Source organism: Mustela putorius, unplaced genomic scaffold (genome assembly GCF_011764305.1).
Source record: "Mustela putorius furo isolate JIRA1106 unplaced genomic scaffold, ASM1176430v1.1 tig00537342_pilon_pilon_pilon, whole genome shotgun sequence".
Taxonomy (NCBI): Eukaryota; Metazoa; Chordata; class Mammalia; order Carnivora; family Mustelidae; genus Mustela; species Mustela putorius.
Window position 1 is genome coordinate 81264 of NW_025422464.1, and position 144179 is coordinate 225442.

Sequence of the window (144179 nt, forward strand, 5' to 3'; positions counted from 1 at the left end):
ATCTCTCCCTTTTCATTAATAATTTTATGAATTTGGGATTTCTCTCTTTTCTTTTGGATTAGTGTGGCCAATGATTTATCGATGTTTTTGATTCTTTCAGAAAACCAGCTTCTAGTTCATTGATATGTTTCTACCTCATTGATCTCAGCTCTAATCTTGATGATTTCCCTTCTTATGTGTGGAGTTAGTTTGATTTGTTGTTGATTCTCCAGTTCCTTAAAGTGTAGAGACAGCTGGTGTATTCTGGATATTTCAAAATTTTTGAGGGGGGCTTGGATGGCTATATTTCCCCCTTAGGACCACCTTTGCTGTATCCCATAGGTTTTGGACCAAGATGTCTTCATTGTCATTGGTTTCCATGAATTGTTTCAGTTCTTCTTAGATCTCCTGGTTGATCCAAGCATTCTTAAGCAAGGTGGTCTTTAGCTTCCAGGTGTTTGAGTTCTTTCAGAACTTTTCCTTTTGATTGAGCTCCAGTTTTAAAGCATTGTGATCTTGGAATGTGCAGGGAATCATCTCAATATTTTGGTATTGGTTAAGTCCTGATTTGTGACCCAGTATGTGGTCTATTCTTGAGAAGGTTCCGTGTGCACTTGAGAAGAATGAGCATTCTGTTGTTTTAGGGTGGAATGTTCTGTATATATCTATGAGGTCCATCTTGTCCAATGTATCATTCAATGCTCTTGTTTCTTTATTGTTTCTTGCTTCTGCTTCGATGATCTCTCTATTTCTGAGAGAGGCGTGTTAAGATCTCCTATGATTAGTGCATTCATATCAATATGTCTCTTTGTCTTGATTAACAGTTTTCTTAAGTAATTGGCTGCTCCCATATTGGGGGCATAGATATTTACAATTGTTAGATCATCTTGGTGGATAGTCCCTTTAAGAATTATGTACTGTCCTTCTATATCTCTGACTACAGTCTTTAGTTTAAAATCTAATTTATCTGATATGAGAATCACTACCCCAGCCTTCTTTTGAGGCCCATTGGCATGAAAGATGCTTCTCCATCCCTTCACTTTCAGTCTGGATGTATCTTTAGGTTCAAAATGGATCTCTTCTAGACAACATATGGATGGGTCCTGTCGTTTTATCCAATCTGCAACCTTGTGCCATTTTATGGGTACATTTAGGCCATTCACATTGAGAGTGATTATTGATAGATACTGATCCAAGCATTCTTAAGCAAGGTGGACTTTAGCATCAAGGTGCTTGAATTCCTTCAAAACTTTTCCTTTTGGTTGAGCTCCAGTTTCAAAGCATTGCGATCTGAGAATATGCAGGCAATAATCTCAATCTTTTGGTATCGGTCGAGCCCTGATTTGTGACCCAATATGTGGTCTCTTCTGGAAAAGGTTCCACGTGCACTTGAGAAGAATGAGTATTTCATCGTTTTAGGGTGCAATGTTCTGTATATATCTATGAGGTCCATCTGGTCCAATGTGTCATTCAGTGCTCTTATTTCTTTATTGATTTTCTGGTTGGATTATCTATTATTGAGAGTGGTGTCTTAAAATCTCCTACTATTAATGTATTCATACCCATATGACTCTTTATCTTGAATAGTTTTCTTAGGTAGTTGGCTGTTCCCATAAGGGGGGCAAAAATATTTACAAGTTTTAGATCTTCTTGGTAGTCATCCCTTTAGTATTTATGCATTGTCCTTCTGTATCACTGACTACAGTCTCTAGTATAAAATCCAATGTATCAGATATGAGAATCGCTACCCTAGGCTTCTTTTGAAGTCCAGTGACAGAAAGATGCTTGTCAATCCCTTCACTCTTAGTCTGCATGTATCCTTAGATTCAAAATGGGTCTCTTGTAGACAACGTATAGATGGGTCTTGTCATTTTATCCAATCTGCAACCCTGTGCCTTTTTTCGGGGGGCGGGGGGCGTTTAGGCTGTTCACGTTGAGAATGATTACTGAAGATACATTTTTATTGACATGGCATTACCTGTGGAGGCTTTGTTTTTGTATATGGTCTCCATATATTTCTGTTCAATGATATTCTTGTTTTTTCCTCTTTTATAGAACCCCTCTTAATATTCGCAATGCCAGCTTGGTGGTCACATAGTCTTTTAGACCTGCTGGTCTTGGAAGTTCTTTATCTCTCCATCCATTTTGAATGTCCGTTGTGGCACAAAGTATTCTTGGCTGCAGGTTCATCTCATTTAGTGCCCTGAATATGTCTTCCAGCCCTTTATGGCTTGCCAGGCTTCTGTTGAGAATTCTGACATTATTCTGATGGGCTTTCCTCTGTACTTAAGGAATCTCTTTTCCTGCGCTCCTTTCAAGAGCTCCTGTCTAAAATTACAATTCATCATTTTCACAATGAGTTTTCTTGAAGCCTTTCTAGCCTCTATGATCTTGGTGGGAGACCTTTCTGCCCCTAGGACCTGAATGCTGGTTCCATTCACCAGATTGGGAAAATTTTCATCGAGAATTTGTTCAACTATATCATCTACTATTCTTTCTTTCTCCTCCCTCCCCACCCCCGCCCCATGCCCAGGGATTCCAATAATTCTGACGTTGGAAAGTTTCATGGCATCATTTATTTCCCTAATTCTGTCTTCATGGCTTCTAAGCTGTTTGTTCCAGGCTTCCTCCTGATCCTTTTTCTCTATCAATTTGTCCTCCAGACACACCAATTCTATCTTCAGTCTCAATTACCCTAGGTGTTAGAGAATTTAGTTTAGATTGGAACTCACTGAGAGCATTCTTAACATTATCCCTGGTGGCTTTCACTTCTGCTCTAATTAACTCGATTTTGTCATCCAAGGATTTCTCCAACCTAGCTAATGCCTGGATATTTGATAGCCTGAATTCCCTTTCTGAAATACTGTTTATGTCCATATCCAAAGGCTCTGATGGAGAGGGCCCAGTCTCTGAATTTTTCCTCTGTTGGACATTCTTCCTCCTGGTCATTTTGGTGAGAGGTAGATGAGTGTATCAACCTAGGGGCAGGCAAGTTGCACTCTGGAATGCTTCTGAGCAATCGAGAGTCCCCACTAAAAAGAAATAAAAAAGAAAAAAAAGAGAGAGGGAGAGACAGGAAAAAAAAAAAAACCAAAGAAAAATTAAACAAGGCCCAGTCCGAATTGTCCCCAAAGGTAATATTTATAAAGTGTACAGACAGAAGAGACAAACAAGAAGACTAACAAAAGTAGATGAGAAGAGAAAATAAATAAATAAATAAAAGAACACCGTCAAAATGAACCCCAAGTATAAGATTTATATGCTACCAGGACAAAAACAAATACACAGAAACACTGACAGAAGAAAAAGATGGAAGGGTGGTTATATATTCTCAACGAGGAAGGTTATTTTGACTCATCCTGGATGTATCTTGAAATCTTTGTTAAAGGATTCAAGTTTCCTGAGATAAAGGAGGATTAAAACTGGTTTACATATAGGGGTAGCATTGTTTGGGGAAAGGGGATTACCTTGAAGTTTATCTCTTTATGAATATTAATAAATAAATAGATAGATAGATAGATAGATAGATAGAAAAGCAAAAGTGAATCAGAGATATATGTATCAAAAGAATTCAGGTTAAATGGTTATTATGGAATTTGATGTTCTGAACATCTCATTGTGATTGTAAAAAGGTTAAATCCTTATTTAAGAAAAAATGAAAAGTAACAGAATAGTGGGAAAGAACTAAAAATAAAACTTGTATCTATAAAGTAGTGGTGGTTGTCCTCTTGTTCTTTTTGGTTTTGTCTGTTTGTTTGTTTGGTTGGTTGTTTTTTAGCTGGCTTTCTGGGGAAGGGGCCTGCCATGTGGTTTCTCAAGGAATCTTGCTAGAATTCAGTCCTCCTACCCCTTTCAAGGGGCTGGGGTCTGAGGATACAGGTTTTTTAAGGCTTTGTTTTCTGGAGGTTTGTTTGTTAGTTTGTTTTTGTTTTTTTCTCCCCTTCTTGGCTCTTGGCTGTTTTTTGGAGGTTTAGAGGAAAACAAACTGCACCCAGATGTCCATCGCAGAGAGAAGCCTCAGTCTGTTCCCCTCTGGGTGCTCCAGAGCACATAAATTATCCCTCTGCCACTGGCCTAGCATATCCCCAGTAATGGTCTCTGGGGTCACAGGAACTCCTGCTTTTACCCAAATTCATGAGAAATACTAGCCGTGGGTGTCTGTGCAGGTCCAGACTGCCAGAGAGGTCCCAAGCAGAGATCACACACTGAGATTTTTAACAATGGCCCGGGCTGGGAGTGTTCAGAATGTCCTGGTCCTAGAGAGAACAAGGAAGCACCCGCACGGACCTCTCTCAGGGGAGGGTGTGGAGCACAACTCAGACCCTGGTCACTCAGCCCACATGCAGAGTACAAAATGCCGTGGTTCAAAGTAGCGCTGGCTGGCATCCACACCAGACTCCCTCATGGACACCACCACACAGATGCTCTCATGCCCACCAGTGGTTCAGGAACTAAGACCTGGCTTCTTCACTGCGCTCCCTGGTTCTCCACCTGCAGTGGCCATCCTCAGTCCATGGTCTTAAGTCCCTGTCCCTAATTGCCCAATTTCACCAATTTCTCCTTAAGTTCTTTTGCTCTTTTTGAGTGCTTTCAACCAGACTTCACGTTAATGTTGGTCCCCAATCACAGGGCACTCTCGTATTGGGATATTACTTTCCAACGGGTTGTTTCCTGGCTCCCTCTCCCTTTTATCTTCCAATATCAGTCCAATGTTCCCATTCTGCTTTGCCTATCCACTGGCATCTTCTGCTGCCATAGAGATCCAGAAGAGTATAGTTCTAATCTCAGGCTGATTTCATGGGTGATCAGAGTTCTTTGGTGGGTAATCAGCTGACTTTGAGAGATAGGTTCAAACACTGCCTCCTACTTCTCTGCTATCAGGTCTCCCCCCTTCTTTATTTTCATTCCCATTTGTATGGAAAATAGTTTTTCTTCCTTTCAGTTCATGTATGTGTCTACATTTGAAGTAAGCCTCATGTAGGTAGCATATAGCAGGTTCTGTTTTTGTAATTTTTTAAAAAAAATTTCTTTGCAGTGTAACGGGATTCATTGTTTATGCACTACACACAGTGCTCCATGCAATACCTGCCCCCCATAATACCCACCACCAGGTTCACCCAACCTTCCGCCCCCTGCCCCATCAAAACCATCAGATTGTTTTCCAGAGTCCATGGTCTCTCAGAGTTCATCTCCCACTCCAATTTCCCTCAACTCCCTTCTCTCCTTCTCCCTGTGACCTCCATGTTATCTGTTATGCTCCACAAATAAGTGAAACCATATGATAATTGATTCTCTCTGCTTATTTCCCTCAGCATAATCTCTTCCAGTCCCATCCAAGAGATTATTCTGAGTGAAATAAGCCAAGCAGAGAGAGTCAATTATCATATGGTTTCACTTATTTGTGGATCATAACAAATATCATGGAGGACAAGGGGAGATGGAGAGGAGAAGGGATTTGAGGGAAATTGGAAAGGGAGGTGAAGCATGAGAGACTATGGACTCTGAAAAAGAATCTGAGTGCTTTGAAGGGGTGGGGGTGGGAGGTTGGGGGAACCAGGTGGCGTGTATTGGAGCAGGCATGGATTGCATGGAGCACTGGGTGTGGTGCAAAAAACAGTGAATACTGTTATGCTAAAAAAAATAATTAATTTTTTTAAAAAAAAGTTGGGTATTCATCCTTTCTGATAGAGGCATAATACTCCCTAGTGTATATGGACCACATCTTCCTTATCCACTCGTCCGTTGAAGGGCATCTTGGTCCTCTCCACAGTTTGGTGAATGCGGCCATTGCTGCTATGAACACTGGGGTACAGATGGCCTTCGTTTCACTACATCTGTATCTTTGGGTAAATACATAGTCATGCAATTGCAGAGTCATAGGGAAGTTCTATTTTTAATTTCTTGAGGAATTTCCACACAGTACTCCAAAGTGGCTGCACCAACTTGCATTCCCACCAACAGTGTAAGGGGTTCCCCTTTCTCCACATCCTCTCCAACACATGTTGTTCCCTGTATTGCTAATTTTGGCCATTCTAACTGGTGTAAGGTGGTATCTCAATGTGGTTTTGATTTGAATCTCCCTGATGGCTAATGATGATGAACATTTTTCATAGGTCTCTTAGCCATTTGTGTGTCTTCATTGGAGAAGTGTGTGTTCTGGTCTTCTGCCCATTTTTTGACATGATTATCTGTCTTGTGTGTGTTGAGTTTGAGAAGTTCTTTATAGATCCTAGATCTCAGCCTTTTCTGTACTGTTATTTGCAAATATCTTCTCCCATTCCGTGGGTTACCTCTTTGTTTTGTTGACTGTTTCCTTTGCTATGCAGAAGCTTTGGATCTTGGTGAAGTCCCAGAAATTCATTTTCACCTTTTTTCCTTTGCCTTTGGAGACATATGTTGAAAGAAGTTGCTGGGACCGATATAGAAGAGGTTACTGCCTACGTCCTCCGCTATGATTCTGATGGATTCCTGCCTCACGTTGAGGGTTTTTTCTTTCTTTCCTTTTTTTTTTTTTTAATCCATTTAGAGTTTATCTCTGAGGGTGGTGTAAGGGAATGGTCAAGTTTCATTCTTCTACATATAGCTGTCCAGTTTGCCCAGGACCATTTATTGAACAGACTGTCCCCCCGCCCCCAGTGGCTTTTTCCTGCTTTGTTGAAGTTTATTTGACCACAGAGTTGAGGGTCCATATCTGGGCTCTCTACTCTGTTCCACTGGTCTATGTGTCGGTTTTTATGCCAATACCATGCTGTCTTGGTGATCACAGCTTCATAATAAAGCTTGAAATCAGGTAATGTGATGTCCCCAGTTTTATTTTTGTTTTTCAACATTTCCTTAGTGATTCTGGGTCTCTTCTGACTCCATACAAATTTTAGGATTATTTGCTCCAGCTCTTTGAAAAATACCAGTGGAATTTTGATTGGAATGGCATTAAAAGTATATATTGCTCTAGGCAGTATAGACATTTTAACAATGTGTATCCTTCTGACCCAAGAGCATGGAATGGTCTTCTACCTTTTTGAATCTTCTTCAATTTCTTTCATGAGTATTCCGTAGTTCCTCGAGTACAGATCCTCTACCTCTTAGGTTAGGTTTATTCCCAGGTATCTTATGGTTCTTGGTGCTATAGTAAATGGAACCGATTCTCTAATTTCCCTTTCTGTATTTTCATTGCTAGTGTATAGGAAAGCCACTGATTTCTATACATTGACTTTGCATCCTGTCATGTTACTAAATTGTTGTATGAGTTCTAGTAGTTTGGAGGTGGAGTCTTGGATATAATCATGTCACCTGTGAAGAGAGAGAGTTCGACTTCTTTCTTGACAATTTGGATATGTTTTATTTCTCTTTGCTGTCTGATTGCTGTTGCTAGGACTTCTAATACTCGGTTGAACAGGAGTGATGAGAGTAGGCATCCTTGTCGTGTTCCTGATCTCAATGGGAAGGCTGCAAACTTTTCCCCACTGAGGAATATATTTGCTGTGCGTTTTTCAAAGATAGATTTTATGAAGTTCAGGAATGTTCTCTCTACCCTAATACTTTGAAGCATTCTTGTCAGGAACAGATGCTGGCTTTTTGTCAAATGCTTTTTTCTGCATCAATTGAGTGGACCATGTGGTTCTTCTATCCTTTTAATGATTTGATCTATCACATTGATTTTTTTTTTTTTTTTTGCGAGTGTTGAAACATTCTTGTACCCAGCGATGAATCCCACCAGGTCATGGTGGATAATCTTTTTCATGGGATGTTGGATCCTGTTGGTTAGGATCTTGTTGAGAATCTTAGCATCCATATTCATCATTGATATTGGTCTGAAATTCTCCTTTTTGGTAGGGTCTTTGCCTGGTTTGGGGATCAGGGTAATGCTGGCTTCATAGAAAGAGTCTGGAAGTTTTCCTTCTGCTTCAATTTTTTGAAACAGCTTCAGGAGAGTAGGTGTTATTTCTTCTTTGAATGTTTGGTAGACTTCCACAGGGAATCCATCAGGTCCTGGCTCTTGTTTTTTAGGAGGTTTTTGATCACTGCTTCAATCTCTTTATAAGATATCAGTCTATTCATGTTGTCAGTTTCTTCCTGGTTCAATTTTGGAAGTTTATAGTTTTCCAGGAATGCATCCATTTCATCTAGGTTGCTTAGCTTATAGGCATATAACTGTTGATAATAACTTCTGGTGATTGTTTCTACTTCCTTGGTGTTCGTTGTGATCTCTCCCTTCTCATCCATTTTTTTTTTTTATTAATTTGGGCTTTCTTTTCTTTTGGATTAGTGCGGCCAATGGTTTATTGATCATATTGATTCTTTCAAAAAAAAAACAGCTTCTAGTTTCATTGATATGTTCTACTGTATCTCTGGTTTCTACCTCATTGATCTCAGCTCTAATCTTGATGATTTCCCTTCTTATGTGTGGAGTTGGTTTGATTTGTTGTTGCTTCTCCAGTTCTTTAAAGTGTAGAGACAGCTGGTGTGTTCTGGATTTTTCCATTTTTTTGAGGGGTGCTTGGATGGCTATGTATTTCCCCCTTAGGACCACCTTTCCTGTATCCCATAGGTTTTGGACCGGGGTGTCTTCATTCTCATTGGTTCTCATGAATTGTTTCAGTTCTTCTTTGATCTCCTGGTTGATCCAAGCATTCTTAAGCAAGGTGGTCTTTAGCTTCCAGGTGTTTGAGTTCCTTCGGAACTTTTTCTTGTGATTGAGCTCCAGTTTCAGTGCATTGTGATCTGTGAATGTGCAGGGAATCATCTCAGTGTTTTGGTATCGGTTGAGTCCTGATTTGTGACCCAGTATGTGGTCTATTCTTGAGAAGGTTCCACGTGCACTTGAGAAGAATGAGTATTCTGTTGTTTTAGGGTGGAATGTTCTGTATATATCTATGACGTCCATCTGGTCCAATGTGTCATTCAATGCTCTTGTATCTTTATTGATTTTCTGCTTCGATGATCTGTCTATTTCTGAGAGAGGGGTGTTAAGATCTCCTACTATTATTATATTCATATCAATATATCTCTTTGTTTGATTAACAGTTTTCTTATGTAATTGGCTGCTCCCATATTGGGGGCATATATATTTACAATTGTTAGGTTATCTTGGTGGATAGTCCCTTTAAGAATTATGTACTGTCCTTCTATATCTCTGACTACAGTCTTTAGTTTAAAATCTAATTTATCAGATATGAGAATCGCTACCCTGGCCTTCTTTTGAGGTCCATTGGCATGAAAGATGCTTCTCCATCCCTTCTCTCTTTCAGTCTGGGTGTATCATCAGGTTCAAAATGGGGGTCTCTTGTATAAAGCATATGGATGGGTCCTGTTGTTTTATTCAATCTGTTACCCTCTGTAATTTATGGTGCATTTAGGCCATTCACACCGAGAGTGATTATTGATAGATACGTTTTTATTGACATTGCGTTATCTTTGAAGTCTTTCCTTCTGTAGATTGTCTCTATATTTCTGTTCAATGCTATTCTTAGGATTTTTCCTCTTTTATAGAACCCCCCTTAATATTTCCTGCAGTGTCGGCTTGGTGGTTGCATAGTCTTTTAAGCCTTGCTGGTCTTGGAAACTCTTTATCTCTCCATCCATTTTGAATGTCAGTCTTGCTGGATAAAGTATTCTTGGCCACATGTTCTCCTCATTTAGTGCCCTGAATATATCTTTCCAGCCCTTTCTGTCTTGCCAGGTCTCTGGACAGGGCTGACGTTAATCTGATGGGCTTTACTCTTCATGTAAGGAGAGTCTTTGTCCTAGAGGCTTTCAAGAGGGTCTGCCTATAATTATAATTCTTCATTCTTACTATTAAGTGTCTTAAGGACTTTTGAGAATCTATAATCTTGGGGAAAACCGTTCTGCCTCTAGTACATGAATGCTGGTTCCATTCGTGAGATCGGGAAAATTTTCTTGAACAACTTGTTCCACTGTATCTTCTAGACTTCTTTCTTTCTCCTCTCATTAGGGATTCCAATAATTCTGACACTGGAACGTTTCATGGAATCATTCGTTTTCCTGATTCTGTCTTTGTGGCTTGTTAGCCTTTCGTTCCAGGTTTCCTCCTGATCCTTTCTCTCTATCTGTTTGTCCTCCAGATCACTAATTCTATCTTCTGTCTCAGTTACCCTAGTTTTGAGAGAATTTTTATTAGATTGGAACTCATTGAGAGCATTGTGAACCTTATCCCTTGTAGCTTTCAGTTCTGCCCTAACTTTGTATACATCTCCCTGTGGCTTTCAGTTCTTTTCTAATCTATTGCATTTTGTCATCCATGGCTTTCTCCAACTTAGCTACTGCTTGGATAATTGTTAGCCTGAAATCCTTTTCTGACATATTGTCTATGTCAGTAGCCATCAGCTCTGTTGCAGAAGACCCAACCTCTGTATTTTTCTTCTTTTGGGAATTCCTCCTCCTTGTCATTTTGGAGAGAGATGACTGAACAGATGTAGCTAGATCTATCAACTGTGGTGCAGTCAAGGTTCACCCTGGAATGCTTCTGATCAATCAGGATTCCCCACCAGAACGTGATAAAAAAGAAAAGAAAAAAATAGAGAGAGAGACAGGAAAGAAAGAGAAGATAAAAGAGAAGGTTCAGCCCAAATTGACCCCAAGATAAGATTTATGAAGTATACAAACAAAAACTAACAAAAAGATAAAATTATATGACAAGATAAAATTATATGACAAGATATATGATAAAATTATATGACAAAAATTTAAAATTTTTTATCATATAAAATTTATATGATAAAATTATATGACAAGAGAAAAAATATACATATATAAGCAAAAAAATAAAGAGCCTCATCAAAAAGAACCCCAAGTATAAGATTTACATACTATCAGGACAAACACAATTACACAGAAACTCTGGCAGAAGACAAAAATGGGAGAATGGTTATAAATTCTCAGTGTGGGAGGAAGGTTATTTTGATTTTTCCTGGATGCATCTTGATATCTTTGTTAAAGGACTTAACATTCCTTAGATAAAGGGGGACTAAAAATTGTTTTACCTATAGGGGTAGCATTGATTGGGAAAGGGCGGTTACCTTGAAGTTTATCTCTATATGAATATTAGAAAATAAACCTAAAAAAGGAATAAACTAGACTAAACTAAACTAAAATTTAAGAAAAATTTAAAAAATAGAAAAGCAAAAGAAAAACACAGGTGTATATATCAAAAAGTTCAGGTTAGAAGGATATTATGGAATTTGATGTACTGGACATCTCACTATGATGGTCAATAGGTTAAAAAATTATCTATCTTGGGGCACCTGGGTGGCTCAGTGGGTTAAGCTGCTGCCTTCGGCTCAGGTCATGATCTCAGGGTCCTGGGGTCAAGTCCTGCGTCGGGCTCTCTGCTCGGCGGGGAGCCTGCTTCCCTCTCTTTCTCTGCCTGCCTCCCTGTCTACTTGTGATCTCTGTCAAATAAATGAATAAAATCTTTAAAAAATTATCTATCTTTAAAAAATTGAGCCAGAATATTGGGAATGAATTAAAAATAAAAGTTGCATTTATGAACTAGTGGTGGTTGTTCTCTTCTAGTCTTTTTTTTTTTTTTTTCTTTCCTGATTGGTTTTCTGGGGAAGGGGACTGTCACGTGGGTTTTCAGTCAATGATGTTCCCTGAGTTAAGTTCTCCAACCCCGTCAATTGGGTGGGCTCTGAGGAAACCGGTTTTTTTTGAGAGCTTTTTGTTCTCTGGGTGTTTTTATGTTTGTTCAATTCTTTTCTCTCGCCTTGACAGCTTTTGATTGTTTTTTGAGGTTTAGAGTAAAGAAAACTGCACCCCGACCTCCCTGTCAGAGAGAAGCCTCAGTCTGCTCCCCTGTGGGTGCTGCAGATCCCATATAAACTCCCCCTTGGCCATTGGCAGAGCAGGTTCCAAGTTGCATTCCTTGGGGACACAGGATCTTCTGCTGTGCCCAAAACTCCAAAACTATGGCAGTGACGGCTGTCTGGGCAGCTCCAGACCACCAGAGAAGTTCCAAACAGCAATTGCACACTGAGATTTCCCTGCTGGCCCGTGCTGGGAGTGCCTGATCTTTCCGGATCTAGGAGCACCAGGCTTGCGCACACCTCTCTCAGGAGAGGGTGTTGGGCACGTGCCTCTCAGGCTCTGATAGCAGGGTGCGGGTCTGAGTGCACCAGACTGGCCCTTCACGCACCTCTCTCTGGGGAGAGTGTGGGGTGCCCACATCTCAGGCTCTAAAAGCATGACGTGGGTCTAAGAGCACCAGGCTGGGCCTTAACACACCTCTCTCAGGGGAGGGGGTGGGGTCCACACATCTCAGGCTCTGATAGTGTGGCACAGGTCTAAGAATGCCGGGCTGAGCCTTTGCGCACCTCTCTCCAGGGAGGGTGTGGGGCGCATACATCTCAGGCTCAGTTAGCATGGCTCAGCATTCTGCCATCTGGTGAGACTCACAGTCCCTCACAGGAGCCAGACCCCATGCAATCTGGGGTGTGCTGGTGGCTCAGGGACCAAACCCCGGTTTCTCCGCCACACTCTCTCTCTCAGCTCAGCACCAGGGGAGGCTGTCCTGGGTTGGGGGACTTAAACCCCTGTTGCTAGCTTCCCCAATTCCCACAATTTCCTGCCACAATCCTTTGCTCTTTTTGAGTGCTTTCAACCAGACTGCAAGTTAATGCTGGTCCCCAGATGCAGGGCGCTCTCTTATTGGTGTATTACTTTCCAATTGGTCGCCTCTGGTGCTTCCCTCCCTCTTTTGTTGATCTTATGATATCAGTCCAACATTCTCACTCTGCTTTACCCGCCCACTGGTGTCTTCTGCCCCTGTAGAGATCCAGACATGTATAATTCTGATCTCAGGCTGATTTCATGGGTGATTGGAGTTCTTTGGTAGGTAACCAGCTCTTTTTGGGGTACAGATAGAAACGGTACCTCCTTCCTTGCCATCTTGTCTCCCCCCAGGGGTATAATTTAGTGATTCACCAGTTCCATATACAACCCAGTGCTCAATACATCAATTGCCCTACATAATGTGTATATGGAAATATATTATGTAATACATACATATGTACGTATACTAATATATATTTACAAATGCATATGCATATATTTATGTAATACATATGCAGGTATGCACATATATACATGTCTTACTCTGCTTCTGTATATATACATACATATTTGTGTACATGTATGTATTTGTGTACATATGACCTATATATAAGTATATGGCACATCTTCTTTATACATTTACCTGTCAAAGTTCTGGGTTATTTCCATATTTTGGCTACTGTGGGCATTGCACTGAGATGCAGGTGTCCCTTTGAATCACTCTTTTTGTAACCTTTGTATAAATAGTTAGTAGTTCAATGTCTGGGTCATAGAGTACGTCTATTTTTAATCTTTTGGGAACCACCATACTGTTTTTCCAAAGTGGCTGCACCACTTTGCATTCCCACCAACAGTGTAAGGGGGTTATCCTTTCTCCACATCTTTGCCAAAAAGAAGATACTGTTTCTTTAAATGGTATTCCAAAAGTTCCATTGGCCTTCTTTACTCATTTTTACTTTTTTCTTTCTGTGGCTCTGAAATACCTTTAAATATTCTTTCTTCTAGATTTTAAGTCCTTTCTTCCACATAGTTGAGCTAGTTATTGAAGTTTTCCATTAAATGTCTCAGTTGTGTCATTGTGCTCTTCAGCTGTGGGTTTGTGGGGGGGAGAGGGTCGTCTATTTGTTTGTTGAATTCTTGAGTGAAGAAGGAAACACAAGAATGGAAATAATCCAGATTAGAGCAGAATCAATGAGATAGAAACTAGAGATACAGTAGAACACATCAATGAAACTAGAAGCTGCTCTTTTGAAAGAATCAATAAGAATGATAAACCTTTGTCCAAACTAATCCAAAAGAAAAGAGAGAGGACCCAAATTAATGAAATTATGAATGAAAAGGGAAAGATCACAACTAACACAAGGAAATAGAAAAAAGATCACAAGGAAATAGAAACAATCATCCGATATTATTACCAACAGTTATATGCCAGTAAGTTAAGCAACCTGGATGAAATGGATGCATTCCTGGAAACCTATAAACCCCCAAAACTGAACCAGGAAGAAATTGACAACATGAATAGACTGATATCTAGGAATGAGATTGAAACAGTGATCAAAAACGTCCCAAAAAAGCAGGACCTGATGATTCCCTGGGGAATTCTGACAAATTTTCAAAGAATAAATAATACCTATTCTCCTGAAGCTGTTTTTAAAAACTGAAGCAGAAGGAAAACTTCCAGACTCTTTTTATGAAGCTAGCATTACCCCGATCCCCAAACCAGACAAGGTCCCCACCAATAAGGAGAATTTCAGACCAATATCCCTGAAGAATATGGATACTAAGATTCTCAATAAGATCCTAGCTCACAGGATCCAACAGCAAGTTAAAAAGATTATGCACCAGGACCAGGTGGAATTTATCCCTGGGATGCAAATGTGGTTCAACATTCGCCAATCAATCGGGGAGGAGTTAAGATGGTGGAGACGTAGCAGGTTGAGACTACTTTAGCTAGTAGGAGATCAGCTAGATAGCTTATCTAAAAATTGCAAACACCTACAAATCCAATGGCAGATCAAAGAGAAGAATAACAGCAATTCTAAAAACAGAAAATCAACCACTTTCTGAAAGGTAGGACTGGCAGAGAAGTGAATCCAAAGCGACGGGAAGATAGACTGTGGGGGGAGGGGCCAGCTTCCAGCAAGTGGTGGAGCAATGGAGCACAAAATCAGGACTTTTAAAAGGCTGTTCCCCTGAGGGACATCACTCCAGAGGCCAAACTGGGGTGAAGCCCACGCAGGGTCAGCATGGCCTCAGATCCCACAGGGTCACAGAAGGATCGGGGGTATCTGAGTGTCGCAGAGCTTACAGGTATTAGAACAGGAAAGCCAGCTACAGAGACAGAGCTGAGGAGTGAGCTCTCAGCTTGGGGTTACCTTGAACCGGTGAGATTGGAGCACGGCCGGAGGCCAGGGAAATGGGAGTAATTGGGCGCTGTTCTCTGAGGGCGCACTGAGGAGTGGGGCCCCAGGCTCTTGACTGCTCTGGGCTGGAGACTGGGAGGCCACCATTTTCATTCCTGTCCTCTGGAACTCTATGGGACAAAAGCTCCTGAAAGCAAACCCGAGAGGATTACTCAGTCAGCCCCTGCTTGGTAAGGGCAATGCAATTACGCCTGGGGCAAAGACATTTGCAAATCACTACAACAGGCCCCTGCCCCAGAAGATCAACAAGAAACCCAGCCAGGACCAAGTTCACCTACCAAGGAGTGCAGTTTCAATACCAAGGTGAGCTGCAGAATTCCAGATGAGGAAAAAGCAAAGCACAAAACTCTTGGCTTTCTCCCCATGATGCTTTAGTCTTGCAGTTAATTTAATATTTTCTTCTTTTTCAATTTTTTTTCTCTTTTCTGCTAAATGTTTTTTTAACTTTTACCCTTTTCTTTTTTAACATTTTTTTAACTAGCTTATCTAATATATATATTATATTTTTTTCTTTTTTATATTTTTTCTTTATTCATTTTCTTTTTTTAATTGTTTCTTTTCTTTTTCTTTTTTTTTTTTTCTTTCTGAACCACTTTTTATCCCCTTTTTCCCCCCTCACGATTTGGGATCTCTTCTGATTTGGTGAAAGCATATTTTCCTGGGGTTGTTGCCACCCTTTTAGTATTTTACTTGCTCCTTCATATACTCTTATCTGGACAAAATGACAAGGCAGAAAAATTCACCACAAAAGAAAGAACAAGAGGCAGTACCGAATGCTAGGGCCCTAATCAATAAAGACATTGGTAATATGTCAGATCTAGAGTTCAGAATGACAATTCTCAAGGTTCTAGCCAGGCTTGGAAAAGGCATGGAAGATATTAGAGGAACACTCTCGGGAGATATAAAAGCCCTTTATGGAGAAATAAAAGAACTAAAATCAAATCGAGTTGAAATTTTAAAAAGCTATTAATGAGGTGCAATAAAAAATGGAGACTCTCACTGCTAGGATAAATGAGGCAGAAGAAAGAATTAGAGATATAGAAGACCAAATGGCAGAGAATAAAGAAGTTGAGCAAAAGAGGGACAAACAGCTACTGGACCATGAGGGGAGAATTTGAGAGATAAGTGACACCATAAGACAAAACAACATTAGAATAATTGGGATTCCAGAAGAAGAAGAAAGAGAAAGGGGAGCAGAAGGTATATTGGAGAGAATTTCCCCAATATGGCAAAGGGAACAAGCATCAAAATCCAGGAGGTGCAGAGAACCCCCCTCAAAATCAATAAGAATAGGTCCACACCTGGTCACCTAATAGTAAAATTTACAAGTCTTAGTGACAAAGAGACAATCCTGAAAGCAGCCCAGGAAAACAAGTCTGTAACATACAATGGTAAAAATATTAGATCGGCAGCAGACTTATCCACAGAGATCTGGCAGGCCAGGAAGAGCTGGCATTATATATTCAGAGCACTAAATGAGAAAAACATGCAGCCAAGAATACTATATCCAGCTAGGCTATCACTGAAAGTAGAAGGAGAGATTAAAAGCTTCCAGGACAAACAAAAACTGAAAGAATTTGCAAACACCAAACCAGCTCTACAGGAAATATTTAAAGGGGTCCTCTAAGCAAAAGAGAAAGCCGAAAAGTAGTAGATCAGAAAGGAACAGAGACAATATACAGTAATAGTCACCTTACAGGTAATACAATGGCACTAAATTCATATATCTCAATAGTTACCTTTAATGTCAATGGTCCCAAATGCCCCAAATCAAAAGACACAGGGTATCAGAATGGATAAAAAAACCAAAACCCATCTATATGTTGCCTCCAAGAAACTCATTTTAAACCCCGAAGACACCACCAAATTTAAAGTGAGGTGGTGGAAAAGAATTTACCATGCTAATGGACATCGGAAGAAAGCAGGAGTGGCAATCCTTACATCATATCAATTAGATTTTAAGCCAAAGACTATAATAAGAGATGAGGAAGGACACTATACTCAAAGGATCTGTCCAACAAGAAGATCTAACAGTTTTAAATATCTATGCCCCCAACGTGGGACCAGCCAACTATATAAACCAATTAATAACAAAATCAAAGAAACACATCAACAATAATACAATAATAGTGGGGGACTTTAACACTCCCCTCACTGACATGGACAGATCATCCAAGCAAAAGGTCAACAAGGAAATAACGGCCTTAAATGACACACTGGACCAGATGGACATCACAGATATATTCAGAACATTTCATCCCAAAGCAACAGAATACACATTCTTCTCTAGTGCACATGGAACATTCTCAAGAATAGATCATATCCTGGGCCATAAATCAGGTCTCATCCGGTATTGAAAGATTGGGATCATTCCCTGCATATTTTCAGACCACTATGCTCTGAAGCTAGAACTCAATCACAAGAGGAAATTTGGAAAGAATCCAAATACATGTCTTGTTCTGTTTCATTGAGGAGGTTTTAGTGACCATGAAATTTAGGTATGTATATTTTTTAATCTTTATTTTTTCAGCGTAACAGTATTCATTGTTTTTGCACCACACCCAGTGCTCCATGCAATCCGTGACCTCTCCAATACCCACCACCTGGATCCCCCAACTTCCCACCCCCCACCCCTCAAAACTTTCAGATTGCTTTTCTAACCCTGCCTCCCACAGCACTGGAGTACGCTGCACCTGGAGACAGTTTATAGGGCTGATAACTAAGCAATACAATTCCTATCCATGTTGCAGCTCTACTGTAAGGTTTCAAATAATCAATTTATATGTGTGTTGCTTTTCCTTTAACAAAAATACTATTTTAATCCATGACATGATTTACAAAATTATTTTCCAATCGCTATGGTAATAGCCAGCAATTGAGGTCAATTACATCGCAGGTAAAAATTTCAACTGAATCATTACTTCATAATACAATGTGTTGAAACTATTGTCACAGGATAGGCAGCAATGAAAAGAAATTTCTTGGCATACAACATGACCAGAACTCCTTTAAATGACTATATTAATTTTGCTTTCGTTTCCCTTGTGTTTGGACACATATCTGTGGCCAATGTCAAAGAGGTTACTGCCTATGTTCTTCTCTAGGAGTCTCATGAATTTCTGCCTCACGATGAGGTTTTTTATCCATTTTGAGTTTATCTTTGTGTACGGTGTAAGAGAATGGTCGTTTCATTCTTCTACACATAGCTGTCCAATTTTCCCAGCATTATTGATTGAAGAAACTATCTTTTTTTCAACTGTATATTTTTCTATGCTTTTTCAGAGATTATTTGACCATAAAGTTGAGGGTCCATATCTGGACTCTCTACTCTGTTCCACTGATCTTTATATTTGTTTTTGAACCATGAGAGTCTGTGGACTCTGAGAAAAAATATGAGAGTTTTGGAGGGGGAGGGAGTTAGAGGTTGCGTGAGCCAGGTCGTGGATATTATGGAGCTCTGGGTGTGGTGAATAAACAATGAATTCTGGATTACTAAAAGGAAATTTTTTTCATTTATTTATTTTTAGCATAACAGTATCATTATTTTTTCACCACACCCAGTGCTCCATGCAATCCGTGCCCTCTATAATACCCACCACCTGGTACCCCGACCTCCCACTCCCCTGCCACTTCAAACCCCTCAGATTGTTTTTCAGAGTCCATAGTCTCTCATGATTCACCTCCCCTTCCAATTTACCCTAACCCCCTTCTCTCTAACTCCCCATGTCCTCCATGCAATTTTTAAAAATATCTGTATTATTATGAAGAAAAAGAAAGTAATGGCCACTTTGACTAAAATCTGTATTCTTCATTTGAAGAACATCTTTCTTCCAATATTTGACAATTATTCAGATTTTTAGAAGTGATTTCTTTGCAAAAACTGAACTGTGCAGATCCAAACAATAAAACATTAACTAGCAAAACTAGTTAATATCAATAATCCTACCAATACTGAAATATAGCCCCAGTTCAGAATTTAGATATTACACACACACACACACACACACACACACACAGCTTAAAAGAAAAGAGCTATTTAACCACATGATAGTACCACAAATAAAACTGGAAATTACCCATTCAGTGTAACTTAACTTTGTATAGACACAAGTCATTCTGTAAATGGTTATTTTCCATAAAAATAGAAATAACTTATTAAAATACCCTTTCAAAGATGAACAATGATGCTTATGTATAGATAATTGTGAAGCACAAAAATGAATACATAGTTTATACTACCACAGCAATAATATGCTGGTGTAAATTCTATCCAACCTATTGATCAGGTATTTAATAAAAATTATTGACCTTTTTTAATGGTGTCCAAATCTAAGCATATAATATGCAGTATGAGTTGAAGATTGTAAAAACAAAGCCTAATTCCTCCAGTATTGCCAAAAACCCATCCTTGGCTAATTAGTACTGCTTTAAATTTCCACTTGTGTTAAATAAGGGTCAATTGCCTCTTCTGAAGGTTAATTGCCTCTTCTGAAGGAGGTCAATATGCACACCAACATGTACCTCTGTTGCTACATGTTCTCTGCTATAAATGTCTCAAACATTGGGCTCTCAAATGGGATCATCAGTGAGCTGCCCAGAATATCATCCCACCTTGGCAGGATCATCAATATGTTTCCAGGTTTCATTTCCAAGAGCTTATAAAAAACTTCTTCCTTAAGAAGCTGTGACTTGTTTCCACCTCCCCACCAGTAGTCATCTTCAGACATGTGATCTTTTTTTTTTTAAGTGTTTTGAGGCTTGAAGATTTACAAAAGTTGAATATTTAGGATGACCTTGAAAGATGTGTAGGTTTCATGAATGTAGAGTCACCTAAATATCAAAACATGAAATGTAATCATCCCAGTAATGTAAGTAATAATGACACTATAAAAGCAGACCTGTATGTCAGCATTTAGTAGATTACAGGTGAAATTATAGTATTGAAAGTTGTTCCTTGGGATGCCTGGGTGGCTCAGCCAGCTCAGGTCATGATATGAAGGCCCTCAGATCAGATGGAGTCCCTCATTTGAGCAGAGAGACTTCTTCTCCCTCTCCCCTGCCTGCCTCTCCACCTGCTTGTACTCTGTTATCTCTCTGTCCCTCTCTCTGACAAATAAATAAATAAAATCTCTTTAAAAATTATTCCTTAAAAAATAATCTCTTTAAGATATAAAATAATAAACATTATCACAAAATAGCTGAATAGCTTCTTCTAGATCTTCAACTGTGCAAAGATCCAAAAGCTACATGGAGCTCCTGAGTTAAGCATTGTTAAGGTTAAAGTAGCGTTGTTGGGTTTCTCTGGGTCCGTGTGAAATGGAAGCCAATAATAAGAAGTTCTTTAGGGGAATTCATCTGTTGATCACTTTTGAAAATTTTCAGTAAATTTCTATTTTATTTTATCTGTGGTACGAGGACAGGTTGCTTCAGCCATAGCAGTACTTCTCTCAAGTTCTTCAGGAATCAGCAGCCTGATTCCTGCTAGCATTATTCTCATCCTGCTGTTTAAGTTCCACAAACACAGGTATGATTACCACAGACAAACAGCTCAGGGTTTGCACAACATCTCCTCTACCCCATTCTATAGTTTCTTTGCATCAGGCTTCTTTTGTGGAGTGGTAAAGCTCCAGTCAGAATGAGTATTATTTCCTCTGCTGGTGGTCTCTGAATCAGAGCCCTGAGAGTCAGAGTCACTACAATTGTGCCCTTCTGCCTTCCATCTCTTAAATCAATCAGTTTGGTCAGGTAAGAAGTTTTCTTTGGACCCTTTACAATGAATTTGTGTTTCAGAAGTTTCTTAGCTATAGTACAAAATGAGGAATCTTTCAGGCAAGCATCAGAAACTCCTTATAGGATTTAGTGAAGTCTCCAACAAGGATTGGACAATTGTGGGGTGGGGTTTTGTCTGTCTGTCTGCTTGTTTGTTTGTTTGTTTGTTTTGGATAAAAAACAGAACTCCCATTGGATGTGTATCAGAGTTCGGCAACTCCCCCTTGGCTAGCTCAGTAGTAGTACTTCCCAATGACCCACTGTCAGCTTTTGAGTCATAAGTTGGCTGTTAAATGACTTCAGGAGCCATCCAAATTGGTGTTCCCACAAATGTATTTCCTTTAACTTACGTATCTGCCAGGTGGCCAGCAACTCCAAAGTCATCCAGTTTAACATGCTCTTCTTCTGACAGCAAGACATTGGGAGCCTTTATGTCTCCGCAAATTTTCATTTCTCAATGCAGATAGCCCAAACCTTTCAAAATTCCCTTTAGTGTGATAGCTATCTGGAACTCATCAAATGGAGCAGCTCCAATGAGATCCAGAGCTGAACCACCATAAGGGTATTTAATTATTATCCATTTGAATCCTTTAAAATGATGCATACTATTTTTGGTACATATCAGCTGTCTCACTGACCCCAAACTGTTATTTTTTGCTGAATGTCTTCAATTTTATCTGCAGCTTCCTCGAGGTCTATGATTTTAACAGCAACCACTGGCTGGGTACAGCTATCAATTCCATCAAAAACCTCCAAAGGACCCTTTTTCAAGGCACTCCGATTTTGTGAACAGTTCTCTTGTGATCAGCTATGCTATCCTGTATCCGGTGAACTTGGCTAGCCAAAGGCCAGTAGGCAACTGCTGCTCCTCTCTGCTCCTGCTGTGGTGGCGCTTCTGGCTCAGAGGGCTTCTCCTCCGGGGGTAGTTCCAAGGGCTCTTCCAGGCTTCCCGATCAGATCCTTTCTGGCATACACCCGCAGGCTCCGCCAACCCTGCTCCTCTCCAACTTGGGACGGCTGTGTGTGGCTGCAGAGACAAGGGCTGGAAGTGAGGCCACTCCTCCACACCTCCAAGCTTTAGGGAGAGGAGATGGAGAGATCCCAGCAACCTGCCCTCCAGCTAGTCGCTGGAGGCCATTGGGGGCTGTTCCTCCTTTGGTCCTGCCCTTGCTCTGGAGCGCAAGGCGGTGTCTGGAGTGCTGGGACATCCTCCAGTTGCCAGGCTGTGGCTGGGGTTGGCGAGGCAGCAAAGGGGTTGGCTTCTCTGCTATCAGGGGAGGAAAAGCTGCAGCCTGGGGGACCTGGTGCATGGCTCAGCCTGGAGAGGGAATCTGCTGTTAAGATATACATATACATTGTGAAATAATTGACGCAATCATGCTCATTAATATATCCATCACTTAACAACATTGTTAATAGTTTTCCACTTTATTGTGTTGTTTTTTTTTTTCTCTCTTCCTGCTTTTTGGTGATAATATTTAAAATCTACCCTGAGAAAATTTCAAATATGCAATATGGCATTCTTAATTATACATGCATTGGTCCACATTACATCTCCAGAATTTGTTGAGAATTTTTTAAAATCATAAATGAATGCTAAATTTAGTCAAATGCTTTTTCTGCATCTGTTGGGATAACTGTATGGGTTTCTAGCCTTCATTATGTTAATGTAGTATATATATCATGGCAATTGACTAGTGGAAGTTAAAGTATCTGTACTTGGAAAAGATTCCACCTGGTTATGGTGTATGATCCCTTTAATGCATTATTGATTTTTATTTTTTTTTTGTAAATTTCTTTTTTTTTATTTCTTTTCAATGCTCCAGAATTCATTGCTTATGCACCACACCCAGTGCTCCATGCAATGCGTGCCCTCCATAATACCCAACACCTGGCTCCCCCAACCTCCCACCACCCCACCCCTTCAAAACCCTCAGATTGTTTTTCAGAGTCCACAGTCATGGTTCTTCTCCCCTTCCAATTTCCCCCAACTCCTCCTCTCCATCTCCCTATGTCCTCCATCTTATTCCTTATGCTCCACAAATAATCTTTGCTTTGCTTTTCATGTAGAATTTCTGCATGTGTGTTCATCAAGGATGTTAATTCATATTTTTTTTTCTTTTTGTATGTCTCTGGTTTTGGTGTCAGGGTAATAAAGGCTACCTGAAAAAGGTTTGGGAGTGTTTCTATCTCTGTGTGGTTTTATGGAGGGAGAGGAGGGATGATTAGAGAATAGGTATTATTTATCCTTTAAACATTTGATGTAGTTCACCTGTGAGTCCACCTGGTCCTGAATTTTTGTTTGGTGGGCATTTTGTTTTGTTTCATTTTTAAGAATTTTTTTATTTATTTGAGAGAGAGATAGAGAGAGAGGGAGAGCACAGTGCGTGCTAGAGAGCATGATCAACAGAGGGGGAGAACCAGACTCCTCGCTAAGCAGGGAGCTGCATGCTGGGTTCCATGCCCCTGTGCCTCCCCACCCTGGGATCCTGAGCAGAAGGCAGGCACTTCCTTCACCAGCTGAGCCACCCAGGTGCATGGTGAGTTGTTGTTGTTGTTGTTGTTGTTGTTTCCCCCTTTAAACGAGAGATTCCATTGCAATCTTTTTTTCCTTTAAATAAGAGATTCCATTGCATTCCTACTTTGGTCCTTCCAGATTTTCTACTTCCTCCTAATTCAGTGTTGAAAGATGGTGTGTTTCTAGGAATTTAATTAATTCTAAGGCTGTCTAATTTTGGGGGATATAAATTATTATTGTTTTATGTTCCTTTGTATTTATGTAGTTTTGGTTATAATTTGTCTTCTTTCTTATTTATTTAGAGTACTTCATTCCTCTTAGCTGGTCTGATTAAAGATGCATCAGTTTTGGGGCACCTGGGTGGCTCAGTGGGTTAAAGCCGCTGCCTTCGGCTCAGGTCATGATCTCAGGGTCCTGGGATCAAGCCCCGCATCGGACTCTCTGCTCCACGGGGAGCCTGCTTCCTCCTCTCTCTCTGCCTGTCTCTCTGCCTACTTGCGATCTCTCTCTCTCTCTCTCTGTCAAATAAATAAATAAATAAAATTTTAAAAAATGCTTCAGTTTGTTTATCTTTACAAAGAACCAGCTCTTAGTTTCATAGATCTTTGCTTGCTCTTTTTTAGTCTCTCACTTCTTCTCACTCTGATCTTTACTTTTTTCTCTCTTCTAATTTTAGGCCATTTTCAACCTTCTTTCCCCTTAATGTAAAGTTAGAGTGTTTGAGTATTTGAGATTTATTTTGTTTCTTGAGGTAGATCTGCATTGGTCACTATGATCTTCCCTCTTAGCAGTGCCGTTGCCTGCGTTCTAATACTTTTGGAACATTGGATTTCCATTTTCATTTTCTCTTTGCATTTTGAAAATTTTCTCTTTCATTTCTTTATAGACCCCATTGGTTTTTGCTAGCATGTTTCTTAGACTCTACGTATTTGTGTATTTTTCCAGTTTTCTTCGGTACTTGATTTCTAGTTTCATAACATGGTGGTCAGACAAGATGCTTCCCCTGATTTCAATCTTCATGAATTTGTTGACTTTTTTGGTGTCCTAATATGTAATCTATCCTGGAGAATGTTCCACGTGGACTTGAAAAAACAAAACAGAACAAAACAAAACAAAACTGTGTTCTGTTTTCTGGGGGTGGAATTTTTGTATTTATTAATTCCATCCAGTCTAATGGGTCACTTAAGGTCAACTGGTCAATAGTAGTATTCTTTATCTGGAACATCTACTTACTGAGGTAAGTGGGGTATCAAAAGCCCTACTTTTATTGTATTGGTTCTCTATTTCTACCTTAAGTCAGTTGATATTTGCCTTATGTTTTAGGTGCTCCCTTGCAGGGTGCAAAGACATTTTCACATGTTTATCCTTTTATTAGATTGATGCATTTATCATTACATAATATCCTTCCTTTGCCTTTGTTAAAAAAAATAAAGTCGTTTAGATAGATATGTTTTGCCAACCCTTCTTTATTTTCTTTTAAAAAATTACTTACTTACTTAATTAATTAATATATTTTTAAATTTTTAATTTTTTATAAACATATATTTTTATCCCCAGGAGTACAGGTCTGTGAATCACCAGGTTTACACACTTCACAGCACTCACCATAGCACATACCTTCCCCAGTGTCCATAACCTCACCCCCTTCTCTCAACCCCACTCCCCGCAGCAACCCTCAGTTTGTTTTGTGAGATTAAGAGTCACTTATGGTTTGTCTCCCTCCCAATCCCCTCGTTTCATTTTTCTTCTCCTACCCCCTTAATCCCCCATGTTGCATCTCCACTTCCTCATACCAGGGAGATCACATCATAGTTGTCTTTCTCTGCTTGACTTATTTAACTAAGCATGATACCCTCTAATTCCAACCACGTTGTAGCAAATGGCAAAATTTCATTTCGTTTGATGGCTCCATAGTATCCCATTGTGTATATATACCACATCTTTTTTATCCATTCATCTGTTGATGGACATCTAGGTTCTTTCCATAGTTTGGCTATTGTGGACATTGCTGCTATAAACATTCGGGTGCACGTGCCCCTTTGGGTCACTACATTAGTATCTTTAGGGTAAATACCCAGTAGTGCAATTGCTGGGTCATAGGCAGTTCTATTTTCAACATTTTGAGGAACCTCCATGCTGTTTTCCAGAGTGGTTGCACCAGCTTGCATTCCTACCAACAGTGTAGGAGGGTTCCCCTTTCTCCGCATCCTCGCCAGCATCTGTCATTTCCGGACTTGCTGATTTTAGCCATTCTGACTGGTGTGAGGTGATATCTCATTGTGGTTTTGATTTGTATTTCCCTGATGCCGAGTGATATGGAGCACTTTTTCATGTGTCTGTTGGCCATCTGGATGTCTTCTTTGCAGAAATGTCTGTTCATGTCTTCTGCCCATTTCTTGATTGGATTATTTGTTCTTTGGGTGTTGAATTTGCTAAGTTCTTTATAGATTTCGGACACTAGCCCTTTATCTGATATGTCGTTTGCAAATATCTTCTCCCATTCTGTCAGTCGTCTTTTGATTTTGTTAACTGTTTCCTTTGCTGTGCAAAAGCTTTTGATCTTGATAAAATCCCAATAGTTCATTTTTTCCCTTGCTTCCCTTGCCTTTGGCGTTGTTCCTAGAAGATGTTGCTGCAGCTGAGGTCGAAGAGGTTGCTGCCTGTGTTCTCCTCCAGGATATTGATGGATTCCTTTCTCACATTGAGGTCTTTCATCCATTTTGAGTCTATGTTTGTGTGTGTTGTAAGGAAATGGTCCAATTTCATTTTTCTGCATGTGGCTGTCCAATTTTCCCAACACCATTTATTGAAGAGGCTGTCTTTTTTTCCATTGGACATTCTTTCCAGCTTTGTCGAAGATTAGTTGACCATAGAGTTGAGGGTCTATTTCTGGGCTCTCTATTCTGTTCCATTGATCTATGTGTCTATTTTTGTGCCTGTACCATACTGTCTTGATAATGACAGCTTTGTAATAGAGCTTGAAGTCCGGAATTGTGATGCCACCAACTTTGGCTTTCTTTTTCAATATTCCTTTGGCTATTTGAGGTCTCTTCTGGTTCCATATAAATATTAGGATTATTTGTTCCATTTCTTTGAAAAAGATGGATGGTACTTTGATAGGAATTGCATTAATGTGTAGATTGCTTTAGGTAGCATAGACATTTTCACAATATTTAGTTTTCCGATCCAGGAGCATGGAACATTTTTCCATTTCTTGGTGTCATTCTCAATTTCTTTCATGAGTACTTTATAGTTTTCTGAGTATAGATTCTTTGCCTTTTGGTTAGGTTTATTCTTAGGTATTTTATGGTTTTGGGTGCAATTGTAAATGGGATTGATTCCTTAATTTCTTTTTCTTCTGTCTTGTTATTGGTGTAGAGTAATGTAACTGATTTCTGTGCATTGATTTTATATCCTGACACTTTACTGAATTCCTGTACAAGTTCTAGCAGTTTTGGAGTGGAGTCTTTTGGGTTTTCCACGTACAGTATCATACCATCTGAGAAGAGTGATAGTTTGACTTCTTCTTTGCTGATTTGGATGCATTTAATTTCCTTCTGTTGCCTGATTGCTGAGGCTAGGACTTCTAGTACTATGTTGAATAGCAGTGGTGATAATGGACATCCCTGCCGTGTTCCTGACCTTAGCAGAAAAGTTTTCAGTTTTTCTTCATTGAGAATGATATTTGCGGTGGGTTTTTTTTTATAGATGGCTTTGATGATATTGAGGTATGTGCCCTCTATCCCTGAACTTTGAAGAGTTTTGATCAGGAAGGGATGCTGTACTTTGTCAAATGCTTTTCCAGCATCTATTAAGAGTATCATATGGTTCTTGTTCTTTCTTTTATTAACGTGTTGTATCACATTGATTGATTTGTGGATGTTGAACTAACCTTGCAGACTTGGAAAAAACCCACTTGGTTGGTGAATGATCCTTTTAATGTACTGTTGAATCCTATTGGCTAGTATTTTGGTGAGAATTTTTGCATCTGTGTTCATCAAGGATATTGGTCTGTAGTTCTCTTTTTGGATGGGATCCTTGTCTGGTTTGGGGATCAAGGTGATGCTGGCCTCATGAAACGAGTTTGGAAGTTTTCCTTCCATTTCTATTTTTTGGAACAGTTTCAGGAGAATAGGAATTAGTTCTTCTTTAAATGTTTGGTAGAATTCCCCCGGGAAGCCGTCTGGCCCGGGGCTTTAGTTTGTCTGGAGATTTTTTTTTTTTAAAGATTTTATTTATTTATTTGACAGAGTGAAATCACAAGTAGATGGAGAGGCAAGCAGAGAGAGAGAGAGGGAAGCAGGCTCTCCGCTGAGCAGAGAGCCCGATGTGGGACTTGATCCCAGGACTCTGAGATCATGACCTGAGCCGAAGGCAGCGGCTTAACCCACTGAGCCACCCAGGCGCCCTGTCTGGAGATTTTTGATGACTGTTTCAATCTCCTTACTTGTTATGGGTTTGTTCAGGCTTTCTATTTCTTCCTGGTTCAGTTGTGGTAATTTATATTTCTCTAGGAATGCATCCATTTCTTCCAGATGGTCAAATTTGTTGGTGTAGAGTTGCTCATAGTATGTTCTTCTAATTTTCTGTATTTTTTGGTGTTAATTGTGATCTCTCCTCTTTCATTCATGATTATATTTATTTGGGTCCTTTCTCTTTTCTTTTTGGTAAGTCTGGCCAGGGGTTTATCAATCTTATTAATTCTTTCAATGAATCAGCTCCTAGCTTCGTTGATTTGTTCTATTGCTTTTGTTTTTGTTTTTTGGTTTCTATTTCATTGATTTCTGCTCTGATCTTTATGATTTCTCTTCTCCTGCTGGGTTTAGGGTTTTTTCCTTGTTCTTTATCCAGCTCCTTTAGATGTAGGGTTAGCTTGTGTACCTGAGACCTTTCTAGCTTCTTGAGAAAGGCTTTAACCACTATATATTTTCCTCTCAGGACTGCCTTTTTTGTTTCCCACAGATTTTGAACAGTTGTGTTTTCAATATCATTTGTTTCCATGAATTTTTTCAATTATTCTTTAATTTCCTGGTTGATCTTAGAAGGATGCTGTTTAGTCTCCATGTATTTGGATTCTTTCCAAATTTCCTCTTGTGATTGAGTTCTAGCTTCAGAGCATAGTGGTCTGAAAATATGCAGGGAATGATCCCAATCTTTCAATACCGGATGAGACCTGATTTATGGCCCAGGATATGATCTATTCTTGAGAATGTTCCATGTGCACTAGAGAAGAATGTGTATTCTGTTGCTTTGGGATGAAATGTTCTGAATATATCTGTGATGTCCATCTGGTCCAGTGTGTCATTTAAGGCCGTTATTTCCTTGTTGACCTTTTGCTTGGATGATCTGTCCATGTCAGTGAGGGGAGTGTTAAAGTCCCCCACTATTATTGTATTATTGTTGATGTGTTTCTTTGATTTTGTTATTAATTGGTTTATATAGTTGGCTGGTCCCACGTTGGGGGCATAGATATTTAAAACTGTTAGATCTTCTTGTTGGACAGATCCTTTGAGTATAGTGTCCTTCCTCATCTCTTATTATAGTCTTTGGCTTAAAATCTAATTGATATGATGTAAGGATTGCCACTCCTGCTTTCTTCCGATGTCCATTAGCATGGTAAATTCTTTTCCACCACCTCACTTTAAATTTGGTGGTGTCTTCGGGTTTAAAATGAGTTTCTTGGAGGCAACATATAGATGGGTTTTGGTTTTTTATCCATTCTGATACCCTGTGTCTTTTGATTTGGGGCATTTGGACCATTGACATTAAAGGTAACTATTGAGATATATGAATTTAGTGCCATTGTATTACCTGTAAGGTGACTATTACTGTATATTGTCTCTGTTCCTTTCTGATCTACTACTTTTCGGCTTTCTCTTTGCTTAGAGGACCCCTTTAAATATTTCCTGTAGAGCTGGTTTGGTGTTTGCAAATTCTTTCAGTTTTTGTTTGTCCTGGAAGCTTTTAATCTCTCCTTCTACTTTCAGTGATAGCCTAGCTGGATATAGTATTCTTGGCTGCATGTTTTTCTCATTTAGTGCTCTGAATATATAATGCCAGCTCTTCCTGGCCTGCCAGATCTCTGTGGATAAGTCTGCTGCCGATCTAATATTTTTACCATTGTATGTTACAGACTTGTTTTCCTGGGCTGCTTTCAGGATTGTCTCTTTGTCACTAAGACTTGTAAATTTTACTATTAGGTGACCAGGTGTGGACCTATTCTTATTGATTTTGAGGGGGGTTCTCTGCACCTCCTGGATTTTGATGCTTGTTCCCTTTGCCATATTGGGGAAATTCTCTCCAATATACCTTCTGCTCCCCTTTCTCTTTCTTCTTCTTCTGGAATCCCAATTATTCTAATGTTGTTTTGTCTTATGGTGTCACTTATCTCTCAAATTCTCCCCTCATGGTCCAGTAGCTGTTTGTCCCTCTTTTGCTCAACTTCTTTATTCTCTGCCATTTGGTCTTCTATATCTCTAATTCTTTCTTCTGCCTCATTTATCCTAGCAGTGAGAGTCTCCATTTTTTATTGCACCTCATTAATAGCTTTTTAAAATTTCAACTCGATTTGATTTTAGTTCTTTTATTTCTCCATAAAGGGCTTTTATATCTCCCGAGAGTGTTCCTCTAATATCTTCCATGCCTTTTCCAAGCCTGGCTAGAACCTTGAGAATTGTCATTCTGAACTCTAGATCTGACATATTACCAATGTCTTTATTGATTAGGGCCCTAGCATTCGGTACTGCCTCTTGTTCTTTCTTTTGTGGTGAATTTTTCTGCCTTGTCATTTTGTCCAGATAAGAGTATATGAAGGAGCAAGTAAAATACTAAAAGGGTGGCAACAACCCCAGGAAAATATGCTTTCACCAAATCAGAAGAGATCCCAAATCGTGAGGGGGGAAAAAGGGGATAAAAAGTGGTTCAGAAAGAAAAAAAAAAAAAGAAAAAGAAAAGAAACAATTAAAAAAAGAAAATGAATAAAGAAAAAATATAAAAAAGAAAAAAATATAATATATATATTAGATAAGCTAGTTAAAAAAATGTTAAAAAAGAAAAGGGTAAAAGTTAAAAAAACATTTAGCAGAAAAGAGAGAAAAAAATTGAAAAAGAAGAAAAATATTAAATTAAAACTGCAAGACTAAAGCATCATGGGGAGAAAGCCAAGAGTTTTGTGCTTTGCTTTTTCCTCATCTGGAATTCTGCAGCTCACCTTGGTATTGAAACTGCACTCCTTGGTAGGTGAACTTGGTCCTGGCTGGGTTTCTTGTTGATCTTCTGGGGCAGGGGCCTGTTGTAGTGATTTGCAAATGTCTTTGCCCCAGGCGTAATTGCATTGCCCTTACCAAGCAGGGGCTGACTGAGTAATCCTCTCGGGTTTGCTTTCAGGAGCTTTTGTCCCATAGAGTTCCAGAGGACAGGAATGAAAATGGTGGCCTCCCAGTCTCCAGCCCAGAGCAGTCAAGAGCCTGGGGCCCCACTCCTCAGTGCGCCCTCAGAGAACAGCGCCCAATTACTCCCATTTCCCTGGCCTCCGGCCGTGCTCCAATCTCACCGGTTCAAGGTAACCCCAAGCTGAGAGCTCACTCCTCAGCTCTGTCTCTGTAGCTGGCTTTCCTGTTCTAATACCTGTAAGCTCTGCGACACTCAGATACCCCCGATCCTTCTGTGACCCTGTGGGATCTGAGGCCATGCTGACCCTGCGTGGGCTTCACCCCAGTTTGGCCTCTGGAGTGATGTCCCTCAGGGGAACAGCCTTTTAAAAGTCCTGATTGTGCTCCATTGCTCCACCACTTGCTGGAAGCTGGCCCCTCCCCCCACAGTCTATCTTCCCGTCGCTTTGGATTCACTTCTCTGCCAGTCCTACCTTTCAGAAAGTGGTTGATTTTCTGTTTTTAGAATTGCTGTTATTCTTCTCTTTGATCTGCCATTGGATTTGTAGGTGTTTGCAATTTTTAGATAAGCTATCTAGCTGATCTCCTACTAGCTAAAGTAGTCTCAACCTGCTACGTCTCCACCATCTTAACTCCTCCCCGATTGATTGGCGAATGTTGAACCACATTTGCATCCCAGGGATAAATTCCACCTGGTCCTGGTGCATAATCTTTTTAACTTGCTGTTGGATCCTGTGAGCTAGGATCTTATTGAGAATCTTAGTATCCATATTCTTCAGGGATATTGGTCTGAAATTCTCCTTATTGGTGGGGACCTTGTCTGGTTTGGGGATCGGGGTAATGCTAGCTTCATAAAAAGAGTCTGGAAGTTTTCCTTCTGCTTCAGTTTTTAAAAACAGCTTCAGGAGAATAGGTATTATTTATTCTTTGAATTTGTCAGAATTCCCCAGGGAATCATCAGGTCCTGCTTTTTTGGGACGTTTTTGATCACTGTTTCAATCTCATTCCTAGATATCAGTCTATTCATGTTGTCAATTTCTTCCTGGTTCAGTTTTGGGGGTTTATAGGTTTCCAGGAATGCATCCATTTCATCCAGGTTGCTTAACTTACTGGCATATAACTGTTGGTAATAATATCGGATGATTGTTTCTATTTCCTTGTGATCTTTTTTCTATTTCCTTGTGTTAGTTGTGATCTTTCCCTTTTCATTCATAATTTCATTAATTTGGGTCCTCTCTCTTTTCTTTTGGATTAGTTTGGACAAAGGTTTATCATTCTTATTGATTCTTTCAAAAGAGCAGCTTCTAGTTTCATTGATGTGTTCTACTGTATCTCTAGTTTCTATCTCATTGATTCTGCTCTAATCTGGATTATTTCCATTCTTGTGTTTCCTTCTTCACTCAAGAATTCAACAAACAAATAGACGACCCTCTCCCCCCCACAAACCCACAGCTGAAGAGCACAATGACACAACTGAGACATTTAATGGAAAACTTCAATAACTAGCTCAACTATGTGGAAGAAAGGACTTAAAATCTAGAAGAAAGAATATTTAAAGGTATTTCAGAGCCACAGAAAGAAAAAAGTAAAAATGAGTAAAGAAGGCCAATGGAACTTTTGGAATACCATTTAAAGAAACAGTATCTTCTTTTTGGCAAAGATGTGGAGAAAGGATAACCCCCTTACACTGTTGGTGGGAATGCAAAGTGGTGCAGCCACTTTGGAAAAACAGTATGGTGGTTCCCAAAAGATTAAAAATAGACGTACTCTATGACCCAGACATTGAACTACTAACTATTTATACAAAGGTTACAAAAAGAGTGATTCAAAGGGACACCTGCATCTCAGTGCAATGCCCACAGTAGCCAAAATATGGAAATAACCCAGAACTTTGACAGGTAAATGTATAAAGAAGATGTGCCATATACTTATATATAGGTCATATGTACACAAATACATACATGTACACAAATATGTATGTATATATACAGAAGCAGAGTAAGACATGTATATATGTGCATACCTGCATATGTATTACATAAATATATGCATATGCATTTGTAAATATATATTAGTATACGTACATATGTATGTATTACATAATATATTTCCATATACACATTATGTAGGGCAATTGATGTATTGAGCACTGGGTTGTATATGGAACTGGTGAATCACTAAATTATACCCCTGGGGGGAGACAAGATGGCAAGGAAGGAGGTACCGTTTCTATCTGTACCCCAAAAAGAGCTGGTTACCTACCAAAGAACTCCAATCACCCATGAAATCAGCCTGAGATCAGAATTATACATGTCTGGATCTCTACAGGGGCAGAAGACACCAGTGGGCGGGTAAAGCAGAGTGAGAATGTTGGACTGATATCATAAGATCAACAAAAGAGGGAGGGAAGCACCAGAGGCGACCAATTGGAAAGTAATACACCAATAAGAGAGCGCCCTGCATCTGGGGACCAGCATTAACTTGCAGTCTGGTTGAAAGCACTCAAAAAGAGCAAAGGATTGTGGCAGGAAATTGTGGGAATTGGGGAAGCTAGCAACAGGGGTTTAAGTCCCCCAACCCAGGACAGCCTCCCCTGGTGCTGAGCTGGAGAGAGTGTGGCGGAGAAACCGGGGTTTGGTCCCTGAGCCACCAGCACACCCCAGATTGCATGGGGTCTGGCTCCTGTGAGGGACTGTGAGTCTCACCAGATGGCAGAATGCTGAGCCATGCTAACTGAGCCTGAGATGTATGCGCCCCACACCCTCCCTGGAGAGAGGTGCGCAAAGGCTCAGCCCGGCATTCTTAGACCTGTGCCACACTATCAGAGCCTGAGATGTGTGGGCCCCACCCCCTCCCCTGAGAGAGGTGTGTTAAGGCCCAGCCTGGTGCTCTTAGACCCACGTCATGCTTTTAGAGCCTGAGATGTGGGCACCCCACACTCTCCCCAGAGAGAGGTGCGTGAAGGGCCAGTCTGGTGCACTCAGACCCGCACCCTGCTATCAGAGCCTGAGAGGCACGTGCCCAACACCCTCTCCTGAGAGAGGTGTGCGCAAGCCTGGTGCTCCTAGATCCGGAAAGATCAGGCACTCCCAGCACGGGCCAGCAGGGAAATCTCAGTGTGCAATTGCTGTTTGGAACTTCTCTGGTGGTCTGGAGCTGCCCAGACAGCCGTCACTGCCATAGTTTTGGAGTTTTGGGCACAGCAGAAGATCCTGTGTCCCCAAGGAATGCAACTTGGAACCTGCTCTGCCAATGGCCAAGGGGGAGTTTATATGGGATCTGCAGCACCCACAGGGGAGCAGACTGAGGCTTCTCTCTGACAGGGAGGTCGGGGTGCAGTTTTCTTTACTCTAAACCTCAAAAAACAATCAAAAGCTGTCAAGGCGAGAGAAAAGAATTGAACAAACATAAAAACACCCAGAGAACAAAAGCCTCAAAAAAACCGGTTTCCTCAGAGCCCACCCAATTGACGGGGTTGGAGAACTTAACTCAGGGAACATCATTGACTGAAAACCCACGTGACAGTCCCCTTCCCCAGAAAACCAATCAGGAAAGAAAAAAAAAAAAAAAAGACTAGAAGAGAACAACCACCACTAGTTCATAAATGCAACTTTTATTTTTAATTCATTCCCAATATTCTGGCTCAATTTTTTAAAGATAGATAATTTTTTAAAGATTTTATTCATTTATTTGACAGAGATCACAAGTAGACAGGGAGGCAGGCAGAGAAAGAGAGGGAAGCAGGCTCCCCGCCGAGCAGAGAGCCCGACGCAGGACTTGACCCCAGGACCCTGAGATCATGACCTGAGCCGAAGGCAGCAGCTTAACCCACTGAGCCACCCAGGTGCCCCAAGATAGATAATTTTTTAACCTATTGACCATCATAGTGAGATGTCCAGTACATCAAATTCCATAATATCCTTCTAACCTGAACTTTTTGATATATACACCTGTGTTTTTCTTTTGCTTTTCTATTTTTTAAATTTTTCTTAAATTTTAGTTTAGTTTAGTCTAGTTTATTCCTTTTTTAGGTTTATTTTCTAATATTCATATAGAGATAAACTTCAAGGTAACCGCCCTTTCCCAATCAATGCTACCCCTATAGGTAAAACAATTTTTAGTCCCCCTTTATCTAAGGAATGTTAAGTCCTTTAACAAAGATATCAAGATGCATCCAGGAAAAATCAAAATAACCTTCCTCACCCACACTGAGAATTTATAACCATTCTCCCATTTTTGTCTTCTGCCAGAGTTTCTGTGTAATTGTGTTTGTCCTGATAGTATGTAAATCTTATACTTGGGGTTCTTTTTGATGAGGCTCTTTATTTTTTTGCTTATATATGTATATTTTTTCTCTTGTCATATAATTTTATCATATAAATTTTATATGATAAAAAATTTTAAATTTTTGTCATATAATTTTATCATATATCTTGTCATATAATTTTATCTTGTCATATAATTTTATCTTTTTGTTAGTTTTTGTTTGTATACTTCATAAATCTTATCTTGGGGTCAATTTGGGCTGAACCTTCTCTTTTATCTTCTCTTTCTTTCCTGTCTCTCTCTCTATTTTTTTCTTTTCTTTTTTATCACGTTCTGGTGGGGAATCCTGATTGATCAGAAGCATTCCAGGGTGAACCTTGACTGCACCACAGTTGATAGATCTAGCTACATCTGTTCAGTCATCTCTCTCCAAAATGACAAGGAGGAGGAATTCCCAAAAGAAGAAAAATACAGAGGTTGGGTCTTCTGCAACAGAGCTGATGGCTACTGACATAGACAATATGTCAGAAAAGGATTTCAGGCTAACAATTATCCAAGCAGTAGCTAAGTTGGAGAAAGCCATGGATGACAAAATGCAATAGATTAGAAAAGAACTGAAAGCCACAGGGAGATGTACACAAAGTTAGGGCAGAACTGAAAGCTACAAGGGATAAGGTTCACAATGCTCTCAATGAGTTCCAATCTAATAAAAATTCTCTCAAAACTAGGGTAACTGAGACAGAAGATAGAATTAGTGATCTGGAGGACAAACAGATAGAGAGAAAGGATCAGGAGGAAGCCTGGAACGAAAGGCTAACAAGCCACAAAGACAGAATCAGGAAAACGAATGATTCCATGAAACGTTCCAGTGTCAGAATTATTGGAATCCCTAATGAGAGGAGAAAGAAAGAAGTCTAGAAGATACAGTGGAACAAGTTGTTCAAGAAAATTTTCCCGATCTCACGAATGGAACCAGCATTCATGTACTAGAGGCAGAACGGTTTTCCCCAAGATTATAGATTCTCAAAAGTCCTTAAGACACTTAATAGTAAGAATGAAGAATTATAATTATAGGCAGACCCTCTTGAAAGCCTCTAGGACAAAGACTCTCCTTACATGAAGAGTAAAGCCCATCAGATTAACGTCAGCCCTGTCCAGAGACCTGGCAAGACAGAAAGGGCTGGAAAGATATATTCAGGGCACTAAATGAGGAGAACATGTGGCCAAGAATACTTTATCCAGCAAGACTGACATTCAAAATGGATGGAGAGATAAAGAGTTTCCAAGACCAGCAAGGCTTAAAAGACTATGCAACCACCAAGCCGACACTGCAGGAAATATTAAGGGGGGTTCTATAAAAGAGGAAAAATCCTAAGAATAGCATTGAACAGAAATATAGAGACAATCTACAGAAGGAAAGACTTCAAAGATAACGCAATGTCAATAAAAACGTATCTATCAATAATCACTCTCGGTGTGAATGGCCTAAATGCACCATAAATTACAGAGGGTAACAGATTGAATAAAACAACAGGACCCATCCATATGCTTTATACAAGAGACCCATTTTGAACCTGATGATACACCCAGACTGAAAGAGAAGGGATGGAGAAGCATCTTTCATGCCAATGGACCTCAAAAGAAGGCCAGGGTAGCGATTCTCATATCTGATAAATTAGATTTTAAACTAAAGACTGTAGTCAGAGATATAGAAGGACAGTACATAATTCTTAAAGGGACTATCCACCAAGATAACCTAACAATTGTAAATATATATGCCCCCAATATGGGAGCAGCCAATTACATAAGAAAACTGTTAATCAAACAAAGAGATATATTGATATGAATATAATAATAGTAGGAGATCTTAACACCCCTCTCTCAGAAATAGACAGATCATCGAAGCAGAAAATCAATAAAGATACAAGAGCATTGAATGACACATTAGACCAGATGGACGTCATAGATATATACAGAACATTCCACCCTAAAACAACAGAATACTCATTCTTCTCAAGTGCACGTGGAACCTTCTCAAGAATAGACCACATACTGGGTCACAAATCAGGACTCAACCGATACCAAAAGACTGAGATGATTCCCTGCACATTCACAGATCACAATGCACTGAAACTGGAGCTCAATCACAAGAAAAAGTTCCGAAGGAACTCAAACACCTGGAAGCTGAAGACCACCTTGCTTAAGAATGCTTGGATCAACCAGGAGATCAAAGAAGAACTGAAACAATTCATGAGAACCAATGAGAATGAAGACACCCCGGTCCAAAACCTATGGGATACAGGAAAGGCGGTCCTAAGGGGGAAATACATAGCCATCCAAGCACCCCTCAAAAAAATGGAAAAATCCAGAACACACCAGCTGTCTCTACACTTTAAAGAACTGGAGAAGCAACAACAAATCAAACCAACTCCACACATAAGAAGGGAAATCATCAAGATTAGAGCTGAGATCAATGAGGTAGAAACCAGAGATACAGTAGAACATATCAATGAAACTAGAAGCTGTTTTTTTTTGAAAGAATCAATATGATCAATAAACCATTGGCCTCACTAATCCAAAAGAAAAGAAAGCCCAAATTAATAAAAAAAAAAATGGATGAGAAGGGAGAGATCACAACGAACACCAAGGAAGTAGAAACAATCACCAGAAGTTATTATCAACAGTTATATGCCTATAAGCTAAGCAACCTAGATGAAATGGATGCATTCCTGGAAAACTATAAACTTCCAAAATTGAACCAGGAAGAAACTGACAACATGAATAGACTGATATCTTATAAAGAGATTGAAGCAGTGATCAAAAACCTCCTAAAAAACAAGAGCCAGGACCTGATGGATTCCCTGTGGAAGTCTACCAAACATTCAAAGAAGAAATAACACCTACTCTCCTGAAGCTGTTTCAAAAAATTGAAGCAGAAGGAAAACTTCCAGACTCTTTCTATGAAGCCAGCATTACCCTGATCCCCAAACCAGGCAAAGACCCTACCAAAAAGGAGAATTTCAGACCAATATCAATGATGAATATGGATGCTAAGATTCTCAACAAGATCCTAACCAACAGGATCCAACATCCCATGAAAAAGATTATCCACCATGACCTGGTGGGATTCATCACTGGGTACAAGAATGTTTCAACACTCGCAAAAAAAAAAAAAAAAATCAATGTGATAGATCAAATCATTAAAAGGATAGAAGAACCACATGGTCCACTCAATTGATGCAGAAAAAAGCATTTGACAAAAAGCCAGCATCTGTTCCTGACAAGAATGCTTCAAAGTATTAGGGTAGAGAGAACATTCCTGAACTTCATAAAATCTATCTTTGAAAAACGCACAGCAAATATATTCCTCAGTGGGGAAAAGTTTGCAGCCTTCCCATTGAGATCAGGAACACGACAAGGATGCCTACTCTCATCACTCCTGTTCAACCGAGTATTAGAAGTCCTAGCAACAGCAATCAGACAGCAAAGAGAAATAAAACATATCCAAATTGTCAAGAAAGAAGTCGAACTCTCTCTCTTCACAGGTGACATGATTCTTTATATAGAAAACTCAAAGACTCCACCTCCAAACTACTAGAACTCATACAACAATTTAGTAACATGACAGGATGCAAAGTCAATGTATAGAAATCAGTGGCTTTCCTATACACTAGCAATGAAAATACAGAAAGGGAAATTAGAGAATCGGTTCCATTTACTATAGCACCAAGAACCATAAGATACCTGGGAATAAACCTAACCTAAGAGGTAGAGGATCTGTACTCGAGGAACTACGGAATACTCATGAAAGAAATTGAAGAAGATTCAAAAAGGTAGAAGACCATTCCATGCTCTTGGGTCAGAAGGATACACATTGTTAAAATGTCTATACTGCCTAGAGCAATATATACTTTTAATGCCATTCCAATCAAAATTCCACTGGTATTTTTCAAAGAGCTGGAGCAAATAATCCTAAAATTTGTATGGAGTCAGAAGAGACCCAGAATCACTAAGGAAATGTTGAAAAACAAAAATAACTGGGGACATCACATTACCTGATTTCAAGCTTTATTATGAAGCTGTGATCACCAAGACAGCATGGTATTGGCATAAAAACCGACACATAGACCAGTGGAACAGAGTAGAGAGCCCAGATATGGACCCTCAACTCTGTGGTCAAATAAACTTCAACAAAGCAGGAAAAAGCCACTGGGGGCGGGGGGACAGTCTGTTCAATAAATGGTCCTGGGCAAACTGGACAGCTATATGTAGAAGAATGAAACTTGACCATTCCCTTACACCACCCTCAGAGATAAACTCTAAATGGATTAAAAAAAAAAAAAAAGGAAAGAAAGAAAAAACCCTCAACGTGAGGCAGGAATCCATCAGAATCATAGCGGAGGACGTAGGCAGTAACCTCTTCTATATCGGTCCCAGCAACTTCTTTCAACATATGTCTCCAAAGGCAAAGGAAAAAAAGGTGAAAATGAATTTCTGGGACTTCACCAAGATCCAAAGCTTCTGCATAGCAAAGGAAACAGTCAACAAAACAAAGAGGTAACCCACGGAATGGGAGAAGATATTTGCAAATAACAGTACAGAAAAGGCTGAGATCTAGGATCTATAAAGAACTTCTCAAACTCAACACACACAAGACAGATAATCATGTCAAAAAATGGGCAGAAGACCAGAACACACACTTCTCCAATGAAGACACACAAATGGCTAAGAGACCTATGAAAAATGTTCATCATCATTAGCCATCAGGGAGATTCAAATCAAAACCACATTGAGATACCACCTTACACCAGTTAGAATGGCCAAAATTAGCAATACAGGGAACAACGTGTGTTGGAGAGGATGTGGAGAAAGGGGAACCCCTTACACTGTTGGTGGGAATGCAAGTTGGTGCAGCCACTTTGGAGTACTGTGTGGAAATTCCTCAAGAAATTAAAAATAGAACTTCCCTATGACTCTGCAATTGCATGACTATGTATTTACCCAAAGATACAGATGTAGTGAAACGAAGGCCATCTGTACCCCAGTGTTCATAGCAGCAATGGCCACATTCACCAAACTGTGGAGAGGACCAAGATGCCCTTCAACGGACGAGTGGATAAGGAAGATGTGGTCCATATACACTAGGGAGTATTATGCCTCTATCAGAAAGGATGAATACCCAACTTTTTTTTAAAAAAATTAATTATTTTTTTTAGCATAACAGTATTCACTGTTTTTTGCACCACACCCAGTGCTCCATGCAATCCATGCCTGCTCCAATACACGCCACCTGGTTCCCCCAACCTCCCACCCCCACCCCTTCAAAGCACTCAGATTCTTTTTCAGAGTCCATAGTCTCTCATGCTTCACCTCCCTTTCCAATTTCCCTCAAATCCCTTCTCCTCTCCATCTCCCCTTGTCCTCCATGATATTTGTTATGATCCACAAATAAGTGAAACCATATGATAATTGACTCTCTCTGCTTGGCTTATTTCACTCAGAATAATCTCTTGGATGGGACTGGAAGAGATTATGCTGAGGGAAATAAGCAGAGAGAATCAATTATCATATGGTTTCACTTATTTGTGGAGCATAACAGATAACATGGAGGTCACAGGGAGAAGGAGAGAAGGGAGTTGAGGGAAATTGGAGTGGGAGATGAACTCTGAGAGACCATGGACTCTGGAAAACAATCTGATGGTTTTGATGGGGCAGGGGGCGGAAGGTTGGGTGAACCTGGTGGTGGGTATTATGGGGGGCAGGTATTGCATGGAGCACTGTGTGTAGTGCATAAACAATGAATCCCGTTACACTGCAAAGAAATTTTTTTTAAAAAATTACAAAAACAGAACCTGCTATATGCTACCTACATGAGGCTTACTTCAAATGTAGACACATACATGAACTGAAAGGAAGAAAAACTATTTTCCATACAAATGGGAATGAAAATAAAGAAGGGGGGAGACCTGATAGCAGAGAAGTAGGAGGCAGTGTTTGAACCTATCTCTCAAAGTCAGCTGATTACCCACCAAAGAACTCTGATCACCCATGAAATCAGCCTGAGATTAGAACTATACTCTTCTGGATCTCTATGGCAGCAGAAGATGCCAGTGGATAGGCAAAGCAGAATGGGAACATTGGACTGATATTGGAAGATAAAAGGGAGAGGGAGCCAGGAAACAACCCGTTGGAAAGTAATATCCCAATACGAGAGTGCCCTGTGATTGGGGACCAACATTAACGTGAAGTCTGGTTGAAAGCACTCAAAAAGAGCAAAAGAACTTAAGGAGAAATTGGTGAAATTGGGCAATTAGGGACAGGGACTTAAGACCATGGACTGAGGATGGCCACTGCAGGTGGAGAACCAGGGAGCGCAGTGAAGAAGCCAGGTCTTAGTTCCTGAACCACTGGTGGGCATGAGAGCATCTGTGTGGTGGTGTCCATGAGGGAGTCTGGTGTGGATGCCAGCCAGCGCTACTTTGAACCACGGCATTTTGTACTCTGCATGTGGGCTGAGTGACCAGGGTCTGAGTTGTGCTCCACACCCTCCCCTGAGAGAGGTCCGTGCGGGTGCTTCCTTGTTCTCTCTAGGACCAGGACATTCTGAACACTCCCAGCCCGGGCCATTGTTAAAAATCTCAGTGTGTGATCTCTGCTTGGGACCTCTCTGGCAGTCTGGACCTGCACAGACACCCACGGCTAGTATTTCTCATGAATTTGGGTAAAAGCAGGAGTTCCTGTGACCCCAGAGACCATTACTGGGGATATGCTAGGCCAGTGGCAGAGGGATAATTTATGTGCTCTGGAGCACCCAGAGGGGAACAGACTGAGGCTTCTCTCTGCGATGGACATCTGGGTGCAGTTTGTTTTCCTCTAAACCTCCAAAAAACAGCCAAGAGCCAAGAAGGGGAGAAAAAACAAACAAACTAACAAACAAACCTCCAGAAAACAAAGCCTTAAAAACCTGTATCCTCAGACCCCAGCCCCTTGAAAGGGGTAGGAGGACTGAATTCTAGCAAGATTCCTTGAGAAACCACATGGCAGGCCCCTTCCCCAGAAAGCCAGCTAAAAAACAACCAACCAAACAAACAAACAGACAAAACCAAAAAGAACAAGAGGACAACCACCACTACTTTATAGATACAAGTTTTATTTTTAGTTCTTTCCCACTATTCTGTTACTTTTCATTTTTTCTTAAATAAGGATTTAACCTTTTTACAATCACAATGAGATGTTCAGAACATCAAATTCCATAATAACCATTTAACCTGAATTCTTTTGATACATATATCTCTGATTCACTTTTGCTTTTCTATCTATCTATCTATCTATCTATCTATTTATTTATTAATATTCATAAAGAGATAAACTTCAAGGTAATCCCCTTTCCCCAAACAATGCTACCCCTATATGTAAACCAGTTTTAATCCTCCTTTATCTCAGGAAACTTGAATCCTTTAACAAAGATTTCAAGATACATCCAGGATGAGTCCCAAAAATAACCTTCCTCGTTGAGAATATATAACCACCCTTCCATCTTTTTCTTCTGTCAGTGTTTCTGTGTATTTGTTTTTGTCCTGGTAGCATATAAATCTTATACTTGGGGTTCATTTTGACGGTGTTTCTTTTATTTATTTATTTTATTTTCTCTTCTCATCTACTTTTGTTAGTCTTCTTGTTTTGTCTCTTCTGTCTGTACACTTTATAAATATTACCTTTGGGGACAATTCGGACTGGGCCTTGTTTAATTTTTCTTTGGTTTTTTTTTTTTTTCCTGTCTCTCCCCTCTCTCTTTTTTTTCTTTTTTATTTCTTTTTAGTGGGGACTCTCGATTGCTCAGAAGCATTCCAGAGTGCAACTTGCCTGCCCCTAGGTTGATACACTCATCTACCCTCTCACCAAAATGACCAGGGGAAGAATGTCCAACAGAGGAAAAATTCAGAGACTGGGCCCTCTCCATCAGAGCCTTTGGATATGGACATAAACAGTATTTCAGAAAGGGAATTCAGGCTATCAAATATCCAGGCATTAGCTAGGTTGGAGAAATCCTTGGATGACAAAATCGAGTTAATTAGAGCAGAAGTGAAAGCCACCAGGGATAATGTTAAGAATGCTCTCAGTGAGTTCCAATCTAAACTAAATTCTCTAACACCTAGGGTAATTGAGACTGAAGATAGAATTGGTGTGTCTGGAGGACAAATTGATAGAGAAAAAGGATCAGGAGGAAGCCTGGAACAAACAGCTTAGAAGCCATGAAGACAGAATTAGGGAAATAAATGATGCCATGAAACTTTCCAACGTCAGAATTATTGGAATCCCTGGGCATGGGGCGGGGGTGGGGAGGGAGGAGAAAGAAAGAATAGTAGATGATATAGTTGAACAAATTCTCGATGAAAATTTTCCCAATCTGGTGAATGGAACCAGCATTCAGGTCCTAGGGGCAGAAAGGTCTCCCACCAAGATCATAGAGGCTAGAAAGGCTTCAAGAAAACTCATTGTGAAAATGATGAATTGTAATTTTAGACAGGAGCTCTTGAAAGGAGCGCAGGAAAAGAGATTCCTTAAGTACAGAGGAAAGCCCATCAGAATAATGTCAGAATTCTCAACAGAAGCCTGGCAAGCCATAAAGGGCTGGAAGACATATTCAGGGCACTAAATGAGATGAACCTGCAGCCAAGAATACTTTGTGCCACAACGGACATTCAAAATGGATGGAGAGATAAAGAACTTCCAAGACCAGCAGGTCTAAAAGACTATGTGACCACCAAGCTGGCATTGCGAATATTAAGAGGGGTTCTATAAAAGAGGAAAAAAACAAGAATATCATTGAACAGAAATATATGGAGACCATATACAAAAACAAAGCCTCCACAGGTAATGCCATGTCAATAAAAATGTATCTTCAGTAATCATTCTCAACGTGAACAGCCTAAAAACGCCCCCCGCCCCCCGAAAAAAAGGCACAGGGTTGCAGATTGGATAAAATGACAAGACCCATCTATACGTTGTCTACAAGAGACCCATTTTGAATCTAAGGATACATGCAGACTAAGAGTGAAGGGATTGACAAGCATCTTTCTGTCACTGGACTTCAAAAGAAGCCTAGGGTAGCGATTCTCATATCTGATACATTGGATTTTATACTAGAGACTGTAGTCAGTGATACAGAAGGACAATGCATAAATACTAAAGGGATGACTACCAAGAAGATCTAAAACTTGTAAATATTTTTGCCCCCCTTATGGGGAACAGCCAACTACCTAAGAAAACTATTCAAGATAAAGAGTCATATGGGTATGAATACATTAATAGTAGGAGATTTTAAGACACCACTCTCAATAATAGATAATCCAACCAGAAAATCAATAAAGAAATAAGAGCACTGAATGACACATTGGACCAGATGGACCTCATAGATATATACAGAACATTGCACCCTAAAACGATGAAATACTCATTCTTCTCAAGTGCACGTGGAACCTTTTCCAGAAGAGACCACATATTGGGTCACAAATCAGGGCTCGACCGATACCAAAAGATTGAGATTATTGCCTGCATATTCTCAGATCGCAATGCTTTGAAACTGGAGCTCAACCAAAAGGAAAAGTTTTGAAGGAATTCAAGCACCTTGATGCTAAAGTCCACCTTGCTTAAGAATGCTTGGATCAGTATCTATCAATAATCACTCTCAATGTGAATGGCCTAAATGTACCCATAAAATGGCACAAGGTTGCAGATTGGATAAAACGACAGGACCCATCCATATGTTGTCTAGAAGAGATCCATTTTGAACCTAAAGATACATCCAGACTGAAAGTGAAGGGATGGAGAAGCATCTTTCATGCCAATGGGCCTCAAAAGAAGGCTGGGGTAGTGATTCTCATATCAGATAAATTAGATTTTAAACTAAAGACTGTAGTCAGAGATATAGAAGGACAGTACATAATTCTTAAAGGGACTATCCACCAAGATGATCTAACAATTGTAAATATCTATGCCCCCAATATGGGAGCAGCCAATTACTTAAGAAAACTGTTAATCAAGACAAAGAGACATATTGATATGAATGCACTAATCATAGGAGATCTTAACACGCCTCTCTCAGAAATAGAGAGATCATCGAAGCAGAAGCAAGAAACAATAAAGAAACAAGAGCATTGAATGATACATTGGACAAGATGGACCTCATAGATATATACAGAACATTCCACCCTAAAACAACAGAATGCTCATTCTTCTCAAGTGCACACGGAACCTTCTCAAGAATAGACCACATACTGGGTCACAAATCAGGACTTAACCAATACCAAAATATTGAGATGATTCCCTGCACATTCCAAGATCACAATGCTTAAACTAAAAATTGCCTTTAAAACTGGAGCTCAATCAAAAGGAAAAGTTCTGAAAGAACTCAAACACCTGGAAGCTAAAGACCACCTTGCTTAAGAATGCTTGGATCAACCAGGAGATCTAAGAAGAACTGAAACAATTCATGGAAACCAATGACAATGAAGACATCTTGGTCCAAAACCTATGGGATACAGCAAAGGTGGTCCTAAGGGGGAAATATAGCCATCCAAGCCCCCCTCAAAAATTTTGAAATATCCAGAATACACCAGCTGTCTCTACACTTTAAGGAACTGGAGAATCAACAACAAATCAAACTAACTCCACACATAAGAAGGGAAATCATCAAGATTAGAGCTGAGATCAATGAGGTAGAAACATATCAATGAACTAGAAGCTGGTTTTCTGAAAGAATCAAAAACATCGATAAATCATTGGCCACACTAATCCAAAAGAAAAGAGAGAAATCCCAAATTCATAAAATTATTAATGAAAAGGGAGAGATCACAACCAACACCAAGGAGTAGTAGTAGAAACAATCATAACAAGTTATTATCAACAGTTACATGCCAATAAGCTTAGCAACCTAGATGAAATGGATGCATTCCTGGAAAAATATAAACCACCAATATTGAACCAGGAAGAAATTAACAACCTGAACGGACCAATATCTAATAACGAGATTGAAGCAGTGATCAAAAACCGCCCAAAAAATAAGAGCCCAGGACCTGACTGATTCCCTGGGGAATTCTACCAAACTTTCAAAGAAGAAATAACACCTATTCTCCTGAAACTGTTTCAAAAAATTGAAGCAGAAGGAAAACTTCCAGACTCTTCCTATGAAGAGATCAGCTCCCTGATCCCCAAACAAGGCAAAGACCCTACCAAAAAGGAGAATTTCAGACCAATATCACTGATGAATATGGATGCTAAGATTCTCAACAAGATCCTAGCCAACAGGATCCAACAACCCATTAAAAAGATTATCCACCATGATCAGGTGGGATTCATCCCTGGGCTGGGCTACAAGGATGTTTCAACATTCGCAAATCAATCAATGTGATACAACAAATTAATATGAGAAGAGAGAAGAACCACATGGTCCTCTCAATTGATGCAGAAAAAAAAAACATTTGACAAAATCCAGCATCCGTTCCTGATTAAAACGCTTCAAAGTATAGGGATAGAGGGAACATTCCTGAACCTCATCAAATCTATCTATGCAAGACCCACAGCAAATATCATCCTCAATGGGAAAAAGCTTGCGTCCTTCCCGTTGAGATCAGGAACACAAGGATGCCCACTTTCACCACTCTTGTTCAACATAGTATTAGAAGTCCTAGCAACAGCAATCACACAACAAAGAGAAATAAAAGGTATCCCAATTGGCAAGGAAGAAGTCAAAAAACTCTCTCTCTTCGCAGATGACATGATTCATTTATATGGAAAACCCAAAAGACTCCACCCCCAAACTACTAGAACTCATACAGCAATTCAGCAACGTGGCAGGATATAAAGTCAATGTACAGAAATCAGTTGCTTTCTTATACACTAACAATGAAAATACAGAAAGGGAAATTGCAGAATTGATTCCATTTACTCTAGCACCAAGAACCATAAGATACCTGGGAATAAAGCTAACCAAAGAGGTAAAGGACCTCTCCTGGAACTACAGGACACTCATGAAAGAAATTGAAGAAAAAACAAAAAGATGGAAGACCATTCCATGCTCTTGGATCGGAAGAATAAACATTGTTAAAATGTCTATACTGCCTAGAGCAATCTATACTTTTAATGCCATTCCCATCAAAATTCCACCGGTATTCTTCAAAGAGCTGGAGCAAATAATCCTAAACTTTGTATGGAATCAGAAGAGACCCCGAATCGCTAAGGAAATGTTGAAAAACAAAAATAAAGCTGGGGGCATCACGTTACCTGATTTCAAGCTTTATTACAAAGCTGTGATCACCAAGACAGCATGGTACTGGCATAAAAACAGACACATAGACTAGTGGAACAGAGTAGAGAGCCCAGATATGGATCCTCAACTCTATGGTCAATTAATCTTTGACAAAACAGGAAAAAAAAATACAGTGGAAAAAAGACAGTCTCTTCAATAAATCGTGCTGGGAAAACTGGACAGCTATATGTAGAAGAATGAAACTCGACAATTCTCTTACATCGTACACAAAGATCAACTCAAAATGGATAAAAGACCTCAACGTGAGACAGGAATCCATCAGAATCCTAGAGGAGAACATAGGCAGTAATCTCTTCGATATCAGCCACAGCAACTTCTTTCAAGATATGTCTCCAAAGGCAAAGGAAACAAAAGCGAAAATAAACTCTTGGGACTTAATCAAAATCAAAAGCTTCTGCACAGCAAAGGAAACAGTCAACTAAACAAAGAGGCAACCCACGGAATGGGAGAAGATATTTGCAAATGACAGTACAGACAAAAGGTTGATATCCAGGATCTATAATGAACTCCTCAAACTCAACACACACGAAACAGGCAAACATATCAAAAAATGGGAAGAAGATATGAACAGAGTCTTCTCCATTGAAGACATACAAATGGCTATCAAACATGAAAAAATGTTCATCATCACTAGCCCTCAGGGAGATTCAAATTAAAACCACACTGAGATATCACCTTACACCAGTTAAAATGGCCAAAATTAACAAGACAGGAAACAACTTGCGTTGGAGAGGATGTGGAGAAAGGGGAACCCTCTTCCACTGTTGGTGGGAATGCAAGTTGGTGTAGCCTCTTTGGAGAACAGTGTGGAGATTCCTCAAGAAATTAAAGATTGTCCTTCCCTATGTCCCTGCCACTGCACTCCTGGGTATTTACTCCAAAGATACAGATGTCATGAAAAGAAGGGCCATCTGTCCCCCAATTTTTATAGCAGCAATGGCCATGGTTGCTAAACTGTGGAAAGAACCAAGATGCCCTTCAACGGATGAATGGATAAGGAGGATGTGGTCCATATACACTATGGAGTATTATGCCTCCATCAGAAAGGATGAATACCGACCTGTTGTAGCAACATGGATGGGACTTGCAGAGATTATGCTGAGTGAAATCAGTCAAGCAGAGAGAGTCAATTATCATATGGTTTCACTTATTTGTGGAGCGTAACAAATAGCATGGAGGACATGGGTAGTCAGAGAGGAGAAGGGAGTTTGGGTAAATTGGAAGGGGAGGTGAATCATGAGAGACTATGGACTCTGAAAAACAATCTGCGGGTTTTGACGGGGCGGGAGGTGGGAGGTTGGGGGAACCAGGTGGTGGGTATTAGAGAGGACACGGATTGCATGGAGCACTGGGTGTGGTGAAAAAATAATGAATACTGTTATGCCGAAAATAAATAAAAAGTAGATAAATTTAAAAAAGAAACCAATTTTAATTTCCCTTTATCTCTTGAAAGTTGAGTCCTTTAATAAAGATATCAAGATACACCCAGGGAGAACCAAAGTAACCTTCCTCACCCACCTTGAGGATTTGTAACCACCCTCCCATCTTTTTCCTGTCAATGTTTCTGTGTATTTCTTTTTGTTCTGGTATTATATAAATCTTATTCTTGGGGTTCATTTTGGCTGGGTTCTTCTTTTTCTTTTTCTTTTTTCTTTTTTCCTTGTCATTTACTTTTGTCAGTCTTTTTGTTTGTCTGTTTTTGGTCATATACCTCAAAGAACTTACCTTGAGGGACCATTTGGCCTGGCTTCTCTCTTTTTTTTTCCTCCTTCTCTCTCTTTCTTTTTCTTTCTTTTTTTTTTTTTTTTTTTGTTTGTTTGTTTCTTTTTAGTGGTGACTTCTGATCACTCCAAAACTTTCCAGGGTGCACCTTCCATGGATCGTGGTTGATATATTCAGCCAGACATCTCCTCAATGACTTCTCACCAAAATGACTAGGAGGAGGAATACCCAACAGAGGAAGAATTCAAAGACTACCCTCTCCCACAGAACCATTGGATATGGAAGGAAATTCAGGGTAACAGTTCTCCAGGCAATGGCTAGGTTGGAGAAAATAATCAGGGAAAACATAGAATCTCAAAGGATGGAAGTGAGAGCCACCTGGCAGTAGTTAAAAATGCTATCAATGAGATCCAATCTAATCTAAATACTCTCTAACAGCAGAGTAACTGAGGCAGAAAATAGAATTAGTGATCCAGAGGACAAACTCATAGAGAAAAAGGATCAGGAGGAGGCATAGAACAAACAGCTTAGAAGCCATGAAAACAGAATTAGGGAAATAAATGATGCCGTGAAACATTCCAACATCAGAATGATTGGGATCCCTGAGGGGGTGGAGAAAGAGAGAAGACTAGAAGATATACTTGAACAAATTCTGGATGAAAATGTCCCCAGTATGGGGAATGGAACAAGCGTTCATGTTCTAGAGGCAGAAAGGACACCCACCAAGATCAAAGAATCTAGAAAGATCTCCAGACACTTGCTTGGGAAATTTACAAATCATGATTTTAGACAAGAGCTTCTGAGGCAGCTAGGGAGAAAGAGATTCTTTATGTACAGAGGAAGTCCATCAGAATAACATCAGACCTGTCCACAGAAACCTGGCAAGCCAGAAAGGGCTGGCAAGACATATTCAGGGCACTAAATGAGAAGAACTTGCAGCTGAGAATACTTTATCCAGCAAGACTGACATTCAAAATGGAAGGGGGGCTAAACAGCTTCCAAGACAGGATTTAAAAGAATCCAAGATTTAAAAGAATACATGACCACCAAGCTGGCACTGCAGAAATATTAAGTGGGGGGTGCTTTATAAAAGAAGAAGGAACCCAAGTGTGACATAGAACAGAAATTTATGGAGACAACCTATATAAACAAGGACTTCAGAGGCAACATGATGTCAAGAAAAACATATCTGTCAACAATCACTCTCAACGTGAACAGACTAAATGCTCCCATAAAACGACACAGGGTTGCAAATTGGATAAAACAACAGGACCCGTCCACATGCTGTCTACAAGAGGAGCATTTGGAACCTAAAGATAAAAGATACAACCAGACTGAAAGGGACAGGATGGAGAACCATCATTCATACCAACGGGCCTCAAAAGAAAGGTGAGGTAGTGATTCTCGTATCAGATAAGTCAGATTTTAAGCTAAAGACTGTATTCAGAGATACAGAGGGACACTGCCTCATTCTGAAAGGGTCTATCCACCAAGAAGTTCTAACAATTGTAAATATTTATGCCCCCAATATGGGAGCAAGCCAAATACATAAGCCTTTTTGTTAATTAAAATGAAGAGTCATATTGATATGAGTATATTAGCTGTAGGGGATCTTAACACACACTGCTCTCAGTAACAGACAGATCATCCAAACAGAAAATCAATAAGGAAACAGGAGCATTCAGTGACACACTGGACAAGATGGACCTCATAGATATATACAGAACATTCCATCCTAAAAAAACAACAGAATGCTCATTCTTCTCGAGTGCACATGGAACTTTCTCCAGAATAGACTACATACTGAGTCACAAATCAGGGCTCAATTGATACCAAAAGACTGAGATTATTCCCTGCCCCTACTTAGACCACAGTGCTTTGAAACTGGAACTCAACCACAAGAAAAAGTTTGGAAGGAAATCAAACACTTGGAAGCTAGAGATCAACCTGCTGAAGAACACTTAAAAGTATACTGCAATATCCCTTCCGACCACTAGAATGACAGTTTTTAAAAAAAAAATCAGAAAATAACAAGTGTTGATGAGGTTGTAGAGAATGTGGTAGAATGCTTAAACATTACTGTGGGAAAGTACAGGGGGATGTTCCTTGTCAAACAGCTTGGATGTTCTTCATCAAGTAATCCTGGAGTTACCATGAGGGTCTGGTACTTAATTCCTACATAGATATTCAAAAGTATTGGGAAAAATTGACATTCAAAGAAAAACATACATGAATATTCATTGTGGTACTATGCCACGTTTCTCACATTAAAATTCTGGCACCTCAATGTTGTATTAAATTTAAAGTGCTGCCATGACATCTTGGAGCCTCTGAGGGCTCCAGCGCCTAGCATGAGTTCCTGTGTTCTTGCTGGATATAACCCCCACACAGTACAAAGCCTCCTTGCCTAGGTAGTTCCTCTGTCAGCCAAAGCAGCTTAATGTCATTTGGTCAACCTAACAGATTTCCCATCATTGCCAGACCATGCAATTATTCAAACAAACTAATCACATCCTCTTTGAGGAATCAGGTATCACTTGACACAACAAAACCAAGTGCCATCCAAACCCTGCCGGTTGATTCACTGTGCTCCTGAGTACCATCCCCCAATGTGCCCTCACATGGCATTTGATAGCCCCTCCCATTTGTCTGTGAACATATGTGTCTCATAAACTACTATCATCAAGTCTGTCAAGTGTCATATGTGGCCATCTTATACTATTTAGGACATACTTTTTCACCAATAGGGCGAGTAGAAAGTGATGATATATTAGGTATACTGGACAGTGATACTTAATTGTATTAGGAATGGAAAACAGCACTGGAGTGTGTGGAAGTGTCTTTCTTCAAGGATGTAGACTGAAGTACTTAAGAGTGAGATTTCATATTTGCAGCTGTCTAAAAGTTTCGCATGTGTGTATTTATAAGTGTGTATTATAGACACAGAGATAAGAGAATGGCACATAGCAAAATATTGGCACTTAGTGACAAAGGTGAAGGGTACTATCATCCATCCTGAAATATGACAGTTATCCATATGAAGAGTGCTATGGGATAGATGACTCAGCCTGAACCACCTTCTCACCAAATGGTGAAACAGCACGCCCCCAAGGGAAAAACTGATGCGCAAAAACTAACTTTAAGAATCTTTAAATAAACATCAAGAGTAGACAGCAAGATATGATATTTGTTGTTTTATTAAGAGTTGATTTATGGAGGATACAATGCCAAGATATGCGATTTTAGTTGGAGCCTCTGGGAGTCTTCAGTTATTTGCTCAGTCTCTAAGGTAATATCATGTGCATGTGGCAAAATGGTAACCTAAAAATAATTTTTTCCCCAAGTGATTACCTTGGAAACAAAAAAATTTACTAGTGGTACATATAACATAGTAAAAATATTTGAATATTTAGATGCGTATGTACCACATACTTCTAGAAAAGCAAGAGCTTACAAGAATATTTTCCGTTTTAACAGGAGTCAATAGTTCAATATGATAGTTTTATCCACCATAGTTTTGTTACATCATGTCATGAGACATCTCCATACTCATCTAATAATGGCACAGATATTGATATAGCTTCTGCTCTCCTGTTTTCATTATTATTACCATATTACCGTGTTTCTCAACTAATGTGGGTGCTTTGTCATACATAGGCCTGAAGGATACTAGAGGAAATCATCAAGACTTTAAAATGATGCTGAATTCTCTAATGATGAACTGTTTCTAAGGGATTTAGTTGATAACCTCTTCAGGGGATGAGTCCTTCCAACAGATGCTTGAAAATGTTTTGTGGAAACATTTTATGAATAACTGAAATAAAAGCAGGTCAGAAGAGGCTGAGTGGGTATGTGGAAGTACACTCATGTGAATAATTTTTGAAAATACTGGCCTGCCTTTCCATTAAAATGTAAAGGTTTGGGGGAAAAATACTAAATGAAACTAGTGAATAAATTCCTCTCAAAGCCTTAAATATCCATATTTAATTTCCAGCACTGAAACATACCAATCAATGAACAAAAAACAAGCAAGCAAACAAACAAAAACCCTAAAAACTAAAAAGCTAGTCATACAGAATTGAGCACATTATTTGATCTGGGGGAAAAAATCCTCATCTGACTAAAGCCTCAAATTTACTCATGAATTTATTTGATCTCTCTCTGAGCTGAAAATATGTGCAATGAAGAGGAGGCATTAGAATATTGCACCTGGGGGGTAGGGGTGGGGGTTTGGAGGATCTTAGAATCAAAGTGATGTTTCTTTTCTTTGTGTTTTGGCCTGATGACGTGTGAAACATCAAAGAGATGTTTCTTGGTGTTTGGACTACGTTGCGCTCATTGAAATGATCATTGGAGATTTGGGGACTGCTCAGTACATTCAAATACTTTGAATAAACATATAATAAAAGCTTCATTTATCACATGCAAAAAAGCAGGAAATACAGTGGGATGGCATGGCAGTCATTATCCTTTGAGTGTCTAGCACTTTCAAATGAGCTACTGATATGTCTTATAACATTTCCAATATTAAGGAAGAAGTTGTTTAACCAAAACCAACATGAGTTGTCTTGAAATACCAGTAGCAGGGTACCACCTATGAGTGAATCAGTTCAAGTCCAAATTTTCTACACTTCTTGGGAACATTTGCAAAATATGCAAGAATGACTTTTATACTTTTCTCAAGCAGTTCTTGACTGACTTTACAGAAATAGTTTTAAAAATATGTTTTACATACATACTTAAAAGTGACTGGGTAGGTCTATGTCCCAAATCTTGACCAAAAATAAATAGATTTTTACTATTTTCTTTCCAATCCCCTAATTGTCTCATTTTATCAGTAAGGGAAATTACATACATCTAAGGGAGTATGCATTGAGAATTTTATGTTTTCAAAGTACACGATGTTATAATCCAAAGGTGGAAATGGAAGTGAAAGCGGTGTGTATTTGCAGGTTGCAAGATACGCAAACCTTGAATTGAACTCAAGTTACCTATTCGCCTCTATCTTTTCCTTGTTTTATGGAAAATTCACATAACATAAAATTAACGTTTTAAACCACACAGCTCAGAGGGATTTAATACATTTATGGTGTTATACCTATACCACCCAAATCTAGTTCAAAAACATTTTCATCACCACAAATGTAAACTCTCTGCCCATAAGCCAGGCACTCCCTATTCCACCTCTTCTCAGCCCTTGGAAAACACCAATTTTCCCATGGCAAACACCAGTATGCCCACAGATATATCCATTCTGGATATTTGTGTTTTAAAACATAGGCTTTATTATTATCTAATTATTTATTTATTGGTATGGTGAGGCCAACAGATTAGGAAATAATTGACATTGAAGCAGATTTCTTACATTTGCCTATCCCAAAAGAAGGGGCCACACCATAGTGCAGGGAGATGGAGATGGGAAGAAGACAGTTGCCTCTCTGGGGATGCACCAGGATCAGGAGGAGGTGAGAGGAGAAAATGTGGACAGGAGCCTTTCCAGTGTTCCTGTGGAAAAGCACCTGTGAAACTGTAAGCAAGTTTCCTTTGCCTGATTTAGATAATTTCTAGGGCCTTCTGCTAGTTACCTGGCACCTGGACTTGACATATTTAGGTCAGGGTAAAGTGACTGAGAGTGCAAGAAACACTTGGAAAGTGGGCTCTGGATTTAGTTGGTTTGCATTTGAAAGGTGTGCTCAAACTTGAACTGTTTCACTATCTCTCAAGAATGAGCTAGCCCTTTGGTAAAATGTTTATTCATAATTCTGCCCCATTTTAAATTGGATAGCTCATTATTGGACTGTTGAGCTTTATATGTTCCTTATGTATTTTTTCCCCTTCTTCTTTTTTTTAAATTTAAATTTTAGTTGGTGAAAATACACTGCAATACTGGTTTCTGGAGTAGAATTCGGTGATTCATTACTTACCTAGAACACCGAGTGCTTATCACAAGCACCCTCCTCAGTGCCCGCCACCCATCCAACCCCCCCCCTCCAGTGTGAACACTCAGTTTGTTCTCCATCATTAAGAGTCTCTTGTGATTTGCTTCCCTCTCTCCTTCTTTTCTTTTTCCTCCTTCCCATATGTTCATTTGTTCTCTTTCTTTCTTAAATTCCACAAATGAGGGAGATCTTACAGTATTTCCCTTTCTCTCACTAACTTATTTCCCTCCGCATAATGCATTCCAGCCCCTTCCACATCATTGCAAATGGGAAGGTTTCAATATTTTTGATGGCTGAGTAATATTCCATTGTGTGTATCCGTTCTTCCACCAGTGGATATTTGGCCTCTTTCCATAGTTTGGCTACTGTTAATAATGCAGCCATAAACAATGGGGTGAATGTTCCCCTGCAAATCTGTGTTTTCATATCCTTTGAATAAATAAATACCTAGCAGTTCAGTTGCTGGGTCATAGGGTAATTCTATTTTTATCTTTTGGAGGAACCTCCATGCTGTTCTCTAGAATGGATGCACCAGTTTGCATTCCCACCAACAGTGCAAGAGGGCGCCCATTTGTCAGCATCCTCCCCAACAACTATTGTTTCCCCTGTCATTAATTTGAGACATTCTGACAGGTGTGAGGAGGTATCCCACTGTGGTTTTCATTGGTATTTCCCTGATGATGAGTGATGGGGAGCACCTTTTCAAGTGTCTATTAGGATGTCTGGATGTCTTCTTTGAAAAGGTGTCTATTCACGTCTTCTGCCTATCTCTTAACTGGATTGTTTATTTTGGGGATATTGAGTTTGATAACTTCCTTATGGATTTTGGATACTCACCCGCTATCAAATATGTTTGCAAATATCTTTTCCCATTCCACAAGCTACATTTTAGTTTTGTTTTTTGTTTCCTTTGCTGTACAGAAGGTTTTTATCTTCTTGAAGTCCCAATTGTTCATTTTTGCTGTTTTTGTTTTGTTGTTTTGTTTTGTTTTCCCTTGCCTCTGGTGATGTGTGTAGTAAGAAGTTGCTACAGCCAAGGTCAAAGCAGTTGCTTCTAGGATTTTGATGGTTTCCTGCCTCACATCCAGGTCTTTTGGACCCATGCTGAGCTTGTTTCTGTGATGGTGTAAGAAAGCGGCCCAGATTCATTCTTCTGTGTGTTGCCCTCCTGTTCCCCCAATGCCATTTGTTGAAGAGACTGTGTCTTTTCCTTCTGTGGATACTCTTTCCTGATTCGTCAAAGATTAGTTGACCAGATGGTTGAGGGTCCATTTCTGGGTTTTCTATTCTGTTCCATTGATCCAAAAGTCTGTTTTTGTGTCAGTACCATTCTGTCTTAATGCTCACACCTTTGTAATATACCTTGAAATCTGGAATCCTGGTGCTGCCAGTTTTGCTTTTCTTTTTCAGGATTGCTTTGGCTCTTTAGGGTCTTTTGTGGAGCCATACCAATTTTAGGATTCTTTGTTCTAGCTCCAGGAAGTATGCAGGTGGTATTTTTATAGGGATTTCATTAAATGTACAGATAGCTTTGTGTAGTATACACATTTTGACAGCGTTTTTACTTCTACTTCACGAGCCTGGGATACTTTTCCATTTCTTTGTGTCCTCTTCAATTTCTCTCATAAGTGTTGTATGGTTTTCAGAGTACAAAACTTTTACCTCTGTAGTTAAGATTATTCCTGGGTATGTTATTGGTTTTGGTGCAATTGCAAATGGGTTGGATACCTTCATTTCTTTTTCTGATGCTTCATTATTAATGTATATAAATGCAACAGATTTCTGCACATAGATTTCATATCTCATGTATGAGTGCAAGCAATTATTTGGGTTTTCTACACAGAGTATCCTGTCATATGCAAATAGTGGAAGTTTGACTTCTCCCTTGCCATTTTGGATGCCTTTTACTTCTCTTTGTTGTCTGATTGCTGAGGTCAAGAATTCCAGTATTATGTTAAATATTAATGGTGAGAGTGGACATCTTTGTCTTGTTCCTGATTGTAGGTAGGGGAAAAATTCTCAGTTTTTCACCCTTAAGAAAGATAATGGCTTATGGCTGTTATGATGTTGAGGTTTGGCCCATATCCCTACATTGTTGATTATCAAGAAAGGATGCTTTATTTTGTCAATTTTTTTTTTTCCTGCATCTAGTGAGGGGGCTATGTGGTTCTGCTCCTTTTATTAATGTGGCCTGTCGGGCCTGTCGTTTGGATTGGTTTCCAAGCACTGAACCACATCTGCAGCTCAGGAATAAATCCCACTTGATCGTGATGAAGAAACCTTTTAAGGTACTGGTAAATCTGATTTGCGAGTATTTGGTTGAGCATTTTTGCATCCAGGTTCATCAAAGATTTTGGCCTGTAGTTCTCCTTTTTAGTGGGGTCTGGGCCTGGATTTGGATTCAAGGTAATGCTGGCCTCATAGAAGGAGCTTCCTTTTCAATTTCTTTGGAACAGTTTGAGAAAAGTAGCATGAACTCTTCTTTAAATGCCTGGTAGACTTCCCCTGGGAAGCCATCTGGCCCAGGGCTTTTGTTTGTTGGGAGATTTTTGATTACTGATGCTATTTTTTTCTTCGCTGGTCATGGATCTCTTCAAATTTTCCTTTTCCTCCTGTTTCAGTTCTGGTAGTTTATATGTTTCTAGGAATTCGCCCATTTCTTCCACGTTGCTCAGTTTGTTGGCATATAATTTTTCATAGTATTCTGTTATGATTGTTTGTATTTCTGTAGTGTTTGTTGTGATCTTTCCTCTTTCATTTGTGACTTTTATTTATTTGGGTCTTTTTCTGTTTGGTCAGTCTGGCTAGGGGCTAAACAACTTTACTCATTCTTTCCAAGAACCAGCCCTTAGTTTTCTTGATCTGTATTGGTTTTGTTGTTGTTCTTTCTATATCATTTATTTTGGGCCTAATCTTTATTTCCCTTCATGCTGGTTTTAGGCTTTATTTGCTGATCTTTTTTTCTAGTGAGAGTGGACATTTCTGTCTTGCTCCTGACCTTAGGGAAAACTGTCAGTCCCCCTCCCCGCCTCCCCTCCCCCCCCCCCCACTGAGGATGTTAGCTGTGAGATTTTTAGTATATGGCTATTGTTATGTTGAGGATTGTTCCCTCTCACCCTACTTTCTTGAGTTATCTTATCATGAATGTATGTTGTACTTTGTCAAATGCTCCTTCTGCGCTGACTGAGATGATCATATGGTTTTTCCATTGTCATGCATCACAGTGATTGATTTACAAATACTGAACCAAACTTGCACCCTTTGATCCCAGAAATAAATCCTTCTTATTTGAGATAAATGGCATCTTAAATGTATTGCTGGACTTGGTTTGCCAATATTTTGTTGAGTATTTTTCTATCTAGGTTATCTAGGTATTTTGCATCTAGGTTACCTAGAGATATTGGACTGTAGTCTCTTTTGGGGAAGTGTTTTGTTTTGTTTTTTTTTTTTAAATCCCATTTTGGAATTAGAGTAAAGCTGGCCTCATACTATTAATTGGTGAGATGTACATCCTCTTCTTTTCTGGAATATTTTGAGAGAAGAAGGTATTGATTCTTCTTTAGGTGTTGTGTAGAAACTGCCTGAGAAGCCATCTGCTCCTGGGCTTTTGTTTATTGGTCTGTTTTGTTGTTGTTTTTGTTGGTGGTGGTGGTGGTGTTGGTGGTGGTGGTGGTGGTAGTTTTTTGACTGTTTCAATTTCATTTCTGGTAATTTCTCTGTATAATTTTATTCCTGCTTCAGTTTTGATAGGTTTTATGTTTCTTGGAATTTATCCATTTCTTCTAGGCTGTGTAACTTTTTGGCATGTAATTTATCAAAATATTCTCTTATCACCCTTTGTATCTCTGTGACATCAGTTATTTGTCCAGTCTCCTTTCTGAATATGAGCCTCTCTCCCCCTCTCCTTTTCCCTCTCCCTCCCTCTCACTGATAACTCTGACTAGAAGTTTATTGATTTTGTTGATCTTTTTAAAGAATGACCTCCTGGTTTCATTGATGTATTCTATTGTATTTGAGTTTCTATTTAGCCATTATTTCTATCTAGCCATTATTTCCTTAATTCTTCTGGCTTTGGGTTTTGTTTGCTCTTTTTTTTTTTTTTTTTTCTACCTCCTTCATGTGTAAGGTTAGGTTGTTTATTAGAAATGTTCTTGCTTCTTGAGGTAGACCTGCATTGCTATAAACATCCCTTTAGGACCACTTTTGATGCATCCCAAAAGTTTTGGAACATTGAATTTTCATTTTTGTTATTTTCCACATACTTTTAAATTTCCTCTTTGACTTCTTGGTTGACCCATTGATTGTTCAGTAGCACGGTCTCCATCTTCCATGTATTTATGTGCTTTCCACACTTTTTCTTGCAGTTGACTTCTCATTTCCTACCACTGTGGCCAGAATAGATGCATAGTATGACTTGGGGTTTTCAAAAATTTGTTGAGACTTCTTTTGTGGGCTGATAAGTTATCTGTTCTGGGGAATGCTCCATGTGCACTTGAAAAGAATGTGTGAAAGATTGTTTTAGTTTGGAATGATCTGAACACATTTGTTAGATCCATCCGGTCAAATGTGTCATTCAAAGCCCCTGTTTTTTTATGGTTTTCTGTTTGGATGATCTGTCCATTGATGTAAGCAGTGTGTTAAACTCCCCTGCTATTATTATGTTATTATCCATTATTTCCTTTACATTTCCTCTAAGTTGCTTGATGTATTTGGGTGCTCCCATCTAGGGTGCATAAGTATTTATAATCATTACATATTTGCTGAGAAGCCATCTGTTCCTGGGCTTTTGTTTGTTGGTCTGTTTTGTTGTTGTTTTTGTTGTTGTTATTGTTGTTGGTGGTGGTGGTGGTAGTTTTTTTGACTGATTCAATTTCATTGCTGGTAATTTCTCTGTATAATTTTTCTTAAAATTATAATTTTATAATTATAATTTAATTTTCGTATTTTTACATTCCCTTTATGATTATGTAGTGTCCTTATTTTTTTCTCTCGTTATAGTCTTTGTGCTAAAACCTTTTTTGTTGGGGTGCATTTGTGGCTCATTCACTTAAGCTTCTGCCTTCAGCTCAGGTCGTGATTCCAGAGCCCTAGATCAAGTCCAGCATCTGACTCCCAGCTCAGTGGGGAGTCCGCTTCTCCTTCTAACCTCTCCGCCCCACTCGTGAGATCTCTCTCTCTCTCTTTCTCTTTATGCTCTCTCTCTCTTTCAAATAAATAAGTTAAATCTTAAAAAAAAAATGTTTTTTGTTTTGATTTGAATTTTTTTTTTTAAATCTATTTTGTTTATATAGGTATTGCTACCCTAGAGTTCTTTTCACTTCCATTTGCATGGTAAATGTTTCTGCACCCCCTCACTTTTAATCTGCAGATGATATTAGGTCTAAAATGAGTCTCTTGAGAGCAGCATATAGGTGGGTCATGTTTCTTTATCCATTCTGACACTCTCTGTAAGTTAAGTGTGATATGGGAACTAAAAGGCAGAAGAAAGATTATTAAATTTCCTTACCACCTACAGTCCACTGGCATGTCCTTAAGACTTCTTTCTTTCTCCTCCCCTTCAGAGATTTCAATAATTCTGACGTTGGAACGTTTCATGGCATCATTTATTTCCCTGATTCTGTTTTCATGGTTTCTAAGCTGTTTGTTCCAGGCTTCCTCCTGATCCTTTCTCTCTATCTGATTGTCCTCCAGATCACCAATTCTATCCTCTGTCTCAGTTACCCCTGCTGTGAGAGAATTTCTATTAGATTGGAACTCCTTGAGAGCATTGTGAAGTTCATCCCTGGTCGCTTTCAGCTCAGCCCTAACAATGTGAACATCCTGTCTGGTCGCTTTCAGTTCAGCCCTAATCAATTCCTGTTGCAGAAGGTCCATCCTCTGTATTTTTCTTCTGTTGGGCATTCCTCCTCCTAGTCATTTTGGTGAGAGATGACTGAATGGTGTTAGCTGGATGTATCGGCCATGGTGCAGTCAAGCTGCACCCTGGAACACTTCTGAGAAATCAGGATTCCCCATCCATATGAGAGACAAAAGAAAAGAGAAAGAAAGAGAGAGAGAGAGGAAAGAAAGGGAAGATGAAAGAGAAGGTTCAGCCCAAATTGGCCCCAATGTACAATTTATGAAGTATACAAACAAAAACAGACAAACAAGAAGAGTGATAGAAGTATATGACACGAGGAAAAAAAAATATGTATGCAAATAAAGGAAGAACCTCGTCAAAAAGAACCCCAAGTATAAGATTTATATGCTATCAGGACAAACACAAAAACACAGAAACAGTGGTGGAAGAAAAAGATGGGAGAGTGGTTGTAAATTCTCAGTGTGGGCGAGGAAGTTTGTTTTGATTCTTCCTGGATGTATCTTGATATCTTTGTTAAAGGACTCAACTTTCCTAAGATAAAGCGGGATTAAAAATTGGTTTAGGGAGGGAGGAGTCAAGATGGCGGAGAAGTAGCAAGCTGAGACTGCTTCAGCTAGCCGGAGATCAGCTAGATAGCTTATCTAAAGATTGCAAACACCTGAAAATCCATCGGCAGATCGAAGAGAAGAAGAACAGCAATTCTGGAAACAGAAAATCAACCACTTTCTGAAAGGTGTTTTCTTTTTTTAAAATTCTTTTCTTTTCTTTTCTTTTTTTTTTTTTTCTTTTTTCTCTCTTCCTTTTTGAACCTCTTTTTATCCCCTTTCTCCCCACTCACGATTTTGGATCTCTTCTAATTTGGTTAAAGCATATTTTCCTGGGGTTGTTGCCACCCTTTTAGTATTTTACTTGCCCCTTCATTTACTCTTATCTGGACAAAATGACAAGACGTAAAAATTCAACACAAAAAAAAGAACAAGAGGCAGTACCGAAGGCTAGGGACCTAATCAATACAGACATCGGTAATATGTCAGATCTAGAGTTCAGAATGACAATTCTCAAGGTTCTAGCCGGGCTCGAAAAAGGCATGGAAGATATTAGAGAAACCCTCTCGAGAGATCTAAAAGCCCTTTCTGGAGAAATAAAAGAACTAAAATCTAACCAAGTTGAAATCAAAAAAGCTATTAATGAGGTGCAATCAAAAATGGAGGCTCTCACTGCTAGGATAAATGAGGCAGAAGAAAGAATTAGTGATATAGAAGACCAAATCACAGAGAATAAAGAAGCTGATCAAAAGAGGGACAAAACAGCTACTGGACCACGAGGGGAGAATTCGAGAGATAAGTGACACCATAAGACGAAAACAACATTAGAATAATTGGGATTCCAGAAGAAGAAGAAAGTGAGAGGGGAGCAGAAGGTATACTGGAGAGAATTATTGGGGAGAATTTCCCCAATATGGCAAAGGGAACGAGCATCAAAATTCAGGAGGTTCAGAGAATGCCCCTCAAAATCAATAAGAATAGGCCCCACACCCCGTCACCTAATAGTAAAATTTACAAGTCTCAATGACAAAGAGAAAATCCTGAAAGCAGCCCGGGAAAAGAAGTCTGTAACATACAATGGTAAAAATATTAGATTGGCAGCTGACTTATCCACAGAGACCTGGCAGGCCAGAAAGAGCTGGCATGATATTTTCAGAGCACTAAACGAGAAAAACATGCAGCCAAGAATACTATATCCAGCTAGGCTATCATTGAAAATAGAAGGAGAGATTAAAAGCTTCCAGGACAAACAACAACTGAAAGAATTTGCAAATACCAAACCAGCTCTACAGGAAATCTTGAAAGGGGTCCTCTAAGCAAAGAGAGAGCCTACAAGTGGTAGATCAGAAAGGAACAGAGACCATATACAGTAACAGTCACCTTACAGGCAATACAATGGCACTAAATTCATATCTCTCAATAGTTACCCTGAATGTGAATGGGCTAAATGCCCCTGTCAAAAGACACAGGGTATCAGAATGGATAAAAAAACAAAACCCATCTATATGTTGCCTCCAAGAAACACATTTTAAGCCCGAAGACACCTCCAGATTTAAAGTGAGGGGGTGGAAAAGAATTTACCATGCTAATGGACATCAGAAGAAAGCAGGAGTGGCAATCCTTATATCAGATCAATTAGATTTTAAGCCAAAGACTATAATAAGAGATGAGGAAGGACACTATATCATACTCAAAGGGTCTGTCCAACAAGAAGATTTAACAATTTTAAATATCTATGCCCCCAATGTGGGAGCAGCCAACTATATAAACCAATTAATAACAAAATCAAAGAAAACACATCAACAATAATACAATGATAGTAGGGGACTTTAACACTCCCCTCACTGAAATGGACAGGTCATCCAAGCAAAAGGTCAGCAAGGATATAAAGGCCTTAAATGACACACTGGACCAGATGGACATCACAGATATATTCAGAATATTTCATCCCAAAGCAACAGAATACACATTCTTCTCTAGTGCACATGGAACATTCTCCAGAATAGATCACATCCTCGGTCCTAAATCAGGACTCAACCGGTATCAAAAGATTGGGATCATTCCCTGCATATTTTCAGACCACAATGCTCTAAAGCTAGAACTCAACCACAAAAGGAAGTTTGGAAAGAACCCAAATACATGGAGACTAAACAGTATCCTTCTAAAGAATGAATGGGTCAACCGGGAAATTAAAGAAGAATTGAAAAAAATCATGGAAACAAATGATAATGAAAACACAACGGTTCAAAATCTGTGGGACACAACAAAGGCAGTCCTGAGAGGAAAATATATAGCGGTACAAGCCTTTCTCAAGAAACAAGAAAGGTCTCAGGTACACAACCTAACCCTACACCTAAAGGAGCTGGAGAAAGAACAAGAAAGAAACCCTAAGCCCAGCAGGAGAAGAGAAATCATAAAGATCAGAGCAGAAATCAATGAAAATAGAAACCAAAAAAAACAATAGAACAAATCAACGAAACTAGGAGCTGGTTCTTTGAAAGAATTAATAAAATTGATAAAACCCCTGGCCCGACTTATCAAAAAGAAAAGAGAAAGGACCCAAATAAATAAAATCATGAATGAAAGAGGAGAGATCACAACTAACACCAAAGAAATACAAACTATTATAAGAACATACTATGAGCAACTCTACGGCAATAAATTTGACAATCTGGAAGAAATGGATGCATTCCTAGAAACATATAAACTACCACAACTGAACCAGGAAGAAATAGAAAGCCTGAACAGACCCATAACCAGTAAGGAGATTGAAACAGTCATTAAAAATCTCCAAACAAACAAAAGCCCAGGGCCAGACGGCTTCCCGGGGGAATTCTACCAAACATTTAAAGAAGAACTAATTCCTATTCTCCTGAAACTGTTCCAAAAAATAGAAATGGAAGGAAAACTTCCAAACTCATTTTATGAGGCCAGCATCACCTTGATCCCAAAACCAGACAAGGATCCCACCAAAAAAGAGAGCTATAGACCGATATCCTTGATGAACACAGATGCGAAAATACTCAACAAAATACTAGCCAATAGGATTCAACAGTACATTAAAAAGATTATTCACCACGACCAAGTGGGATTTATTCCAGGGCTGCAAGGTTGGTTCAACATCTGCAAATCAGTCAATGTGATACAACACATCAATAAAAGTAAGAACAAGAACCATATGATACTCTCAATAGATGCTGAAAAAGCATTTGACAAAGTACAACATCCCTTCCTGATCAAAACTCTTCAAAGTGTAGGGATAGAGGGCACATACCTCAATATCATCAAAGCCATCTATGGAAAACCCACCGCAAATATCATTCTCAATGGAGAAAAACTGAAAGCTTTTCCGCTAAGGTCAGGAACACGGCAGGGATGTCCATTATCACCACTGCTATTCAACATCGTACTAGAGGTCCTAGCCTCAGCAATCAGACAACAAAAGGAAATTAAAGGCATCCAAATCGGCAAAGAAGAAGTCAAATTATCACTCTTCGCAGATGATATGATACTATATGTGGAAAACCCAAAAGACTCCACTCCAAAACTGCTAGAACTTATACAGGAATTCAGTAAAGTGTCAGGATATAAAATCAATGCACAGAAATCAGTTGCATTTCTCTACACCAACAGCAAGACAGAAGAAAGAGATATTAAGGAGTCAATCCCATTTACAATTGCATCCAAAACCATAAGATACCTAGGAATAAACCTAACCAAAGAGACACAGAATCTATACTCAGAAAACTATAAAGTACTCATGAAAGAAATTGAGGATGACACAAAGAAATGGAAAAATGTTCCATGCTCCTGGATTGGAAGAATAAATATTGTGAAAATGTCTATGCTACCTAAAGCAATCTACACATTTAATGCAATTCCTATCAAAGTACCATCCATCTTTTTCAAAGAAATGGAACAAATAATTCTAAAATTATATGGAACCAGAAAAGACCTCGAATAGCCAAAGGGATATTGAAAAAGAAAGCCAACGTTGGTGGCATCACAATTCCGGACTTCAGGCTCTATTACAAAGCTGTCATCATCAAGACAGCATGGTACTGGCACAAAAACAGACACATAGATCAATGGAACAGAATAGAGAGCCCCAGAAATAGACCCTCAAATCTATGGTCAACTAATCTTCGACAAAGCAGGAAAGAATGTCCAATGGGAAAAAAGACAGCCTTTTCAATAAATGGTGCTGGGAAAATTGGACAGCCACATGCAGAAAAATGAAATTGGACCATTTCCTTACACCACACACAAAAATAGACTCAAAATGGACGAAGGACCTCAATGTACGAAAGGAATCCATCAAAATCCTTGAGGAGAACACGGGCAGCAACCTCTTCGACCTCTGCCGCAGCAGAGAAACATCTTCCTAGGAACAACGCAAAAGGCAAGGGAAGCAAGGGCAAAAATGAACTATTGGGATTTCATCAAGATCAAAAGCTTTTGCACAGCAAAGGAAACAGTTAACAAAATCAAAAGACAACTGACAGAATGGGAGAAGATATTTGCAAACGACATATCAGATAAAGGACTAGTGTCCAGAATCTATAAAGAACTTAGCAAACTCAACACCCAAAGAACAAATAATCCAATCAAGAAATGGGCAGAAGACATGAACAGACATTTCTGCAAAGAAGACATCCAGATGGCCAACAGACACATGAAAAAGTGCTCCATATCACTCGGCATCAGGGAAATACAAATCAAAACCACAATGAGATATCACCTCACACCAGTCAGAATGGCTAAAATCAACAAGTCAGGAAATGACAGATGCTGGCGAGGATGCGGAGAAAGGGGAACCCTCCTACACTGTTGGTGGGAATGCAAGCTGGTGCAGCCACTCTGGAAAACAGCATGGAGGTTCCTCAAAATGTTGAAAATAGAACTGCCCTATGACCCAGCAATTGCACTATTGGGTATTTACCCTAAAGATACAAATGTAGTGATCCAAAGGGACACATGCACCCGAATGTTTATAGCAGCAATGTCCACAATAGCCAAACTATGGAAAGAACCTAGATGTCCATCAACAGATGAATGGATCAAGAAGATGTGGTATATATACACAATGGAATACTATGCAGCCATCAAAAGAAATGAAATCTTGCCATTTGCAAACAACATGGATGGAACTAGAGCGTATCATGCTTAGCGAAATAAGTCAAGCAGAGAAAGACAACTATCATATGATCTCCCTGATATGAGGAAGTGGTGATGCAACATGGAGGCTTAAGTGGGTAGAAGAATAAATGAAACAAGATGGGATTGGGAGGGAGACAAACCATAAGTGACTCTTAATCTCACAACAAACTGAGGGTTGCCGGGGGGAGGGGGTTTGGGAGAAGGGGGTGGGATTATGGACATTGGGGAGGGTATGTGATTTGGTGAGTGCTGTGAAGTGTGTAAACCTGGTGATTCACAGACCTGTACCCCTGGGGATAAAAATATATGTTTATAAAAAATAAAAAATTAAAAAAAAAAAAAATTGGTTTAGGGGTGGTATTGATTGGGGAAAGGGGATTACTTTGAAGTTTAACTCTATATGAATATTAGAAAATAACAATAAAAGGAATAAACTAGACTAAACTAAACTAAAATTTAAAAAAAGAAGAAATCAAAAAATAGAAATGTAAAAGAAAAACACAGCTGTATGTATCAAAAAGTTCAGGTTAGAAGGTTATTATGGAATTTGATGTACTGGACAGCTCGCTGTGATGGTAAATAGGTTAAAAAATTATCTATATACAAAAATAATGAACCAGAATAGTGGGAACGAGTTAAAAATGAAAGTTGTCCTAGGAAGTAGTGGTGGTTATTCTCTTGCAGTCTTTTTTTTTTTTTTTTTTTTTTTTTTTTTTTTCTTTCTTGGTTTGTTTTCTGGGGGAGGGGCCTGCCACTGGGTCTTCAGTCAATGTTTGTTCCCTGAGTTAAGTCCTCCTGCCCCCCTCAAGGGGGCGGGCTCTGAGGAAGCTGGTTTTTTTCAGGCTTTTGTTCTCTGGCGGTTGTTATGTTTGTTCACTTTTTTTTTTTCCCCTCTCACCTTGACTGCTTTTGATGGTTTGTGTTGTTTTAGAGGAAAACAAACTGCACCCTGACCTCCCTCTCAGAGAGAAGCCTCAGTCTGGCTGCAGAGCTCAAATGAGTTCCCCCTTGGCTGCTGGCAGAGCAGGTTCAGAGTGTGGTCCCTGGAGATGCAGGATCTTTTGCTTGTACCCCAAATCATGGCAGCGGTGGCAGCCTGGGAGCTCCAGGCCGCCAAGGAGGTTCCAAGCAGCAATTGCACACTGGGCTTTTCCCGCGGCCTGGGCTGGGAATGCCTGGTCTTTCTGGATCTAAGAGTGCCCCGCTTGCGCGCACCTCTTTCAGGGGTGGCTGTGTGGGTTGCGGTCTCAGGCTCTCAGAACAGGGCGCAGGTCTGAAAGCACCAGGCTGGGCTTTTGCGCACCTCCGTCAGGGGAGAGATTGGGGGGGGCGTGCGTCCTTGGCTCTGAAACAATGGCGCGGGTCAAAGAACGCTGGCTGGGCCTTTGTGTAACTCTCTCAGGGAAGGATGAGGGACGTGCATATCTCAGGCTTTGTAGCAGGGCTCACGTGTTCTGCCCTCAGGCATGGCTCCCATCCCCTCACAGGAGCCAGAACCCATGCATTCTCAGGCGCGCTGGCGTCTTAGGGACCAAGACCTGGTTTCTCCGCTGCACTCTCTTGGGCTCAGCGCCAGGGGAGGCTGTCCTGGGACCTGGGACTTAAGCCCCTGTCCCTAGCCACCCCGATTCCCACAATCCCCCCACCCTCCGCGATCCTTTGCTCTTATTTAGTGCTTTCAACCAAACCAGTCTTCAAGTTAAATGCTGGTTCCCAGATGCAGGGCACTCTCATTGGTGTAAGAGGTATTACTTTCCAACCAGTCACCTGTGGTGGCTTCCTCCCCCTTTTGTTTATCTTCTGATAGCAGTCCTCTGATCCCATTCCGCTTTACCTGCCCACTGGCGTCTTCTGCCCCTGTAGAGATCCAGACGTGTATAATTCTGATCTCAGGCTGATTTCATGGGTGATCGGAGTTCTTAATCAGCTCACTTTAGGGTACAGGTTGAAAGGCGCCTCCTCCTACTTCCCTGCCATCTTGTCGACACTACCAACCACTGTAAATCTTAACTAGGGCTTTTTATTTTAAAATGGCAAAAGGTTTCCCCAGTATTTACAGTTGATTCAAAGCTTTGAAATGGGATGGTAACTTTGAAACAGCAGACTGCCGACTGCCACACGGTGAGGACGGATGCAGAACATGCATCGGAAACTTGAAGGTCAGCCCCCAATGCCACATACACAGTTAGTAATTACACTCCTTGGTTCAGCTGTTAAATGTGCTGGGGTAGGGCTTGCTTTTGCAAGAGGAGTCTCCAGAAAGCTGATGCCTAGGTAGGTAGTTGCCCAAGATCCTTAAGACTCATTCCTTTTCTTTTCCTTTTTTTAAAATAATTTATTTATAAAAACACGCTTTCAGCACACAACTCTTCTGTCTCCTCTGCAAGCCTGACATTCTCCTTCTTCAGCCGCACCACTAACTGAATCTTCTCATGCAGGTTTTGGTGACCGACCAACTTCCCGTTTTCCTCAGCAAGACACTCCACCTGCTTCCTTAACATTTCCATCTCCTGGAATATTCTCTCCTTTTCCTCATACAGCTCTTCCAGCTTTGACCTCAGTTGTTCCTTCTCTTGGATCGCTTTAGATTCCAAAGTCCGGGTTCGCTCGACTTCCTCAGCCATTCTAAGGCAGTCCCTCTCTCTATTCAGGAGAGCACTCTGGACTTCTAGGTCTGCTTTCATTTTCAGCATTTCTTTAACCAATTTATTTTTAGCAAGTCTTTCTTTGATCATTTCTTCTTGCTCATTCTTCAGCTGTTGATGATCTGGATGATTCTGTTCACTGCAGAGATGAGAAAGGGAGGCTGTGTGAAAGTGTTTAGGCATATCCAAGCATCACCTAAAAATATGGAACGCTTCACGAATTTGCATGTCATCCTTGCGCAGGAGCCATGCTAATCTTCTCTGCATCATTCTAATTTTAGTATATGTGCTGCCAAAGCGAGCACTACAGGTTTGTTTTGGCAGATATGGTTAGTCACATCAGCTCAGTTTGGGTTTCTGGCTCCGTCTGCTGGTGGGTGAAGTCTTGGGCAGGTGTGGGGCCAACTCTCAGAGCGTATTTTTGGGAGGGGCTTGGGGACCCAACCCTAACCGTTGGGTAGGACTAGTGGCTTTGTTCCATAGACAAGTGAGGCTGTAGGACTGGCTCTGCATTGCCTGGATTCTGTGGCGAAGCTTCTATGGCCAGGACTGGACACCATACCCAGTGGGCTGATGCATTAGTTGCCCTGACATGGCAGGGCAGCAGGAGGGAGACCCATGTCCTGTACAGCTCATTGTCAGGCGTCCAAATGAGGCCCAAGAATGCCCTAAATTTCCTGGGAAGGAGAGGCCAGCAGGTTTGCTCTGTATTTGGGGGAGTCCACAAGTGCTACTGGGCAGATGCCTGTTGAGTGGGCCACATAGCTTCGCATGCACTGTCATTAGGTTTCCTCGTAGGACAGACTGAATGAAGTCTGTATTCACTGATGAGTGACACTACCAATTAGCTTCCCTCCCCAGGCACAGTGGGGAAAGCAGTTCTAAAGCCAATAGATCTCTTCATTTACCATCCTAACTCAAGCCAACTGGCATCCCAATTTCCCTGGCTGATATGGGCCACTGACTTTGTTCTGCAAATTATTGGTTCTGTCAGCTTTAAGTTCAAGTGCCACTAGGCCACACAGCTCCCAGGAAGAGTCAGCAGCCCTGCAGCTCAGATGGTGCTGGAAGGCAGTCTCCACCGTGGGTGGGGTGGGGATTCATCAACCTTACAGGGTCAACCAGGCTTTATGGCTGGCAAAACTCACTTGAGGACCCATGTCACACAGACCTGCCCCTGCCGAGTTCCCTGATCAGAGTACACTCCCACTTTGGCTCTGCGGATGAGCAAAGCCACCAGTTGGGAATATAACTTGGGCACTGAAGGTATGCATTCAGTCTGCCAAGATCCCTGTGAATCCCTACCCCTTCTCTATCACCTCAAGATTCCCAGTGGCCAGGCCCTGCAGACTCCCTTGTGTGTGAGATCAAAGTAGTGGCTACGACAAAGTGATCCACAATGTGGGCAGCAGGGAGAGAGAAGGGGCTGGTTGTCCACCCTGCATCCTCTCTTCCCACTGGAGGAAATGTAGGTTCAGGGAGACCTCTCCTCAAGGTGCTGCACTGGCCTGGGGGAGGGACAATGAGATCAGCATGTAGCCTTTCCTCTGGCTCTTCTCAAGCAGTCTGTCACAACCCCTGAGGTGCAGGGAGGCTCCCAGCCTCACCTGCATATTCTAGCAATTCTGTCAGTAGCATCTTGTCCATGGACAGCTATTGGTGGTTCTTGGGGTGGGGGAGGGGGTTTGAAACTGAGAATACCTATGTTGCCATCCTGGCATGTCACTCACTCCCCGTTTGAGGAGCAGCCAAACTCTTTCGCACAGCATGTGCACTACTTTACATTCCCCTAAGCTACGTACAAGAGCTCCAATTTCTCCATATTCTCTCCTTATTTTTCCTAGTGTTTACTAGTATTATTTGGTCTACTGAATATGAAGTGGTGTCTCATGATACTGGTTCACACGTCACTAAATGTGGAGCTTCATTTCATATGGGTAACTAATGATTACCAGGGTCTTAAAAAGGGGTCTTAAAAAGGGGAATATCTATCCAAGTCCTTCTACCTAGTTTTTAATGGTCTTTTCTGTTGTTGCTGTTCTTGCAACAGTATACCTAATCAGATATATGATCTATTTTATATGTTATCTTTGCACTCATTAGATAACCCTTCTTTGACATAAAGTTTTAAAATCTGGTTGTTTCACAGTGTAGGGCCAGACTCCTGGCATTTTGCATGATGTTACTCTCGACTTTATTTTTTAACTTGTACCTTAGCATGGTACTCAAATATTAGTTTTCTCCCAGGTTATTCCACTAAAAAATACTCCCTCACTTGCTTGTACAGGATTAGATCAACTGCACCACATATTGTCAACAGTTGGTTAAACAAAAAGACAAAAAACATTCTATATGCAACTGTCCCTTGGTAAGGCTTGCTAGGACCAGAGAAATTCATGGGTACACCACAGACATTATTTACCATCCCCTACTTTATGTGGGTGAGGGGGAGTCCTTACAGTGCTCTGATGGAATAAAATTGTTTTAACCAACATCAGAAGGTAATCTCCTCTGTAATAATTAATTAACTGTGTTTTAAGACCTGAGAAACCACGTATTTAGAGCAATTATCTTTGAGCTTGAATGTCACAAGTGAAGTTACAAGCAGTATAAAGAATACACAGACACTGTTAAATTAGCCATCACATATTTATTCAACCATAACAGAGTAGATAAAATAAGATTCACATTAGCAAAAAATCTCTACAAAATGTTTTTGAAAAGCAAAATATGGCTGTTTCATCAATTCTCTATCTTCATGAAAGATATTAGCGAAAAAATAGAGCAGTTTATTCAGTACTGCATCCTTTTTGGGGGGTATTTTCAGTTACAGTTTGAAAGAGGTAGATGTTTCTGTTAACACCTGAGAGATGAACTGTGATAACCAGGTGTGGAAAAGACAGTTAATATATAATTTTAAAAATACTGGTCTCACGACCACAAAATGTATTTTCTATACACATGAAAACGAAATGGCCTATTTTTGTACAGCCATGTTTTTTTTCTACACCTTGGAGTCCACTGACACTATTGATTTTGCAACTCCAGAGGATTCCACAAAATAGTACAACAAACATAATTTAACTGATTGCAACATTTAAACTTTTCCTGGGCCAGCTACAAGGTTTTTTAAACAGGCTGACAAACAAAGGCCAGTTAGTGAATATTTTAAGACTTTCTCGACTCAAGCGTTGTAGTATGAAAGCAGCCCTAGCCAATACAGAAATGGTTTGACAACTCCTGTTCCAGAATATAGTACATACCGCCCATACTACAAAGCTACTTGGAAGGGAATCCTTGTCGTAAACTACCTTTTTTCCTGCTAACCAGAGAAAAAAATTCTGAGAGGAAACCAAATGCTTCCCAAACAAAATCCAGATCTTGTCAATGTCTTATATTATTTTACACAATATCTAACATAAACCTACTAAACACAAAATGGTAGAGCACATGCTCTGATCCACACTGCTTTTGGCCCAAGATTTAACCTCCACACAAAACAAGTACCACCAAGAAGTGCAGGAGGCACTTACCTACCATAGTAAAATGGTAAGACCTTACATGCATCAGGGTTCTGGTGTGATATGATCATTAGTATTATTTTTAAGGTAAATTATATTTGTGACACATAACCTTCATTTCCCCTCAAAGTAGTGGGTTTTGGAGCCTGATGGAGGGACTTTTGAAAAGTTGCGGGAGGGTGGTGTTTGGTTTTGCCTCATCCTGGCAGACTAGCAGTGTCAAATGTCATGTAAATTTCTTTTCTCTCACTGTCTATTCCTTAACGATCATGGTCAGTGGTGAACATTTACAAGTACCTCACATTCCAGCCTCTTTTACCCATTAGGTAATTTTCATTTTTCAACCCATTTGAGGTCATAAATATGACAGGAACACATACATAAGACTAGCTGTTGAACACTGAAATAAAAAAGTAAGGAGAAAAATTACAAAATTCAGAAATTTTGCCATGGTAAAGGCAGGGAACTAGATACTTTTTTCCCCCCTTTCAACATGTGTTCTAAGCTGAAACCGAAGCAGTAGAACTGTCTTTAGTGACTCAAGCATGAAACCTGTTTGTCCAATCCCTTGCTTATGCTATTTTCTTTACAAATGACATCTTCATATACATATTGTACCACAATCTTGCATTCATCTCAATTTGCAAGTGACCAAAATATTATTAAATAACCGAATCTATATCAAATTTGCTTTGCTTAGGTCTTATCCCACACTTGAGCTTTATTTTCAGATGGCATTTAAATGAGCTACTAGACAAAACTCATCTTTCTTTTTTCCTTTCTTCCTTTGTTCCTCCCTCCCTTCCTTCCTTCTGGAATCAGTGGGCTACAGAGTTGAAATCAGTATTAGTTTTCACATTGGGAAACCATTCTTGGAACAACTTCCAATTGTGATACTCACACAGGGGCAGGATTAAGGCAAATGAATACACAAAGTGAAAGTATTAGCAATGAACACATGTATTCCAGGGAAGGGGAAGGTAAGGCAGGTGTGCAATACAGCTGTGGAAGTGTATCCATTAAAACAATGCAAAACTGCTTAGCAGCCTCCTGTATCACACAGTCCAATAATTCTTGAAACATACAGATATAATAGAAAAAGTTAAGAGCGTTCACTACAAAACCAACAGTAACTAACACTGAAAAGTTATACACAAAATACCACTCAATACAGTGATCACACTTCATGTTAGTGAACTGAATCAGTGTCTAGAAGAGATCATGTAGAGAGGGTTTTGGAGCTGTGTTTTGTTTCATTTACTCCCTCGAGCTCAGCATCCAGGTATACTCCTGGAGCTTTACTAGAGGAACTCTTCAACTCATCCTGAGAAGCAAGAGCAGTGCAGGGCCGTATCAGAGGTGCAACTAAATCTACATTCACTGCATTTACATTGACCTGCTCTTTCAGGACTTCCACCTGCTCACTGAGCTCATTTCTTTCCATTTGGAGAGCTCTACACAGCTTCTCCAACCGTTCCAGTTTTATCTGAAAGGCCTTGTACTCTTTATCACGGACAGCTTTCTGAGATGGGGAAAAGAAAAAAAGAATTCATGCAACCATTCTGCATGTAAATAGAAATTTTATTATTGCATACAAAAGAAAACTAAATTAAGAAATCTGTGCTTATACTATAAACTAACTTTGGTCATCTGTTGAACCTCCCTCTGTTTTGATATTTAAAATACTTAAAATTATTCTGTAGCAATGCAAAAGGGTAAGTACACTTTTTTCATTCTTCTTTGAAGTACTCAAACTCCACTTCTTGATTTCAAGTATCTATATCAACTTAAGTATTAACAACAGTCAGGACTTTAATTTATAATGCTCATTTCTTCAATTTTTCTTCCTTTCCACCATTTTTTAACGCTAGTATTTTCTCTCATGAGACGTTATCTACTCCTATCCAGTTTATGACCGTGAGAAATTTACTTATTATAAGTGGAATATACTTCAGCTTCCTTCACAGCAAACCTTACAAAAAGAACTTTGCTGCCTTTGGAAATGAGTAAGTCAAGATGGAAAATCAACTGGGTTAAAAGATTGTGCTTTGTCCATAGGAAATCTGAATAAGGTGATCTTCCTGGAAAAGTTGGGATTCTCAAGTTGTGGACTTCTGAACCAGTAATAGGAACATAGGCTGGACACTTGTTAGAAATACAAAATTTGAGGACACACGTCCGATCTAATGAATCATAAGCTATTGGTGGGGGTGGGGTGGGGTGGGGTGCATCCAGTTTAACAAGTGTTAAGTCTGTGTAAGCTAGGTTTGCTGTAGAGGAAAGCAAAATCTAGTTACTTTATAGGTATCTATAACACAACCCTGAGCTAAGAGGTTAGGGAAAGAATTTTGAACTTTCACCTAAGACAACCTAACTTACTGCAGGCAAGAGATCATATAAGGAAACCTCTAGAAGTTCCAGCCTGCCTGACTACTGAAATAAATGAATGTTCACTGTTCATTCAGGCAAAGACTTCTCACCTCTTCAGCCATTTGCAGAAGTACTTTATTATTATTTTCCCATTTGGTACGCCATATTATCATTTCTTTTTCCAGTTTTTTAATTTTCTTTGTCATCTGTGAATCAATACAATTGCAAATTTAAATTCTATGTGCATTCCTAGAACCACCACTAAAGTATTTTATATTGTTCTTCCCCTCCCTCATCAACGCACTTGCTTCATCCAGCCGATAGCTGTGCATGTCTTGCTGACAGCAGCAATGCTTGATTATAGCAGAACTGATATAGCAGAAGCCCTTACAGTGGCAGCAGCAGGAACCAAGCCAGGAGGAGTTTCATATTACCAGAATAACAACAAACTTGATCTCAATTTCAGAGGAAGCAGCACATGGGAACTTCAGATGCCACCACACTCTGAACTCTTTCAAATTCTGCAGTGCCATTTATTTCAGCTAGAGGGAGCAAAGGAAGGATGGGACCAGCTTCTCCCCTAAACTGTATCAAAGAGTGTCCTGGATCTCAAGTTTTGTGTAGAGATATTACACTAAGCTAATTCATCAGATTCTTGGAAAGACAGACATTCTGAGTCCACAAAGAGTTTAAGAATCTAAAACCCTATCAAGTATCAGAAGTAAAAGCCAGATAATTCAGGCAAGCGATAAGGAAAATGATACTGAAATTATTATATCCTTAGCTTTAACCATCTTCACAATTCACAAGATTATTCTATTTCAAGATTGTATTAAAGATAAAATGGAGGTAAAGTAAGAGAGTTTCTCAAATTAATGTTACAGGACCTGAACTCTCCAAAATTCAAAATTAGATTCAACTTTGCCCGTCAATTACCCATCTTTCCAACATTCCTTTATTATTGGTCTGCACATTAGCTCTGTTCCTGTAAAGATACTGTATCAAGCACTGTTAAGGGAAACTAGGATAAGGCAGAGCCAATGCCCTGGGCCATAGGAAATTACACAGAAAAGTCCCACGAGGCAGAGTAGGACAAGGGCTGTGGCAGGAGCTCCTCTAAAATCTCAGTTCAGTGCTGCCAACTGGGATCTTTACAGGCACTAGCAACTAGCACAGAGGAACGCAATGTGTTCCAATCCAGCAAGTTTGCCAGAATGGCAGCAAACTAAGGAGTCCCTGGCCTGAGCTGCTCTGCATCAGTGACACTCATGGCTAGAGTCCAGCTAACACTTCCGGGAGAGTTTCCCTGCCACTGGAACACTTCCCTGAAAGGACTGACGGTATAACGAATCTCCTGCTTGCTGAATTCAACACACTACTGGGTGTTAAAATATCTAAAATACTCTACTTAACATGGCTAAGCAGTGATTGAAATATAGTAGATACTTCTGTAATTCCCATTCTTAACGATGAAGGAACAGAGAAGTTAAAACAACTTGTCCAAAGTCTACGTAAGTGACGACCAAAATTATTAATCCAAGAAATCTGACCAATGAGCATGTGTTCCCCACCACCTTGTAAGACCTAGTAACAGTCATGCCTGATATGTAGTGGATGGCTACAAAATGCCAGCCTTACTGTTACTTATCCTCTCTTGACCACCATTTCTTTTTAAATCCCAGTTTGAACGGGGGAAATGCCAAGCTAAATCATTTGCCCCTACAAAAGTTCCACAATGCAAATAACAAAACTCAGTTCCAAAGTCCACACTCCAAACCAAGGTGGTTGTTAATTTATTTTGGGGGAGGAAGAGGTAGGTAACTGTACCCTAAAATTGCCACTTAGACCCCTTTCTGAACTGGAGTGACCACAACCAATTTTCTACACTGAATTTTACAGCCCCACATTATCTATTGGTAGGAGCGGCCACTCACCGACTTGGATTAAACCCATCCCTCTTGAGAGTCAAACCGGAGAGTGCCTTGATGACAATAAATTGGTCAAGGAGGTAATGCAGTGTGGGACACCCAATGGTGGCTACCTGGCCCTCTGCTCCATAGTGTCCTTTTTTCCATTCTCCCAACTTGTCCATAGTCATGAAATTATCCTCTCCCTCCACTTTCCTCCACTTACGTGTTCTCAGGAAAAAATATTCTTGAACTCAAGCTCTGTCTCTATTCCCTATTTGAGAATTACGAGTCAGGCCAAGTACAATTTTATACCACAAATCCAACAGTAAGAGTTCCTTGAAAGTTGTGTTTTACACTGACTTCCTTCACATAAGTAAGAACTGGGCACATTTTTGTTGCTTAAAAACATACATGCTAGAAGGTTTCTCCCTTGAAAAATATAGTTTGTTGAAATTGCTCAAGACTTGTGTCTGTGTGTCAGGGACATAGCACATTCCCTACTCTACCACACATCTATTTGATATCTAATCTATCATATGGAAATACCGATTAGTTGAGAGTACCATTCTCCATAGTCTCATTACTCCATTTTACTCAGAGTAAAATCTGAGGCGATTTGCTCTATTTCATACATCCATTTGAAAATGCTTCTCCCTTCCAAAAGCAAGAGGTTGCTTGAACATTGTGTTCTCTACAGACTTCTTTCGCAGAGGGAAGGATAAGGCACTTTCCTGTTAGTTAAACACATAGATATTAGAAGATTTCTCCCTTGAAGAAACATGTTGTTTGATGAAAGTTCAGCTCTCCAGAGATCTGTTTGTATGCTTCAGGGACCTGTCAACTTCCCTATACTACCACACATATATATGATATCCCCTTTATCTTCTGGAGACAAGAATTAATTGAGAGATACATTCTCCACAGAACTGTTTGTTAGAGTTAAATCTGCAGCTGTTTCCTTATGATTCCACAGAACCATTTTTTCCAATTTAAATAGTACTTTTATTAGTATTGTTAATACAAACACTTTGTCCTATACCATGAGAATTCACCATGTTGAAAATTTGCTCAATTGGTAACCTGTTAATGTCACCATATTTATCCAGTATTCAAAAGCTAGAAACTTCCTTCGTAATTCCTTCTTTCTAATATCCACATCTAATGCTCACTCTCTAAAGTTTTCCCCTTGAGCATACTAGCTCTTCTTTTTTTAAATTTTATTTTTTATTTATTTTCAGCATAACAGTATTCATTATTTTTGCACCACACCCAGTGCTCCATGCAATCCGTGACCTCTATAATACCCACCACCTGGTACCCCGACCTCTCACCCCACTGCCACTTCAAACCCCTCAGAACTGTTTTTCAGAGTCCATAGTCTCTCATGATTCACCTCCCATTCCAATTTCCCCCAACTCCCTTCTCCTCTCTAACTCCCCAGGTCCTCCATGCTATTTTTTATGCTCCATAAATAAGTGAAACCATACAATAACTGACTCTCTCTGCTTGACTTATTTCACTCAGCATAATCTCTTCCAGTCCCATCTATGTTGCTACAAAAGTTGGGTATTTGTCCTTTCTGATGGAGGCATAATACCCCATAGTGTATATGGACCACATCTTCCTTATTCATTCGTCCATTGAAGGGCATCTTGGTTCGTTCCACAGTTTGGCAACCGTGGCCATTGCTGTTATAAACATTGGGGTATAGATGACCCTTCTTTTCATGACATCTGTACCATTGGGGTAAATACCCAGGAGTGCAACTGCAGGGCCATAGGGCAGTTCTATTTCTTGAGGAATCTCTATACTGTTCTCCAAAGTGGCTGTGCCAACTTGCATTCCCACCAACAGTGGAAGAGGGTTCCCCTTTCTCCACATCCCCTCCAACACATGTTGTTTCCTGTCTTGCTAATTTTGGCCATTCTAACTGGTGTAAGGTGATATCTCAAAGTGGTTTTAATTTAACCTCCCTGAGGGCTAGTGATGTTGAACATTTTTTCATGTGTCTGATAGCCATTTGTATGTCTTCATTGGAGAAGTGTCTGTTCATGTCTTCTGCCCACTTTTTGATATTATAGTCTGTTTTGTGTGTGTTGAGTTTGAGGAGTTCATTATAGATCCTAGATATCAACGTTTTGTCTGTACTGTCATTTGCAAATATCTTCTCCCATTCTGTGGGTTGCCTCTTTCCACAGCACCATTTGAAAACACTGCCATCTTCAGAAAGCAAGATCTTCCTTAAATGTGTCTCCACAGACTTGTTTCCCAGATGGAAGGATAGGAGAATTTCCTGTTGTATAAACACATATGTGCTAGAGAGCTTCTCTCTTGAGAAATTTGTTGTTCCCTGAATGTTGCATTATCCACAGACTTGTTTTTACACATCAGAGACATGGCCACGCATATATTTGATATCATCTCTATCTTCTAAAAACAGGAGTTGTTGGGGAGAGACAGGATGTCAGGGAAATAGGAGGAGGCACCTTTTCAACCTGTACCCTAAGTGAACTGATTACCTACCAAAGAATTCCTATCACCCATGAAAACAGCCTGTGATCAGAATTATACATGTCTGGATCTCTACAGGGGCAGAAGATGCCAGTGGGCAGGTAAAGCAGAGTGGGAATGGTGGACTGTTATGGGAAGATAAATGAAAGGGGGAGGGAGCGACCAGAGGCAATTTGAAAGTAATACCCCAATCCGAGAGTGCCCTGTGTCTGGGGACCAGCATTAACTTGAAGTTTGGTTGAAAGTACTCAAAGAGAGCAAAGGATCACAGGGGAAATTGCAGAAATCAGGGTGGCTAGGGACAGGGGCTTAAGTCCCCACATCCAGGACAGCCTCCCTTGGTGCTGAGCCCAAGAGAGTGCAGCTGTCAGCGCGCCCGTGAACGCGTGGGGTCTGGCTCCTGTGAGTTGCTGGGAGCCTCGCCAGAAGGCAAAGGCTCCAGAGCCAGAGGACAAGTGCTACAGAGCCTGAGACGCACCATCCCCCCGACCCTCACTCTTAGACCCTTGCCATTCCACCGAGCCTGAGGCAAGCGCCCTGTGAGCACACCCCAGACACTCCCCTGAGAGAGGTGTGCACAAGCCCAGCACTCTTAGACCCAGAAAGGCCAGGCACTCCCAGCCTGGGCCGGCGGGGAAATCTCAGTGTGCAATCGCTGATTGGAACCTCTCTGGTGGTCTGGAGCTGCCCAGACAGCCGCCGCTGCGGTGGTTTTGGGTATAAACAGAAGATCCTGTGTCCCCAGGGACCACGACTCGGAACCTGCTCTGCCAGCAGCCAAGGGGGAATTTATTTGGGCTCTGCAGCCAGACTGAGGCTTCTCTTAGAGAGGGAGGTCAGGGGTGTAGTCTCTCTTCCTCTAAACCTACAAAAACCATCAAAAGCGGTCAAGGCGAGAAAAAAACCAAAACCCAAAGTGAACAAATATAAAAACCTCCAGAGAACAAAAGCCTGAAAAAACCAGTTTCCTCAGAGCCCAGCCCCTTGAGGGGTTGGGAGGACTGAACTCAGGGAACAAAATTGACTGAAAACACATGTGGCAGGCTCCCTGCCCGCCCCCCCAAAACCAACGCGGAAAGGAAAAAAAAAAGACTACAAGAGAACAACTACCACTACTTCATAGTACAACTTTTATTTTTATTTTGTTCCCACTATTCTGGCTCATTTTTAAAATACATATAGATATTTTGGGGGGAGACAAGATGGTAGGGAAGTAGGAGGAGGCGCCCTTTCAACCTGTACCCTAAAGTGAGCTGATTACCTTCCAAAGAACTCCGATCACCCACGAAATCAGCCTGAGATCAGAATTATACATATCTTGATCTCTACTGCAGCAGAAGACGCCAGTGGGCAGGTAAAGCAGAGTGGGAAAGTCAGACTGATATCAGAAAACAAATAAAAGGGGGAGGGAGCCACCAGAGGTGACCCGTTGGAAAGTAATATCCCAATACGAGAGTGCTCTGTGCCAGAGGACCAGCATTAACTTGGGAGTCTGGTAGAAAGCACTCAAAAAGAGCAAAAGATCATGGGGGGTGGGGGGAATTGCGGGAATCGGGGTGTTAGGGTCGGGGCTTAAGTCCTCAGACAGCCACCCCTGGCACAGAGTCAGAGAGAGTGTGGCAGAGAAATGAGGTCTCGGTCCCTGAACCATCAGCGCAGCTGAGAATGCATGGCGCCCGGCTCCTGTGAGGGGCCGGGAGCCTCGCCAGCCAACAGAAGCACAGCCTTTTTGCTGTCCCCACGTGAGTGGCCTGCTGTGCCATCACAGAGTCTGAATCGTGCCCCACGCCCTCCCATGAGAGAGTGCACACAAACGCCAGCCCGGTGCTCTCGGACTGGAAAGACCAGGCACTCCCAGCCCGGGCCAGCGGGAAAATCTCAGTGTGTGATTGATGCTTGGAACTTCTCTGGAAGTCTGGAACTGCCCAGACAGTCAAAGCTGCCGTGGTTTTGGGTACAAACAAAAAATCCTGAGTCCCCAGGGACCACGACTGGGAACCTGCTCTGCCAGAGGCCAAGGGGGGATTTATTGGGGCTCCACAGCCAGACTGAGGCTTCTCTCTGGGAGGGAGGTAAGGGTGCAGTTTGCTTTCCCCTAAACCTACAAAACCATCAAAAACGGTCAAGGCGAGAGAGAAAAACAAAAATGAACAGATATAAAAACCTCCAGAGAACAAAAGCCTGAAAAAAACCAGTTTCCTCAGAGCCCACCCCCTTAAGGGGGGCAGGAGGACTTAACTGAGAGAACATCATTGACTGAAAACCCACGTGGCAGGCCCCTTCCCCAGAAAACCAATCAGGAAAGGGAAAAAAAAAAAAAGGATGACAATAGAACAACCACCACTACTTCATAGGACAATTTTTTTAAATTAATTAATTTATTTATTTTTAATTTTTTTTATAAACATGTATTTTTATCCCCAGGGTTACAGGTCTGTGAATCACCAGGTTTACACACTTCACAGCACTCACCAAAGCACATACCCTCCCAATGTCCATAACCCCACCCCCCTTCGACCAACCCCCCTCCCCCCAGCAACCCTCAGTTTGTTTTGTAAGATTAAGAGTCACTTATGGTTTGTCTCCCTCCCAATCCCATCTTGTTTCATTGATTCTTCTCCTACCCACTTAAGCCCCCATGTCATAGGACAATTTTTATTACTAATTTGATCCCACTATTCTGGCTCATTTTTTTTTTTACATAGTTAATTTTTAAATATTATATAGATAATTTTAACCTATTTACCATCACAGTGAGATGTCCAGTACATCAAATTCCATAATAACCTCTAACCTGAACTTTTTGATACATACACCTGTGTTTTCCTTTTGCATTTCTATTTTTAAAATATCTTTTTTTAAAATTTTAGTTTAGTTTAGCCTAGTTTATTCCTTTTTTAAATTTTTATTTTCTAATATTCATATAGAGTTAAACTTCAATGTAATCCCCTTTCCCCAAACAATGCCACCCCTATAGGTAAACCAATTCCTAATCCCCCCTTATATTAGGAAAGTTGAGTCCTTTAACAAAGATATCAAGATACATCCAGGAAGAATAAAAACAACCTTCCTCACCCACACTGAGAATTTACAACCACTCTCCCATCTTTTCTTCCACCAGTATTTCTGTGTTTTTGTGTTTGTCCTGATAGTATATAAATCTTATACTTGGGGTCCTTTTTGACAAGGTTCTTCCTTTATTTGCATAGATGTATGCAAATATATATATTATTTCTTTTATCTTGTCATATACTTTTATCAGTCTTTTTGTTTGTCTGTTTTTGTTTGTATTACTTCATAAATCTTACCTTGGGGCCCATTTGGGCTGAACCTTCTCTTTTATAACACCTTTCTTTCCTGTATCTCTCCCTCTCTTTTTTTCTTTTCCTTTTCTTTTTCCTCTCATTTGGGTGGGGAACCCTGATTTCTCAGAAGCATTCCAGGGTGCACCTTGACTGCACCACAGTCGATACACCCAGCTACACCCGTTCAGCCATCTCTCACAAAATGACTAGGAGGACAAATGCCCAACAGAAGAAAAATACAGAGGATGGACCTTCTGCAACAGAGCCAATGGCTATCAACATAGACAATATGCCTGAAAGAGAATTCAGGCTAACAATTATCCATGCAATAGCAAGGTTGGAAAAAGCTATAGGTGACCAAATGGATTTGATTAGAGTCGAACTGAAAATGACCAGAGATCATGTTTTCAATATTAGGGCTGATCTGAAAGCTACCAGTGATGAGCTTCACAATGCTCTCAATGACTTCCAATCTAATCTAAATTCTCTCAACGCTAGAGTAACTGGGACAGAAGATAGAATTAGTGATCTGGAGGACAAACAGATAGAAAGGATCAGGAGGAAGCCTGGAACAAACAGCTTAGAAACCATGAAAACAGAATCAGGGAAAGAAATGATGCCATGAAACGTTCCAACGTCAGAATTATTGGAATCCTTGAAGGGGAGGTGAAAGAAAGAAGTCTAGAAGATATAGTGGAACAAGTTCCTCATGAAAGGCATTTGACTAGTCTGTTCTGCCTTGCCTTCTACACGATCACGCTGAGCTAGTACCCGCGCCTGGAATCGGGTCGCAACCCCAGCCGCACCTGCCGCCTGCCACTGCCTCTGGACCATGGACCCCCGCAAAGTAAGCGAGCTTCGGGCTTTCGTGAAAATGTGTAAGCAGGATCCGAGCGTTCTGCACACCGAGGAAATGCATTTCCTGCGGGAGTGGGTGGAGAGCATGGGGGGTAAAATACCACCTGCCACTCATAAAACTAAATCAGAAGACAGTATCAAGGAAGAAAAACTAGATAGTAAGAAGGCGGAGGAAAACATAAAGACAGATGAACCATCAAGTGAGGAGAGTGATCTAGAAATTGACAATGAAGGTGTGATTGAACCAGATACTGATGCCCCTCAAGAAATGGGAGATGAAAATGCAGAGATAACCGAGGAAATGATGGATCAGGCAAATGATAAAAAAGTAGCTGCCATTGATGCCCTAAAGATGGTGAACTACAGAAAGCCATTGACTTGTTCACAGATGCCATCAAACTAAATCCTCGCTTGGCCATTCTGTATGCCAAGAGAGCCAGTGTCTTCATCAAATTACAGAAGCCAAATGCTGCCATTCGAGACTGTGACAGAGCTATTGAAATAAATCCTGATTCAGCTCAGCCTTATAAGTGGCGCGGGAAAGCACATAGACTTCTGGGCCATTGGGAAGAAGCAGCACATGATCTTGCCCTTGCTTGCAAACTGGATTATGATGAAGATGCTAGTGCGATGCTTAAAGAAGTTCAACCAAGGGCCCCAAAATTGCTGAACATCGGAGAAAATACGAGCGAAAACGTGAAGAGCGAGAGATCAAAGAAAGAATAGAAAGGGTTAAGAAGGCTTGGGAAGACACCAGTCAGAATGGCTAAAATAAACAAGTCAGGAAATGACAGATGCTGGCGAGGATGTGGAGAAAGGGGAACCCTCCTACACTGTTGGTGGGAATGCAAGCTGGTGCAGCCACTCTGGAAAACAGCATGGAGGTTCCTCAAAATGTTGAAAATAGAACTGCCCTATGACCCAGCAATTGCACTATTGGGTATTTACCTAAAGATACAAACGTAGTGATCCAAAGGGTCACATGCACCCGAATGTTTATAGCAGCAATGTCCACAATAGCCAAACTATGGAAAGAACCTAGATGTCCATCAACAGATGAATGGATCAAGAAGATGTGGTATATATATACACAATGGAATACTATGCAGCCATCAAAAGAAATGAAATCTTGCCACTTGCGACAACATGGATGGAACTAGAGCGTATCATGCTTAGCGAAATAAGTCAAGCAGAGAAAGACAACTATCATATGATCTCCCTGATATGAGGAAGTGGTGATGCAACATGGGGGCTTAAGTGGGTAGGAGAAGAATCAATGAAACAAGATGGGATTGGGAGGGAAACAAACCATAAGTGACTCTTGATCTCACAGAACAAACTGAGGGTTGCTGGGGGGAAGGGGGTTGGGAGAAGGGGAGTGGGATTATGGACTTTGGGGAGGGTATGTGCTTTGGTGAGTGCTGTGAAGTGTGTAAATCTGGTGATTCACAGACCTGTACCCCTGGGGATAAAAATATATGTTTATAAAAAATAAAAATAATAATAATAATAATAAAAAGAAGGCTTGGGAAGAACAGGAGAGAGCCCAGAGGGAGGAAGAAGCCAGATGACAATCAGGAGCTCAGTATGGCTCTTTCCCAGGTGGCTTTCCTGGGGGAACGCCTGGTAATTTTCCTGGAGGAATGCCTGGAATGGCAGGGGGATGCCTGGAATGGCAGGAATGTCTGGCTCAATGAAATTCTTAGTGATCCGGAAGTTCTTGCAGCCATGCAGGATCCAGAAGTTATGGTGGCCTTCCAGGATGTAGCCCAGAACCCAGCGAATATGTCAAAATATCAGAGCAACCCAAAGGTTATGAATCTCATCAGTAAATTGTCAGCCAAATTTGGAGGTCAAGCATAATGCCCTTCTGACAAATAAAGCCCTTGCTGAAGGAAAAGCAACTTCGATCACCTAATGGATGTCACAATAATACAAACCAGTGTACCTCCGACCTTCTCATGAAGAAAGCTGGGGTGCTGTGAAGAGAATCCCTACCCCTCTGCTCCCCATGCAACTGAAACATTCTACAATGGTTTGCCATTAGGGTATTCATTCAGATAATGTTTTCCTACTAGGAACTACAAACTTAAAAGGGTGTGTTAGTCCCTACATTTTTCTTTACTAATCATTTCAGTTTTTTTCCTTTGGATTAATTGGGCAAGGAAGATATTTCAGTATGGAAGATTCATTGCTCAGTTATAACGAGTGAAATAAAGGTTTACTAGTAGGAGGCAAATAATGCATTAAAATAGATGAAGTTTGATTTGGAGATACGGTTTCTGAGGCATTTTGACTTGTCTTTTTAAATGCTTTATTTTTTAAACACAATTTATTTTGATAGAACCATTGGGACCACCAGTATTGCAGTCGGACCTGGGTAGGGACCAGAAGTGCTTGTCAGGGCAGCAACAACCTTACTCCTTTTATATAGGGTGCACCCTTGTGCAGATGCATTTAAATCTTACACTGTGGTGAAGGGATGATTTTTATAATGCTGCAGTAGACTTGGATTACTTAGCTGTGTTCTTGTCTGATATAGAAAATAAATGTTTTGCATTATTTCCACATAGGGGAAATAAGGGAATACCTTTTTTTTTTTTTTTAATATTTCTGTGTTTAGAGTGACCTTTCCTGGTCAGAAAATACCCATCTCTTTGTGTGCTTTCTGCTTATTTTCATGTCCCCCCTTCTCCCCTCCCAGTACTCTTTGGGCTAAAGATAGTCCTTTTTCACTGGCGTCATCACTATTATCATCATTCACAGCATAATTGTGCAAGTATATGTAATGCTGGGTTTACTATGTAATACATATAGTGATTATTAAGGTAATACCCATAACAGTTGTAGTTTCTTACTTGGCCAAGCGATTTCATATTTAAATGTTAGGTTTCTGCTTCGGTGAGATCTTAACCATCTCAGAAGATGTTGGAAGGAGGGATTCCCTTTGATGTTCAGTCTTCTGAGGAAATACCTATTGTAGTTGGAATTTATCTGACATTATTCATCTTCGTAGTTCGGAGAGTATGAGGTTTGAATTCATTGATATACATAGAGGGGAACCAAATTTCTTGATCCAATATCAATTATAAAATTGATGAGATCCATGGTTCTTCATTGTGGGGTTGATGGCATTATGAGTGTTATTATTCAGCCATTATTCAGCCCTTGAATACTGCACCATATCCCCCACCTCCTTTTTACCTTCCCTCTCCTCCAAGGATAAAGAAATGATGGATTTTCTGTTGTACCATTAATTAAGACTAAGTCTAGGCACTGTACTAGGAATCGCTAGGTTTCTACCTTTCCAATTTAACGTGCTGGTGTTCAAAAACAGTTGCCAAGGGATGAGACCCTCTATACTTTGCTTATTTGAAGAATCAGTGGTAGGAGCAGTGAAGAAAATTCCATGGAATAATTTCTGAAATAGCACATTTCTGAAGTCATAAGTAAGTTGATTCAGATTCTAACCCTTTATACAAGCAAATAGAAATGCATCTGTTATATAGTGAGAAAAGGCTGTATGCTAACAGCATGCTTTTTAAATCCTTTAAAAATACTCAGCATATACACTTGCGTTTGAGCTTGTCAGTGTTTTTTTTGTTGGTAATGCGTGTTCTCTCTCGAATTTTCTAATGTGTTCTGTGAATAACCCAAGAAGACCAGTTCCTTTTGGGTTCCTTATTTGATTTACTTTTTACTTAATTATATATTACTTAAGTACATTCTAACATTGCAGATATTACCGTAAGTGGGTAAAAGTAAAATTGGTCTTCTGAAAAAAAAAAAAAAAAAAAAAAAAGAAAGGCATTTGACAAAATCCAGCACCCATTCCTGATTAAAACGCTTCAAAGTATAGGAATAGAGGGAACTGATCTGAACTTTATCAGATCTATGAAAGACCCACAGCAAATATCATCCTCAATGGGAAAAAGCTTGCGACCTTCCCGTTGAGATCAGGAACATGACAAGGATGCCCACTCTCATCATTCTTGTTCAACATAGTATTAGAAGTCTTAGCAACAGCAATCAAACAACAAAGGGAAATAAACGGTATCCAAATTGGTAATGAAGAAGTTAAACTCTCTCTCTTTGCAGATGACATGATTCTTTATATGGAAAACCCAAAAGACTCCAACCCCAAACTACTAGAACTCATACAGCAATTCAGCAACGTGGCAGGATACAAAGTCAATGTACAGAAATCAGTGGCTTTCTTATACACTAACAATGAGAATACAGAAAGAGAAATTAGAGAATCGATTCCATTTACTATAGATCAAGAACCATAAGATACCTGGGAATAAACCTAACCAAAAAGATAAAGGATCTGTACTCTAGGAGCTACAGAACACTCATGAAAGAAATTGAAGAAAAAACAAAAAGATGGAAGACCATTCCATCTCTTGGATTGAAAGAATAAACATTGTTAAAATGTCTATACTGCCTAGAGCAATCTATACTTTTAATGCTATTCCGATCAAAATTCCACGGGTATTCTTCAAAGAGCTGGAGCAAATAATCCTAAAATTTGTATGGAATCAGAAGAGACCCCGAATCACTAAAGAAATGTTGAAAAACAAAAATAAAGCTGGGGGCATCACGTTACCTGATTTCAAATTTTCCAAATCTCATGAATGGAACTAGAGTTCATGTACTAGAGACCGAAAGGGTTCCCCCCAAGATTACAGATTCTCGAAAGTCCTCAAGACACCTAATAGTAAGAATGAAGAATTATAATTGTAGGCAGAACATCTTGAAAGAAGCTAGGACAAAGAAGATCCTTACGTACAGAGGAAAGCCCATCAGAATAACGTCAGACCTGTCCACAGAGACCTGGCAGAAAGAAAGGGCTGGAAAGATATATTCAGTGCACTGAATGAGAAGAACATGCAGCCAAGAATACTTTATCCAGCAAGAATGATATTCAAAATGGATGGAGAGATAAAGAGTTTCCAAGACCAGCAAGGCTTAAAAGACTATGACACTACCAACCCGATACTGCAGGAAATATTAAGGGGGCTGCTTTAAAGGAGGAAAAAGCCCAAGAATAGCAGTGAACAGAAATATAGAGACAATCTACAGAAAGAAATACTTCAATGGTAACACTATGTCAATAAAAACTTATCTATCAATAATCACTCTCAATGTGAATGGCTTAAATGCACCCATAAAGTGGCACAGGGTTGCTGACTGGATAAAACGACAGGACCCATCCATATGTTGTCTACAAGAGATCCATTTTAACCTAAAGATACACCCAGACTGAAAGTGAAGGGATGGAGGAGCATCTTTCATGCCAATGGGCCTTAAAAGAAGGCTGGGGTAGAGGTTCTCATATAAATTAGATTTTAAACTGAAGACTGTAGTCAGAGATACAGAAGGACACTACATCATTCTTTTTTTAAAATTTATTTTTTATTTATTTACAGCATAACACTATTCATTATTTTTCACCACACCCAGTGCTCCATGCAATTCGTGCCCTCTATAATACCCACCACCTGGTACCAAAACCTCCCACCCCCACCCCGGCCACTTCAAACCTTTCAGATTGTTTTTCAGAGTCCATCGTCTCTTTATAGTTCACCTCCCCCTTCCAATTTCCCCCAACTCCCTTCTCCTCTCTAACTCCCCATGTCCTCCACATAAGAGGAAAATAATCAAGATTAGAGCTGAGATCAATGAGGTAGAAACCAGAGATACCGTAGAATGTATCAATGAAACTAGAGGCTGTTTTTTTGAAAGAATCAATAAGATCGATACCCATGGCCACACTAATCCAAAATAAAAGAGAGAAAGCCCAAATTTATAAAATTATGAATGAAAAGGGATAGATCACAACTAACACCAAGGAAGTAGAAACAATCATCAGAAGTTATTATCAATAGTTATATAACAATAAGCTAAGCAACCTAGATGAAATGAATGCATTCCTGGAAAACTATAAACTCCCAAAATTGAACCAGGAAGAAATCGGCAACCTGAATAGACAGATATCTAGTAATGAGATTGAAGCAGTGATCAAAAACCTCCCCAAAACAAGAGCCCAGGACCTGACGGATTCCCTGGGGAATTCTACCAAACTTTCAAAGAAGAAATAACACCTATTCTCCTGAAGCTGTTTCAAAAAATTGAAGCAGAAGGAAAACTTCCAGACTCTTTCTATGAAGCCAGCATTACCCTGATCCCCAAACCAGGCAAAGACCCTACCAAAAAGGAGAAAGAGTTTCTTGGAAACTCTTTATCTCTCCATCCATTTTGAATGTCATTCTTGCTGGATAAAGTATTCTTGGCTGCATGCTCTTCTCATTTAGTGCCCTGAATATATCTTGCCAGCCCTTTCCAGCTTGCCAGGTCTCTCTGGACATGTCGGACATTATTCTGATGGGCTTTCCTCTGTAAGTAAGGAGCCTCTTTGCCCTGGCAGCTTTCAAAATATTATACCTGCAATTATGATTCCTCAGTTTGACTATCAGGGTGCCTGGTGGGTTTTTTTTTTTTTGTTTGTTTTTGTTTTGAATCTATAATCTTGGGTGGAGATCTTTCAGCCTCTAGTACATGAACGCTGGTTCCATTCGTGAGATTGGGCAAATTTTCATGAAGAACTTGTTCCACTATATCTTCTAGACTTCTTTCTTTCTCCTCCCCTTCAGGGATTCCAATAATTCTGACATTGGAACGTTTCATGGCATCATTTATTTCCCTGATTCTGTTTTCATGGTTTCTAAGCTGTTTGCTCCAGGCTTCCTCCTGATCCTTTCTCTCTATCTGTTTGTCCTCCAGATCACTAATTCCATGTTCTGTCTCAGTTACTCTAGCGTTGAGAGAATTTAGATTAGATTGGAAGTCATTGAGAGCATTGTGAAGCTCATCACTGGTAGCTTTCAGCTCAGCCCTAACATTGTGAACATCCTGTCTGGTCGCTTTCAGTTCGGCCCTAATCAAATCCGTTTGGTCACCCATGGCTTTCTCCAACCTAGCTATTTCCTGGATAATTGTTAGCCTAAATTTTCTTTCCGACATATTGTCTATGTTGATAGCCATTAGCTCTGTTCCAGAAGGTCCATCCTCTCTATATTTTTCTTCTGTTGGGCATTTGTCCTCCTAGTCATTTTGGTGAGAGATGACTGAACAGATGTAGCTGGATGTATCAGCCATGGTGCAGTCAAGGTCACCCTGCAACACTTCTGAGCAATCAGGATTCCCCACCCAAAGGAGAGGCAAAAGAAAAGTAAAGAGAGAGAGGGAGAGAGAGAGAGGAAAGAGAGGGAAGATAAAAGAGAAGATTCAGCCCAAATGGGCCCCAATGTTCGATTTATGAATTATATAAACAAAAACAAACAAAAAGACTGATAAAAGTATATGACATGAGAAAAAAATATATAAATAAAGGAATAACCTCGTCACAAAGAACCCCAAGTATAAGATTTATATACTATCAGGACAAACACAAAAACACAGAAACAGTGGTGGAAGAAAAAGATTGAAGACTGGTTATAAATTCTCAATGTGGGCAAGGAAAGTTGTTTTGATTTTTCCTGGATGTTTCTTGATATCTTTGTTAAAGGACTCAACTTTCCTAAGATAAAGTGGGATTAAAAATTGGTTTACCTATAAGGGTAGTATTGTTAGGAGAAAGGGGATTACATTGAAGTTTAACTCTATATAAATATTAGAAAATAAAAATAAAAAGGAATAAACTAGTCTAAACTAAACTAAAATAAAAAAAAAAAAGAAATTCAAAAAACAAAAATGCAAAAGAAAAACACAGGTGTATGTATCAAAAAGTTCAGGTTATGGAATTTGATGTACTGGGCAGCTCATTGTGATGGTAAATAGGTTAAAAAACGATCTATATTTAAAAAATGACCCAGAATAGTGCAAATGAGTGAAAAATAAAAGTTGTCCTAGAAAGTAGTGGTGGTTGTTCTCTTGCAGTCTTTTTTTTTTTTTTTTTCCTTCTCGGTTTGTTTTCTGGGGGAGGGGCCTGTCACGTGGGTTTTCAGTTGATGATGTTCCCTGAGTTAAGTCTTCCTGCTCCCCTCAAGGGGGTGGGCTCTGAGGAAACTGTTATTTTTTCAGGCTTTTGTTCTCTGGCAGTTGTTATGTTTGTTCACTTTTTTTCCCCTCTCACCTTGACCGCTTTTGATGATTTTTGTAGTTTTAGAGGAAAACAAACTGCACCCTGACCTCCCTCTCAGAAAGAAGCCTCAGTCTGGCTGCAGAGCTCAAATGAGTTTCCCCTTGGCTGCTGGCAGAGCAGGTTCAGAGTCATGGTCCCTCGGGACGCAGGATCTTTTGCTTGTACCCAAAACCAAGGCAGCGATGGCAGTCTGGGCAGCTCCAGACTGCCAAAGAGGTTCCAAGCAGCGATTACACACTGAGCTTTTCCTGCTGGCCTGGGCTGGGAATGCCTGGTCCTTCTGGGTCTAAGAGCGCCCAGCTTGTGCACACCTCTTTTGGGGGTGACTATAAGTCGCGTGCACATCTCTGGCACTGATAACGGGGCTCAAGTCTAAAGCACCAGCCTGGGCTTTTGCGCACCTCTGTAAGGGAAGAGATGGGGGCATGCATCTTAGGCTCTGAAACAATGGCATGGGTTAAAGAGCGCCAGCTGGCCCTTTGTAACTCTCTCAGGGGAGGATGAGGGATGTGAGTATCTCAGGCTTTGCAGAAGGGCTTGAGCGTTCTGCCTATTGTAGCTCCCATCCCTTCACAGGAGCCAGAACCCATGCATTCTCGGGAGTGATGGCAGCTTATGGACCAAGACCTGGTTTCTCTGCCACACTCTCTCTGGGTTAACGCCAGCGGAGGGTGTCCTGGGACCAGGGACTTAAGCCCCTGTCCCTAGCCACCCTGATTCCCATAATTTCCCCTCCATCCCCATGATCCTTTGCTCTTTTGGAGTGCTTTTAACAAGTCTCCAAGTTAATGCTGGTCCCTGGATGCAGGGGACTCTCGGATTGGGGTATTACTTTCCAACCAGTTGCCTCTGGTGGCTACCTCCCTCTTTTGTTTATCTTCAGATATCAGTCTGCCTTTCCCATTCTCCTTTACCTGCCCACTGGCATCATCGGCCCCTGTAGAGATACAGATGTGTATAATTCTGATCTCATGTTGATTTCATGAGTTATTGGGGTCCTTTGGTCAGTAATCAGCTCACTTTAGGGTACAGGTTGAAAAGGCGCCTCCTCCTACTTCCGTGCCATCTTGTTCCCCTTTCCTAGGCTGGATGCTAAGATTCTAAACAATATCCTAGCAAACAGGGTGCCACAGCACATTAATTTTTTAATTTTTATTTTTTAAAAATTTCTTTTCAGTATTCCAGAATTCATTGTTTATGTACCACACCCAGTGCTCCATGCAACACATGCCTTCCATAACACCCACCACCAGCTCATTCAACCTCCCATACCAGGCCCCAACAAAACCTTCAGATTGTTTGCCATAGTCCACAGTTTTTCATGGTTCATCTCCCCCTCCAATATTCCCCAAATCCCTTCTCCTCTACATATCCCCATGTTCTCTGTGTTATTCCTTATGCTCCACAAGTAAATGAAACCATATGATAATGGACTCTCTCTGCTTGACTTATTTCACTCAGCATAATCTCTTCCAGTCCTGTCCATGTAAATACAAAAGTTGGGTATTCATTTTTTCTGACGAGGCATAATACTCCATAGTGTATATGGACCACATCATCCTTATCCATTCATCCTTTGAAGGGCATCTTGGTTCGTTCCACAGTTTGGCAACTGTGGCCATTTCTGCTATGAACATTGGAGTACAGATGGCCCTTCTTTTCATTACATCTGTGTCTTTGGGGTAATAACCCAGTAGTGCAGGTATAGGGTCATAGGATAGCTCTATGTATAATTTCATTTTTTAAATTTATTTTTTATTTATTTTCAGCATAACAGTATTCATTATTTTTGCACCACACCCAGTGCTCCATGCAATCTGTGCCCTCTATAATACCTACCACCTGGTACTCCGACCTCCTGCCCCCTCAAAACACTCAGATTGTTTTTCAGAGTCCATAGTCTCTCATGGTTCACCTCCCCTTTCAATTTCCCCCAACTCCCCTCTCCTCTCTAACTCCACATAATCTCCATGCTATTTGTTATGCTCCACAGATAAGTGAAACCCTATGATAATTGACTCTCTCTGCTTGACTTATTTCACTCAGCATAATCTCTTCAGTCCCATCCATGTTGCTACAAAAGTTGGGCATTTGTCCTTTCTGATGGAGGCATCATACTCCATAGTGTAATGGGCCACATCTTCCTTATCCATTCGTCCGTTGAAGGGCGAATTTGGTTCTTTCCACAGTTTGGCGACCGTGGCCATTGCTGCTATAAACATTGGGGGTACAGATGGCCCTTCTTTTCACGACATCTATAACTTTGGGGTAAATACCCAGGAATGCAACTGCAGGGTCATAGGGAAGTTCTATTTTTAATTTCTTGAGGAATCTCTACACTATTCTTCAAAGAGGCTGCACCAACTTGCATTCCCACCAACAGTGGAAGAGGGTTTCCCTTTCTCCACATCCCCTCCAACACATGTTGTTTCCTGTCTTGCTAATTTTGGCTATTCTAACTGGTGTAAGGTGATATCTCAATGTGGTTTTAATATGAATCTCATCAGATGGACATTTTTTCATGTGTCTGATAGCCATTTGTATGTCTTCATTGGAGAAGTGTCTGTTCATGTCTTCTGTCCACTTTTTGATATTATTGTCTGTTTTGTGTGTGTTGAGTTTGAGGAGTTCTTTATAGATCCTGAATATCAACCTTTTGTCTGTACTGTCATTTGCAAATATCTTCTCCCATTCTGTGGGTTGCCTCTTTGTTTTGTTGACTGTTTCTTTTGCTGTGCAGAAGCTTTTGATTTTGATGAAGTCCCAAAAGTTTATTTTCGCTTTTGTTTCCTTTGCCTTTGGAGACATATCTTGAAAGAAACTGCTGTGGCGGATATCGAAGATATTACTGCCTCTGTTCTCCTCTAGAATTCTAATGGATTCCTGTCTCACGTTGAGGTCTTTTATCCATTTTGAGTTGATCTTTGTGTATGGTGTAAGAGAATGGTCGAGTTTCATTCTTCTACATATAGCTGGTGTGTTTTGTATTTTTCAATTTTTTTTTTAGAGAGGTTTGGAAGGTTATGTATTTCCCCCTTAGGACCACCTCTGCTGTATCCCATAGGTTTTGGACCGAAGTGTCTTCATCTCATTGAATCCCATGGATTGTTACAGTTCTTCTATGATCTCCCAGTTAATCCAAGCATTCTGAAGGAAGGTGGTCTTTAGCTTCCAGGTGTTTGAGTTCCTTCGGAACTTTTCCTTGTGATTGAGCTCCAGTTTTAAAGCATTGTGATCTGAGAATATGCAGTGAATAATCTCAGTCTTCTGGTACCACTTGAGTCCTGATTTGTGACTCAGTATGTGGTATATCCTGCAGAAGGTTACATGTGCACTTGAGAAGAATGAGTATTCTGTTGTTTCAGGGTGGAATGTTCTGTATATATCTATGAGGTCCATCTGGTCCAATTGTCATTCAGTGCTCTTGTTTCTTTATTGATTTTCTGCTTCGATGATCTATTTCTGAGAGAGGCATGTTAAGATCTCCTACTATTAATGTATTTCTATCAATATGACTCTTTATCTTGATAAAGTTTTTTTTTATGTAATTGGCTGCTCTCATATTGGGAGCATGGATATTTACAATTGTTAGATCATCTTGGTGGATAGTCCCTTTAAGAATGATGTAGTGTTCTTCTGTATCTCTGACTACAGTCTTTAGTTTAAAATCTAATTTGTCTGATATGAGAATCACTACCCCGGCCTTCTTTTGAGGCCTTTGGCATGAAAGATACTTCTCCATCCCTTCACTTTCAATCTGGGTGTATCTTTAGGTTCAAAATGGGTCTCTTGTAGACAACATATGGATGGGTCCTGTCGTTTTATCCAGTCTGAAACCCTGTGCTATTTTATGGGCACATTTAGGCCATTAACATTGAGACTGATTATTGATAGATGAGTTTTTATTGACATCGCATTACCTTTGACGTCTTTCTTTCTGTAGATTGTCTCTTTATTTCTGTTCAATACTATTCTTATGATTTTTTCTTCTTTTATAGAACTCCCCCCCCTAATATTTCTTGCAGTGTCGGCTTGGTGGTTGCATAGTCTTTTAAGCCTTGCTGGTCTTGGAAACTCTTTATCTCTCCCTCAATTTTGAATGTCAGTTTTGCTGGAGAAAGTATTCTTGGCTGCATGTTCTTCTTATTTAGTGCCCTGAATATATCTTGCCTGCCCTTTCTGGCTTGCCAGATCTCTGTGGATACGTCTGACGTTATTCTGATGGGGTTTCCTCTGTAAGTAAGGAGCCTTTTTATCCTAGCAGCTTTCAAGAGATTATACCTACAATTATGATTCCTCAATCTGACTATCAGGTGCCTTGGTGTTATTTTGGAATCTATAATCTTGGGTGGAGACCTTTGTTCTCTAGTACATGAACGCTGGTTCCATGTGCGAGATTGGGATAATTTTCATGAAGAACTTGTTCCACTATATCTTCCAGACTTCTTTCTTTCTCCATCCCTTCAGGGATTCCAATAATTCTGATGTTGGAACGTTTCATGGCATCATTTATTTCCCTGATTCTGTTTCTGTGGTTTCTAAGTTGTTTGTTCCAGGCTTCTTCCTGATCCTTTCTCTATCTGTTTGTCCTCCAGATCACTAATTCTATCTTCTGTCTCAGTTACCCTATCTTTGAGAGAATTCAGATTAGATTGGAACTCATCAGGAGCTTTGTGAACCTCTTCCCTGGTGGCTTTTAACTCCGCCCTAACATTGTGAACATCCTGTCTGGTCGCTTTCAGTTCAGCCCTAATCAATTCCATTTGGTCATCTATGGCTTTCTCCAACCTATCTATTGCATGGATAATTGTTAGCCTGAATTCTCGTTCCGACTTATTGTCTATGTTGATATCTGTTAGCTCTGTTGCAGAAGGTCCATCCTCTGTATTTTTCTTATGTGGCATTCCTCCTCCTAGTCATTTTGGTGAGAGATGACTGAACTGATGTGGCTGGATGTATCGACCACTCAGGATGTACCTTGACTGGTAAACACCCTGGAACACTTCTAAGAAATCAGGATTCCCCACCCATATGAGACACAAAAGAAAAGAAAAAGAAAAAAAGAAGAAAGTTATATGGAGACAGACAGGAAAGAAAGGGAAGATGAAAGAGAAAGTTCAGCCCAAATGGGCCCCAGGGTGAGGTTTATGAAGTATACAAACAGAAACAGACAAACACACAGACTGATAAAAATATATGACAAGAGAAAAAATATGAAAATATATAAGAACCTCTTCAAAAAGAACCCCAAGTGTAAGATTTATATACTATCAGGACAAACACAAAAACACAGAAACAGTGGTGGAATCAAAAGAAGGGAAAGTGGTTATAAATTCTCTATGTGGGCGAGGAAGGTTGTTTTGATTCCTCCTGAATGTATCTTGATATCTTTGTTAAAGGACTCAACTTCCTAAGATAAAGCGGGATTAAAAATTGTTTTACCTATAGGGGTAGTATTGATTGGGGAAAGGGGATTACTTTGAAGTTTAACTCTATATGAATATTAGAAAAAAAATTAAAAAGGAATAAACTAGACTAAACTAAACTAAAATTAAAAATATATTAAAAATAGATATACAGAAGAAAAACACAGGTTTATGTATGAAAAAGTTCAGGTTAGAAAGTTATTTTGGAATTTGATGTACTGGACAGCTCACTGGGATGTAAATAGGTAAAAAACTACCTATATTAAAAAAAAAAATGAACCAGAATAGTGGGAACGAGTTAAAAACAAAAGTTGTCATAGGAAGTAGTGGTGGTTGTTCTCTTGCAGTCTTTTTTTTTTTTTCCCTTTCTTGGTTTGTTTTCTGGGGGAGAGGCCTGCCACGTGGGTTTTCAGTCAATGATGTTTCCTGAGTTAAGTCCTCCTGCCCCTCTCAACGGGGTGGACTCTGAGGAAACTGTTATTTTTTCAGGATTTTGTTCTCTGGCAATTTTTATGTTTGTTTACTTTTTTTTTCCTTCACCTTGGCCGCTTTTGATGGTTTTTGTAGTTTTAGAGGAAAACAAACTGCACCTTGACCTCTCTCTCAGAGAGAAGACTCAGTCTGGCTGCAGAACTCAAATAAGTTTCCCCTTGGCAGCTGGCAGAGCTGGTTCCAAGTCGCAGTCCCTGGGGATGCAGGATCTTTTACTTGTACCCAAAACCATGTCAGCAGCAGCTGTCTGGGCAGCTCCAGACCACCAGAGAGGTTCCAAGCGGTGATCAAACAGAGATTTTTCCCTCTGGCCTGAGCTGGCAATGCCTGGTCTTTCTGGGTCTAAGAGCACCCAGCTTGTGTGCACCTCTTTCAGGGGAGGCTGTGGGCCATGCACACATTTCAGGCTCTGATAATGGGGCGCAGGCCCGAAAGCACCAGACTGGGTATGCGTACCTCTCTCAGAGGAGAGTTTGGGGCACACATCTTAGGCTCTGAAACAATGGCACGTCAAAGAGTGCTGGCTGGGCCTTTGTACCTCTCTCAGGGGAGGATGAGGTGCGCGCACACCTTAGACTGTATAGGAGGGATTGCGCATTCTGTCGTTTAGCATGACTCCCATTCCTTCACAGGAGCTGGACCCCACGCATTCTAGGGTGTGCTGGCGGCTTAGGGACCAAGACCTGGTTTCTCTGCTGCACTCTCTCTGCCTCAGTGCCAGGGGAGGCTGTCCTGGGACTGGGTTCTTAAGCCCCTGTCCCTAGCCACCCCAATTCCCACAACCCCTCCCCTCCCCCCAATGATCCTTTGCTCTTTTGGAGTGCTTTCAACCAATCTCCAAGTCAATGCTGGTCTCCAAACACAGAGCACTCTTGCTAGTATTAGGGGTATTGTTTTCCAACTTGTCGCCTCTGGTGGCTCCCTCCCCATTTTGTTTATATTCCGATATGAGTTCATCTTTCCCACACCGCTTTACCTGGTGTCTTCTGCCACTGTAGAGATCCAGACATGTATAATTCTGATCTCAGGCTGATTTCATGGGTGATCGGAGTTCTTTGATAGGTAATCAGCTCACTTTAAGGTACAGGTTTAAAAGGCATCTCCTCCTACTTCCCCGCCATCTTCTATTTTTCCCAACAGCAGATTAAAAAGATTATCCACCATGACCAGGTGGAATTCATCTTTGGGCTACAAGGATGGCTCAACATTCACAAATCAATCAATATAATAGAACAAATCAATAACAGAAGAGATAAGAACCACATGGTCTTCTCAATCGATGCAGAAAAAGCATTTGACAAAGTCCAGCATCTGTTCCTGATTAAAATGCTTCAAAGTATAGAGATAGAAGGAACATTCCTGAACTTCATCAAATCTATCTAAGACAACCCACAGCAAATATCATCCTCAATGGAAAAAAGCCTGCGGCCTTTCCATTGAGATCAGTAACACAACAAGGATGCCCACTCTCACCACTCTAGTTCAACACAGTACTATAAGTCCTAGCAACAGCAGTCACACAGCAAATAGAAATAAAAGGAATCCAAATGGGCAAGGAAGAACTCAAACTCTCTCTCTTCGGAGATGACATGATTCTTTACATGGAAAACCCAAAAAACTCCACCCCCAAACTACTAGAACTCATACAACAATTCAGCTACATGGCAGGATACAAAGTCAATGTACAGAAATCAGTGGCTTTCTTATACACTAACAATGAAAATACAGAAAGGAAAATTAGAGAATCGATTCCATTTACTATAGCACCAAGAACCATAAGATACCTGTGAATAAACCTAGCCAAAGAGGTAAAGGATCTGTACTTGAGGAACTTCAGAACACTCATGAAGGAAATAGAAGAAGACACAAAAAGATGGAAGACAATTCCATGCTCTTAGATTGAAAGAATAAACATTGCCAAAATGTCTAGACTGCCTAGAGCAATCTATACTTTTAATGCTATTCCGATCAAAATTCCACCAGTATTTTTCAAAGAGCTGGAGCAAATAATCCAAAAATTTGTATGATATCATAAGAGACCCCAATCATTAAGAAATGTTGAAAAACAACATTTTCAACGTTACCTGATTTCAAGCTTTACTACAAAGCTGGGATCACCAAGATAGCATGATAATGGCATTAAAAACAGACACACAGACCTGTGGAATGGAGTAGAGAGCCCAGATATGGACCTTAAACTCTATAGGCAAATAATCTTCGACAAAACAGGAAAAAATATACAGTGGAAAAAAGACAGTCTCTTCAATAAATGGTGCTGGGAAAACTGGACAGCTATATGTAGAAGAATGAAACTTGACCATTCTCTTACACTGTACACAAAGAGAAACTCAAAATGGATAAAGATCTCAAAGTGAGACAGGAATCCATCAGAATCCTAGAGGAGAACATAGGCAGTAACCTCTCGATATCAGGCACAGCAAATTCTTTCAAGATATGTCTCCAAAGGCAAAGGAAACAAAAGTGAAGATGAACTTTTGGGACTTCATCAAGATCAAAAGCTTCTGCACAGCAAGAAACGTCAACAAAACAAAGAGGCAACCCACGGAATGGGAGAAGATATTCGCAAATGATAGTACAGACTAAAGGTTGATATCCAGGATCTATAAAGAACTTCTCAAACTCAACACGCACAAAAAAGACAATCATATCAAAAAATGAGCAGAAAACATGAACAGACACTTCTCCAATGAAGACATACAAATGGCTATCAGACACATGAAAAATGTTCATCATCACTAGCCCTCAGGGAGGTTAAATTAAAACCACATTGAGATATCAACTTACACCAGTTAGAATGGCCAAAATTAGCAAGACAGGACACAACATGTGTTGGAGGGGATGTGGAGAAAGGGGAACCCTCTTACACTGTTGGTGGGGATGTAAGTTGGTGTAACTTGTTTGGAGAACAGTGTGGAGATTCCATAAGAAATTAAAAATAGAGCTTCCCTATGACCCTGCAGTTGCACTCCTGGGTATTTACCCCAATGAAACAGATGTAGTGAAAAGAAGAAGATACCCCAATGTTTATAGCAGCAATGGCCATGGTTGCCAAACTATGGAAAGAACCAAGATGCCCTTCAATGAACGAATGGATAAGGAAGATGTGGCCCATATACACTATGGAGTATTATGCCTCCATCAGAAAGGATGAATACCCAACTTTTGTAGCAACATGGACGGGACTGGAAGAGATTATGCTGAGTGAAATCAGTCAAGCAGAGAGAATCAATTATCATATTGTTTCACTTATTTGTGGAGCATAACAAATAGCATGGAGGACAAGGGGTGTTAGAGAGTAGAAGGGAGTTGGGGGAAATTGGAAGGGGGGGTGAATCATGAGATAGTATGGACTCTGAAAAACAATCTGATGGTTTTGAAGTGGCAGTGGGGTGGGAGGTTGGGGTACCAGGTGGTGGGTATTATAGAGGACACGGGTTGCATGTAGCACTGGTTGTGGTTCAAAAATAATGAATACTGTCATGCTGAAAAAATAAAAAATTTAAAAAAAACAGGAATTTTGAGAGCTCCATTCTCCACAGACATGTGTCTCAGAATTTAATTTGGGTAGGTCTCCTCATGACTCGATCCCTCCATTTTAAAACACTTCTATCTTCAGGAAGCAATACAGTCTTTGTTTTTTTTTTTTTTAAAGATTTTATTTATTTATTTGTTTGTTTATTTATTTATTTGACAGAAATCACTAGTAGGCAGAGCATGAGGCAGATAGAGTGGGGGAGGCAGGCTCTCCGCTGAGCAGAGAGCCTGATGCTCAGCTCACCCCAGGACCCTGGGATCATGATCTGAACTGAAGGCAGAGGCTTTAACCCACTGAGCCTTCCAGGTGCCCTCAATATATTCTTTAAACGTTGTGTTCTCCAAAGGGTTATTCCAAAGAGCAAATATAGAGAATTTTTATGTTGCTTTAATACACACATGCTATAAGGTTGTTTCCTTGAAGAACCTTGTTGTTTGATGAAAGTTGTTTTCTCCACAGACTTATTTCAATGTGTTAGGGACATGGTACCTTTTCTATAATACCACACATATATTTGATATTGCTTCTGTCTTCTAGACACAAGAATTAGTTGTGAGTTCCATTCTCCACAGACTTGTTTCTCTGAGTTAAATATGTGGTGGTATTTGAAAATGCTTCTAACTTCAGGAAGAAAGATGTTCCTTAAGCATAGTGTTCTCCACCGACTTCTTTCTAAGGGGAGGGATAGGTCATGGTGATGTTACTTAAAAACATACACGGTTGATATCTTCTCCACTGAACAATCCTGTTTTGTTTCCCTTCTCCAATGACTCATTTCTAGAGTCAAAATAGTGGTGGTTTCATGATTTCACATGTGCATCTGAAAACACTTCTAACTTCAGAAAGCAAGTTTTTGCTTGAACAGCATGTTCTCCACAGACTGCTTTCTCAGAGGGAAGGATAGGACATTTTCTGGTTGGTTAAACACCTACATGCTGGAAAGCTTCACCTTTGAAGAAACTTGTTTGCTGAACATAGCATTCTCCACAGACTTGTTTCTACATGTCAGGAACATGGCACCTTCCCTTTACTTCCACACCTATATTTGATATCACCTCAAAATTTTGAAAAATGAGAATAGGTTGAGAATTCCATTCTCCACAGACTTGTTTCTCAGAGTTACTCTTTGGGGGGTTCATCATGATATGACACACGCATTGAAATGTTTCTTTCTTCAGGAAGCAAGAGGTTATTTGAATTTTGTGTTCTCTACATACTTCTTTCTCAGAGAGAAGGAAAGTACACTTTCTGTTGTTTAAACACACACATGCTTGAAAGTTTTCCCTTGAAGAATATTGCTGTTTGCTAAGAGTAGCATTCTCCATAGTTTCTATGTGTCAGGGTCATGGTACCTTCCCTGTAGTACCACACATATATTATCATATGGAAAAAAAATTAGTTGAGAGTTCCAGTCTCCACAAACTTGTTTAACAGAGTTAAATCTCTTGTGTTTTCCTCATGACTTTACACCTCTATTTTAAACACTTCTATATTCAGGAAGAAGGATTTTCTTTAAATATTGTGTTTTCCACAGACTTGTTTCGCAGTGAAAAGGATAGGACAGTTTCTTGTTGCTTAAACACATACATGGCAGAAGCCTTTTCTTGTGAGGAGTCTTTTTATTGGCTGAAAGCTCAATTCTCTTCAGACTTGTTTCTATGTGCCATTAAAATGGTACCTTTCCTCTTGTATTCCCACATGTATATTTGGTTATCATTGCTATAGTCTGGAAATCAGAACATAGTTCAGAATTCCTTTCCTCAAGTACTAATTTCTACAGTTATAGTAACAGTGGTTTCCTCATGATTCCACACATTCTTCTGTAAATGCTTCTATCTTCAGGAAGCCAGAGGTTACTTGGATTTTATGATAATACATACTTCATTCAATGGGAGAAGGATATAGCACTTTCCTTTTGCTTAAACACATCCATACTAGAAGTCTTCACCTTGAAGAGTCTTCTTTTTTGCTGAAATTTGCATTCTTCATGGACAGGTTTCCCCACAGAGACATGGAATCTTCTCTCTATTACCCCACTTATATTTACTATCTCCTCTTTATTATAAAAATAAGATTTAGTTAGGAGTTCAATTCTCCACAGATTTGTTTGAGTATAATCTGTGTTCATTTCCTCATGATTTCACCCTCATGCAAAATGCTTCTATATTCAGGAATCAGAGGTTCCTTGAACCTTGTTCTCTCAACAGAACGCTTTCCCAGTGGGAAGTATAGAGTACTTTCCTGTTGCTTAAAACCGTATATGTATAAGGCTTCACCCTTGAAGAATCTTTATCGCTGAAAGTTTTATTTTCCATCAACTTGTTTCAATCCATCAGTTACATGGCACCTTACCTATACTACCAAACATATATCTGATATTGCCTCAGTCTTCTGGAAGCAAGATTTAATTGAGAGCTCCATGCTCCTTAGGTCTGTTTGTCAGTTAAATCTGCAGCAGTATCCTAGTGATTGCACACCTTTGGTTGAAAAAGCTTCTATCTCCAGGAAGCAAGATTTTTGTTTTAAAGGTTATGTTCCCCCACAGACTTTTTTCTAAGGGGGGGGGCAAATAAGTCACTTTCTTTTTGCTTAAACACATACATACTAGAAGACTGTCCTCTTGAAGAATCTTCTTCTTGGCTGGAAGTTGCATTATCCACAGACTTGTTTCTATCCATCATTGACATGATACTTCCCTAAACTACGACATATATATTTGATATTGCTACTATTCTCCTATAACAAGGAGGAGTTAAGAGTTCATTTCTCTAAGGACTTGTTACTAGAGTTAAATTAACTCAGTTTCCTCATGATTCCACACATGCATTTCTTAACAAATAGCATGGAGGACATGGGCGTTAGAGAGGAGAAGGGAGTTGGGGAAAATTGGAAGGGGAGGTGAATATTGAGAGACTATGGACTCTGAAAAACAATCTGAGGGGTTTGAAGTGGTGGGGTGGGAGGGGAGGTTGGGGGAACCAGGTGGTGGGTATTAGAGAGGGTACAGATTGCATGGAGCACTGAGTGTGGTGCAAAAATAATGAATACTGTTATGCTGAAAATAAATAAAAATAAATGAATTAATTAAAAAAAGAAGAAAGGAAACAACATGTGTTGTTTTATCCATATGTAATTCCTACACTGTTGGTAGGAATGCAAGTTGGGATGCAGCCACTTTGTAGAACAGTGTGGAGATTACTCAAGAAATTAAAAATAGAACTTCTATATGAACCTGCAATAGCACTACTGGGTATTTACCCCAAAGGTACAGGTGTAGTGAAAAGAAGAGCCAAGATTCCTTTCAACAGAGGAATGGATAAAGAAGATGTGATCCATATACAGAATGGAATATTAATCATTAGAAAGGATGAATGCCCAATATTTGCATTCACATGGATGTCACTAGAGGGGATTGCGCTGAATGAAATAAGTCAAGCAGAAAAAAATCAATTATCACATGATTTCACTTATTTTTGGAAAATAAGAAATAGCATGGAGGGCATTAGGGAAGGAAGGGGAAAATGAAGAGGGAGAAATAGAATGGGGGGAAGAATCATGAGAGACTAGATTATGGACTCAAGGATATAAACTGAGGGTTTCAGAAGGGAGAGAATAAAGGGATGGTGAGCCTAGTGATGGGTATTAAGGAATGTATGGATTGAATGGAGCAGGGTGTTTTATGCAAACAATGAATCATGGAGCACTACTTTAAAACAAAAGATGTACTGTATGGTGTCTAACATAACATATAATCAATAATAATTTTAATAGTTTATAATAATAATAATAAATAATATCCACCTTGAATGTTGAGTTCTCCCTAAAATTCATTCTCAGGGAGAAGGATAGGGCACATTGCTGTTGCTTAAACAAACATGTTAGAAGGCTTCTCCCTTGAAGTATCTTCTTGTTCTCTGGAAGCTGATTTCTCCACAGACTTCTTTCTACTTGTCAAGGACATGGCATGGTCCCTATACTTCCACACATGTGTATGATATCACTTCTCATTTCTGGAAAAAAGAGGTTCGTGGAAAGTAGCCTTCTTCCTAGACTTATTTCTCAGAGAGAAGTATGTGGCTGTCTCCTGATGCTGCCACACACACCTTGGGAAGTGATTGTACCTTAAAGCAACAAGTGGGCCACCTAACAATGCATTCTCCTTAGATTTCTTTGAGTGGAGGATATGGAATTTTCCTTAGGGTTCCAAAGATATCCTTGAAAATGTTTCTTTTTTCATGATATATTAGTTGAACGTTGCATAAACCTATGGCCACAGACTTGTGTCTCAGAAGGAATCAGAAGTTATTTTCTGAGGCTCCTACACCTTTATTTTATAGTTCTTGAATCTTCCAAAACCATCCTAGTCATTGAACATTTCCCTTTCTGCAACTCTTTTCTCAAAGGTTTGTGCATGACATTTTCCTTATGCTTCCATACACACATTTGAAAAAAGCTCTGGCCTTCTTGAAAATATTTGTTCTTAGGAGGGGCCCTTCTGTCCATACTTGTTTCATAGAGCTGAGGATATATCACAGTTTCCTAATTCCCCCACATCTACGTTTGAAAATGCTTGTGCCTTCATGAAACCAGGTGAGAATGAAAAGTGGTCATCTCCACTCACTGGTGTCTCAGAGTGCAACATATGGCATTTTCCTTATTCAGCCACACATGTATTTCATAAGGCTTTGATCTTCTACAAACAATGTGTTGGTGGAAAGGGGCACTCCAAACAGTCATGTTTCACTGTTGAAGTGTAGCCTCATTTCCTTATGTTTCTGCACATCCATTTGAAAATAAATCTCTCTTCATGAAACAAGATGTCAGTTGTAAGATTAATTTTCCACAGACTAATTTCTCAGAGGGAAGCTTAAAGCATCTTCCATAGGCTGCCACATGTACTTTTTTCACTTTGATCTTAAAGAAGGAAGTTGTGAGTTGAGTATTTCTTTTTCCAGAGACTTGCCTTTCAGAGGTAAGTCTAATGCACGTGACTTCAGCTTCTACTCAATCTTTCAAAATGCTTGTATCTTCATTAAGTAAGGTGTTTCTTGAAATTTGCATCTCTCCAAACTTCTTTATCACAGTTAAATAGAAGAATCATTCCATATGCTACCATACATACATGTGTAATTGCTGCTACCTTCAAGGATGAAGAGGTTTGTTGTAAGGGGCATCCTCCACAGACTAGCGTCTGAGTCAGTTCTGTGTAACTTTCCTTTGGCTTACACAAATTACTTGGAAAATGCCTCTATATTCAGGAGACAAAATGGTAGCCGAGAGTTCCATTATTCATGGCCTTGTTTCTCAGGGTTAAATCAATGATAGTTTCTTTTTGATTCCACACCTGTTTTGACAACTCTTCTCTATTCTGATAATAATAGTTAGCTGAAAGTTGTATTTTCCACAGACTTCTCGGAGTTAATTGTAAGGTGTATTCTTTATTATTTTTAGCTTTTTAATTTTTTCATTTTTTGGTTAGTAAACATATACTATATCATATATTGTTGCTGTAGTGTTTGCTCCCCTTAATATCCATCACCACCCACCTCTTCCACTCTCTTAATCTGTTGTTGTTGTTGTTACCATAATGCAGAATATCTTGTGGTTTTTCACTCTCTTGGAGCTCTCCCTATTCAGTTTTCCCTCCCTTCCCTGTGGTCCTCTGCTCTATTGCTTATTTTCATGTATGAGTGAAACAATAAGGTAATCATCTTTCTCTCCTTGACTTATTTCACTTTGCATAATTCCCTCTAGTGCTTTCCATTGTGATGCAAATAGTAAGTATGAATCCTTTATATGGCTGTGTGATAGTCCACCATATATATATACATATATATATAATAAAAGTATGATATATATATCATATTTTCTTTTTTTAAAGTTTTCATGTAATATTAGAGAGAGAGAGAGAGAGAGAGAACATGATCTGTGGAGTGGAGGAGCAGAAACCCCACTCAGCAAGGAGCCTCAGGTGTGGCTCAATCCCAGGACCCTGGGTTCAAGACCATAACTGAGGCAGTTGCCAATCTACCTGTGATACAGGAGCTACCCAGGCACTCCTGTACTACACCTTCTTTATCCAGTTCCTTCCACATTTTGACTACAATGGACATTGCTGCTATGAACATTGGGGTGTATGTGCTCCTTTTCATTACCTCTGTATCTTTGGGGTAAATACCCATAGTGCAATTGCTGTGTTGTAGGGTAGTTCCATTTTTAAGCTCTTGAGGAACTCCCACACTATTTTACAAAGTGGCTGTACCAACTTGCATTCCCACTAATAGTGCAAGAATGTTCTCCCTTCTCCACATCCTCACCAACACTTGTTTCCAGTCTGGCTAATTTTTACCATTCTAATGGTTGAAAGGTGTTATCTCATTGTAGTTTCGATTTTTATTTCCCTGATGGCTAGTGATGTTTAGCATTTTTCCACATGTGTGTTAGAAATTTGTATGTCTCCTTTGGAGAAGTGTCTGTTCATGTCTTCTGCCTATTTTTTGGACAGGATTGCGTGTGTGTGAGTGTGTGTTGAATTTTATAAGTTCTTTATAAATTTCAGATACCAAATTTTATCTGTACTGTCATTTATCTGTACTTTTACTGTACTGTTATTTGCAAACATCTTCTCTCCTTCTGTTGCTTACCTTTTAGTTTATTGACTATCTCCTTTCCTGTGCAAAGCATTTTAATCCAGATAAAGTCCCAATAGTTCATTTTTGCTTTTGTTTCCCTTGCCTTTAGAGACATGCCTGGGCATTTGCTTGGCCAATGTCAAAGAACATACAGCTTATATGCTCTTCTAGAATTTTATGGATTCCTGTTTCACATTGAGACCTTTCATCTATTCCTACTTTATCTTTGTATACACTATAGGAGAATGTTCTAGTTTCTTTTCTCAGTTCTGCAATATTGGAAAGGCCATGGATTGCATGGAGCACTGGGTGTGGTGCAAAAACAATGAATACTGTTATGCTGAAAATAAATTTTAAAAAATTTTAAAAAGTAATATAAAACATTCAAACTGTCAAAAAGAAGTCAAATTCTCTCTCTTCTCATATGACATGATACAATATGTGGAAAAGCCAAAACAATTACCCCCAAACTATTAAAACTTGTACAGCAGGGAGGAGTAGGGAACACTATTTCAAGTGGTCTCTTGAATTTAGCTGGATATATGCCAAAACATTATGAACACACACAAAATCACCTTGAAATGTAAAAATATATATCTGGCTCTTTACATGCAGAAAAAATGCTGCCTGCTGTGAAGTAGGAAGAGTAGAGTCATGAATCTACAGACAGATATCAGAAGATATACAGAAGGGGAAGGGAGAATCCATAAGCTCACACCTTTAATGTAATGTAACACTGAACCACAAAATCATCCTGCACTGAGGACTGAAGAATTACCTGCAAAGTGGGAACTGCTGGGAAAAGGTTTTAGAGCAGTGAACAGACAGTATCCAGGAGTTGCAAGTGCATGTGCACACTCAAACCAAGGACTTCTGATGTTTGTAGAAGCACAAAAGACAGAGACACACCTGGGCCCTGGGATTGATCTCTGGGAGAATTGCTGATGGAGGGCACCACCAGGGGAAAATGAAGAAAAGAAGCACCATTAGAAAATAAGGAAGCTGAGAATGATTGGGATAAACAGCTAGAAGCCCACAAGAACAGACTTAGATCAATGACTCCATGTAATGTTCTAATGTCAGAATCATTGGGATACCTGAGAGGGTAGAGAAAGAGAGAAACAGAAGGTATATTTGAGCAATTCATAACTGAGAATTTCCCTAATCTGGGGAAGGAAAGAGACATTCCTTTTTAAGAGGTGGGAATGACACTTCTCAATATCAAGGAGAACAGACAAGAGCCTCCAAGATACAACAGTAAATCTTCCATATCTTAATCAGAAGAAGCTATCCTGAGAGCAACTAAGGGGAAGAGATTTCTTACATTCAGAGGAAGGAACATCGGAATAATGTCAGACCTGCCAAGCCAGGAAGCGATGGAAAAACATATTCTGGGTACTAAATGAGCAGAACACAAAGCCAAGAATACTTTACCCAGCAAGGTTGTCGTTCAGAAAGAATAAAGAAAAAAAGGCCTTCTAAGACCAGCAGATACTGAAAAAAATATGTGCCCACCAAACAAGCTCTTCAAGAAATATTAAGGAGTATTGTATAAAAAAAGGATGATCCAAAAAGTAACATACATCAGAAGTTTACATACCATTTATAAAAACAGGAACCTTACAGCGAATACGATAGCACCAAATTCCTCTCTGTCAATAGTTATTCTCTATATGAATGGCCTAAATATCCTTCTAAAATGCCACAGGGTTTCAGGTTAGATAAAAAGACATAACCTATCCATATACTGCCTACAAGAGACTCATTGAACCTAAAGACACCTCCAGATTGAAAGTGAGGGGATGAAGAGACACTTATCATGCCAACGGGCCTCAGAAGTAAGCTGGGGAAGCAATCCTTATATCAGACAAATTAGGTTTTATGCTAAAAACTATAGGAAGAAATATAATCCAGAACAGAGACAAGATGGTGGAGAACTAAGAGGCGGCAACATTTTGGCCTGTCCCCTAAAGTGAGCTGATTACCTACCAAAGAACTCTGATCACCCTGAAATCAGCCTGAGATTAGAATTATATACTTCTGTATCTCTACAGGGGCAGAAGGCACCAGTGGGCTGGTAAAGTGGAGTGGGAACATCTATTGGGCTGATATCAGAAGATAAAAAGTGTGAGGAGCAACCCGAAGCTACCCATTGGAAAGTAATACAGCAATATGAGAGTGCCCTGTGATTGGGGACCAGCATTAACTTGGAGTCTGGTTGAAAGAACTAAAAAAAGAGCAAAGGATCATGGGGGAAATGGGGGGAATTGGGCAGGTAGGGACAGAATCTTAAGCTTTCCACCCCAGGAGAGCCACCACTGGCGCTGAGCCAGAAAGAGTGCAGCAAAGAAGCCAAGTCTTGGTCCCTGAGCCACTGGCACATCTAAGAGCATCTGGGTGGCCATGCCCAAGAGAGTGAGGGATCCTTGCCAGCCAGCAGAACCACAGCTTTTTGCACTCTGCTCCGGCACGTGCGCTGTGTAACCAGAGTCTGAGTCACACCCTAAACCTTCCCCTGAGAGAGGTGCCTGCAGGCGCCAGTCAGCCAGTGGTCTCTCAGACCCAGAGAGTCTGAGCGCTTCCAGCCCGGGTCATTGTGAAACCCTCAGTGTGCTATAACTTCTTGGGACCTCCCTGGTGGTCTGGACCTGCCCAGACAGCTGTGGCTAGTATTTATCATGGTTTTGGGGACAAGTGGGAGTTCCTGTGACCCCAGAGACCATGACTAGGAACGTGCTCTGCCAGCAGCACAGGGGGAATTCAGGTGCTCTGGAGCACCCAGAGGGGAAGAAACTGAGGCTTCTCTCTGTGAGGGAGGTCTGGGTTCAATTTGCTTTCCTCTAAACCTCTAAAGATCTGCCAAAAGCCACCAAGGGGAGAGAAAGCAAAAGAACAAACAAAAAACCTCCAGAGAACAAAAGACTGAAAAACTGGTTTCCACAGAGTCTAGCCTCTTGATGAGGGCAGGAGGACATAACTCAAGGAACAGTTCCTGAAAACCACAGGGAAAGTCCCTACCACAGAAAGCCAGCCAAAAAAAAAAAAAAAAAAAAAAAAAAAATAGAAAGAAAGAAAGGAAAAAGTCAAGAGGACAAGAACCACTACTTCATAGATACAACTTTTATTTTTTATCCATTCCCACTATTCCAGTTCTTTTCAAATTTCTTTTAATATAAATTTTTTTTATTAAATTGATTTATTTTCAGAAAACAGTATTCATTATTTTTTCACCACACCCAGTGCTCCATGCAATCTGTGCCCTCTATAATACCCACCACCTGGTACCACAACCTCCCAACCCCCACCACTTCAAACCCCTTGGATTGTTTTTCAGAGTCCATAGTCTCTCATGATTCACCTCCCCTTCCAATTTACCCCAACTCCCTTCTCCTCTCTAACACTCCTTGTCCTCCATGCTATTTGTTATGCTCCACAGATAAGTGAAACCTTATGATAATTGACTCTCTCTGCTTGATTTATTTCACTCAGCATAATCTCTTCCAGTCCCATCCATGTTGCTACAAAAGTTGGGTATTTGTCCTTTCTCATGGAGGCATAATACTCCATAGTGTGTATGGACCACATCATCCTTATCCATTCGTCCGTTGAAGGGCATATTGGTTCTTTCCAGAGTTTGGCGACCATGGCCATTGCTGCCATAAATATTGGGGTACAGATGGCCCTTCTTTTCACGACATCTGTAACTTTGGGGTAAATACCCAGGAATGCAACTGCAGGGTTATAGGGAAGTTCTATTTTTAATTTCTTGAGGAATCTCTACACTATTCTTCAAAGAGGCTGCACCAACTTCCATTCCCACCAACAAGTGTAAGAGGGTTTCCCTTTCTCCACATCCCCTCCAACACATGTTGTTTCCTGTCTTGCTAATTTTGGCTATTCTAACTGGTGTAAGGTGATATCTCAATGTGGTTTTAATATGAATCTCCTGATGGCTAGTGATGATGGACATTTTTTCATGTGTCTGATAGCCATTTGTATGTCTTCATTGGAGAAGTGCCTGTTCATGTCTTCTGCCCACTTTTTGATATTATTATTGTCTTTTGTGTGTGTTGAGTTTGAGAAGTTCTTTATAGATCCTGGATATCAACCTTTTGTTTGTACTGTCATTTGCAAATATCTTCTCCCATTCTGTGGGTTGCCTCTTTGTTTTGTTGACTGTTTCCTTTGCTGTGCAGAAGCTTTTGATTTTGATGAAGTCCCAAAAGTTCATTTTCACTTTTGTTTCTTTTGCCTTTGGAGACATACCTTGAAAAAAGTTGCTGTGGCGGATATCGAAGATATTACTGCCTCTGTTCTCCTCTAGAATTCTGATGGATTCCTGTCTCACGTTGAGGTCTTTTATCCATTTTGAGTTGATCTTTGTGCACCATGTAAGAGAATGGTTGAGTTTCATTCTTCTACATATAGCTGTCCAGTTTTCCCAGCACCATTTATTGAAGAGACTTTTCCACTGTATATTTCTTCCTGTTTTGTCGAAGATTAATTGACCATAGAGTTGCGGGTCCATATCTGGGCACTCTACTCTGTTCCACTGGTCTATGTGTCGGTTTTTATGCCAATACCATGCTGTCTTGGTGATCACAGCTTCATAATAAAGTTTGAAATCAGGTAACGTGATGCCCCCAGTTTTATTTTTGTTTTTCAACATTTCCTTCGCGATTCGGGGTCTCTTCTGATTCCATACAAATTTTTAGATTATTTGCTCCAGCTCTTTGAAGATTACCGGTGGAATTTTGATCAGAATGGCATCAAAAGTATAGATTGTTCTAGGCAGTATAGACATTTTGACAACGTTTATTATTCCGATCCAAGAGCATGGGATGCTCATCCATCTTTTTGTGTCTTCTTCGATTTGCTTCATGAGTGTTCTGGAGTTCCTCAAGTACAGATCCTTTACCTCTTTGGATAGGTTTATTCCCAGGTATCTTATGGTTCTTGGTGCTATAGTAAATGGAATCGATTCTCTAATTTCCCTTTCTGTATTTTCATTGTTAGTGTTTAAGAAAGCCACTGATTTCTGTACATTGACTTTGTATCCTGCCACGTTGCTGAATTGCTGTATGAGTTCTAGTAGTTTGAGGGTGGAGTCTTTTGGGTTTTCCATATAATGAATCATGTCATCTGCGAAGAGAGAGAGTTTGACCTCTTCCTTGCCAATTTGAATATCTTTTATTTCTCTTTGTTTGATTACTGTTGCTAGGACTTCTTTTTTTTTATTAATTTTTTATTTTTTATAAACATATATTTTTATCCCCAGGGGTACAGGTCTGTGAATCACCAGATTTACACATTTCACAGCACTCACCAAAGCACATACCCTCCCCAATGTCCATAATACTATGTTGAACAAGAGTGGTGAGAGTGGGCATCCTATTCTTGTTCCTGATCTCAACGGGAAGTCTTTAAGCTTTTTTCCATTGAGGATGATATTTCCTGTGGGTCTTTCATACATAGATTTGATGAGGTTCAGGAATGTTCCCTCTATCGCTATACCTTGAAGCATTTTGATCAGGAACGGATGCTGGATTTTGTCAAATGCTTTTTCTGCATCGAGAGGACCATGTTGTTCTTCTCTCTTCTCATATTAATTTGTTGTATCACATTGATTGATATGTGAATGTTGAGCCATCCTTGTAGCCCAGGGATGAATCCCACCTGATCATGGTGGATAATCTTTTTAATGTGCTGTTGGATCATGTTTGCTAGTATCTTGTTGAGAATCTTAGCATCCATATTCATCAGTGATATTGGTCTGCAATTCTCCTGTTTGGTAGGGTCTTTGCCTGGTTTGAGCATTAGGGTAATGCTGGCTTCATAGAAAGAGTCTGGAAGTTTTCCTTCTGCTTCAATTTTTTGAAACAGTTTCAGGAGAATAGGTGTTATTTCTTCTTTGAAAGTTTGGTAGAATTCCCCAGGAAATCCGTCAGGTCCTTGGATCTTTTTTTTTTTTTTAGGAGGTTTTTGATCACTGCTTCAATCTCGTTACTTGATATTGGTCTATTCAGGTTGTCGATTTTGTCCTGGTTCAATTTTGGTAGTTTATAGTTTTCCAGAGATGCATCCATTTCATCTAGGTTTATTAGCTTACTGGCATATAACTGTTGATATGAATTTGGGCTTTCTCTCTTTTCTTTTGGATTAGTGTGGCCAGTGGTTTATTGATCTTATTGATTCTTTCAAAAAACCACCTTCTAGTTTCATTGATACATTTTACTGTATCTCTGGTTTCTACGTCATTGATCTCAGCTCTAATCTTGATGATTTCCCTTCTTATGTGTGGAGTTGGTTTGATTTGTTGTTGTTTCTCCAGTTCTTTAAGGTGTAGATACAGCTGCTGTGTTCTGGATTTTTCCATTTTTTTGAGAGGTGCTTGGATGGCTATGTATTTCCCTCTTAGGACTGCCTTTGCTGTATCCCATAGGTTTTGGACCGAAGTGTCTTCATTCTCATTGAATCCCATGGATTGTTACAGTTCTTCTTTGATCTCCTGGTTGATCCAAGCATTCTTAAGCAAGGTGGTCTTTAGCTTCCAGGTGTTTGAGTTCCTTTGGAACTTTTCCTTGTGATTGAGCTCCAGTTTCAAAGCATTGTGATCTGAGAATATGCAGTGAATAATCTCAGTCTTCTGGTATCGCTTGAGTCCTGATTTGTGACCCAGTATGTTTTCTATTCTGGAGAAGGTTCCATGTGCACTTGAGAAGAATGAGTATTCTGTTGTTTTAGGGTGGAATGTTCTGTATATATCTATGAGGTCCATCTGGTCCAATGTGTCATTCAATGCTCTTGCTGCTTTATTGATTTTCTGCTTTGATGATCTGTCTATTTCTGAGAGACGCATGTTAAGATCTCCTACGATTAGTGTATTCATATCAATATGACTCTTTATCTTGATTAACAGTTTTCTTATGTAATTGGGCGCATAGATATTTACAATTGTTAGGTCATCTTGGTGCATAGTCCCTTTAAGGATTATGTAGTGTCCTTCTATATCTCTGAGTACAGTCTTTAGTTTAATGTCTAATTTATCTGATATAAGAATCACTACCCCAGCCTTCTTTTGAGGCCCATTGAAATGAAAGATGCTTCTCCATCTCTTCACTTTCAGTCTGGGTGTATCTTTAGGTTCCAAATTGGTCCCTTGTAGACAACATATGGATGGGTCCTGTCGTTTTATCCAATCTGCAACCCTGTGCCATTTTATGGGCACATTTAGGCCATTCACATTGAGAGTGATTATTGATAGATACGTTTTTATTGACATCGAGTTACGTTTGAAGTCTTTCTTTCTGTAGGTTGTCTCCATATTTCTGTTCAATGCTATTCTTAGGATTTTTCCTCTTTTATAGAACCCCCCCCTTAATATTTCCTGCAGTATCAGGTTGGTAGTTGCATAGTCTTTTAAGCCTTGCTGTTCTTAGAAACTCTTTATCTCTCCATCCATTTTGAATGTCATTCTTGCTGGATAAAGTATTCTTAGCTGCATGTTCTTCTCATTTAGTGCCCTGATTTTATCTTGCCAGCTTTTTCTGGCTTGCCAGGTCTCTGTGTTCAGGTCTGACGTTATTCTGATGGGCTTCCCTCTGTAAGTAAGGAGTTCTTTGCCCTGGCGACTTTCACGAGATTATACCTACCATTATAATTCCTCAATTTGACTATCAGATGTGGTGATGTGTTTTTGGGATGTATAATCTTGGGTGGAGACCGTTCAGCCTGTAGTACATGAACACTATTTCATTTGCGAGATTGGGAAATTTTTCTTAAAGGACTTGTTGCACTATATCTCTAGACTTCTTTCTTTCTCCTCCCCTTCAGAGATTCCAATAATTCTGATTTGGAATGCTTCATGGCATCATTTATTTCCCTGATTCTGTTTTCGTGGTTTCTAAGCTGTTTTTTCCAGGCTTCCTCCTGATCCGTTCTCTGTATCTGTTTGTCCTCCAGATCACTAATTCTATCTTCTGTCTCAGTTACCCTAGCTTTGAGTGTTTAGATTAGATTGGAACTCATTGAGAGCATTGTGAACCTCCTCCTTGATAGCTTTAAGCTCTGCCCTACCATTGTGAACATCCTTTCTGGTTGCTTTCAGTTCCGCCCTAATCAATTCCGTTTGGTCATCCATGGCTTTCTCCAACCTAGCTATTGCCTGGATAATTGTTAGCCTGAATTCTCTTTCTGACTTATTGTCTATGTTGATAGCCATTAGCTCTGTTGCGGAAGGTCCATCCTCTGTATTTTTCTTTTGTTGGGCATTCCTCCTCCTATTCATTTTGGTGGGAGATGACTGAACAGACGTACCTTTATGTATCAACTGTGTTGCAGTCGAAGTGCACCCTGGAACACTTCTGAGCAATCAGGATTCCCCACCCATACAAGAGACAAAAGAAAAGAAAAAGAAAAAGAAAAAAGAGAGAGAGAGAGACAGGAAAGAAAGGGAAGATAAAAGAGAAGGTTCAGCTCAGATGGGCCCCAAGGTAAGATATATGAAGTAGACAAACAAAAACAGACAAACAAAAAGACTGATACAAGTATATGACAAGAGAAAAAAATATATATGCAAATAAGGGAAGAACCTTGTCAAAAAGAACCCCAAGTGTAAGATTTATATGCTATCAGGACAAACACAAAAACACAGAAACACTGGTGGAAGAAGAAGATGGGAGAATTTATAACCACTTATAAATTCTCAGTGTGTGCGAGGAACGTTGTTTTGATTCTTCCTGGATGTATCTTGATATCTTTGTTAAAGGGCTCAACTTTCCTAAAATAAGGGGGATTAAAAATTGGTTTATCTAAGGGTGGTATTGATTGGGGAAAGGGGATTACTTTGAAGATTAACTCTATATGAATATTAGAGGATAAAAAAAGAATAAACTAGACTAAACTGAAATTTAAAAAGAGGAATTAAAAAAATAAAATGCAAAAGTAAAACCTAGGTGTATGTATCAAAAAGTTCAGGTTAGAAGGGTATTATGGAATTTGATGTACTGTACAGCTTGCTGTGATGGTAAATTAGGTTAAAAATATTACCTGTGTGTAAAAAAAAATGAACCAGAATAATGGGAAGGAGTGAAAAATAAAAATTTTACTATGAAGTAGTGGTTGTTTTCTTGTAGTCCTTTTCTCTCTCTCTCTCTCTTTTTTCTTACTTGGTTTCTTTTCTGGGGCAGGGGCCTGCCTTGTGGGTTGTCAGTCAATGATGTTTCCTGAGTTAAGTCCTCCCGCCCCCCTCAAGGGGGTGGGCTCTGAGGAAACTGATTTTTTTTTTCAGTCTTTTGTTCTCTGGTGGTTTTTATGTTTGTTCACTTTTTTTTCTCTCACCTTTACTGCTTTTGACAGTTTTGGAGTTTTAGAGGAAAACAAACCGCACCCTGATCTCCCTCTCAGAGAGAAGCCTCAGTCTGGCTTCAGAGCCTAAATAAGTTCCCCCTTGGCTGCTGGCAGAGCAGGTTCCAAGTTGCAGACCCTGGGAATGCAGGATCTTTTGCTTGTACCCAAAGCTAAGGCAGTGGCGGCTGTCTGGGAGCTCCCTAACCGCCAGAGAGGATCCAAGCAGCAATCGCACACTGAGATTTTCCTGCTGGCCCAGGCTGGGAGTGCCTGGTCTTACTGGGTCTGAGTGCCTGGAGAGTGCCTGGCTTGTGCGCACTTCCTTCAGGGGCGGCTATGGGTTGCGTGGGCGTCTCAGGCACTGAGAACGGGGGGCGCAGGTCTGAAAGCACTAGGCTGGGCTTTTGCACACCTCTGTCAGGGGAGAGTTTGGGGCACTCGGCTTAGGCTCTGAAACAATGGCGCGGGTCAAAGAGCACCTGCTGGGCCTTTCTAACTCTCTCCGGAGATCAGGAGATCACGAGGGACGTGCGCGCGTATCTCAGGCTTTGTAGCAGGGCTCGCGCGTTCTGCCCACTGGCGTGGCTCCCATTGCCTCACAGGAGCCAGAACCCATGCATTCTCTGGCATACTGGCGGCTTAGGGACCAAGACCTGGTTTCTCCATTGCACTCTCTCAGCCTCAGCGCCAGGGGAGGCTGTCTTGGGACTGGGATTTAAGCCCCTGCCCCTGCCACCCCAATTCCCACAATTTCCCCCCAAGATCCTTTGCTCTTTTGGAGTGCTTTCAACCAGTCTCCAAGTTAATGCTGGTTGCCAGACACAGGGCACTCTCGCTCGTATTGACGTATTACTTTCCAAACGGTAGCCTCTCATGGCTCCATCCCCCTTTTGTTTATCTTCTGATAACAGTCACCATTCCCAATCTGCTTTACCTGCCCACTGGTGTCTTCTGCCCCTGTAGAGATCCAGACGTGTAAAATTCTGATCTCAGGCTGATTTCAGGGGTGAATGGAGTTCTTTGGTAGGGAATCAACTCACTAGGTAGGGTACAGGCTGAAAAGGCACCTCCTCCTACTTCCCCGCCATCTTGTCCATATCTTAATATAACTTTTAACCTACTTACCATCATAATGAGATGTTCCATATATCCAGTTCCATCATAACCTTTTTTTCCCCATAAAAACCTTTTAACCTAAATTTTTGATACATATACTTGTGATTTTCTTTTGCTTTTCTATTTTCTATTTTATTTTTTAATTAATTTATTTTATTTTTTTAATACTCATATAGAGATAAGTTTCAAGGTAATCCCCTTCCCCAATCAATACTACCTTTATAGGTAAACCACATTTAATCCACTTTATTTTAGGAAAGTTGAGTCCTTTACCAAAGATATCAAGATACATCCAGGAAGAATCAAAATAACCTTCCTCACCCATGCTGACTATTTTTAACCACTCTCCCATCTTTTATTTCTGTCAGTGTTTCTGTGTATTTGTTTTTGTCCTGGTAGTATATAAATCATACTTGACGTTCTTTTTTACGAGGTTCTTTTATTTATTTATTTATTTATTTATTCTCTTGTCATCCACTTTTGTCAGTGTTTTTGTCTGTTTTTGTTTCTATACTTCTTAAATATTATCTCGGGGCCCATTTGGGCAGGGCCTTCTCTTTTATTTTATTTTTCTTTTTTCCCCTGTCTCTCTCTCTTTTCTTTTTTCTTCCTTTTTGGTGGGGACTCTTGATAGCTCAGAAGCATTGCTGGGTGCATCTTGTCTGAACCATGGTTGATACATTCAACTACACATTCGTTTAGCCATATCTCAACAAAATGACTAGGAGGAGGAATGCCCAACAGAAGAAAAATTCAGAGACTGGGCCCTCTCCACAGAACTATGGGATATGAACATAGACAGTATGTCAGAAAGGGAATCCAGGCTAAGAATTATCCAGGCTATATCGAGGTTGAGGAAAACCATGGGTAGCAAAATGGAATTGATTAGGGCAGAAGTGAAAGCCACCAGGGATGATGTTCACAATGTTCTCAATAAGTTCCAATCTATCTAAATTCTCTAAAATCTAGTGTAACTGAGGCAGAAGATAGAATTAGTGATCTAGAGGACAACAGAGAGAGAAAAAGGATCAGGAGGAAGCCTGGAACAAACAGCTTAGAAGCCAATTAGGGAAATAATGACACCATGAAATGTTCCAACGTCAGAATTATTGGAATCCTTGAGGGGGAGGAGAAAGAAAGAAGACTAGAGGATATAGTTGAACAAATTCTCCATGAATATTTTCCCAATCTGTCAAACAGAAACAGTGTTTGTGTACTAGAGGCAGAAAGGTCTCCCCACAAGATCATAGAATCTTGAAAGACCTTGAGACACGTGATTGTGAAAATGATGAACCACAATTGTTGACAGGAGCTACTGAAAGCACCTAGGGTGAAGAAATTCCTTACATACAGAGGAAAGCTCATCTGAATAATGTCACACCTGTCCACAGAAACCTGGCAAGACAGAAAGGGCTGGCCAGATGTTAAGGGCTCTAAATGAGAAGAACATGCAGCCCAGAATACTTTATCCAGCAATACTGACATTCAAAATGGATGAAGAAATAAAGAGCTTCCAAGACTGGCACGTTTTAAAAGAGTATGTGACTACCAAGCTGACACTGCAGGAAATATTAAGTGGAGCTCTATAAAAGAGGAAAAAAAACTAATAATATCATTGAACAGAAATATACGGAGACAATCTATAGACACAAAGACTTCACAGGTAACATTATGTCAATAAAAAACCTGTCTCTCAATAATCACTCTCAATGTGAATGGCCTAAATGTGCCAATTACAGATTGGATAAAATGACAGGACTCATCCATATGTTGTCTACAAGAGACCCATTTTGAACCTAAGGATACATCCACACTGAAAGTGAAGGGATTGAGAAGCATCTTTCATGAGAATGGACTAAAAGAAGGCTGGTGTAGCGATTCTCATAAAAGATAAATTAGATTTTAAACTAAAGACTGTAGTCAGAGATACAGAAGAGGACTACTTAATTCTTAAAGGGACAATCCATCAAGAAGATCTAACAATTGTAAACATTTATGTCCCCAATGTGGGAGCAGATAATTACATTAAATCAAGATAAAGAGTCATATTGATATGAATACATTAATAGTAGGAGATCTTAACACAGCACTCTCAGTAATAGACCAATAATCCAAGCAAAAAATCAATAAAGAAACAAGAGCATTGAATGACACATTGGACCAGATGGACCTCATAGATATATACAGAACATTCCACCCTGAAAAACAGAATACTCATTCTTACGTCTACATGGAGCCTTCTGCAGAATGGATCACATACTGGGTCACAAATCAGGGCTCAACTGATACCAAAAGACTGAAATTATTCCCTGCACATTCTCAGATCATGATTCTTTGAAACTGGAGCTCAACCACAAGTAAAAGTTTGGAAGAAATTCAAACACCGGGAAGCTAAAGACCACCTTGCTTAAGAATGCTTGGATCAACCAGGAGATCAAAGAAGAACTGAACAATTAAAAGTCTGTTCCACTGAGGGACATCCCTCCAGAGGCTAAACCGGGGCGAAGCCCACGCGGGGTCAGCGTGGCCTCAGGTCCCGCAGGGTCACAGAAGGATCGGGGGTTTCTGAGTGTTGCAGAGCTTGCAGGTATTGGAATGGGAAAACTGGTTAAAGAGACAGAGCCGACAGTAAGCTCACAGCTCTGTGTTACCTTGAACTGGTCGCAGGCTCAGTGAGCTCGGAGCACGGCCGGATGTCAGGCAGACGGGAGTTACTGGGCGCTGTTCTCTGAGGGAACACTGAGGAGTGGGGCCCTGGGCTCTTGGCTCCTCCAGGCCAGAGACCAGGAGGCCACCATTTGTATTCCCGTCCTCCAGAACTCTACGGAAAGCGCTCAGAGAACAAAAGCTCCTGAAAGCAACCCGAGCGGATTACTCACCCCAGCCCCTGGTAAGGGCGGTGCAATTCTGCCTGGGGCAAAGACACTTGAGAATCACTACAACAGGCCCCTCCCCCAGAAGATCAACAAGAAATCCAGCCAAGACCAAGTTGACCTACCAAGGAGTGCGGTTTCAATACCAAGGAGAGCAGCAGAATTCCAGAGGAGGAGAAAGCAAAGCACGGAACTCATGGCTCTTTCCCTGCTATTTTTTTAGTCTTGCAGTTAATTTAATTTTTTTCTTTTTCATTTTTTTTCTTGCCTTCTGAAAAAATTTTTTTAACTTTTACCTTTTTCTTTTTTAACGTTTTTAAATTAGTTTATCCAATATATATATTTTTTCTTTTTTATATTTTTCTTATTTGTTTTCTTTTTTTAATTCTCTTCTTTTCTTTTTTCTTTTTTTTTCTTCCTTTTTTAACCTCTTTTTATCCCCTTTCTCCCCCCTCAAGGTTTGGGATCTCTTCTAATTTGTTTAAAGCATATTTTCCTGATGTTGTTGCCACCCTTTTAGTATTTTACTTGCTCCTTCATATACTCTTATCTGGACAAAATGACAAGACGGAAGAATTCAACACAAAAAAAGAACAAGAGGCAGTACCAAAGGCTAGGGACCTAATCAATAAAGACATTGGTAATATGTGAGATCTAGAGTTCAGAATGACAGGTTCTAGCCAGGCTCGAAAAAGGCATGGAAGATATTAGAGAAACCCTCTCGAGAGATATAAAAGCCCTTTCTGGAGAAATAAAAGAACTAAAATCTAACCAAGTTGAAATCAAAAAGCTATTAATGTGGTGCAATCAAAAATGGCGGCTCTCACTGCTAGGATAAATGAGGCAGAATAAAGAATTAGTGATATAGAAGACCAAGAGACAGAGAATAAAGAAGCTGAGCAAAAGAGGGACAAACAGCTACTGGACCACGAGGGGAGAATTTGAGAGATAAGTGACACCGTAAGACGAAACAACATTAGAATAATTGGAATTCCAGAAGAAGAAGAAAGAGAGAGGGGAGCAGAAGGTATACTGGAGAGAATTACTGGGGAGAATTTCCCCAATATGGCAAAGGGAATGAGCATCAAAATTCAAGAGGTTCAGAGAATGCCCCTCAAAATCAATAAGAATAGGCCCACACCCCGTCACCTAATAGTAAAATTTACAAGTCTCAGTGACAAAGAGAAAATCCTGAAAGCAGCCTGGGAAAAGAAGTCTGTAACATACAATGGTAAAAATATTAGATTGGCAGCTGACTTATCCACAGAAACCTGGCAGGCCAGAAAGAGCTGGCATGATATTTTCAGAGCACTAAACGAGAAAAACATGCAGCCAGGAATACTATATCCCTCTAGGCTATCATTGAAAATAGAAGGAGAGATTAAAAGCTTCCAGGACAAACAAAAACTGAAAGAATTTGCAAACACCAAAACAGCTCTACAGGAAATCTTGAAAGGGGTCCTCTAAGCAAATAGAGAGCCTACAAGTGGTAGATCACAAAGGAACAGAGACCATATACAGTAACAGTCACCTTACAGGCAATACAATGGCACTAAATTCATATCTCTCAATAGGTACCCTGAATGTTAATGGGCTAAATGCCCCTGTCAAAAGACACACGGTATCAGAATGGATAAAAAAACAAAACCCATATATATGTTGCCTCCAAGAACCTCATTTTAAGCCCGAAGACACCTCCAGATTTAAAATGAGGGGGTGGAAAAGAATTTACCGTGCTAATGGACATCAGAAGAAAGCAGGAGTGGCAATCCTTATATCAGATCAATTAGATTTTAAGCCAAAGACTATAATAAGAGAAGAGGAAGGACACTATATCATACTCAAAGGGTCTGTCCAACAAGAAGATTTAACAATTTTAAATATATATGCCCCCAACGTGGGAGCAGCCAACTATATAAAACAATTAATAACAAAATCAAAGAAACACATCAACAATAATACAATCATAGTAGGGGACTTTAACACTCCCCTCACTGAAATGGACAGATCATCCAAGCAAAAGGTCAGCAAGGAAATAAAGGCCTTAAATGACACACTGGACCAGATGGACATCACAGATATATTCAGAACATTTCATCCTAAAGCAACAGAATACACATTTTTCTCTAGTGCACATGGAACATTCTCCAAAATAGATCACATCCTCGGTCCTAAGTCAGGACTCAACCAGTATCAAAAGATTGGGATCATTCCCTGCATATTTTCAGACCACAAAGCTCTAAATCTAGAACTCAACCACAAAAGGAAGTTTGAAAAGAACCCAAAAATGGAGACTAAACAGCATCCTTCTAAAGAAGGAATGGGTCAACCGGGAAATTAAAGAAAAATTGAAAAAAAATCATGGAAACAAATGGCAATGAAAATACAACAGTTCAAAATCTGTGGGACACAACAAAGGCAGTCCTGAGAGGAAAATATATAGCGGTACAAGCCTTTCTCAAGAAACAAGAAAGGTCTCAGGTACACAACCTAACCCTACACCTAAAGGAGCTGGATAAAGAATAAGAAAGAAACCCTAAGCCCAGCAGGAGAAGAGAAATCAAAAAGATCAGAGCAGAAATCAATGAAATAGAAACCAAAAGAACAATAGAACAAATCAACGAAACTAAGAGCTGGTTCTTTGAAAGAATTAATAAAATTGATAAACCCCTGGCCCAACTTATCAAAAAGAAAAGAGATAGGACCCAAATAAATAAAATCATGAATGAAAGAGGAGAGATCACAACTAACCCAAAGAAATACAAACTGTTATAAAAACATACTATGAGCAACTCTACACAACAAATTTGACAATTTGGAAGAAATGGATGCATTCCTAGAAACATATAAACTACCACAACTGAACCAGGAAGAAATAGAAAGCCCGAATAGACCCATAACCAGTAAGGACATTGAAACAGTTATTAAAAATCTCCAAACAAACAAAAGCCCAGGGCCAGACGGCTTCCCGGAGGAATTCTACCAAATATTTAAAGAAGAACTAATTCCTATTCTCCTGAAACTGCTCCAAAAAATAGAAATGGAAGGAGAACCCCCAAATTCATTTGATGAGGCAAGCATCACCTTGATCCCAAAACCAGACAAGAATCCCATCAAAAAAGAGAGCTATAGACCAATATCCTTGATGAACACAGATGCGAAAATTCTCACCAAAATACTAGCCAATAGGATTCAACAGTACATTAAAAGGATTATTCACCACGACCAAGTGGGATTTATTCCAGGGCTGCAAGGTTGGTTCAACATCCGCAAATCAGTCAATGTGATACAACACCTCAATGAAAGAAAGAACAAGAACCATATGATACTCTCAATAGATGCTGAAAAGGCATCTGACAAAGTACAGCATCCCTTCCTGATTAAAACTCTTCAAAGTGTAGGGATAGAGGGCACATACCTCAATATCATCAAAGCCATCTATGAAAAACCCACCACAAATATCATTCTCAATGGAGAAACACTGAGAGCTTTTCCGCTAAGGTCAGGAACACGGCAGGGATGTCCATTATCACCACTGCTATTCAACATAGTACTAGAGGTCCTAGCCTCAGCAATCAAACAAAAGGAAATTAAAGGCATCCAAATCGGCAAAGAAGAAGTCAAATTATCACTCTTCGCAGATGATATGATACCATATGTGGAAAATCCAAAAGACTCCACTCCAAAACTGCTAGAACTTGTACAGGAATTCAGTAACGTGTCAGGATATAAAATCAATGCACAGAAATCAGTTGCATTTCTGTACACCAACAACAAGACAGAAGAAAGAGAAATTAAGGAGTCAATCCCATTTACAATTGTACCCCAAACCATAAGATACCTAGGAATAAACCTAACCAAAGAGGCACAGAATCTATACTCAGAAAACTATAAAGTACTCATGAAAGAAATTGAGGAAGACACAAAGTAATGGAAACATGTTCCATGCTCCTGGATTGGAAGAATAAATATTGTGAAAATGTCTATGCTACCTAAAGCAATCTACACATTTAATGCAATTCCTATCAAAGTACCATCCATCTTTTTCAAAGAAATTCAACAAATAATTCTAAAATTTATATGGAACCAGAAAAGACCTCGAATAGCCAAAGGGATATTGAAAAAGAAAGCCAACATTGGTGGCATCACAATTCCGGACTTCAAGCTCTATTACAAAGCTGTCATCATCAAGATAGCATGGTACTGGAACAAAAACAGACACATAGATCAATGGACAGAATAGAGAGCCCAGAAATAGACCCTCAACTCGATGGTCAACTAATCTTCGACAAAGCAGGAAAGAATGTCCAATGGAAAAAAGACAGCCTCTTCAATAAATGGTGTTGGGAAATTTGGACAGCCACATGCAGAAAAATGAAATTGGACCATTTCCTTACACCACACATGAAAATAGACTCAAAATGGATGAAGGACCTCAATGTGAGAAAGGAATCCATCAAAATCCTGGAGGAGAACACAGGCAGCAACCTCTTCGACCTCAGCCGCAGCAACATCTTCCTAGGCACATCGCCAAAGGCAAGAAAAGCAAGGGCAAAAATGAACTATTGGGATTTCATCAAGATCAAAAGCTTTTGCACAGCGAAGGAAACAGTTAACAAAATCAAAAGACAACTGACAGAATGGGAGAAGATATTTGCAAACGACATATCAGATAAAGGACTAGTGTCCAAAATCTATAAAGAACTTATCAAACTCAACACCCAAAGAACAAATAATCCAATCAAGAAATGGGCAGAGGACATGAACAGACATTTCTGCAAAGAAGACATCCAGATGGTCAAGAGACACATGAAAATGTGTTCCATATCACTCGGCATCAGGGAAATTCAAATCAAAACCACAATGAGATATCACCTCACACCAGTCAGAATGGCTAAAACTAACAAGTCAGGAAATGACAGATGCTGGTGAGGATGTGGAGAAAGGGGAACCCTCCTACACTGTTGGTGGGAATGCAAGCTGGTGCAGCCACTCTGGAAAACAGCATGAAGTTCCTCAAAAATGTTGAAAATAGAACTGCCCTATGACCCAGCAATTGCACTACTGGGTATTTACCCTAAAGATACAAACGTAGTGACCCAAAGGGGCACGTGCACCCGAATGTTTATAGCAGCAATGTCCACAATAGCCAAACTATGGAAAGAACCTAGATGTCCATCAACAGATGAATGGATCAAGAAGGTGTGGTATATATACACAATGGAATACTATGCAGCCATCAAAAGAAATGAAATCTTGCCATTTGTGACAACATGGATGGAACTAGTGCGTATCATGCTTAGCGAAATAAGTCAAGCAGAGAAAGACAACTTTCATATGATCTCCCTGATATGAGGAAGTGGTGATGCAACATGGGGGCTTAAGGGGGTAGGGGAAGAATCAATGAAACCTGATGGGATTGAGAAGGAGACAAACCATAAGTGACCCCTAATCTCACAAAACAAACTAGGGTGGCTGTGGGAGGGGGGGTTGGTCAAAGGGGGGTGGGGTTATGGACATTGGGGAGGGGTATGTTCTTTGGTGAGTGCTGTGAAGTGTGTAAACCTGCCGATTCACAGATAAAAATATATGTTTATAAAAAATAAAAAAAATAGAAAAAAAAAAAAAAGGATATGTCTCCAAAGGAAAAGGAAACAAAAGTGAAGATTAACTTTGGGACTTCATCAAAATCGTAGCTTCTGCACAGCAAAGGAAACAGTCAACAAAACAAAGAGGCAACCCACAGAATGGGAGAAGATATTTGCAAATGACAGTACAGACAAAAAGTTGATATCCAGAATCTATAATGAAACTCCTCAAACTCAACACACAAAAAACAGGCATCAATCATATCAAAAATTTGCAGATGAACAGAGACTTCTCCAATGAAGACATACAAATGGCTATTAGACACATGAAAAAATGTACATCATCACTAGCCCCCAGGGAGATTCAAATTAAAACCACATTGTGATATCACCTTACACCAGTTAGAATGGCCCAAATTAGCAAGACAGGAAACAGCATGTGTTGGAGGGGTGTGGGAGAAAGGGGAACCCTCTTACACTGTTGGTGGGGATGCAAGTTGGTGCAGCCTCTTTGGAGAACAGTGTGGAGATTCCTCACAAAATTAAAATGAGAACTTCCTTATGACCCTGCCATTGTACTCTTGGGTATTTACTTCAAAGATACAGATGTCGTGAAAATAAGGGCCATCTGTATCCCAATGTTTATAGCAGCACAGGCCACAGTCGTCAAACTATGGAAAGAATCAGGATGCCCTTCAACAGACGAATGGATAAGGAAGATGTGGTCCATATACACTATTGGTTATTATGCCTCCATCAGAAAGGATGAATACCCAACTTTTGCAACATGGATGTGACTGGAAGAGATTATGCTGAGTGCAATAAGTGAAGCAGAGAGAGTCAATTATCATATGGTTTCACTTATTTGTGGATCATAACAAATAGCATGGAGAACATGGGGAATTAGAGAGGAGAATGGAGTTGGGGGTAATTGGAAGGGGAGGTGAACGATGAGAGACTATGGACTCTTAAGAACATTCTGAGGGGTTTGAATGGGAGGGTTGGAGGTTGGGGTACCAGGTGGTGGGTATTATAGAGGGCACAGATTGCGTGGAACACTGGGTGTGGTGAAAAAATAATGAATACTGTTATGCTGAAAATATATAAAAAATAAATTTCAAAAAGAATGAAGACTGTTATGCTGAAATTAAAGAATAAATTAAAACAAAATAAATTAAAATAATGCACCCAGAAAGAACTGAAATACCCTTCCTCACCCACACAGGGGAATTAAAACCATCTTCTCATTACCCCTCCTCTGCCCTTTTAATTTGGGGTTTTTTGTTCATTTTTTTTTTTGTTGTTGTTGTTGGTCTTTTTTGTATGTTTGCTTGTTTATGTACTTTATAACTCTTATTCTTGGGGCTCATTTTAGCTATTTTTTTCCTTTTTTCTTTTTTCTCTTGGTGACATCCCATTGATTCAAAGCATCCCAGGGTACACTTTGCCAGGATAATGGTTAATATTTTTGGCTGTCCATCCCCTCAACCACAACTGAACAGAATGAGTAAGAGAAGAAACTCCCCAAAAAATGGCCTCTTTCCCAGATCTAATGCATATGGATCAAAGCAAGATGTCAGAAATAGACTTCAGGAGGGGTGCCTGGGTGGCTCAGTGGTTTAAAGCCTCTGCCTTTGGCTCTCAGGGTCCTGGGATAAAGCCCCTTATTGGGCTCTCTGCTCAGCAGGGAGCCCTCATTCCTTCCCCTTTCTCTGCCTGTGTCTCTGCCTACTTGTAATCTCTGTCTGTCAAGTGAATAAATAAAATCATTAAAAAAAAAGAAAGAAAAGACAGAGACTTCAGGATAGCAGTTATGAAGACAATAGGCTGGAGAAAATTATTAATGGCAAAATAGATTAATCAAAGGTAGAAGTGAGAGTGGATATGGCAGAATTTAAAATGCTATCAATCTGGATACTCTAACACTTAGGGTGAATGAGACAGAAGAATGAATTAGCAATCTTGAAAATAAAATGATAGAAAAGAAGGAGCAGGAGGAGGACTGGAACAAAGAGCTTAAAATCCAAGCAAACAGAATTAGAGAAATAAATGCTGCCATGAGAAGTTCCAGTGTCAGAGTTCTTGCGATCCCTGAGGAGGTGGAGTGAGAGAGAGGACCAGAAGATATATTTGAGCAATTTGTAACTGAGAACTTCCCTAATTTGGGGGCATAAAATATGCAATCATGTTCAAGAGGTAAAGAGGATGCCCACCGCCCCCCCTCCAAGATCAATGAAGGCAGACCAATGCCCAGGCATGTAATAGTGAATCTCATAAATTTTAGAATCAAAGAAACCATTTAAAGGGCTCATAGGGTGAAGAGATTCCTTATGTACAGAGGTGGGGGCTCAGAATAGTATCAGACCTGTCCACAGGCAACCAGTAAGGGCTGATAAGACATATTCAGCATACTGAATGAAAAGAATATGCAGCCAAGTATGCTTTATTTGGCAAGGCTGCCATTCAGAAAGGATAGAGAGATAAGAAACTCCCAAGACCAGCAGAGACTGCAAGAATATATGAGCACTAAGCAGGCTCTGAAAAAAATATTAAAGGTGCTCTTTAAAAGAAGAAGGGCCCTAAGGGTGATATAGAACAGAAATATACAGAGACAATCTATAGGAACAAGAACTTCATAGACAACATGATGGCAATAAAATTTTCTTTTTAATTTACTTTTTATTTTCAGCATAACAGTATTCATTATTTTTGCACCACACCCCGTGCTCCATGCAATCTGTGCCCTCTATAATATCCACCACCTTGTACTCCAACCTCCCACTCTCTGCCCCTGCAAAATCCTCAGATTGTTTTTTAGAGTCCATAGTCTCTCATGGTTCACCTCCCCTTCCAATTTCCCCCAACTCTATTTCTCCTCTCTAACTCCCATGTCCTCCATGCTATTATGCTATTATGCTCCACAAATAAGTGAAACCATATCATAATCTTATCTTTCAATAATCATTCTCAACATGAACAGTGTAAGTTCTCCCATAAAACAACACAGGGTTGTACATTGAATAAAAAGACAGGACCCATCTATATGCTGTTTAAAATACACTCATTTTGAACCTAAATATATATCCAGACTGAAAGTGAAAGATGGGGAAGTATCTTTCATGCCAAGGGACCCCAAATAAAGCTGAGGCACCAATTATCATAGCAGACAATTTAGATTTTAAGCTAAAGACTGTAGTCAGAGATACAGAAGGAAACTGTATTATCTTTAAAGGGTATATCCATATGGCTATCAGACACATATAAAAATGTTCATCATCACTAGCCATCAAATTAAAACTACATTGAGATGTCACCTTACACCAGTTAGAATGGCCAAAATTAGCAAGACAGGAAACAACATGTGTTGGAGGGGTGTGGAGAAAGGGGAACCCTCTTACACTGTTGGTGGGGATGCAAGTTGGTGCAGCCTCTTTGGAGAACAGTGTGGAGATTCCTCACGAAATTAAAATGAGAACTTCCTTATGACCCTGCCATTGTACTCTTGGGTATTTACCTCAAAGATACAGATGTCGTGAAAAGAAGAGCCATCTGTATCCCAATGTTTATAGCAGCAATGGCCACAGTCGCCAAACTATGGAAAGAACCAAGATGCCCTTCAACAGACGAATGGATAAGGAAGATGTGGTCCATATAAACTATGGAGTATTATGCCTCCATCAGAAAGGATGAATACCCAACTTTTGTAGCAACATGGATGGGACTGGAAGAGATTATGTTGAGTGAAATAAGTGAAGCAGAGAGAGTCAATTATCATATGGTTTCATTCATTTGTGGAGCATAACAAATGGCATGGAGGACAAGGGGAGTTAGGAGAGGGGAGTTGGGGTAAATTGGCAGGGGAGGTGAACCATGAGAAACTATGCATTCTGAAAAACAGTCTGAGGGGTTTGAAGTGGCAGGGGTGGGAGGTTGGGAGAACCAGGTGATGGGTAGTATAGAGGGCACGGATTGCATGGAGCACAAGGAATACTGTTATGCTGAAAATTTAAAAAAAAAGAGAGAGAGAGAGAGAGAAAGATAAAAAGATAAAATTTTTTAAGAATGAAATTAAGACATTCCCAGAAAAAGGAGAAGCAGGGTCCCTATTAAGCAAGACTTGATTCCAGTATACTGGGATCATGACTTGAGCTGAAGACAGTCTCCTAACTGAGTGAACCATTCAGGAATACCAGATCTAGCAACTTCACAAATGGGTATTCACTCTAAGAAATGAAAAAAAATTTTTTTTTTCTAAAAGACATACACACCCCTGTTTATTTCAGTATTATTACCAAAAGCCAATATATGAAAGCAATGTAAGTGCCCATCAACTGAGGAATGAATAAAGATGTGATGATGTACACACATGTATAGACACACATACATACACACAATGGTTTATTACTCAGACATAAAAAGGAATGAGATCTTGATCTTGCCATTTGCAACAACATGGATGGAATTAGTGAATATAATACTAAGTGAAGTAAGCCACACATGGAAAGACAAACATAATAATACACTTAATTGTGGAATCACAAAAAAAGAATGAATAAAGAAAGCAGATTCAAACATACAAAGAACAAACTGTGGTGTCCAAAGGGCAGTGGAAGGGTGATGGGCAAAATAGGTGATGGTGGATTAAGGGAATATTGACATCCATATAAAATAAATGTCACAGGAATGAAAAGTATAGCACAGGGAACATAATAAATTGTAATAACTTTGTATGGTGGAAGTGATGTAGGAGTTTGAATCACTATGTTCTACTCCTGAAAGTAATAAAACATTGTATGTCAACTAGTGAAAGTTTTCTCCTGTACAAAGTCAGTCCTTTAGGCCAAAAGAAGAACCTTTTTTTAGTGAGAAGAACATAGCAAAAAACAAAGGACTCAGAAAAACATAGCAGTTACACATTAAGCACCATATAAGATTCAACAAATTTAAGAACACAGAAATCACACCTACTACCTTTTCTTAAATCACAGTGGAATAATAGAAATCAATAGCAAAAGGAAAGCTAAAAAAAAAAAACCTGTGAAATATTTTCAATTTAACAGTCTTCAACAACATTTGTGTCAAGAAAATGTCACAAGGAAACAGAAAATATTTGAAGACAAATGAAAATAAACAAGATACCAAAACTCATGGGACATAGCAAAAGAGTCCCAAGAAGAAAGAAAATTAAGAATTGCAAATGCCGGGGTGGGGGGGACAAGATGGCGGGAAGTAGGAGGAGGCAGCCTTTTCAGCCTCTACCCCAAAGTGAGCTGATTACCTACAAAAGAACTCCGTTCATCCATGATACCAGCCTGAGATCAGAATTATACACATCTGGATCTCTACAGGGTCAGAAGATGCCAATGGTCAGGTAAAGCAGAGTGGGAATGGCAACTGATATTGGAAGATAAACAAAAGGAGGAGGGAGCCACCAGAGGCGATCCGTTGGAAAGTAATAACCCAATATGAGCGAGAGTGCCCTACGTCTGGGGACCAGCATTAACTTGGAGACTGGTTGAAAGCACTTCAAAAGAGCAAAAGATCGCAGGGGGAAATGTCCCCAGTCCCAGGACAGCCTCCCCTGGTGCTGAGGCAGAGAGAGTGCAACGAAGAAACCAGGTCTTGGTCCCTAAGCCGCCAGGGCGCCAGAGAATGCATGGGTTCTGGCTCCTGTGAGGGGATGGGAGCCAGGCAGGTCAGCAGAACTCGGGAGCCCTGCTACAAAGCCTGAGATACGTGCACACATCCCTTATGCTCCCCTGAGAGAGTTACAAAGGCCCGCGCCATTGTTTCAGAGCCTAAGCCATGCGCCCCAAACTCTCCCCTGACATACACCTGGTGCTTTCAGACCTGCGTCCCGTTCTCAGTGCCTGAGACACGCGTGTGACCCATAGCCGCCCATGAAAGAGGTGCGTGCAAGCCAGGCACTCTTAGACCCAGAAAGACCAGGCACTCACAGCCCGGGCCATTGGGAAAATCTCAGTGTGCGACTGCTGCATGGATCCTCTCTGATGGTCCGGAGCTCCCAGATAGCCACCACTGCCTTGGCTTTGGGTACAAGTGAAAGATCCTGCATCCGCAGGGTCTGCAACTTGGAACCTGCTCTGCCAGTGGCCAAGGGGGAACTTATCTAGGCTCTGCACCCAGACTGAGGCTTCTCTCTGAGAGGGAGATCAGGGTGCGGTTTGTTTTCCTCTAAAACTACAAAAACCATCAAAAGCGGTCAAGGTGAGAGGAAAAAAAAGTGAACAAACATAAAACCACCAGAGAACAAAAGCCTGAAAAAAAAACAAAAAACAGTTTCCTCAGAGCCCACCCCCTTGAGGAGGGGCGGGAGGACTTAACTCGGGAAACATCATTGACTAACAACCCATGTAGCAGGCCCCTCCCCCAGAAAACAAACCAAGAAAGAAAGAAAAAAAAAGGACTACAAGAGAACAACCACTACTTCATAGGAAAATTTTTATTTTTCACTCATTCCCACTATTCTGGTTAATTTTTTTTCACATAGGTAATTTTTTGAACCTATTTACCATAATAGCAAGCTGTACAGCACATCAAATTCCATAATACCCTTCTAACCTAAACTTTTTGATACATACACCTAGGTTTTTCTTTTGCATTTTTATTTTTTGAATTCCTCTCTTTAAATTTTAGTTTAGTTTATTCCTTTTTAATTTTATCCTCTAATATTCATATAGAGTTAAACTTCAAAGTAATTCCCTTTCCTCAGTCAATACTACCCCTATATATAAACCAATTTTTTCCCCTTTATCTTAGGAAAGTTGAGTCCTTTAACAAAGATATCAAGATACATCCAGGAAGAATCAAAACAACCTTTCTCGACCACACTGAGAATTTATAACCACTCTCCCATCTTCTTCCACCAGTGTTTCTGTGTTCTTGTGTTTGTCCTGATAGCATATAAATCTTACACTTGGGGTTCTTTTTGACGAGGTTCTTCCTTTATTTGCACATATTTTTTTTTTCCTCGTGTTACTTGTATCAGTCTTTTTGTTTGTCTGTTTTTGTTTGTCTACTTCAAAAATCTTACCTTGGGGCCCATCTGAGCTGAACCTTCTCTTTTATCTTCCCTTTCGTTCCTGTCTCTCTCTCTATCTCTTTTTCTTATTCTTTTTCTTTTCTTTTGTCTCTTGTTTGGGTGGGGAATCCTGATTGCTAAGAAGTGTTCCAGGGTGCACCTTCCCTGCACCACGATTGATACATCCAGCTTCATCTGTTCAGTTATCTCTCACCAAAATGACTAGGAGGAGGAATGCACAACAGAAGAAAAATACAGAGGATGGACCTTCTGCAACAGAGCTAATGGCAATCAACATAGACAATAAGTCAGAAAGAGAATTCAGGCTAACAATTATCCAGGCAATAGCTCGGTTGGAGAAAGTCATGGATGACCAAATGGAATTGATTAGGGCTAAACTGAAAGCGACCAGACACGATGTTCACAATGTTAGGGCGGAGATTAAAGCTACCAGGGAGGAGGTTCACAATGCTCTCAATGAGTTCCAATCTAATCTAAACTCTCTCAAAGCTAGGGTAACTGCTACAGAAGATAGAATTAGTAATCTGGAGGACAAACAGATAGAGAGAAAGGATCAGGAGGAAGACTGGAGCAAACAGCTTAGATACCACGAAAACAGAATCAGGGAAATAAATGATGCCATGCAGCATTTTAGCATCAGAATTATTGGAATCCCTGAAGGGGAGGAGAAAGAAAGAAGTCTAGAAGATATAGCGGAAAAAGTCGTTCATGAAAACTTTTCCAGTCTCGTGAATGGAATCAGCATGCATGTACTAGAGACTGAATGGTCTCCACCCAAGATTATACATTCCAAAAAAACATCAAAACACCTGATAGTCAAATTGAGGAATTATAATTGTAGGTATAATCCCTTGAAAGCCGCCAGGGCAAAGAGGCTCCTTACTTACAGAGGAAAGCCCATCAGAAAATGTCAGAACTGTTCACAGAGACCTGGAAAGCCAGAAAAAGCTGGCAATAAATATTCAGGGCACTAAATGAGAAGAACATTCAGCCAAGAATACTTGTCAGCAAGACTGACATTCAAAATGGATGGAGAGATAAAGAGTTTCCAAGACCGGCAAGGCTTAAAGACTATGCAACCACAGAGCCGACACAGAAGGAAATATTAAGGGGGGGGGGGCTCTATAAAAGTGGAAAAATCCTAAGAATATCATGGAACAGAAATATAGAGACAGCCTACAGAAAGAAAGACTTCAACGTTAACTCGATGTCAATAAAAACTTATCTATCAATAATCACTCTCAATGTGAATGGCCTAAATGTGCACATAAAATGGCACAGGGTTGCAGACTGGATAAAACGACAGGACCCATCCATATGGTAACTACAAGACAACAATTTTGAACCTAAAGATACACCAAGACTGAAAGTAAAGGGGTGAAGAAGCATCTTTCATGCCAATGGGCAACAAAAGAAGGCTGGGGTAGCGATTCTCATATCAGATAAATTAGACTTTAAACTTAAGACTGTAGTCAGAGGTATGGAAGGACACTACATAATCTTTAAAGGGACTATCCACCAAGATGACCTAACAATTGTAAATATCTATGCTCCCAATATGGGAGCAGCCAATTACATAAGAAAACAGTTAATCAAGATAAAGAGTCATATTGATATGAATACACTAATTGTAGAATATCTTAACACGCCTTTCTCATAAATAGATCATCGAAGCATAAAATCAACAAAGAAACAAGAGCATTGAATGACACATTGGACCAGATGGACCTCATAGATATATACAGAACATTCCACCCTAAAACAACAGAATGCTCATTCTTATCAAGTGCACATGGAACCTTCTCCAGGATAGACCACATACTGTGTCACAAATCAGGACTCACGTGATACCAGAAGACTCAGATTATTCACTTCATATTCTCAGATCACAATGCTTTGAAACTGGAGCTCAATCACAAGGACAAGTTCCGAAGGAACTCAAACACCTGGAAGCTAAAGACCACCTTGCTTAAGAATGCTTGGATCAACCAGGGGATCAAAGAAGAACTGAAACAATTCATGGAAACCAATGAGAATGAAGACACTTGGGTCCAAAATCTATGGGATACAGCAAAGGCAGTCCTAAGGAGGAAATACATAGCCACCCAAGCCTCCCTCAAAAAAATGGAAAAATCCAGAACACATCAGCTTTTTCTACACCTTAAGAACTGGAGAATCAACAACAATTCAAACCAACTCCACACATAAGAAGGGAAATCATCAAGATTAGAGCTGAGATCAATGAGGGAGAAACCAGAGATACAGTAGAACAAATCAATGAAACTAGAAGCTGGTTTATGAAAGAATCAATAAGATCGATAAAGATAATCCAAAAGAAAAGAGAGAGAGCCCAAATTCATAAAATTATGAACGAAAAGGGAGAGATCACAACGAACACCAAGGAAGTAGAAACAATCATCAGAAGTTATTATCAACAGTTATATGGCAATAAGCTTAGCAACCTAGATGAAATGGATGCATTCCTGGAAAACTAAACTACCAAAATTGAACCAGGAACAAATCGACCAACTGAATAGACCAAAATCTAGTAACGAGATTGAAGTGATGATCAAAAACCTCCCATAAAACAGGAGCTCAGGACCTGACGGATTCCCTGGCGAATTCTACCAAAATTTCAAAGAAGAAATAACACCTATTCTCCTGAAGCTGTTTCAAAAAATTGAAGCTGAAGGAAAACTTCCTGACTCTTTCTATGAAGCCAGCATTACCCTGATCCCCAAACCAGGCAAAGACCCTACCCAAAAGGAGAAGTTCAGACCAATATCACTGATGAATATGGATGCTAAGATTCTCAACGAGATCCTAACCAACAGGATCCAACAGCACATTAAAAAGATTATCCACCATGATCAGGTGGGATTCATTTCTGGGCTACAAGGATGGTTCAACATTCGCAAATCAATCAATGTGATACAACAAATTAATATGAGAAGAGAGAAGAACCACATGGTCCTCTCAATTGATGCAGAAAAAGCATTTGACAAAATCCAGCATCCGTTCCTGATTAAAACACTTCAAAGTATAGGGATAGAGGGAACATTCCTAAACTTCATCAAATCTATGAAAGACCCACAGCAAATATCATCCTCAATGAGAAAAAGCTTGCGTCCTTCCCATTGAGATCAGGAACATGACAAGGATGCCCACTCTCACCACTCTTGTTCAACATAGTATTAGAAGTCCTAGCAACAGCAATCAGACAACAAAGAGAAATAAAACGTATCCAAATGGCAATGAAGAAGTCGAACTCTCTCTCTTTGCGGATGACATGATCCTTTATATGGAAAACCCAAAAGACTCCACCCCCAAACTACTAGAACTCATACAGCAATTCAGCAATGTGGCAGGATACATGTCAATGTGCAGAAATCAGTGGCTTTCTTATACACTAACAATGAAAATACAGAAAGGGAAATTAGAGAATTGATTCCATTTACTCTAGCACCAAGAACCACAAGATACCTGGGAATAAACCTCACCAAAGAGGTAAAGGATATGTATTCGAGGAACTACAGAACACTCATGAAAGAAATTGAAGAAAACACAAAAAGATGGAAGACCATTCCATGCTCTTGGATAGGAAGAATAAACATTGTTATAATGTTGATACTGCCTAGAGCAATCTATACTTTTAATGCCATTCCCATCAAAATTCCACTGGTATTCTTCAAAGAGCTGGAGCAAATAATCAAAAAATTTGTATGAAACCAGAAAAGACCCCAAATCGCTAAGGAAATGTTGAAAACCAAAAATAAAACTGGGAGCATCATGCTACCTGATTTCAAGCTTTACTACAAAGTTGTGATTACCAAGATAGCATGGTTCTGGCATAAAAACAGACACATAGACCAGTGGAACAGAGTAGAGCGCCCAGATATGGACCCTCAACTCTATGGTCAATTAATCTTCGACAAAACAGGGAAAAAATACAGTGGAAAAAAAACTGTCTCTTCAATAAATGGTGCTGGGGAAAACTGGACAGCTATATTTAGAATGAAACTCGACCATTCTCTTACACCGTACACAAAGATAAATTCAAAATGGATAAAAGACCTCAACGTGAGAAAGGAATCCATCAGAATCCTAGAGGAGAAGTAGGCAGTAACCCCTTATATATCAGCCACAGCAATTTCCTCATGATATGTCTCCAAAGGCCAAGGAAACAAAAGCGAAGATAAAGTTTTGGGACTTTATCAAAATTAAAAGCTTCTGCACAGCAAAGGAAACAGTCAAAAAAATAAAGAGGCAACCCATGGAATGGGAGAATATTTTCAAATGACAGTACAGACAAAAGGTTGATATCCAGGATCTATCCTTAAACTCAACACACACAAAACAGGCAATCATATCAAAAATGGGCAGAAGATATGAACAGAGGCTTCTCCAATGAAGACCTACAAATGGCTATCAGACACATGAAAAAATGTACATCATCACTAGCCCTCAGGGAGATTCAAATTAAAACCACATTGAGATATCACCTTACACCAAAATTAACAAAACAGGAAACAACATGTGTTGGAGAGGATGTGGAGAAAGGGGAACCCTCTTCCACTGTTGGGAATGCAAGTTGGTGCAGCCTCTTTGGAGAACAGTGTGGAGATTCCTTAAGAAATTAAAAATAGAACTTCCCTATGACCCTGCAATTGCACTCCTGGGTATTTACCCCAAAGATACAGATGTAGTGAAAAAAAGAGCCATCTGTACCCCAATGTTTATAGCAGCAATGGCCACGGTCTCCAAACTATGGAAAGAACCAAAATGCTCTTCAATGGACGAATGGATAAGGAAGATGTGGTCCATATACTCTATGGAGTATGATGCCTCCATCAGAAAGGATGAATACCCAAATTTTGTATCAACATGGACAGTACTGGAAGAGATTATTCTGAGTGAAATAAGTCAAACAGAGAGAGTCAATTATCATATGGTTTCTCTTATCTGTGGAGCATAACAAATATCATGGAGGAGAATGGGTGTTAGAGAGGAGAAGGGAGTTGGGGTAAATTGGAAGGGAATGTGAACCATGAGAGACTATGGACTCTGAAAAACAATCCAAGGGGTTTGAAGTGGTGGGGGTTGGGAGGTTGTGGTACCAGGTGGTGGGTATTATAGAGGGCAAGGATTGCATGGAGCACTGGGTGTGTTGAAAAAAATAATGAATACTGTTTTTCTGAAAATAAATAAATCAATTTAATAAAAAAAATTATGGTTGAAAAAAATGCAAATGCCTACATTAGAAAAAGTAGAAGGATCTCAAATCAAAAACTTAATTGAATCCCTAAATGAACTAGAAAAGGAAAATGTTAAACCCAAGATTGGCAGAAGAAAACAACGATTGAGTAGAAATAATAAAGATTAGGGCAGGGCCCAAGACTGCAACATAGGGAGACCCTGAAATATCCCCACGTCCACTGAATTTATACCAACATATAGAGCAATTCCCCTTGAAGAAGACTGCAAGATGAAGAACAGCTTCTTGAGATAGAGAAAGGATAGAGGCACTACAGCAAAACAGGAGGCGAGGCATGGACAGGGTAACTGCATGAACTCACACCTACACCACAAATGGCAGTGCAGAAGGATAATACTGACTGAAGAGTAGGACAAGATTCATCCCCACTGGGCAATTGGGGGAAAAAAGTCATTACTTAAAATGGCAACTAGAATATAAAGGATTCAGTCCCAGAACTCTGCCCAAGGTTGGGGAGGTGCTAGAATTCTCCTTGGACTCGAAGGGGTAAGAAAGCCAAACTGTTTATGCTCTTCCTCCATCTTTTTAGCATATGTGGGAACAGAATCTTGGCACCCTAACCAGCCTATCAACTCACAGAGTAAAGGACCTCTAACCCACACCACCCCTAGCTGTCCATCCAAGGTGGTCCACATCACAGTTCACACTGGCACATCACTAGATGGTACTAATTACAGCCAAGGTAAAACAGGTAAAAAACAAGTTTGAGGAACACTCCAAGCTTCAGCTCCAGATGACTTGCAAGGGCATCCACTACTTGCAGAACCCCAAGATCTCTGAGACTCTTCAGTGGCACCGAGGATGCCACAACTTGACCCTCTTCATCTCTAGGAATAATTAACAGATCATCCCTTAGGCAAAGAGCACTGAGAGCCCCCACCTTGTGCCAATGTCAACTCTAGCTTTTCTACGAAGGCATCCTTTATGTGAAGAGCCACAGGAACCCTGCCCCTGCCAATTTCAGTTCTGCCATCCTACCTGGTTGGCCTAAACATAGAATCCCAAGGTACCCAGAGCCCTGCTAGAGCTCTAGCCAGCAAGTCAACTAAAGCCAACAGGAACACACAGTCTACACTGGGACATTACTATAAAAGGACATTCATCAAGTTCAGAATAAGTAGCCATTACAACTAATTCATAGTCACAAACAGCAATGCAATCAAAATCCGAGACAGAGGTATATGCTCCAAGCAAAGAAATACAAAATTTCAGAAAAATAACGAAATGAAACAGACACAAGAAATCCATCTGATAAACAGTTTAAAGTAATGGTTATAAAAGTGCTCACTGGACTGGAGAGAAGTGGATTAAGAAATTCAAATATGAGAGAAAATATAAAGTAGAACCAATCAGAGTTGAGGAATACAGTAAGTGAAAAGAAATGTGGACTAGAGGAAATAAACAGCAAAGTAGAGGATGCAGAACAGATCAGTGAGGTGGAAAACACAGTAGTTAGTACCCAAGCTGAAGGGTAAAAGAAAGAAAATTCAGAAAGTGAGGATAAAATAAGGATCTATCAGACATATGCATTAGGAGATCTCAGAAGTAAAGGAAAGGAGGAGGAAAAAAATTATTTTCTAAAGCTAAAAACTTCCCTAATTTGAAGGAGGAAACAAAAAGTCCCAATCTAGGAGGCACAGAAAGCTTCTAACAAGGTAACAAAAAAAGGAGGTTCACACCAAGACATAATGATTAAAAGGGCAAAATTAAAGATAAGAGAGAATGTTTAAAGAAGAAGCAACAAGGCACATTCAAAAGAAATCCTATGAGTCTATCAGCTGATTTTTCAGCAGAAACTCTGAAGCCCAGAAGAGAGTGGCATGATATATTCAAAGTGCTGAATGGGGAAAATCTTCAGCTGAGAATTATTTGGCATAGGAGAGATAAAGAACTTCCCATATGAACAAAAGATAAAGCACTTTATCACAACTAAATCATCATTAAAGAGTTAAAAGTATCTTTTAAAAAGTATTTTATTTATTTTAGAGAGAAAGAGAAAGAGAGAGATTACAAGCTGGGGGAGGGGCAGAGGAAGAGGGAGCAGAAGATTGGCTGCTGAGCAGGAACTGCATAAGACCTCTTACATAGAGGCATGGGGACAACATGGCGGGGAAGTAGGAGGAGGTGCCTTTTCAACCTGTACCCTAAAGTGAGCTGATTACCTACCAAAGAACTCCAATCACCCATGAAATCAGCTTGAGATCAGAATTATACACGTCTGGATCTCTACAGGGGCAGAAGACACCAGTGGGCAGGTAAAGTGGAGTGGGAATGGCGACTGATATTGGAAGATAAACAAAAGGGGGAGGGAGCCTCCAGAGGCGACCAGTTGGAAAGTAATACCCCTAATATGAGCGAGAGTTCCCTGAGTCTGGGGACCAGCATTAACTTGGAGGTTGGTTGAAATAATTTCAAAAGAGCAAAGGATCGCATGGGGGGGGGGAATTGTGGGAATCGGGGAAGCTAGGGACAGGGGCTTAAGTCCCTGGTCCCAGGACAACCTTCCCTGGCTCTGAGCCAGAGAGAGTGAGGTGGAGAAACCAGATCTTGGTCCCTAAGCCACCAGCGGGCCGAGAACGCATGGGGTCCGGCTCTTGTGAGAAATGGGAGCCACGCCAGACAGCAGAATGCGTGAGCCCTGCTATACAGCCTGATATGCGTGCGCCCCTCATCCTCCCCTGGGAGAGGTACACAAAGGCCCAGCTGGCGCTTTGACCCACGCCATTGTTTCAGAGCCTAAGACACATGGCCCAAACTCTCCCCTGAAAGAGCGCAAAGGCCCAGCCTTTGCTTTCGGACTTGCAACCCTTTCTCAGAGCCTGAGACACACACACAACCCACAGCCTCCCCTGAAAGAGGTGCATGCAAGTCTGGCACTCTTAGACCCAGAAAGACCAGGCACTCCCAGCCCAGGCCAGTGGGAAAATCTCAGTGTGCAATCACTGGTTGGAACCTCTCTGGCGGTCTGGAGCTGCCCAGACAGCTGCTGTCGCCATGGATTTGGGTACAAGCAAAAGATCCTGCGTCCCCAGGGACCGCGAGTTGGAACCTGCTCTGCCAGCAGCCCAGGGGGAATTCATTTGGGCTCTGCAGCCAGACTGAAGCTTCTCTCTGAGAGGGAGGTCAGGGTGCAGTTGTTTTCCTCTAAAACTGCAAAAACCATCAAAAGTGGTCAAGGTGAGAGAGAAAATAAAAAGTGAACAAACATAAAAACTGCCAGAGAACAAAAGCCTGAAAAAAACCAGTTTCCTCAGAGCCCACCCCCTTGAGGGGGGCGGGGGGACTTAACTCAGGGAACATCATTGACTGAAAACCCACGTGGCAGGCCACTCCCCCAGAAAGCCAACCAAGAAAGGGGGGGAAAAAAGACTACAAAAGAACAACCACCACAACTTCATAGGACAACGTTTATTTTCAACTCATTCCCACTATTCTGGTTCATGTTGTTTTATATAGATAATATTTTAACCTATTTACCATCACAGTGAGATGTCCAGGACATCAAATTCCATAATAACCTTCTAACCTGAACTTTTTGATATATACACCTATGTTTTTCTTTTGGATTTCTATTTTTTGAGTGTTTTTTTTAGCTTAGTTTATTCCTTTTTATTTTTATTTTATAATATTCATATAGAGTTAAACTTCAAAGTAATCCCCTTTACTACCTCCTATAGGTAAACCAATTTTTAATCCCCCTTTATCTTAGGAAGGTTGAGTAATTTAACAAAAATATCAAGATACATCCAGGAAGAATCAAAACAACCTTCCTCACCCACACTGAGAATTTACAACCACTCTCCCATCTTTTTCTTCCACCATTGTTTCTGTGTTTTTGTGTTTGTCCTGATAGTATATAAATCTTACACTTGGGGTTCTTTTTGACTAGATTCTTCCTTTATTTACATATATTACATATGTAATTATGTATATGTAATTACATATATATATTACATATATATATATATATAATTTTTAAAAACCTCTTCTTATATACTTTTATCAGTCTTTGTACTTCTCTGTTTTTGTATACTTCATAAATCTACCTTGGGTCCCATTTGGGCTGAAGCTTCTCTTTCATCTTCCTTTATTTCCTCTCTCTCTCTTTTTTCTTCTTTTCTTTTTCTTTTCTGATGTCTATCGTATGGGTGGGGAATCCTGATTGCTCAGAAGTGTTCCAGGGTGCACCTTGAGTAAACCACAGTCAATACATCTAGGTACATCTGTTCAGTAATCTCTCACGAAAATGACTAGGAGGAGGAATGCCCAAAGAATAAAAACACAGGATGGACCTTCTGCAAAAGCTAATGGCTATCAACATAGACAATATGTTGGAAAGAGAATCCAGGCTAACAATTATTCAGACAATAGCTAGGTTGGAGAAAGCCATGGATGACCAAACCGAATTGATAAGGGCCAAACTGAAAGCGACCAGAGATCCTGTTCAATGTGAGGGCGGAGTTAAAAGATAGCCGGGCTGAGATTCACAATGCTCTCAATGAGTTCCAATCTAATCTAAATTCTCTCAAAGCTAGGGTAACTGAGACAGAAGGTAAAATTAGTGATCTGGAGGACAAACAGATAGATAGAAAGGATCAGGAGGAAGCCTGGAACAAACAGCTTAGAAGCCATGAAAACAGAATCAGGGAAATAAATGATGCCATGAAATGTTCCAACATCAGAATTATTGGGATCCCTGAAGGGGAGGAGAAATAAAGAAGTCTAGAAGATATAGTGGAACAAGTTCTTCATGAAAATTTTTCCAATATTGAGAATGAAACCAGTGTTCATGTACTAGAGGCCAATAGGTCTCCACCCAAGATTATACATTCCAAAAAACATCATGACACCTGATAGTCAATTTGAGGAATCATAATTGTAGGTATAATCTCTTAAAGCTGCTAGGACAAAGAGGCTCCTTACTTACAGAGGGAAGCCCATCAGAAAAACATCAGAGCTGTCCACATAGACCTGGCAAGCCTGAAAGGACTGGCAAGATATATTCAGGGCACTAAATGAGAAGAACAAGCAGCCAAAAATTCTTTATCCAGCAAAACTCACATTCAAAATGGAT

The 144179-nt window shown here is 40.1% G+C and overlaps 1 non-coding gene and 2 pseudogenes across 1 annotated transcript; 1 reads left to right on the top strand and 2 right to left on the bottom strand.

Annotated features, from left to right (window-relative positions):
* Nucleotides 1-20361: 20361 nt before the first annotated feature.
* LOC123390395 lies at nucleotides 20362-75128 on the bottom strand (annotated as a pseudogene).
* On the bottom strand, nucleotides 69314-69420 carry LOC123390400. Its single transcript, XR_006604976.1, has one exon. It is a non-coding gene; the product is annotated as a U6 spliceosomal RNA (small nuclear RNA).
* Nucleotides 75129-83549: 8421 nt separating the features above from the next.
* On the top strand, nucleotides 83550-84338 carry LOC123390398 (annotated as a pseudogene).
* Nucleotides 84339-144179: the final 59841 nt, after the last annotated feature.